General features: G+C 40.8%; 2 protein-coding genes across 2 annotated transcripts; one reads left to right on the top strand and one right to left on the bottom strand.

Annotated features, from left to right (window-relative positions):
• The first annotated feature begins 819 nt into the window (after positions 1 to 819).
• On the top strand, positions 820 to 38,407 carry copb2 (COPI coat complex subunit beta 2). Its single transcript, XM_059948003.1, has 22 exons — positions 820 to 978; positions 7,404 to 7,541; positions 10,365 to 10,451; positions 11,393 to 11,519; positions 11,648 to 11,796; positions 12,028 to 12,174; positions 12,606 to 12,705; positions 13,672 to 13,814; positions 14,621 to 14,820; positions 15,465 to 15,575; positions 15,659 to 15,747; positions 16,528 to 16,634; positions 18,620 to 18,763; positions 18,974 to 19,104; positions 20,354 to 20,561; positions 25,602 to 25,712; positions 28,069 to 28,283; positions 30,120 to 30,212; positions 30,320 to 30,503; positions 30,599 to 30,670; positions 31,072 to 31,200; positions 38,006 to 38,407. The coding sequence occupies exons 1-22, from the start codon at positions 976 to 978 to the stop codon at positions 38,099 to 38,101; spliced, it is 2,784 nt and encodes a 927-aa protein (XP_059803986.1). The 5' UTR covers positions 820 to 975; the 3' UTR covers positions 38,102 to 38,407.
• Positions 38,408 to 39,325: 918 nt separating this feature from the next.
• On the bottom strand, positions 39,326 to 85,508 carry mrps22 (mitochondrial ribosomal protein S22). Its single transcript, XM_059947993.1, has 8 exons — positions 85,362 to 85,508; positions 74,831 to 74,994; positions 73,678 to 73,842; positions 65,607 to 65,750; positions 52,253 to 52,336; positions 49,343 to 49,488; positions 42,596 to 42,704; positions 39,326 to 39,641 (listed from the first exon to the last, which is right to left on the bottom strand). The coding sequence occupies exons 1-8, from the start codon at positions 85,468 to 85,470 to the stop codon at positions 39,522 to 39,524; spliced, it is 1,041 nt and encodes a 346-aa protein (XP_059803976.1). The 5' UTR covers positions 85,471 to 85,508; the 3' UTR covers positions 39,326 to 39,521.
• Positions 85,509 to 121,896: the final 36,388 nt, after the last annotated feature.

Below are 121,896 nucleotides of genomic sequence, written 5' to 3'. Positions count from 1 at the left end.
CTATACTTTGGTACATGTGACAATAATAAACTTATTTACTAATTTAATTAACCTCTGTAATTTAATAACTCCAGAATACTTCCTAACATATTGACCAAAATACATTAAGAATGTAATATTTTGCGCTATGTTTATTTTTCATATTTTTATTTGAATCAAGTTTACAGTTTAAATATTAGAAAGATCTTTTTATATGGTCCTGTGTCTGCACTGTAGGGTTTTCGTCTGCAGGTGGCACTCTGGACGCAGTCTGGGGAAGACTATGGCGTAAGTAAGATAGTCAAAGGAGTACCTGGAGAGGCTGACCTTGAGCGCAGGGTTCAGAACCCTGCTGCCCCTTCACTGTGACACTTATGTCCGGAAACAGCGTTTGCCCATACTGTAGCGTACTTTGTCCCCTCAAAGCGTGAGTGCTTCTGGAGAGTGCGCTACTGCTGCATTGTCAGCACTGAGTCTGCAGAGGGGGCATTTTGCGGAGTGTGCCCTATTCCGCTGCACAGTGAGCGCCACGCCTACAGAGGGCGATGTCACTGGAGGGAGCGCTTCTTCTCCTCCGTGAGCTCCGCACCGGCGGAGGGGGTGTGTTTCTGGAGAGGGCTCTACTTCTGCACAGTGAGCGCCACGCCTGCAGATGGCGATGTAACTGGAGGGGGCGCTTCTTCGCCTCCGTGAGCTCCGCACCGGCAGAGGGGGGTATTTCTGGAGAGGGCTCTACTTCTGCACAGTGAGCGCCACGCCTGCAGAGGGCGATGTAGCTGGAGGGGGCGCTTCTTCGCCTCCGTGAGCTCCGCACCGGCAGAGGGGGGTGTTTGTGGAGAGGGCTCTGCGCCGGCAGGAGGGAGTATGTCTGGAGTTCCTGCCCAGGGCAACTCTCGCGAGTTTGCCGAAGTCTCGGTTTTCGTGGCAGAGGAGGAAGCTCCACGTCAGAGACCGAGCGAGTGAGCGGCCTGGCCCGGCCTCTGAGCAGCCGAGGACATGGTGAGTGCGGCGGTGTGCCACGGTGTTGCTGAGAGGATGAGCCGGGTGCTGGAGTGTCTGCAGCCCGAGCTGGCCCCTTGGCTCCCGGCTTGGCCACTGGGGCCTGTGCCTACAGAGGGTTAGGGTGGCATCTGAAGTCTAAATGCCGGATCAAAATATTGAGTCATTTCTTTTATTTTACATTAAACGGCCTTCAGCGGAGCAACAGGCTGTTAGAATCTTGATCTGTGTTGCCAAGAGGTCTGAAACGCAACGGAGTTCCCTTACGTGTCCTTTGTGAAGCTACTTTGTGTGAAATTTAAGTACTCATTTATGGCCTGTAAATGTTCAGGTTCGTGCTAAAAGTTGGTATTATGAAGTGATCTGTGTATTTAACCATGTTGCTTATTACTAAATGCTACGACTGATGTGGATGTGCAGTTACCTGATGCATGATATGCTACTTTGTGTCAGTACACTGCCCTTTGTTAAGTTTCTTGATAAAGGTGTGATACTTCTATGGAAAACAAGCAAGTATGTTTGCTGTTTGCCGTTGAGTTCTTCCAGTACTTTGCATTGGTTGTGTTTATACTTGATAGAGGTTGCCTGAGATGCTGCTGTTTATATTGACTAACCAGGGCTGTCAGTAGTTGTTCCAGGCAAGAACGTGTGAACCTTACAGCATTACTGTAACTGATACTCCTGATGTCGCCTCATTATATTGGTGAGGCCAGATACAAATTGGGTCTCCACTTCACTGACCATCTTGTGCCAAGTGTCTTCTAAGATCTTGCCGTGGCCAGTTTTTAAATTCTATATCCTATTCCCAAACCAACACATTTGTCCACAAATGCAAATTAATGAACCAGCACCTTGTATCCCATCTGGTGGCATGACATCGACTTCTCAAACTTTCAGTAACCATTGCTCCTCAACCCCCATTTTTTTTCCTGGTCCACCTCATCTTTTATCTCCTTTCCCTTTCCTTCCTGATCCATCTGGTCTCCTTTTACTTTCTGTCCATCAACAACACAATCCTTCAACTGGTTCCCCTCCCTATCACCCTCTCAATATTTCATGCTCCACCTCCCAGCTGCTGAGATTATTTTCAGTGTTACGGACTCAGCAACAATAAATATATGTGAGGCAGGGTTTTTTTATAACAAATAAAACATTTATTAAACACAGAAAAACAAACCCCAAAAAGTAAACAAACAACTAACGCAACCAGAAATCAGCTGCTGTGCGGCAGCTTAAACAGTTCTTAAAGGAATAAAGCAAAAACAGTTCTTAAAAGTGATGTTGCAAAAACAGTTCTTCAAAGTAGTACTGCAAAAGTTCAAAATGCTTACAGTCCATTAAAGGAGAGACTTTTTAGATGATTTAAATTCTCTTTCACATCATGTTGCTGCAGTTCCCAGTCGAACTATACTTTTCCCGGAGAATTTACGAAGATGGAACTGAAACGGCTTAAAGGCACTGACCTTTCCTTGACAAAACTGTACCCAACACTTTCTGCTATTATTTGCAGGGGATACCAAGGGCACAACCAACGAATTCCTTCCGATTGAGGATCAAACAAGGTCGAACCTGTTTCACCGTCGAAATCGGCTTTCCTCGATCTTTTAGCTCCCAAACTCCGATCTTCACTCTCCACTGATTTTTAACTGGCAGTGTTATAAAGAAGCTGCCGGCAATGACCTTTTAAACTTTAGGCAATAAATAAAACTCCACTTTTCAACCAAATTGCGTCATTGGATCACGCAGTGGCATGGAGTCAAAATGGTAAATCCAGCCACGAACTGCCCCTCACAGGGAAGGGTCCTCCTTTTATACCCTGTAAAAAAAACCTGTCACATGACCTCTACTGGCAAGGAAAATGCCGTCACTCCACCATCACAAGACCACTACCTTAAGTCCAGTATAGCTTCAACACCACTGTCACGTGACAAGTACAAGATACCCATGGGTACGTAACATCAGTCATTCCCCTCCCTTATCTACACCTGCCTATCATCCTCACCTCCCTGGGTCCACCTATCACCTGCCAACTCTTGCTTCACCTCTCCTCTTTCTTTCAATTCAAATGAAGGGTCCTGACCTGTAATGTTGACAGTCCTTTTCCCTCCATAGATGTTGCAGTACCCTGAGTCGTTGAATTCCTCCTGTACTTTGCATTGATTGTATTTATGCGTGACAGATGTTGCCTCAGCTGCTGGATGTTTTCACTATTCTCTGTTATTGCATTTATGTAGAATCTCTCTCAAACTTTGCTTGTTTCAAACAAATAGTCTTGCAAAATAACAACTGTTCTAACATTTTAAACTTTACCACTATGGGATATGTGCATAATTTTCTGCAAACAGCAGTGAAATAATCCTTTTGTAGTGATGTTGGTTGTGATGATGTATATTGCCAAAACACTGGGGAAACTTGATGTAAAATTAGTGCAATAAGACCAGATGTCATAAGTCACAAGAGTAGAATTAGGCCATTCAACCCATCAAGTCTGCTCTTCCATTCGATCATGGCTGGTTTATTGTCCCTCTCAACTCCATTCTCTTGTCTTTTCCCTGTTTGATGTCCTTTCTGATCAAGAATTTATCAACCTCCTCTTAACGATACCCAAAGAATTTGCCTCCACAACCTTCTGTACAATGAATTCCACAAATTTACCAGCCTCTAGCGGAAGAAAAATTCCTCCTCATCTATGTTCTATGGGGATATCTTTGTATTCTGAGGGGTGTGACCTCAGGTCGTTAACTCTCCTCTTCACCTCCACTCTTTAGCCCTTTCACTTTTCAGTTGTTCCAATGAGATCCCAGCAGGTACAGGCCCCAAGCTGAATATTTCATGAACAGGTAAGGGGAGTGAACGGGCTGCAGCTACACTGATGACTGGAAACCATGTTTATGCTGGCGATGCAGCAACTAAATGATCAAACTAGTAATCTGACAGACCCAGGCTCAAATCCCACCATTGCTGCTGTGGAACATATATTCAATTTTTGCTATAACCTACCCCAGTAGTTGATTCTTCAATACCCCCTGAAGTGATCTCCCAAGCATGCTCTGACTGCTGTGGTACAACAGAAAAAGAATAATGCTGCATGCAGCACTTGGCGTGGTTGTGGGGACTGAATTCAGTCATTGCAAAATCACTTGTAACCTCTAAGTTCTGGCAAAGATTTCCTCAAACATTTGTCTTAAGTTGGGATAACGGTCAGACAAGCTGCAGCCAAGTGCAGTCTAACTCACAGCATCACACTTTATAGTTAATGTGCCAAACTCCTGAGTCTGTCTCGTACTGGCAGGGCTAACATTCATGTGGTGACTACACTGCGGTAATACAGGCCGGGCAGAGTAGATAGACCCTTCAGTGTTGACTCCAGACCTCCCAACTCCCCCACTAATCTGTCAGTCCTCTCTCAGTGGAATACTATCTTGACATGGAAATAGATAATTATTTCTTTATCATTGCTGAATCTAAATCCCGGAACTCTCTGCACTAGAGTACTGTGGGAATACCCTCATCAGTAGGATGGAAGTGGATTAAGAAGTTACCTTACCATCACCAGCTCAAGGGCATTTAAGGCTACGCAATAAATGGTGGCTTTACCAGCAACAACATCACGAAAAATTAACAGATTTAAAAAATATTGGCTGACTGCAGCATACACATCCGAACTATGAGGCTCTGACTTTGTTTACTTAAGGAGACAAAGTTGACAATTGCAGCAGATAGTCGTAGAAAACTACAGTATAGAAACAGCCCTTTGGCCCATCTAATCTGTACCAAAACGTTTTTAACCTACCTACTCCCACCAACTGGCACCAGGACATAGCCCCCCATACCTCTACTATCCCTATACCTATCCAAGCTTAGCTTAAACATTGAAAACAAGCTCCTACGGATCACTTGAACCGGTAGCTCACGACCCTCTGAAATTTCCCCTCCCGTTCCCTTTTAAACTTTCACCCTTAACCCATGAGTTCTGGTTATAGTCCCATCCACCCAACCTCAGGTGGAAAAAGCTTGCTTGCATTTACTCGAATTATACCCTAGTAATTTTATATGCCTCTATCAAATCTCCTAACCTATTCACAATCTTTCCTTGTAACTCAGCTCCTCGAGATCCAGCAATATCTTTGTAAATTTTCTCTCTACTCTTTCACCCTTGTTTACATCTTTCCTGCAGGTAGTGACCAAAACTGCACGCAATACTCCAAATTAGGCCTCTAAATTCAAAGCATTTTATTATCAAAGAATGTATAAATTTTACAACCTTGAGATTTATCTGCTTGGAGACAGTCACAAAACAAGAAACCGAAAAGAACCCATTTAAAAATGTCCCAATAAACAGCCAATGTGCTGAGAGAAAAGAAATAAAACACACCACGGAAACAATAAAAGCAAGAAACAGCATTCAGAACGAAAGGCCCATGGCCTCAACCTTTGTCCAACACCCAGCGGAGCAAATCATCACGAGGCTCACAGACAAAATGCTCGGAGCAGGCTCACAGTGTCAGTATCAATGCCGCAAAGAGCGGAGTAAATGTCACAGCAGTAAGCAGAAACACTACGACCTTCACCCCCAGTACCGAGACATCCTGCTTTTTCAATCCATCTGGCCTGGTATTTAAATTGTCCAAAATTTCCATTCCAAATCTTCATCGGGTTGTTTCCAACACCGGGACTCAGGCCTTGCTACGTCAACATGCTCTGGGCCTGGACCATGCTGCCTGTTCCAGACCATACCCGATCTTTTCAAGTTGACCTAATGCTCAGACCTCACCTTTGATTTTGGTGGATGCACTCCGAATCTTCTCCGCTTCACAATTCAGTCTTGACCACGTCTCCCTCCCACTCTGACCACTTTTCCTTGAAAATGCCTGGACCACCAATGTTGTGTACAACTTCAACATAGCATAAACGTAAAGATCTTCTTTACTTTGATTCTCCGCTGCCTTTGTCTTCAAACTAGTTACATTACCTGCATGTTATGTAGGTGATTAAATGTCCTAATGGAGTAGAGTAGAATGCTTGTGTTTGTTTTAGTGGTGTCCAGGGAGGTGCAGCACCTCTGGTGAAGGGGGCTTGCCCAATCTGGGGCAGCTCCCTCACTTTTGCTCCCCACCAGACGCTAAGCCCTCACCTGTTCATTCAAGTAGCGGCTACACCCCGGTACACCATTTCAGCTGGTGAACTTAACCAAGTGAGGGTAGTCGGCACCGTCATACTCTGGTGAGATCGGAAAGTTCCTGAGCTAGCATGCAAAATCAGCTCCAGTGGACCTGCTGAGGGACACCTGCGGTGACATCCAACTGCTAGGAAGGTGAGACTGCAAGATTCCATGGAGTGAAGGGCATGAAGTCAATGTGGTCATCCACTGTAACCAAGGAAGATCCCAGTTTGTGATGCCGGAACTGTCCCAGTACAAAGCCCTTTTTCACTTTTAAAAACTGTCCTGCACAGGTTTCCTGTTATCGTTGGATGCGATGGATAACTACCGTATTAACTAAAGCCTGTTCCTGCACAGAGCTTTATTTTAGCTAATGGAAGCCCAAACAGCTATGGGGTTGAACGCCAAACAAGCAAAAATCTACAGATGCTGGAAATCCAAACAACACACAAAATGCTAGAGGAACTCAGCAGGCCAGGCAGCATCTATGGGAAAAAGTACAGTCGACATTTCCGGCTGAGACCATGCTAAAGGACCTCATAGAAAACTGGTTGCTGGAGCCCTGAGCGGCCAAGCTTGGCCTGCAGGAACGTGGAACATTTTTAAATTGCAATCTTTTATCACTTTCATTGCTTTTAAGGTGGAGGGAGTATTTTGGAAATCTCAAAGGTAGGGATGCAGGTTTGTTGATAAACCAACCAAAGCGGGCATGAATGAACATGGAGTTGTCTACAAGAAAAGGGTGACCTTGTGGCCAGTCCAAGATAGCAAAGTGGATGCAAGGGTAATTCCAATATAATGTGACAGTCAAGGCTCTAATTGGTAGTAGGATTGATTTGACCTAATGTTATTGTAACATTTTATTTTACACCTTATTTGCTTTTTGTGCAAGATTACTCATTCACCTATCTTCCACGTGAACTGTACTAATTAGGCTATTAAATCTTCCAGTGCCCATAGGTACTAATAAACTACTGAAAGACTGTGATACTGGACTTGTTTATCATTCAGAAGGTGCACATACCCAGGGTAAATGAGTCATAAGTACTATAAGACTAAAGACTGAATTAAATTTTGTAGGTGAGTTTAATATATAGTCGCATAAATTAAACAATTCTCATAAACTTCATTAATTGGAATTATTTTTATGAATTTCAGATGCTGGAGAGTAATTTGTCTCTTTACTTTTGCCTTGCGCGTTTTAAAAAAAAACTGCCTACAAACTCTGCTTTGGCATAATATTACTTTATCTTTGTTTTTGCAGCCTCTGAGACTGGACATCAAGCGAAAGCTGACCGCTCGGTCTGACCGAGTGAAAAGTGTGGATTTGCACCCAACTGAGCCATGGATGCTGGCCAGTCTCTACAATGGCAGTGTCTGCGTGTGGAACCATGAATCCCAGGTAGGGAGTTTTTATCCTCTTTCTGGTGAATGGTTTAATTGTTCCAGAGTGTTAAATACCGTATTTCTTTTATGTCTCATTAATTGGAAGTTCAAGATGTATTTATGATAAAAGTACATGTATGTCACTATATACAATCCTGAGATTCTTCCATAATTAAATAATAACCATCACAGAAAGACCGCACCAACTTGGGTGTTCAACCAGTGTGCAAAAGACAACAAACTGTACAAATATGAAGAACAAGTAATAATAATAGATAAGCAATAAATATCAAGAACCCCGAGATGAAGAGTCCTTTTAAGGTGAGTTATAAATGTAATAACAACATCTAGGTTTCTGTGTGTACAGTGCCTATTAAAAGTATTCATTCCCCTTTTTTCATGTTTTATTGTTTTACAACATGGAATGATAGTGGATTTTATTTGGCTTTTTTTGACTCTGATCACCAGAGAAAGATTTTTACGTCAAAGTGGAAACAGATCTCTACAAAGTGATCTAAATTAATTACAAATATAAAACAAAAAAATATTAGATATTTGATTGCACAAATATTCACCCCATTCAAGTCAGTATTTGGTTAATGTATCTTTGGCTACAATTACAGTCTTGACTGTGAGTGTATAGGTCTCCATCAGCTTTGCATTTCTGGACACTGCAATTTTTTCCCATTCTTCTTTAAGAAACTGCTCAATGTCTGTCAGATTGCACGGGGATCGTGAGTGAATAGCTCTTTTCAGGTCCTCCCACAGCTTCTCAATTGTGTTGAGGTCTGGATTCTGACTTGGCCACTCCAGAACATTAACTTTGTTGTTTTTAAGCCATTCCTGTGTAGCGTTGGAGATCATTGTCTTGCAGGAAAACAAATCTCCCAATTCACAGTTCTCTTGCAGACTACATCAGGTTTTCTTCCCTGTATTTTGCTGCATTCGTTTTATCCTCTGTCTTCCCAAGCCTTCCAAGGCCTGATGCAGTGAAGCATCCCCAGAACGTGATGCAGCCACCACCAAGCTTCACAGGAGGGATGGTGTGTTTTCTATGTTTGGCTTACCCCAAACATTGCATTTAGTGTGATGGCCAAAAAGGTCAAATTTGATTTAATCAGACCGTAGAATCTTCTTCCTGCTGATTTCACATGAGGCTGTCCCTTTACCACACTCCCATAGAGCTGTGATTGGTGAAGCACCCGGGCAACTGTTGTATGCGTGGTCTCTTTCCATCACAGCCACGCTCTTGTTGGTCTCCCTCAATAGTCCCCTTTTTGCATGCTCACTCAGTTTTTGAGGAGAGCCTGCTCTTTGCAGATTTACAGCTGTATCATGTTTTTTCCATTTCTTGACAATTGACTTAACTGTACTCCAAACGCTATTCAGTGACTTGGAAATTTTCTTCTATCCATCTCCTGACTTGTGCTTTTCAAATAAATGGAGTCGTTTTTGAATCACCAGCGGTTGGACCTTCCAGATGCAGGTGTATTTTTACTATAATCAATTGAAACACCTTGACTGCATGCAGGTGATCTCTATTTAACTAATTATGTGACTTTTAAACCCATTTTCTTTACCAGTGATGATTTGGTGTGTCATATTAAACAGAGTGAATACTTACGCAATCAATTATTTTGTGTTTTATATTTACAGTTTATTTAATCACTTTGTAGAGATCGGTTTTCACTTTGACGTAAGTCTTTTTCTGTTGATCAATGTCAAAAGAAGCCAAATGAAAATGCTAAGTTGCTTTCAATCATTCATTGTACCTCCATAAAATATATATATGTGTGTGTGTGTATAGATGCACACACACACTCTTTTATTATATGCTTCCAGTAGGTTTGGTTGCAGGATTTAAGAGAAGTTTGGATAAGTACATGAATGGGAGACGTATGAAGGGAGATGGTCCCGGTGTAGGTCCATGGGTCTTGGTAGAATAACAGTTCAGCATGGATTAGTTTGACCAAAGAGCTTATATCTGTGCCGTAATGCTCTATGACTCCATTGGGGTTATGCATTTTGAAAAATTACATGGTTTTAATTCCTTTTATTTCCTGATATTCCAACTCAATTTTATCTGTATGTTTGAATCTTTGTCACACCTTGTAAAGTGTTAAAAGTATTAGCAAATAAGTTATACTTTTTCTCTTGTTGTTCTGCCTATTGGAATTATTTAGTCAGATTGACAGTTCATCCATGGTGATAGCAGCATTGTTGGAATCAAGACAATTCTTCAAATAAAGTTCTCATGCTGGAATAAATGTAATGTTGTCACAGACTGAATCTCTTCTACATTTTTAGAATCTTTTTCCTTCATTTTACCTTCCTACTCCCCCAAAAAACTCTCCTTTTGTGAAAAAAGACTGAGCTTTATCCTTTTAAAGCTCTTATAGAGGTTTTATGTGCAACTTTTATATTGAAGTTTTAGAATTAACTTTAAGCTTTAATAATGAATCAACAAATTCTTAAATATTCTGGAAGTAACAAATACTTAGATGAATATGATACTTGTGAGACTTGTATCCCATCTCTGATGGAATCCGATGTTCTCATGGATGCAGAAGAATACTGCAAGGTGTTTTAATTCTCTAGAAATGTTAGTCAAATTAAATAAGCTTCACTTGAAAGTTCATGAATAAATAATTCCATCTCATGAATCTACAGAATTATCTTCTGATTTACTCTGATAGTGTGGTACAGAATTTTTATAATGCAATTGAACGTTATGCATACAGTCTTATTGAAGCGAATGGACAATTAACATTTATCAATGAAAGTAGGTTTTAGATAGTTCATCTTTACATTTTTGTACTACCTGTGTGTATTTTTCCAGACTCTGGTGAAGACATTTGAGGTGTGTGATCTGCCTGTAAGAGCTTCCAAATTTGTTGCCCGTAAGAACTGGGTCATCACTGGAGCTGTAAGTATCTGTAATTGTGACTGTCATAATCTGCTATATAATTATGGTTCTAACAAGGGTGTGAATGAATTCTAGTGCTTTGGAGCAATATGGATCTTTGTTGAGCTAATGAACATGTTTCCCTCTCAATGTCCAGAGAGAGGAAAATTAGAAATGATAATAGGTGTTGTTTAAACTTATGATCTGACCTGGCTTTGCTCAGACAGCATTTGGTTGCCTGCAGTTGCGAAGAAAACCCAGGAATGGTTGTCCCTGAAGAAAACAGTTGCTGAGGATTTTTTTTTTTGCATGTTAGTTTGGTAATATCTTTATTGCATTTTTTTTGCATTGCAACACCTCCTGCTGCAGGTGTGATTATTAGTGAATCAAAGATATGTCTAGAGTTGGTGAGAATATCAAATAGAGTATGGTAGGCTTACTGTGAAAGAGCAGGAACAAATAGAATTTCACTTGAGGTAATGAAGTGAATTGAGTTGTGATTTTATAGAGTTGGATGGATGTGCATACTTTGAGTTTAATTAGGAAATTGAAATGTATTATCTAGTTATTGTGGTTTGTAACTATTGTAAATATGGACTTTAGAATTATGAGCAAAAAAATAACATCTTGAAATTCTTGTAAGTCTTGAAATTCCTCCCAAAGACAGATTTATATAGTATTTAAAGATCAATGTGTAATCATTTTGTTGGAAAAGTTGATCTTCTGTTACACATTGTAATTTATGTGATCACTGGTCTGCCCCTCTGGGGTAGAGGAAAAAGATAAAAGTAATGCTTCTGGTCTATAGCATTTTTTGTTGGTTAAGCATCTTAATTTTATTCTGAGACCAGTGATCATAAGCCTGCAAATCTTAAAATTTCAGCAATTTTTAAAAACAAATAAAGCCCAACTTGGAAGAAGCAAATAATTTTTGTTTTGGAATTTGTTCTCTTATAATTTAGGATGACATGCAAATCCGAGTTTTCAACTACAACACACTGGAGCGGGTTCACATGTTCGAAGCTCATTCAGATTACATCCGTTGCATTGCTGTTCACCCAACTCAACCATATATTTTGACCAGCAGTGGTAAGTGTTCATTATTTAAATTTTACGCTAGAGAGTAAAATTTTTTTTTCTCTGAAGACTTATTTCAGTGGGAATGTAGCTAAATTTTTGAAATGGTTCCAAAGATTTACTGATGTATTCTTTCTTAGATGACATGCTGATCAAGTTGTGGGATTGGGAGAAGAAATGGTCCTGCAGCCAAGTATTTGAAGGACACACCCATTATGTTATGCAGATTGTTATCAATCCAAAGGATAACAACCAATTTGCAAGTGCATCTTTAGATAGGACAATTAAGGTATGTGAACACACTTTGGAAAGAAGAACTGGGAAACCTTTCATGCTGTAGTTAAAATTGTGGACGATAAAGGGGTATCCAACTAACACATTGAAAATAATAAATGTTGATCTTGTAGCCTAATATATGGAGGTAATCATATTACATTGGAGAAATGTCGCACAATTTGTTCTGAAATAATTGTAAAGAGTTTTTATTTTTATACAGTAAGTTGTGCTTATATCAATCTAGGTATGGCAGCTTGGTTCATCCTCACCTAATTTCACCTTGGAGGGCCATGAGAAAGGAGTAAACTGCATTGATTACTACAGTGGTGGTGATAAGCCATACTTGATTTCTGGAGCTGATGATCGCCTAGTAAAAATCTGGGATTACCAGGTAAATATAATCAGATTGATGAGCATTTGATCATGATTATGCATTTTATTTTATTGTAAAGCACTATTTTACATCTAATAACCAAAGTATGATTCTGCTGAATCATATATACATTTGGAAAGTAAATTGCTTTTGTGGTAACACCCAACTAATGTATTGTTAAGTTTTTCACTTGATCAGAAAGCAAAACCTCTACCCATTTGAATAAGTAACTGATAAAACCACTGAACATTCTACCAAAGCTAGGTAGAGCAAAAAAGCACTTTGACTAAAAAGTTCTCAGTGTTTTTCAGGGAAAACTGCATATTGTTCAGTTTGCATTGATCGATGGATGCAATGTTAAAATCAGAGTTAACATAAATAGTATTTTTAGCCCTGAAATAAACAATAACCATTATAAGTTTTAACTGATCTACGACTGTTGTTCATAGAATAAGACCTGTGTTCAGACACTGGAAGGTCATGCTCAGAATGTATCTTGTGTCAGCTTCCATCCTGAGCTTCCAATTATCATCACTGGATCTGAGGATGGTGAGTATAATGTTGGTAATTGTAATTAGTACTTACAATGCAACTTATCAATGCCTTGTATAGCTTAGTCTATAGACAGATATGTAAACGAGTAATGTTAGTAATGTTCTAATTTGTTCACTATTTCATTTAAATACATCATTTGTTACTCAGTTAAATAGTAGGTAGTCTTTTTTTATGCCTTTTACCTATATCCATGAAACCTCGGCTAACTGTGGCAGCTGCCTAATTGGGCCAAAATGAACTGTTCCCAATCTGCCAATTAACTAGAATCCACAATATTACTGTTTAACATATAAAGAGGAAGAATTAACTGTGATGGAGTATTAATAGGACCATTGTCTGATAGTCCAAAGTTCCACTACAATGCCATCCAGATAACAGATTATTGGAGATTTACTACATAAAATAGAATATTTAATTCTTATCCTTCCTTTAAGTGTGCAACCATTTTCAATGGCAAGGAAAGAGGCATGTTCTCTTTAGATTATAATAATAACCTAATGGGCACATGCATCAGATTTTTTTTATTGAGAATTTTGATGTTTGTTGTTTTTTTGGAAAAGCAAAACAATAAGTAATTTTTGAAAATACTTTCATTGTTTTTACCTGTTTTATATATTCCAGAAAGGGGAGAAGTTGTTGAAATAACCCTTTATTTGTAGTCATTCAGAAAAGAAATGTGTTGTAAAGCCAGAGAAATGCCTGAGGGAACGATAGTGTTTTCTTTAGCTTACTGAGGCAGCAAATTAGAGTAGCATAATTTTCTATTGCAGTAATCATTGATGGCATAGTGGAGAAGGCAAGTTTAAAAGAAAACTGAAGGACTGAATTAATTCCTAATAAAAAGATAAAGGGGCTGAATCATGTTTACTTTTTAAAATAGTCTTTTGAACGTATAGATTAAATGAACCAGAGGTCTTAAGCTTGAAATAATCATTGGACAATTGCATTTAATTTTTAAAGGTACTGTCCGTATCTGGCATTCAAGTACTTACAGATTAGAGAGTACACTGAATTATGGGATGGAACGAGTCTGGTGTGTGGCAAGTCTGAGGGGTTCCAATAATGTGGCTCTTGGCTATGATGAAGGCAGCATTATCATTAAGGTATGCAAGTTGCACATCTTTACAGCAATAATCTGCAAAGTAGAGTGCAGTTCTTTCACGTGCACCGGTGATTTAGTAGTAATCTGAATGAAGTGATGTTTTTGCAGGATAAAATACTAAACTGATAACAATGCCAAATTAATTAACCTTAAAAGGGCAGTATATATTTACTGTCCCCAGATATATACCAAAAATCATGTGCTTGGAATATCTGATGGATTCACAATGATGTTATCATAGATAGTAGGGTTGTGATTTTCCATTTATTTCTAAAGTTAACAATTAAAAATAGTTTTACATGTAACCACCTATTTCTTTATGCAGTCATTTCAGTTGTGTACAGTTTAATAATTATACACTTAGTGTGATATCTGTGCTCTTCAAAAGGAGAAATGTTGTGAATGTAGCATGTGTTTACTTCTGACTTAGCATATGTTTTAAGTATTTTCAATTTGTTAACAGTGCATAATTGAAATTTATAAATAAGTTACTTCAACAAAATGGAATAGCCAACTATGCTGGCCCATTATGAAATTTGTTGATGCAGTTGCCATGTTATTTTATGTTCTGGGTGATTAGCCAAGCAGTGTACTAAATGTGCAGAAGAAAACAAATTGTAAATTTTAAAAAGATCTCATTACTCCACAGATCTTCACTCTTAAGCCACAGACAAATTACAAGTGTTAGAGTATTTGTATTTTAATTAAAAGGATTTTTTTTTACCATTTACTGCATACTCTGCTCTCTCATTGCTTTCAAATACAAAGGAAAAGGCTGACACTTAATATAATTTGCACAATTTTTAGCTTGGTCGTGAAGAGCCAGCAATGTCCATGGATGCCAGTGGTAAAATTATTTGGGCTAAGCATTCTGAAGTTCAACAGGCTAACCTTAAAGCAATGGGTGATGCTGAGATAAAAGATGGTGAAAGGCTACCTTTGGCTGTGAAAGATATGGGAAGCTGTGAAATCTATCCACAATCAATTCAACACAACCCCAATGGAAGGTATCTTCAAAATGTTCCAGTTATATATAAAAAAAATTGACATTGTAGAATTAAGTTGATTAAAATTATAGAGTGTCTTGTGTACTGTACTTTTGTTAACTGGAACATATCGCAAGCATATGTTTAACTATTAGACGAATAAATAACTTCCATTTTAACTTGTAGTTATTTGTTGGTTATAATTTATGTTAGTTGGATCTTCTGCTCATTTAGAACACACTTTTCCTAGTACACCATTAGAAGTTATGTAAAATAATCATATTTATTGTAAAGATTTTCTTGTTATAGGAATAGGAAATAGGAAAAATTAATATTTGTTATAACATTTGCTACCTTCCCTCCCTTTTATCAACAAAGGCAATTAAAACTGTTTCTCTTTCTAATGAAAGGGAATAATAGACTCACTGGTCTTTAGAAAATTGAGGGGGTGATCTTGTTGAAAGCTATTGAATACTGAAAGGCTTAGATAGCGTGGATGTGGAGAAGATGTTTTTCTTATAGATTTTATAGATGAGGTTGAGAGTTGTACCCTACCATTCCAAATACTTCAACCTTTGCACTGATATTTAATCTGTTGAGTATCTAAACTAAGTTTCTTAATGTAATATTTATGTTCATAAAGTAATTTAAGTTTTGGTATTTAGATTTGTTGTAGTCTGTGGGGATGGTGAATACATTATCTACACTGCAATGGCTTTGCGAAACAAGAGCTTTGGATCTGCACAGGAGTTTGTATGGGCACACGATTCTTCTGAGTAAGTAATATTCAAGGCAGAGGATTACTTCAACCTTTGATCAAAAGTGAACAAAGAACTAATGGATTTGCTTCCCTTTTCAGATATGCAATCAGGGAAAGCAACAGTGCGGTCAAGATTTTCAAGAATTTCAAAGAAAAAAAGTCATTTAAGCCTGATTTTGGAGCAGAAGGTAATCAGTTGATATATATCACTTGAGTGTTTTTAAGAGGATTGATTGACAGAATTTCTTGCAGAATTTAGAGAATTTTCATTTAATTATGAGCATATCATGGAACTTTTCCGTTACCTCGAGAGCAAACAGTTTCTTTGTAAAGTACTTGATAACCTACTGTTGAGAGCAACCTCATAGCATGAGAATGAGTAAATTATGTCATCACTTTAATTCAGAATATAAACCAAAGGTTTAGCATTTTTCTCTGTGGAGTTTCAAATTGAAGATTTGGAAATTGGTATATGTTTTATAGTATATAGTCTGTAATGTGTTAGTGATTATAGTTGAATGTAAATAATTTTTCTTATGTACTTAAGGAAAAGTTGATCTCTGACCTGTATATAGGTTTTTAATGAGTAATGTGCTACTTGTTTATTATGTGACATCTTCAACTGAATTTACTCAAAACTGAAGTATATAACCCAATGATAGAAGACATTTGTTCTGTGGATGTGCTCTTGAGTTGTATGAAAGGGGAATGTGAATGCAGGTCATCTGATGAGGATTAAAAAGTAGATACAGTTGGGATGTATGTACAGTATGGGAGTTGTAAGGGAGTGCAAGAAGCAAGCTGTAAACAGAAACTACCCCCTGATTTCTCAGTGATTTAGCCTGATGGGCTAAACATTTTTCAAATATATTTGCAAGCTCTTTGTCTTTATTGATATCCCATACTTTTCTGAAATTAATTTCTAACTCTATAGAATATGGTAATTTCAAAGGTTCTCTTACTCATAGGTATCTATGGTGGTTTCCTCCTGGGAGTTCGGTCAATGAATGGCCTAGCATTTTATGACTGGGACAGCACTGAACTCGTACGTAGAATCGAAATACAGCCCAAATATGTAAGTGACCTATCTAAATAATTTGGAACCATGATTAGCATCCAGTAAGAGAGAATGATCCCAGTTAAGTGTGTTGTCTGGCTCCATGAACTTGTTGGGAATTTAAAAAGGGTATATTTCCTTTGGATTTGGAGCAACCTATTTAAAATGTGAATTTATTTTGAGGTAATGATAAAAGCTGGTTGAATTGATCAGTTAACATTTAGTTGCAGCATAAAAGCCTTTACCAAGCTGACTTTTTGCTGAAGGTTTCTTAAATTGTACAACTTTGTTCAAAGTTGGAGCTTGTTGGGTACAATTGCTTACATTTTTCAGTCGTGGTGCTGATGGAAGTTCAGGTGAAATGAATGGATTGGTCAGACACTTCTTACAAGAATATTTAAGTAATCTTCCATATATACTGTTGGTTTGAATATATATAATTTGTTGGTTAACTCTTCTTCAATCTGTGCCAGTCACTCTTTAATTCAATTTAAAATTGTAAATCGTTTCTATTTGACAAAGGAGAGACTGTCTAAAATGTTTGCTAATGTTGATAGTCAGTGTGACAGATGTAAAACCGAGACAGCCACATTGACACATATGTTTTGGTCTGTATATGTGGTGGTCTGTATTGAAACATTTTTGGAAGTCTATTTTCTCTATAATTTCTAAAGTTCTAAAAATTAATTTACAACCTAATAAATTGACAGTTTTTTATTTGGTATAATCCCTCAATATATTCATGGTATTTCTCCATCAGACCAACATGTAATTGCATTTGTTACATTATTGGCCAGAAGGGCTGTTTTGTTGAAATGGAAAGATGCTTCTGGTCCTCCTTTGATACAGTGGTTTTCTCAGGTGATGTTACATCTTAATTTGGAGAATATCAGAAGTCGAACTTTTGATCCTCAATTTGATTTTGTGAAAAGGTGGGGTTCATTTGCCCACTACTATCATCTGATTTGAGTTAATTAATATGGTTTCCTTCCGACTTTTCTTTAAGTGGATTTGAGTAGGCGGATTGATTTTTTTTAATGGAAGCTTGTATGATGTATAGCTCCGGGGTTGTACTCCCAATGGGGTTTTTTCCCCTCATTTTTTTCAGTTAGTAGGGGGTTTTTTTAGTTAGTAGGGGTTCTTTTTTTTTTCCTTTTTTCTTTCAAAAATAAAATTCTTAACACTTTATTTTTTCTTATTGATATATTGTTTAGCTTTGTTAATCAGTTATTTCCTAATTTAATTCTTTATTGTACATAATGACATACTGACTTAATGTGTCTTTGTTAATTTTCAATAATAATTAATGAAAAAGATTTTAAATAAATAGAAATGAATAGACTGTCTTTAGAGTCATGGCATAAATATCTGGAGTGACTTATGCATGTGTTGGAAATTGCAGTGCACGTGACAGGAATTGTGCTGCAGAAAGAAATTGAAATGAGATGAGAATTTTACTTGAGGGAAAGACTGGCTTTCAGCAGAGATGAATTTTTGTAAATTATCTGCATCTAACTGAAGTAGAGAAGTCGGATTTGTCCCAAGTCAAGTGGCAATGACCTACTTACTGCTGGATCTGTATCAATGCATTAAAAACATTCTGTAATTCCAGAGACTGAGTGGTAATCCAGTGACATTTGCTTTATGTTTCATTGCCTTATTGTTTGCTCTTATCTTCAATTTTTCGTTGTTTCTTGAAAGAACTGATTAAAGGACAAAGGGTGCATTCCCTTCAACTAGTCTTAACTGGCTTATTCAATCCAGACAAGTAAGTGTTGGTCTGCTCATCTGGGGAACATGGTCACTGCTAACCATGTTTTCATGTATCCATGCTCAGCTCTCAGAATCACGAGATAGTTAATAACAGGTAGAAATTCAAGACTGGTTTTCTCTTCCGTTGCAGAGGCATTAAGTATATTCAAAATAAAACTTCTGGTTATTATTTGTAGTAAGCTTGTAGTGATATTAATAATGTTGACATTGGTTAACAAAATATTTTTCAGATATTCTGGTCAGATTCTGGTGAACTGGTTTGCATTGCCACAGAAGATTCCTTCTTCATTTTGAAATATCTTGCTGAAAAGGTGGCTACAGCACAGGAAACACATGAAGGAGTTACAGAGGATGGTATAGAAGATGCCTTTGAGGCAAGTTTGGTAGCATTTCATAGACCAAGTAGGAACTTGGTAAAGTGAAATCTGTTTGAATAGACTCTGTTCTCAGTTACAGGAGTCTGTAATTATATTGGATAAGTCCTTGATGTTCTTGTTTATTTTTTAATTCTAGTATAACACTGAAGAAGATGTTCATAGTTAAGTTACTTGATTTGTATATATCTTTGGGCATTTCTTTTCTAGGTTCTTGGTGAAATTCAGGAAATCGTGAAGACAGGATTATGGGTTGGAGATTGTTTCATCTACACAAGCTCTGTGAATAGGCTTAATTACTATGTTGGTGGAGAGATTGTCACCATTGCCCATCTTGACAGGTGGGTTGCACAGTTTTAGGAAGATTGTATGGAATCAATATAAGAAGTCAAAATATTATATAGCAATTTTTGTAGAAAACTTCTACTAGTTTGGAAAATACTCTAGAGTACAGAGGTGTTGCATACAAGTCCAGTCCTATTTTCACTAACAATTACTACCACTCTGAAGGCAGAGCAAGTAACTAAGACAATTAACTGAATGTCAACTTTAATTACAGGGGTTAAAGAGAATAAAAGTAGGAAAGAATTATTTTAACCTTGCAAGATGCTGGTGAGACAGAACTTTGAGTAACATGCATAGATTTGATCTCCACACTTCAGGAAGGATACTTGTATTGGAGACAGTGAAGATTACAACATCCACCAATTTCAGTCCCCAACCCCAGGGATCAGTACTGGACATAGATCAAGCTCACCCTAAGTATATTGTTTCTTGGGCAGGGACATTAAAACTGCACTGCACACTACATAGTTGTTCTATTAAAGTCCTATGTGATTGCATTAGTTTTACTTTTTGATCTATATTCCTTTGTAACAAAAGTTAGTATATTGCTTATTTTCCTCTTTTGCTATACCAGTCTGTTATTTGTTAGGTTATCACTTTTCTAAATGACTCATCTCACCATGTGAAACTCCATGATTTCTTTAAAGGACATAATGAATTGATTTTTGAAGGTAATGGTTCTTGTGTGCATTGAATGGAAGTAGTCCCAATGAAATGGATGTCTCTTTCCTGAATACTGATGCCACTATCTCATGAATCAAATTTTCATTTTCCTTACCACTCAACATATTCAACATGCAAATTCTTATGCTAAAGCTAAGCTTCTCAAAGCAATCGGGATATCACCTTTAAAAGCTGCAGTTTATTTTGTCTTTGCTCTAAAAAGCTCTCATTCTTTCTGTGTCACTGATTTCCCTGTTTTGGTGCAAGCCCACTTTGATAAGGGCCTGTTCAGACTGTATAGTGACATTATCTTTGTACCTTCAGTTTAGCAATGCAGAGAACAATCTCTCTTTGACAGTGCCATCCCTTGTTATGTAGCTTTTTCATTTTCAATTTGAATGACCTCCAGTACTTCGGTATCATGCAGAATTCTCCCTAACCAATATGGGCATTAAGATCTTTGAATCAATTGGAAAATGCAAATAACTATAGAAAATTATTTACAAAATTCATAATGCCCATGTTTTTTTCATTAAGAACTTAACTGACGCTATGATCCTATTATCAATTTTATCTTTTCAGGACTATGTATCTTCTGGGTTATATCCCAAAGGACAATCGATTGTACTTGGGTGACAAAGAGTTAAATATCGTCAGCTATTCACTGCTGGTCTCTGTCCTTGAGTACCAGACAGCAGTCATGAGAAGGGATTTTTCCATGGCTGACAAAGTTCTTCCCACTATTCCAAAGGAGCAGAGGACAAGAGTAGCACACTTCCTAGAGAAACAGGTAAGTTAGTACTACAGAAGTTGACCATGAACTCTAGATGCATTTTGTTTAATGTCAGTTCTGAACAGAATGTTACACAGCTTTTTAGTATTGGAGTAGTTTATAACTGTTAGAATAAAGAAACTGAAATTAGCTTTTGCTGTGGCTGCTAATAATTCTTTATAAATCTTGTAGGATTTTTATTTGTAATGATGTTAGCTACTTTGTATTGAATGATTGGAGGCTTTGTGGCCTGAGTTTCCAAATAAAATCATTTCCAAATACTGTAGCAATGTGCTACACACAGCCCTGAAATAACGATACGCAGTTGGTAAGTCGTTTCGAGACTAGTTTATTCAAACTTCGCGGTGCTGGCATTTAAATCCCTAGCGCCCACCCTCTCCGGGTGGAAATGACATCGGAGGTACATTACCAAAGTCTCCCCCTGCGTACTGGCTAAATGTGAGCCGGTTTTGCCCGCGCAGAAAGTGGGTCGTCACATAACACCCCCCCCCCCCCCCCCCCCAGAACCGGCGATACACCCCCCAATGTCCACAGTCTGGATTAGCCTCTGTTTGGGAGGTCTGCCTCTGTGCCGCGGTGCCTGAACCTTGACCAGCTGCGCCAAGTCCACATGGGCTAGTTTGAGTCAGTCCACCGTGAAAACCTCCTCTTTCCCCCCAATGTCCAGAACGTATGTGGACCCGTTGTTGTTGATCACCTTGAGCGGCCCCTCGTACGGCCGCTGTAGCGACGCCCAGTGTCCGCTCTTTCGTACAAACACAAACTTACAGTTCTGCAGGTCTTTGGATACATGGGTCAAGGTCCGTTCGTGCTGTGAAGTTGGTACCGGGGGCCAGTTTGCCGAGCCTTTCGCGTAGCCTGTCCAGGACTGCTGCGGGTTCTTCCTCTTGCCCCCTTGGGACTGGTATGAACTCTCCCGGTACGGTCAGGGGCGCGCCGTACACCAACTCGGCTGACGAGGCTTGCAGATCCTCTTTGGGCGCTGTACGAATCCCAAGCAAGACCCAGGGAAGCTCGTCCACCCAGTTAGGTCCTCTCAGGTGGGCCATGAGAGCCGACTTAAAGTGACAGTGGAAGCGTTCCACCAGTCCGTTTGACTGTGGGTGGTAGGCAGTTGTGTGGTGCAGCTGCGTTCCCAACAGGCTGGCCACAGCCGACCACAGGCTAGAGGTGAACTGGGCGCCTCTGTCGGAGGTAATGTGGGCCGGTACCCCGAAGCGTGCTACCCAGCTTGTGATCAGTGCTCAGGCGCAGGAATCGGCAGATGTGTCGGTGAGCGGGACCGCCTCTGGCCACCTCATGAACCGGTCTACCATCGTTAGGAGGTACCGTGCTCCTCGGGACACTGGTAGGGGGCCCACGATATCCACATGAATGCGGTCGAACCTCCGGTGGGTGGGTTCGAACTGCTGCGGCGGGGCTTTAGTGTGCCGCTGCACCTTGGCTATTTGGCACTATGTGCACGTTCTGGCCCATTCACCGACCTGCTTGCGAAGTCCGTGCCATGCAAACTTGCTGGAGACCAGCTGGACGGTTGTCCTGATAGATGGGTGCGCCAAGCTGTGTATGGAGTCGAAAACTCGCCGCCTCCAGGCTGCCGGGACGATGGGGCGAGGTTGGCCGGTAGCCATGTCGCACAGGAGGGTCCTATCACCTAGGCCTATGAGAAAGTCCTGCAGCTGCAAACCCAAGATTGCGGTCCTGTAGCTGGGCATCACGTCGTCTGCCTGCTGCGCCTCCGCCAGTGCTGCATAGTCCACCCCCACGGACAGGGCCTGGACAGCTGGTCTGGAGAGTGCGTCCGCCACGACGTCGTCCTTCCCCGAGACATGCTGGATGTCCGTCGTGTACTCGGAGATGTAGGACAGATGTCGCTGCTGGCGAGCCGACCAGGGATCGGACACCTTCGTGAACGCGAAGGTCAACGGTTTGTGGTCCGTGAACACGGCGAACAGCCTGCCTTCTAAGAAGTACCTGAAATGCCGGATTGCCAGATACAGTGCCAACAGCTCCCGGTTGAAAGCACTATACTTAAGTTCGGGTGGTCATAGGTACTTGCTGAAGAACGCCAGGAGTTGCCAGCGCCCCTCGATGAGCTGCTGCAGCACCCCACTGACTGCTGTGTCAGATGCGTCCACCATGAGGGCGGTCGGAACATCCGTTCTGGGGAGCACCAGCATCGCGGCATCTGCCAAGGCTTCCTTGGCTTTAACGAAAGCAGCCACGGCCTCCTCGTCCCAAGTAATGTCCTTGCCTTTACCCGACATCAGGGTGTACAAAGGGCGCATGATATGGACTGCTGAGGGGAGGAAACGGTGGTAGAAGTTCACCACCGTTCTATGAACTCCTGCAAGCCTTTGACCGTGTTGGGCCGGGCAAAGTGGCAGATCGCATCTACCTTGGCGGGCAGAGGTGTTGCCCCGTCTTTGCCAATCCTGTGGCCCAGGAAGTCGATGGTATCAAGACCGAACTGGCACTTGGCTGGGTTGATCATGATCGTCAGGCTGAAATCACTCAGGCGGGAGTAGAGCTGGCGGAGGTGGGACAGATGCTCCTGACAACAACTGCTGGCTATAAGGATGTCGTCCAAATAGATGAACGCGAAGTCCAGGTCGCATCCCACAGTGTCCATTAGCCACTGGAACGTCTGTGTGGCATTCTTCAGGCTGAACGGCTTTCGGAGGAACTTGAACAGGCCGAACGGGGTGATGAGTGCTGTTTTGGGGATGTCTTCAGGGTGCACTGGGATTTGATGGTATCCCCGGATGAGGTCAGCTTTGGAAAAGTTTCTTGCCCTGTGTAGGTTTGCTGCAAAGTCTTGTATGTGTGGCACAGGGTAGCGGTCTGGAGTGGTAGCCTCGTTCAGTCTGTGGTAGTTGCCGCATGGTCTCTAACCCCCGGCTGCTTTGGGCACCATGTGCAGAGGGGAGGCCCATGGGCAGTCAGACCTCTGCACGATCCCCAATTCCTCCATCCTCTTGAACTCCTCCTTCGCCAGGCGGAGCTTCTCTGGGGGGAGCCTTCGTGAGCGGGTGTGGAGGGGTGGTCCCTGGGTCGGAATGTGGTGCTGTACCCCGTGTCTGGGCATGGCTGCTGTGAACTGCAGTGCCAGAATCGATGGGAGGTCCGCCAGGATTCTGGTGAATTCGTTGTCCGACAGCGTGATGGAGTCCAGGTGTGGGACCGGCAACTTGGCTTCACCCAGGGAAAATGTCTGGAAAGTCTCTGCATGTACCAGTCTTTTCCCTTGCAAGTCGACCAGCAGGCTGTGAGCTCGCAAGAAGTCCGCCCCCAGGAGTGGTTGGGCCACAGCGGCCAGTGTGAAGTCCCACGTGAACCAGCTGGCGCCGAACTGCAGCTGCACTGTGCGGGTGCCGTAGGTCTGTATCGTGCTGCTGTTTGCGGCCCTCAGGGTGGGTCCTGGCTTCCTGTTGCGGGTGTCATACCCCGTCGGGGGCAAGATGCTGATCCCCGCTCTGGTGTCGACCAAGAAGCGGCGTCCCGACTGTTTGTCCCAGACGTACAAGAGGCTGTCCTGGTGGCATGCCACCATAGTCATTAGCGGCAGCTGGCCCTTGCAAGGCGGGCAACAACGGCGGGCGTTTGTGCCCCGCTGCTGGTGGTAGAAACACCACTGTTCACTGGCCTCCTCACTCCTGCCTCTGGGTTGTGTGCGCCCCCATGCCGGGCCTGGTCTGGTCTGCTGTTGGGCGCGTGGCCTGGTAATCTAACCGACGGACGCCACGCTCTCCCTCTTGGCTTTCCACAGCACGTCTGCCCGGGCCGCCACCTTCCGAGGGTCGCTGAAATCTGCATCGGCCAGCAGCAGATGTATGTCCTTGGGCAGTTGCTCCAAGAATGCTTGCTCGAACATGAGGCATGGCTTGTGTCCGTCAGCCAGGGACAGCATCTCGTTCATCAATGCTGACGGCAGTCTGTCTCCCAAACCATCCGCTCACGCCGTGAGAGGCCAAAGGTCCCAATGAGCAGCGCTTTGAATACTTCATATTTGCCTTCTTCCGGGGGCGACTGTATGAAATCCGCAACCTGGTCAGCCGTCTGCTGGTCAAGGGCACTCATCGTGTTGTAGTAACGCGTGGAATCAGAGGATATCTGCCGAATCTGGAACTGGGCTTCTGCTTGGCTAAACCACACGCGTGGTCACAGCGTCCAGAAAGTTGGCAGTTTTAGCGAAACTGCGTGAACAGATGAAGGGTCGGTCATCTTTGGTCCAAATCCCGTTTGGACCATCGAGGTCACCAATGTAGCGATGTGCTACACACAGCGCTGAAATAACGACACGCAGTCGGTCAGTCGGTTCGAGACTAGTTTATTCAAACTTCGCGGCGCTGGCATTTAATCCCTAGCACCTGCCCTCTCCGGGCGGAAATGACGTCAGAGGTGCATTACCAAAGTCTCCCCCCCGCACGCTGGCTATTTGTGAGCCAGTTTGCCTGCGCAGAAAGTGGGTTGCCACAATACTATAAATTCAAGCTCATGTCACTGATTGTTCCAATCAATGGTTGATGGGTCCATTTGATACCCTAGCAAGAAATCAAACAGTCAAGAATGAATGGGAAAGCTGCTTTGTATTCATCCAGTTTGTGTGAAGTAGTTTGATTTGGAAATCTAGATATCCAAGATGGAGAATCACAAGGATTCATATTTTGATATTTGTGTATACATCACTGAATTCAGGCAATTTCATTTTCAAAGTAGTTAGCCTTGTGAATCAATTTGCAATATTTTCTTCTGCTGAAGGTGCATAAATACAAGTTTCTTTTGCCTTTTAGGTAATAATAACTATTTATTAATGCCCAGATAAATTGGTATTTAAGATCCAGAGAATATAAAATCATTTTTTGGTATATTCTACCATAGGAAGAATCAAACCTCCTCTGAACAGGAGTAAGACTGATAGAAAATACATCGCTACAATAACAATTCAAGCTGAATTTTTTTTATAGTGGACAGGTTTGAAAATGAGAGTGCATTTCTCACAATAATTTTCAACTTGCTGGCTTTCCTTATACACAGGGTTTCAAATCACAGGCTCTTGCTGTATCCACTGATCCAGAACACCGCTTTGAACTGGCACTGCAGCTGGGTGAACTGAAGATCGCCTATCAATTAGCTGTAGAAGCAGAGGTAATTAATGTCCTGTTGCTTCAATACCCATTGGCACTAGTGTTTGAAGCCATATTACATTATTGAATTCAGTTAGAATATATGCTTTTTATGTTTAATTACATCACACTGAGTTAAATTATAATACATTAATTATTAAAAGCTTTTGAAGTGGGTTAGTACAATATTTGATGATAGGTGGTTCTGGTTCCGAAAGGAGGATATCGGTGGACTTGGTCAAGACAGAAATGGAACTCAATTTGCAGAATTAAGCTGTTACATTTGGGGATGATAAATCATATGTACATTGGACTTCATTTTTATATATAGCAAAATCGTTGGTGACACAGTGGCTCAATGAGTAAATCACTCAGAGGAAACCCATGTATTCAGAGGGAGAAATTGCAAATTCCACATGGAGAACACCGAAGGTCAGGACTGAATTTAAGTTGCTTAAGAGGTATGTTTAGTGTTGTCTGTGTGGAATTTGCATTTTCTCCCTATGAATAATTGGGTTTCTTTTGGGTGCTCTGATTTCCATCCAAATTCATGGGTTGCTTGCTTAATTGGCCACGTAAATCACCCCTAATGTGTGGGCAAAGGTTGATGGCTATGTGGGCGAATAAAATAGGATTAGCGTAAATGAGCACTTGATAGTTGGTGTGAACTTAATGAGCTAAAAGCCATGTTTCAGTACTTTATAACCATGATTTTATTGCTCTAATCTCAAAGTAGACACATATTTTTAACCAATTATTTTCATGTTGTCGCTTCTTAAATTCTCTAATTCCTCTGTCACTTTTTATTTAAAGTGGAGATATTGTAAATCTATGTATGAGAACCTTGATGTAACATTCAGTGGTGTATTAAATCAATCTCATTAACCCTTACTTTGCGATGGGGAATATTTATCCAGTTATTCAGTCTCTGTGGAGAAGCCGGGCAATATTTCAGATGCAGGTCAAACTTTATCACAGAGTAATGGAATTTTAAAAGCAAATAGAATAAAGTAGTGGTTGCCAACCTTTTAAAGCCCAAGATCCCCTACCTCAGCCTTGAAAAGCAAGATCGACCTACTAAATCTTGTTTAGGCACATGCATGCACACCGGGCAGAAGGGACTGGAAGTGGAGCCCCGCAGCCCCAGAAGCAGTCTCTCTTTGCACGCAGCTTTCCATAGCGGGAAAGTTGCTATGTTACCATTATCTTAATTAGTATTACTTACTTTTATAATGCTCACATTACAACACTTTTAATCCTATGTTTCATTATTTAATTATTATTAAATCATTATTTAATTTTATTTCAACACAAAAAATAAATGAATAAAAATTGACAGTTGCACTCAGTGTGATGACTGGGGCTGAATACTTTCTGCTAGTTCCCTGAAATTTGGCTCATAACTACAGACAACCAGTCTGAGACCGTCTGTGAGTTGTCTATCAGTAAGACAGCTCCTGTACTTAGATTTAATAATTTTCATATGTTGCTGCACAACGCCCTCACAAACCTCCTGACAGACTGAGTATTTGCATGGACAGTTTCCTTTGTTAGACTGAATGTTGAATCTGCCTTGTTTTTCAGGTGTTTTGTATTGGTAAACTGTTACTGAGACACTAGTATAAGTTTCAGAGGTACACAAGCTAATGACACCACTGTTTTTGTTTCCCAGTTCTTTTACATTTGGGGAATGTTTGAATTTAAAGGGGGCAGAGTGTTGTAATGTGAGCATTATAAAGATAGGTTGATGCCGATTGGGATAATGGTGATGTAGCGGTGCTCCCGCTGTGGAGAGCTGTTTGTGGGGAGAGGTTGCTTCCGGGTTGTGGGGTTTTGCTTCCAGTCTTCTCTGCCCGGTGCGCAATTTTCTTTTTTCAGTATCTACTGAGAAAGTCTCAAAAATCGACTGGTCGATAACGATCGACTAGTTGGCAGCCACTAGAATAAAGGAAAGCAGCAGTCAGATAAGGAAAATTTGACAAGAAACATGGTGCTTAACCATAAATCAAAGAGATGGTAAAAAGACTTAATAGGTATTAACATGAGAAAGTTCAAAAAGAATCATAACCAGAATTAATTAAAAACAATGCACCAAAAATAGGTGAATGCTTATGACAGGGATTGTGATTAAGATTTAGAAATGGGAACATAAACGAAGTAACATGGCCTTAGAAACTGGGAATTACAAAAAAAAATCATTAACAAGTTGGCATTTCTGAAAGGGCAGTATTCCAGCTGTGAATACAGGTTTCAGATAGCAACCCCATGTAAAAATGTAAATTTCAGGTATGATTTCAAGCCTGACTTTGCATGTTTCTGAAACTGTAAAATTTCACCATTTTATCTTTCATGCAAAATGTCCCATTTTATCTCTACAGTCAGAACAGAAATGGAAGCAATTGGCCGAGCTTGCAATTAGCAAGTGTCAGTTTGCCCTTGCCCAGGAATGTCTGCATCATGCTCAGGATTATGGTGGATTGCTGCTGCTGGCCACTGCTTCTGGCAATGCTCCAATGGTTAACAAACTAGCAGAAGTGGTTGAAAAAGATGGCAAAAACAATGTGGCCTTTATGACCTACTTCATGCAAGGAAAGTAAGTACTCTGGTTATTGGCCTTAATTAACTTTTTATTTTATGTCAAGTGAAATGTTAAGCAGCAACTATTGATTTCCATGACTGTATGCAGTAATGTGCAAAGTCTTAGGCACATGTAAAAAAATTCTGTAAAGGGAAGATGCTTTCAAAAATAATGATTAAGTTTCTAACTATTGAAAAATTTACTATGAAGACCAGTAAACAGTTAAAAAAAAATCGCACCCTTTGCCTTTAAAACTGCATCAGTTCTCTTAGGTATACTGTCTTGCAGTTTATCTGATAGGTTGTTCCAAACATCTTGGAGAACTTGCCACATTTCTTCTGCCGACTTCAGCTATCTTCTGTCTCGCTGGAGAACCCCACACAGCCTGGATGATGTTGAGATCAGGACTTCATGGAGGCCATAACCAACTGAAACCATGTAAAAAATCTAGGGTGCCCAAGTCTTTTGCACAGTACTGTAGATCTAATGCTTCCTTTATCTGGATGCTCCTATCACAATTACTCCTTTATGTCCTCAATTACTCCTTTATGTCCTCATCACCATCTGAAATTCTGCCAACAGTGTCATCAGAAAATTTATAGATGATGTTTGAGCTGTGCCTAGCCACACAGTTGTGGGTGTAGAGACAGTAGAGGAGTGAGCTAAGCATACATCCTTGAGGTGTGCCAGTGTTAATTGTCAGCGAGGAGGAGCTGTTACTTGTAACCTGCGCTATCTGTAGTCTCCCAGTAAGTCAAGAATCCAGGTGCAAAAGGGAGGTACAAAGGTCCAGGTTTTGTTCTTAGTTTACTGAAAGGAAAATTTGCATAAAGGACCCAAGTACCTTAGAAGGGTCTCGGCCTGAAATGTCAATAATTTCCTCCTTTCCATTGACTCCACATGACCTGATTTCCTCCAGCATTCTGTGTGTATTTTGCACTGGATTTCCAGCATTTGCAGACTTTCTAGTATTTGTGATTTACTACCTAAGTTTGTTTATAATTTTAATGAACAATTTGGTGTTTTAGTTTTAATTAATTTTAACTGTTTTTAACTCTATGGCATATTAACAAATCAGTTACTTGGGCCTTCGACATATGAATTATCGAAAGCTCTCTGGGAGATGCTGGAGGCAGTGTCTCAGGATCATTACCAGAGGATTGATTGCTCATGCATCTCACTCCATGTGCGGGACACCTTCAAAACCAAAGCTTAGTTTGTTGGGGCTGTTGGGCTACAGAATTTTACTGCTGCTAATCTGGTCCAGTGTATCCAGTTTTTTGAACTGAAGAAATGGGAAATGATTAGTTTATAAAAGGACAACTATAATTTTAATAAGAACACTACCATTCTGTATTACTTTAGAATGGCTTGGATGAAATATATTTCTCATGAATGCCCTCAGAAATAGTTTAGATTTTAAATCTTGCCCTCTTGATATATTAAAAAAAGATTGTATTTTTGCTTTTGTGTAAATCCTTAACCAGGATGAGCTGCAATGCTCCTTCCCACCACTGTGCTCAATCACACATTTTCAGATCTCGTGCTTTAAGCTACTCTCATCCAGGCCCTTATCTGATGTCAATATATCGCAAATGAACAGTTCACTTGGTAACAAAAGTGTGAATGATTTTCCCCTCCTGTGTTGCCTTCTTCCAAACCCCTCCTCCTGTTTATAGTGTAGGCTATAAACTTATAGCTTCTCTCAAATGAACTAACTCTCTATAGCCTATAGGGAATTTATGCATTTAATTTTAAAAAATATATTTGATTTAAAGTTTAATTGATTAACATTTTAAAGTATATTTAGGTATTCTGTATAAACTCCTAACTATATCCTAATCCACTTAGGCTTGACAGTTGTTTGGAATTGCTGATAAAAACAGGACGCCTTCCAGAAGCTGCCTTTTTCTCTAGAACTTATTTGCCCAGTCAGGTTTCCAGGTATGGTATAACTCTTTTATATCATAGTGTAATACATGTTTATGCACAGAAGTACACAATAAATGCACATAGGTTCTATTCTGATGTTGATTTTCCCTTTTTTTAAGAGTTGTGAAACTGTGGAAGGAGAGTCTCTCTAAACTAAACCAAAAAGCTGCCGAATCGCTTGCTGACCCCACAGAGTATGAGAACTTATTCCCAGGCCTGAAGGAAGCATTTGTGGCTGAGCAGTATTTGAAAGAAACCAGCAACACTAAACACAGACCTGCTCGGGATTACCCCCTTATCACTGTAAATAAAAACAGTCTCTTACATTTTAGAAGTGCTGAGAATTTGAATTTGTAAACTGGCTAGTGTTAATCTTTTCAATTATTTTTGTTCATCAGCCAAATGAAGAAAGGAACGTTATGGAAGAATCAAAAGGCTTTGTGTCATCTCAGCATGGAGCATCAGCAGAGGTAGCTGGATCTTAAATACTTGGGATGGAAACTAATTTAAATTTAGTGTAAAATCAAAACTTCTAAAACCGGCCTGATTTTGAAAATGTATGAGGTTGGAAAGTAAAGTCTGTAATCCTGACCCTGCGGGTGTAAGTGGCTTAGTACATGCCTTCAACCACTAAAGGACTCTTCATAAGGCACATATAGCAAACTCAGTGAGGGTCTCTGGTGGCAGAAGCTGAGCCTTGCAAGATATGTCCAGAAAAATTAAATAAGATACATATTTGGAGCATTGTGTTCTAAAATAGTTTCCTGTTTTATGTTAAAATAGTTATCTAAGATAGTTTCATTTATACAAAATTACTTGCTAGTGATTTTATTACAGTATCTCCACTTGATATAAATCTGTGATGTTACAGAAATCATCTAGTGAAGATGAAGCAGTACCAGCAAAGTCCACAGTAATATCAGAAACAAAAGCAGTATTGGAATCTTCATCTGTTTCTGTACCAGTTTCAGCTGACTCAATGGACCTTCAAACTAAAAAGGTAATAAGCTGGAATATTCCATGTACACATCTCATTTCAACTATTCCTTGGATAAATAAATTAAAAATGACTAGATTAGCTAGTGCTTGATTTGGTGATCGCACTTGGTGAGAGTATTCCAAACATAAATGGCTAACAGTGGAGGTGGTGCAGTCAATATAGCTGTATTGATTTTTCAGGAAAGGATTTGATGTGCACTTTGATAAGTGGAATCAAAGGCAGATTATTAGCTACATGGATAGTGACCGCAAATGAGTGAAGCACAGAAGTGATTTGCATGTTTTTGTGCATAAATCACAAAAAGTTACTCAGCAAGTTCAGTAAGAAGTATGGCATGTTGATCTTTATTGTAAAGTTTAGAATTTAGAAATAGAAAAGTTTGTTACAATTGTATGGGATCTAAGTAAGGCCTCCCTGGATGACTGTTTCGGTCCTCTTACAGTGAAATGAATAAGATTAACATTACATCAGTCCAGAGTAGATTTACAGGGGTAAAGTCTGGGATGAGTGGATTGTGCTTTCAATGAACCTGATTGGATGAGCTAACTTAAAGTAAAGCAGCCCTTAGAAGGCTGTGATCATAATATAGAATTCACCCTGCAGTTTGAGAGGGAAAGCTAAATTCAGGTTATGAGTTGGAATAAAGGGAATTACACAGGCATCAGAGAGAAGCTGGGCAAAGCTGATTGGAAGGAGACTGTATTAGGGGTGACGGCAGAACAGCAATTCAGAAGGCGCAGGATAAATACATATCAGAGATGTAATATTCTAAAAGGAGGATTATGCAATCATGACTGACAAGAAGTCAAAGACAGCATAAAAGCAGAAGAGTGGGTATATAATATAGCAAAAATTGGGAAGTTAGAGGACTGGGAATTTTCTTAAAAAAAAATAGGGCATCTACAAAAAGTCATCAGTAGTAAGAAAATGTAATATGAAGGTGAAGTAGCCAATAATATAAAGGTATACTAAAAGTTTTTTCAAATGCTTAAAGAGTAAAAGTGAGGTGAGAGTAGATATTGGACCGCTGGAAAATGATGTTGCAGAGGGAGTAATGGGGAATAAAGCAATGGCGGACAAAGTGAAGAAGTATTTTGTGTCTTCACTGTGGAAGACACTAGCAATATGCGGAAATTTGAGAGTGTCAGGAAGCAGAAGTGAATGTAGTTGTTAATACTAAGGAAAAAGTGCTTGGGAAGCTGTAAGTTCTTGAGGTAGATAAGTTATCTGGACCAGGAGGACTATACCCCATGGTTCTGAAAGAGGAAGCTGAAGAGATTGTGGAGACATTAGTAATGATCTTATAAGAATCACTAGATTCTAGCATGGTTCTGGAGGAATGTAAAATTGCAAATGTCATTCCACTCCTTAAGAAGGGTAGGAACAGAATAAGAGGAAACTAGCAGGTATGGTAGTTGGAAAGATGAGATTTCGGGGTACGGCGATACATGATAAAATAGGCTAAAGTCAGCATGGTTTCTAAAGGAAAAAACTTGCAGAATACTTCTATTGGAATTCTTCAAGGAACTGACAGGCAGGATAGACAAAGGAGAGTTATTGGACATTGTTAACTTGGATTTTAAGAATGCCTGTGACAAGGTACCACATGAGGTTCCAAAAAAGAAACAAAGAGCGGGAATAAAGAGGGATATTTCTGGTTGGCTGCCAGTAACTAATGGTATTCCGTAGAATTCTGTTTTAGAACCACTTCTTTTCATGTTCTGTGTCAGTGATTTGGATGATGGAATTGCGGACTTTGTGCCCAAGTTTGCAAACAATATGAAGATAGTTGGAGTGGCAGGTAGTGTTGATGAAGCGGAGTACCTGCGGAAGGACTTGGATTAGGAGAGTGGGCAAAGAAGTGGCAGATGGAATATAGTTTAGTTAAGTGTATGATCATGCACTTTGGTAGATGGAATAAGGGTGTAGACTATTTTTTAAATGGGGAGAAAATTTAAAAATCAAAAGTGTGAAAGAATAATTTTCAGGTGAGTTGGTGGTGAGGAAGGCAGATGCAATGTTAGCATTCCTTTCGAGGACTGGAATATAAGCATGGATGCAATAATGTTTTTTTTAAGGCATTGGTCAGACCGTACTTGGAAATTGTAAGCAGCTTTAGGCCCCTTACCTAATAAAAGATGTGCTGGCATTGAGTGACGTCAGAGGAAGTTCACAAGAATGATCCCAGGAATGAAAGGGTTAACATCTGAGCATTTGATGGCTCTGGGCCTGTATTTGCTTGAGTTTAGAACAAGGGTGGGGGGGGCATATCTCATTGAAATGTACCAAATATTTAAAAAACCTAGATAGAGTGGATTTAGAAAGGGTGTTTCTGAAAGTGGGGTGTTCTAGGACCAGAGGACACAGCCTTCAAATAAAGGGACGTCTGTTTAGAAGAAAGGTGAAGAGGAATTTTTTTTTTTAGCCAGAGGGTGGTGAATCTCTGGAAATTGTTGCCATAAACGGCTGTGGAGAACAGGTCATCAGCTGTGTTTAAAGCAGAAGTTGATAGTTTATTCATTAGTCATGGTGTCAAAGGCTACAGGCATAAGTTGGGAGTATGAGGTTGAGAGGGGTAATAAACCAGCCATGACAGAGCAGGTTCAATAGGACGAATGGCCTAATTCTGCTCTTATGTATTGTAGGAAAGGCAGATAAGTTCAGGTAATGTATCAGCATGCAGTATTATGACATTGTAGCCATCAGTGAAACTTGGTTGCAGGAGGGACAGGACTGGCAGCTCAATATCCTAGGGTTCTGTTGTTTTAGACACGACAGGGAGGGCTGGCGATACTAGTCAGGGAAATGTCATGGCACTGTTCTGTCAGGACAGACTGGAAAACTCATCTAGGGAGGCTTTATGGGTGAAACTGAGGAATAAGAAAAGTATGGCCATGTTAACAGTACTATATTACAGACCATTCAACTGACCGCAGGACTTAGAGGAACAAATTTGTAGAGAGATTGCAGGCTGTTGCAAGAAACATAGTTGTTATAGTAGGTGATTTTAACTTTCCGTACTATAAAAGACCAGATGGGATAGTTTTTTAAATGTGCTCAGGAAAGTTTCCTTAATCAGCACGTCAGAGTTCCAGTGAGAGAACGTGCGATACTTGATCTCCTATTAGGGAATGAGACAGGGCAGGTGACAGAAATTTGTGTAGGGGTACACTTTGCATATAGTGATCATTATGCCATTAGTTTCAAAGTAAATATGGGAAAGGATAGATCTGGTCCTCTGGTAGAGATTCTAAATTGCAGAAAAGGCCAATTTTGATTGTATAAGTTAAGGATGTAGCAAGTGTGGATAGTGGGAGGCCTTCAAATGTGAAATTTTGGGAGTAGAAAACTTGTACTTGCCTGTCAGAATAAAAGGTAAAGAAAACAAGTTTGGGAAGCATTGGTTTTCAAGAGATATCAAGGGAAAAAAAGGTGTATAGCAGGTGTAGGCAGGTAGGCAGGTACTTATGGGGTTTAAGAAATGCAAGAACACAAAAAGAAACCAGGAGGGCTAAAAGAAGGCATAAGGTTGACCTAGCAGACAATGTGACAGAGAATCCTAAGAGATTCTACAGATATGAATTGCAAGGGACAAAATTGGTCCTCTGGAAGATCAGAATGCATGAAACCAGAAGAGATGGGAAGATCTTAAATGGATTGTTTGCATCTATGTTTACTCAGGAGACGGACACAAGAGTCTATAGAAATGAGGCAAAGTGGTATCAACTTTATGGACTTAGTACAGATTATAGACGAGGAGATATTTGTTCTTGAGGCAAAGTAGCATGGATAGATCTCCAGGGCCTGACAAGGTGATCGCTTGGACCCTGTGGGAGGCCAGCGCAGTAATTGTAGGGGCCTTAATGGAGATGTTTAAGTCATCCCTAGCAACAGGTGAGGTACCGGAGCATGAGAGGCCAGCTAATATTCCACTGTTTAAGAAGGTCTCTAAAAGTAAATCAGGATATTATAGGCTGGTGAGCCTGATATTAGTAGTGGGAAAGTTATTGGAAGCTATTCTAAAGGACCGGATATGAGTATTTGGATAGGTAGGAACTGATTAGGGATAGTCAGCACGGCTTTGTGCGTTGTAGGTCGTTTCTAACCAATCTTAAAGAGTTTTTCAGGAAGCTTCCAAGAATGTTGATTAAGACAAGGCAGTGGATATTGTCTACGTAGATTTGACGAGTGCAAGGTGTTGCACTTTAATAGGACCAACCAGGGTAGGCCTGACACAGTGAAAGGTAGGGCACTGAGGGGTGCAGTAGAACAAAAGGATCTGGGAAGACATTTGGAGTATTGTATACAGTTATGGTCACCTGGCAAAGATGTAAATAAGGTTCAAAGAGTTCTGAGAAAATTTACAAGGCTGTTGCTGGACTGGAGGACCCAAGTTAATAAGGAAAGATTGAATAGGTTAGGACTTTAATGCTAGGAAAGTAGAAGATTGAGGGGAGATTTGATAGAGGTATACAATATTATGAGGGTATAGCAGGGTAAATGCAAGCAGGTGTTTTTTTTTACTGCACTTGGGTGGGACTACAACTTGACGTGTTAACTCTGAAAGGTGAAAAATTGAAGGGAGAATGTGAGGGAAAACTTCAGTCAGAGATTTGTGAGTGTGGAACGAGCTGCCAGTGCAGGTCATGCATGTGAGCTTAATTTAAATATTTAAGAGAAGTTTGGATAAGTACATAGATGACAGGGGTGTGGAGGGCTGTAGTCCCAGTGCATGTTGATACGACTGGGCTGCTTAGGTGGTTCAGCATGACCGTATTGAATAGTGGAGCAAGCTTGAGGTGCATGATAGCCTATTCTTGTTCATGAGTATGCTATATACTATAGATCGAAGTTAAATTGTATGTGTAAAGACATTGGTAATTGTGTATGTTATGCCTAGTTATATGCTGACAGCCTGATGAATTGGGAAGATGCTTTTTAGCACATAGAAGTGAAGGTTCATAGCAGTGCAGAAAGGCTAATGATTACACCAAAAAAATTAACAAAGATTAATGAATCTGCTTTGTACAAAGACCTAGCTAGACCTTGTTTGGGATACCTATCCAGTTTCAGAGCATTTGTACGTTGGATAGAATGTAGATAAATGGCACTAAAGTATTTTTAAAGTCATTTAGATAGTATAAGGAATTGGGTCTTTATTTTTCTAGAGGTAATCTTCAGTGCATATTAATTTAAGTGTATAAATAATGAAAGAATTAAACTCACTCGGTTAAGAAGGGTACTTTAACTGGCATGTTACTTGAGCATAAACTAGATTAAATATTGACAAATTGAATAAATCCCTGGCACTTAGTATTGAGTGTAGATTTATTGCTGAATCCCAAAAGGAGCTTAATACAGTACAGAATGTGAGTAAAATAGCTACATCTGTTTATAAGTCTTTGGGAATGTGCCTCTCATTCTGCTTTCCTTTAAACTTGATTCCCTCAGTGTAAAATTCTGTTAAATCAACCTGTAAGAGATTGGACTAGTGAATCGGAAATATTAGATGTGATTGTGAGTTACGTCAGCCATCCTAAAATATGATTGAAAATTTGGAATAGATTTCAATTGATTATTGCCTTACTGAAATTTTATTGTCCATACAAAAGAAATAAAAAAGGAAAGTTAAGAACATTTGAGTGGTAAGTCATTGAAAAAGATACCAAGGAACAATATTAATCTGGACCTGTAAAGGCAGGGACTGATCAGTGTTTGCATGGCTTTAGAGTGACTTCTTGTATGACCAGTTTAGTTGATTATTTTGAAGCAGTAGCAAAATGCATTGAAGACAGCGTAGTTGACATACATAACATGCACAGTTAACAGCAATGTCTCTGTAAGGTGAAACTCATCTTAAAAAAAAATCTGTAGGTCTCGGCAAATTAGAAGCCAATTTGTCTTGGTAAGGGGCAGATGGATCTGAAGGGTTTGTTTTTAAGTGTAAAACCTATGAGTCATGGTGTATCACAGCAACTGGTGCTTGGATCCTTACTGTTGTATACGTTGTTTGTATTTGAACATAGGCATGGATAGTAAGTTGCAGATGACACAAAAATCGGGTATAATAGAGTAATCTTTGGCTGACAACATTGAGAAGGTGGGCAGAACAAAGATAAATCATAATTGAGGTGTTGTATTTTGTGAACACAAAGGCTAAGATATAAGTAAAAAATAAACCCTAGGGACTATTGAGGATAAGGTGATGAACAAAGCAAATGACATTTTTGTCTTCATTAGTTGACATGTAAAATTATAAACGTGGGTTTGGCCAAAATATTCTGGAGTACGAAAAGGAGATTTGCCAGGCCAAAGCCTGGTGTGGAGCATTTCAGTATTAAGATAAACTTAATCAGCTGCACTAGTCTTCCCTGCAACTGAGGCCAAAAAAGATACAAAATTAAGCATAGAGTAGATAGTAGGAAATGTTTCCCCGTAGCAGAGGTCTATAAAATCAGAGGTTTAATATCTGATTAAAGGGACATGTTTAAATTTAATAATGTTAGCAACTGCTAACCTCCATTGAAGTTAGTGATAGAGGTCATTGGCATTGATTTTTTTTTCGGTTGAATCAAAGTACTACAGCATTACCACAACTTAGTGTTCTGCCAATAGAATTCTTAAAAGTGTAATTGGCAAAAAGCCGTGCACACACTTGAGACCTCAATGCCTCTCACTGAAATACTTATACGAGTTTCTGCAGACCTGATTTATGCAAGCCATGTCTTTGCCTGTTGTCTATGATTCCTTATGTAAATGTGAGCACAAAATATTGTATTTGTTGATTATATTCTCTTATTTTCAGTCTCTTACTGAGCTAGAAGATGATTTGGATAACTTGGAGCTGGATGACATTGATACTTCTGATGTTAACTTGGATGAAGACTTCCTGGATGATTAAGATGAAAAGTAATTATTTAAACCTGACCAAATTTCTATTAATGAATGCCTATCATTGCTTATAAAGAATCTGCTAATTAACTTCGGACAGTTAAAATTATAAAAGCTAATTTGGCAGCAAGGTGACATTCCTAAATGCTTGTCCCACACAATAGGTGGTGCTGTTAGACCAGTTTAAAATCATTAAAAGTACCATGGTTGCTCATACCTTCCTTGTAAAGTAGTGGAGTTTCATAACTGAATAGAAATGTTCATACTGTTGTGTTGTATTAACTCCAAATAAAACATGTTTTTTATGACTCTTGCACATTTGTAATTGTTCTTTGCAGTGGAATATTTTTCTTCATTCCAACAAATTGAGATGGTTTTCAATATAGATTTAATAATTCTACTCTCATGAAAGGTGTTCAACTTAAAGGAGTCTTCAGAGAAAAAGCCTGTGGAAGCACTTTAATATCGATGATTTATTTTGTATTTCAGACAAGGCTAACCCAAATTTGATGAAAAAGTCTTTTGGTAAATTGTCCACCTTCACAGTTTATCAAAAGCTTCTGAAATGTCAGTTAAGGACTCTTCGTTCTTTTTCCAAGATAAGAAAAGCTGTTAAATTCAGATGGTGGTTGAGGCATTTGAAATTGTGGTGTTCGCCAAGCAGGGTAATTAGCTTGCATGCATTTCATCACCAGTCGAGGTGACATCCTTAGTGCGCAGTTTCTCTCTGGGAGAAACACCAACAAGCAGGCACAAGAACTTTTAGAAGTGTGGTTCTCTTCTGATAACTCCGTAAACAAACATTAAAATAGGCGTCATCTACGAATCCCTAAGAGCCAAAAGAATTCAAAGGTCAACTGGATGGGTAGCCTATATGGACACGAGCACTGCCAGTGAGAAGCACCAACAACTGTGCACTGAGGATGGCACCTCGACTGCTGATGAAGCATCTCCAAGCTAACTGCCAAGTTTATCAAGCTCCGTAACATCAAAAATTGTTGGGACTGTTTCACAGCCTTTATACATGCAATTTGTTCAACTCTACGTTCAAACATTTCATAGCAACTGCTGAAAGAATTTCAATAGCAAATTATAGAATAAGCAGTTTAACTGCAAAACCAACATTGAGCTTTAAAACAACAATGTTTTTATGACCTGGGTCAGTATACCCATTGACAGCATCAAAGCTTACCCAAACTCCAACTGCAATAAAGAGGGGACCGGAGGCAGCAAATAACAGTTAAATATTTAATAAATCACATCCCAAAATAGAAAACATTGAATTTTCTATGAAGATAACGTCTGTACAGATTAGCCACAATAATGCTGCAGTCAATGCATTTTCCAAAAGCAAGTGAATGGAAAGTAAATTTTTTTCATCAGTTGTTTTCACCAGGATCCAAACCAAGTAGTGTTGGATTGATTTAACATCAGTTTTGTTCTTCACTCCTATGGAGATCCTGATCACTAGAGCTGCTGAGCATTTCTTGATAAACTTGCAAAGCCAATTCAATATAGCCTCCCTTCTTAGAATCAGTATTGGAAAATACCTAGAAATAGAAATGTATTATGTTTTAATGTTCCAACTTTGTTTACATAATAACTAGCAAAAATCAGAGATCAGCTTTGAGATTTTGCATTAATAATTGTTTCAAAAGAACGAGACAAATCTCTAAGAAGACAATTATTTCAATTCAAACTACTGCATTGGAACCTCAAGTCTCTGCTACTGAATTTTGGAATTGAATGACTTTACAGTTTCAATTCCCTGGCCCTGACAGCCTTATGCTCCCAGCAAGAAAGCCTCAAAGCTTTCTGCTGCTTTCTTGACAAAAGAAACAGCCAGTGCCCTTCTACCACCACCACCTTCCATCTGGCAGAATGGTCCTCAGCTCCAACTTTTTCCAAACGCCAGGGGCAGCTGTCAGCACTTGCATAGGCCCAGCTATGCCTGCCTCTTTGCTGGCAACGTAGACCAGTCCAGGTTCAAAGCCCTCCTCAGTTCTACTCAACTCTTCCTCCGCTATATTCACAACTGCACTGGGGCTGCTTCATACAGCCATGACGAGCTTGCCAATTTTATCAACTTTGCCTCTAACTTCCCTGCTTTTAAATTTATTTGGTCCATCTCTGAACCCTGTCTCACTTTTCTCAATCTCTGGAGACAAACTGTCAACCAACATCCTTTATAAACCTACTGATTCCCATGGTTACCTTTTACCACCCTATCTCCTGCAAAAATGCTATAACCTTTTCTCAAAGTCATATAATGCCTGGACGTATGAAGCTGGAGAAAGGAGGGGCTCGCTGTGGAATCCAGTGGCTGTTAATGAGGGGCTAATGAGCTGCATTTCCAGAGATGCCCAGTAAAAGGGTGTTTCATCTGTTTCCAGGATGTGACTTTCCATTCGAGAACATCAGAGATGTCCCTTAAAGAACATTGTTTCTCTCCCTCCACTATTGATGCTGCTCTCCCCCGCATCTCCATTTCCCTTGCATCCGTGCTTGCCCCATCTTCCCACCACCTTAATAGTCTTGTCCTTATCTACCTCTGCCTCCAACACATCATCCTCCAACTTCTGCCATCTCCAAACGAATCCTACCACTAAACACAATTACCTGCTCCCCTCCCCCCGCCACTTTCTGCAGAGAACACTCCCTCTGCGATTACCTTGTTCATTCATCCCTCTCCATTGACCTCCCTCCAGGCACTTACCTCTGCAAGTGGCCTAAGTGCTATGCCTGCCCATTAGCCTTCTCCCTGACCTCTATTCAGGGCACCAGGTAGACCTTCCAGGTGCAGTTCGCCAATGAATTTGCTGGGTTGCCTAGTGTGTCCAGTGTTCTCAATACAGCCTCCTCTATACTGGTGAGACCTATCATAAATTGTGGGGCTGCTTTGGTGAGCACCTCAACTCCCATCTGCCACAAGCAGAATTTTGCTTGGGCCAAACATTTTAAATCCGATTCTAATTTCCATTCTGACATGTTGGTCCATGGTGTCCTCTTGTGCCAAGATGAAGCTACTCTCAGGGTTGAGGAGCAACACCTTGTATTCTGTTTGGGTTGCCTCCAACCTGCTGCCATGAATATTGATTTCTCCTTCCAGTAAACACATCACCCCCTCCCCCTTTTCTATTTCCAACTTTGACCTTTTACCTCTTCTCACCTGCCTATTACTTCCCCCTGGATCCCCTCCTCCCCTTTTTCCTATGGTCCACTCTCCTTTCCTATCAGATTACTTCTTCTCCAGCCATTGACCTTTCCCACTCACCTGGCTTCCAAATAGCCTTCTTTCCTTCCCTCCAACCATTTTATTCTGGCATCTTCCCTCTTCCTTCTCAATCCTGAAGAAGAGTCTCAGCCCAAAATATTGACTATTTATTCATTTCCATAGATGCTGCTTGACCTGCTGAGTTCTTCCAGCATTTTGCATGTGTTGCTTTGGAGTTCCAGCACCTGCAGACTTTACTATATCTTGCTTTTCAATAACTTTTTTCGTACCATCTTACAATACTGATTTTTAATCTGACTTTTAATTACACTTTTAATAGACCTGGACAAAGCAGTTGCAATTTTTTTGTTGTTTGCTTGGGCCATAGCTCCATAAATGTTTGTATAATGTGCAATTATTTGGGCATCTAAGAATTGCCCCAATCACGTTCTTCCAAACAGTCAAAAAACTTCAGCTGTCCAATGTAGATAAATTGAAATCAATGTTCCTTTCAAATTACCATGCTTTTGTTCAACACCTGTGCCCCGCTCTTACAATAGTATGATTGTGTATTTCCCAATTTGTACTCTTGTTGATAGAACCATAGAACATTACAGCACAGAAACAGGCATTTTGGCCCTTCTTGGCTGTGCCAAACCATTTTTCTGCTCAGTCCCACTGACCTGCACCTAGACCATATCCCTCCATACATCTCTCATCCATGTTTTAAAAAAAAACATTATTTTCTTCGTGAACACAAAAAAAATCTGCAGATGCTGAAAATCCAAAGCAACAGATACAAAATGCTGGAAGAACTCAGCAAGCTGGGCAGCATCTACAGAGAAGAGTAAAGAGTTGATGTTCTGGGCCAAGACCCTTCATCAGGACTAGAAAGAAAGAGAAGGTGGGGGAGGGGAGGAAGAAGTACAAGGTGGCAGGTGATAGGTGAAACCAGGAGAGGGGGTGGGGTGAAGTAAAGAGCTGGAAGTTGATTGGTAAGTGAGATAAAGGGCCAGAGAAGGGGGAATCTGATGATAAAGGGTAGAAGACCATGGAGAAAAGGGAGGAGGAGGAACACCAGAGGGAGGTGATGGGCGGGTAAGGATAGGGTGAGAGGGAGAAAACAGAAATGGGGAATGGCAAGTACCCAGGAAAGAAGACTTTAATCCCAGACAGACCTGCTTGTTTGAGTTTCCTAGAATGCTAATGCCATGCAGATTACCACTTAAAAACTGCAATTCTACAATCAAGATGAAGTAATAATAAAAACAGAGAAACTCAGAAAACTACCTTAATCAGTTCAATCCCCTTGGCTTGCTGTTTGTTTGCCTCCTTTGCTGACTGACACTCCGGATGTAACCTGTGATACAGTTGAACCACACTTACAGCATCATCCATTCTGTAAAAAACACATTCAATGATTTAATTACAATAAGGGAAACCAGTTTATTAAATTTAGCAGATATTTAACTATCTGTATAAAAGTTCAAAGTAAATTTGTTACCAACATATGTATATGCCATCATACACAAACTTAAGAATCATTTTCTTGCAGACATACTCAGAAAATCTAAGTAACAATAGAATCAATGAAAGACCACATGCAACAGGACAACCAATGTGCAAAAGACAACAAACTGCAAATACAAAAGAAAAAGAAAAATACTGTAATAATAAATATATAAGCAATAAATAAGAGATGAGGACTCCTTTGAAAGTGAGTCCATAAGTTGTGCGAACAGTTCAGTGATGTGGCGAGTGACGTTATCTCCAGTGTTTCAAGAGCCTGATAGTTGAGGGGTATTAACTGTTCCTGAACCTGGTGCTGTGAGTCCTGAAGCTCTTGTATCTTCTTCCTGATGGCAAGAGCAGGAAATGATCATGACCAGGGTGGTGGGGTCCTTGATGATGGATGCTGCTTTCCTGCAACAGTGCTCCTTGTTGATGTGCTCAGTGGTGGGGAGGGCTTTACCCGTGATATACTGGACTATATTCACCACTTTTTAGTAGGATTTCCCATTCAAGGGTAGTGGTGTTTCTATACAAGGCGCTGATGTAACCAGTCAATATACTCTTCAACAGACATCTATAGAAATTTGTCAAACTTTTAAGGAAGCAGAGGCACTGCCATGCTTTCTTCATAAATACACTTGCATGCTGGACCCAAGACAGATCCCCCTTTAATATGACTAACAACAATAGAGTGGTCAACAAACTTAAAAACGGCACTGGAAATGTCCTTAGCCACACAGTCATAAGTATAATGTGAGTAGAGCAGGGGGCTAGGCACCCTCGTAGTACATCTGTGCTGATGGAGATTGCGGAAAAGATGTTGTAACCAGTCCAAACTGACTGGCGCCTGCAAGTGAGGAATTGAGAATTCATACTTAAAATGGCTGTAGACCCATACTTAAAAATTCCAATTAATAATATTATTCCAAATCATTTGCTAATTTCCCACTCTACCCCTAATTATTAATGGACAGTATTAATTGTCCTACAACTCTGCAAACTCACTGAATTGATCCACCAGACAAGAGTTGGCATCAACTCCTCCAGTCTAAGATGGCACTACTGAAGGTGGGTGACAGCTTACTGGTGGTTTTTAAAGCCAGAAATATGACTCAATACTCCATTAATAACTATTTTCATGTATACAATTGCGGAAAATTATCAGCACAAACAATGAAGAGACGAACGAAGGGGAGGCCAATCTGAGGGTCAAAGCGTGTGGGTACGAGATGGAGTCGAAGCACGGTAAAGGAATGCTTGGGTGGCTGCAGCAAGGTTGGGTACATCTAAGTGCCAGGCCGACTTAGAAACTTTTGAGTACAGCTGGAACATGGGACGTTTGGCCTGGGGTGAGTGCAGGGGACAACCCAGTGCCTGGTCGATTTAAACGTGAGCCCAGGTGGACTGAAAAGACAGTGTGTCGGGACCAGTTCTGCTCTGCAATGTTTCACTCCACAATCCTCAGCTCTGAGGCTGAGGCTGTGTCATGCTCTGGGCTTAGTGTCTGCGAGCTTTGTGGTGATTTGCCCCGCTGTGTGATGAACTGAGACTGAGGCTCTGGGCCTGCTGCAGCTGCTCCCGGCTCTGGGTTTACAGACTCAATTTCATTCTGAATGCCGATGCTTGCTTTACTGTTTACATGATTTGTTTATCTTCCTCTCTTTGCAGATTGCATGTTAGTCATTTTTTTGTATAATTTATATATACTTTGATACTAACTGTGGTTTGAACTTTGAACTTAAAACATTAAGGTGTGAATCTGCACTGTGCACTGTAGAAGAAGTGATTTGCTCATACAAATACATTTTAATTTTAATAAGGTTAAGTCTCAATGACAAACTTCCCATCTCTGAAAATTTACAAAAATTGGATCACAATCCATCAGTTTTTTGTTTATTAAAAATGCTGGAAATTTAGTTTAGATGTACTTTCTGAAACTTGTTTTGTTTTTTTATTTCTTTTATAATTTTAAATTGAATATTCTAATGTCATTCCTGGATTTTACAGTCACTGGATTAAGAGGTACTGTTGCCTGTGGGGGTCACCATGTTATTGACATATTTAGCTGCATAAAAGCTCACGGAATCTCGGTTTGAGTAACTGTGAGCAAAGGGTGCAGTCAGCACAGTTAGTTTGCTGCTACTGAAAATTCCAGGACAATACATTTTGTCTTTCATATTTGCCCAAATAATTATACAAATTCCACTTGAAATGTTTCTCCCACCTGATGCTGGTGTCACTTTAAAGTAAATGTCTAAATTATTATAGCTCTTTGGAATGGATAAAAGGTGATAATTTTGCAGCTCAGAAGAAAACTACAAATTGTTCCATCAGTCAACAGCTCAAATCTATGGCTCATTTGCACACAGTTTGAACACTTCCGTTTATCACAGATGTTTGCAAAAATTAGCCTGCTCAATTTTATGCAAACATCTGTTTAACTGGCAGTCTATGACATTGATCAGTGTGTGGTATTGATCTGACACTAGCCAGTCCAAACAAGTCCACTATCACACATTTTGTCCAAAGCCTTAACAGCAGGAAGGGCCACATCTTCCATGTTCCCCCCATCTTCTGCATATTTAAATTGCTGTAATTATTTATAGGAATGTTGATGATCGATTTGCTGGTTGATTGATATAAAGTCCAATGTGCTTTGTGTAATCATTGCAAGAGGTCCTTAACAGGATGAAGAGTACTGATCAAGATGCACGGCAGAGGATAGAGTAGTGGTCACCAAACTTTTTAAGCCCAAGATCCCCTAACTTGGCCTTAGTGAAAGGCAAGATCGACCCCAGATCGATTAGTCACATGCATGCGCACCAGGGCAGAAAAGACTGGAAGAAAAACCCCACAACCTGTAAGTAGAAATAATGTATAAACGCCAGGGGTACCCACCCTTTTTTGCACCACAGACTGTTTTAATATTGACAATATTCTTACGGACCGGCCAGCGGTGGGGGGGGGGGTTCGTTTTTAAGTGCCGAGTTCTTGGACTCAGGATATCACTGTGTTTAGGCAACTGATGACTTTGCATAGGTTCAAGTTCAACAGTGGGCTGAAGGGAGTGAGGAAAGGAGCAGCTGACTCATATTGTTTCCTCGTGACCCAGTGGTTGGGGACCACTGAAGTACACTGTGTAGTGCGGGGGGCTACACACATGCACGTTGGACAGAAAGAACAGAACTGAAACCCCGCAACCCAGAAACAATCTCTCAACAGTATTTTTGTATTTATTTTTCATTTTTTTTCAGGATCTACTGGGAAAGTCTCAAAGATCGACAGGTTGGCGACCACTAGGATAGAGTATAGGATTTGAAGATGCACTGCCAGACAGTGAGCACATGCAACCTCACTGAACTTACGGGACAATGTATTCAAAAGGTTCAAAGGTTAATTTATTATCAAAGTATACAATCTGAAATTCTTCAATTCTCTGGAACCAGGAGCGCCCTTTCAGGCACACCAACCATGCAAACAGAATAAAACACTGCATAATAATCATACAGGCCGTTGAAGTTTGAAGTTACAACAGGGTTCCATTCCTGAGAACAGTTTGCAAATCAAACTGTCCATAAATTGGCAATGAAGAAAAAGTGTGCTGGAGCGATCACAGAAACAATAAGTGGCCATCAGCGGGCCTCTTACTCAGTGAGCAAGCGAGCCTACTTGGCGCTTCCCCCCTCTGCTTGGCTTTAATTATGGTGGCTCAGGGTGGGAGGAGAGAATGTAAGTGGAGGTGCCCTGTTTCCACATGGCATCCTCAAAGCAAATTCACCTCCATGCAGCTTGTCAGTCACCCAAACACTGGTTCAAACGTGAGTGTCCATCGGCTGGGCATTGGTATCCCAGAGAGGACCTGCAGGACAGAAAATGCCTTCTAGAGGAAGCTGCAAGCTTGACTTGCATAACTAGGTCCTGTGGTAGTACACATAGGAAACAGGGAAGCTACTGAAATCACAATAATGAGCAGACAGCAGAAAAGCTTGTGCACAACCTGTACTAGACAATTGGGCATGGGTTAATCAGACACAAGAACTACAAAACTGAAACACTACCCTCACAGATCATGGTTATTTTATCACCGGTTTTTACTGCACTTCTTTGCCATAACCCTGAAATCTTCTGTAGACTAAAAAGTGAACCGCAGCCTAAAATACACTTACTGATTCAATGACACTATGACACCACATGTCACTGAAGTTAGCTCCTCGTCGACTTATGAGAGGCCAGGGAAGAAATCGTGAAGGGCCTTCCAGAGACGTTTGCTTTGCCATTAGTCAGTGGCAAAGCTCCAGAAAGTTGGAGGGTAACAAGAAGGACGGCAAGGACATGCCAAGCAAGATGGATTCAGAATCAGCTGGATGATAAGAAGCAGAGTTTGATGGTTTAAAGTTGTTTCTCCAGCTAAAGCCCTGTGATTAGTGGGTGTCCCAGGCTACATCCACACTAAACCGGATAATTTTGAAAACGCCGGTTTTGTGTAAAAACAATAGGCATCCAAACTATGCATTTTTGAAAATATCTCTATCCACATTGAAACGGAGATTTCAGCGAATCTCCTCCTACCGCGCATGCGCAGGACACATCTACCGAAGACAAGTGACATGTTTAGCGTCGAATCTCGCTGTAAAAAGTGCGCGTTCATGTAGTTACAGACTAGAAAAACTTAAGACGACGGATAGCTGTTAGCTCTCGCGCAGGAGAACTTAAAACTAAAAATACTGGGAGCGTACAGAGGCAACCGACAGGGAGTTCACAGACAGACTGACCCAGTTGACAACGAACATTGAAAAGCTGACTAACTCTGTTGCATTAATGAAGTACCTTGTTAAATGTATAAAACATGTCTGCATCAGTGTTATCTTGTATTTCCATACAATATTACATTAGGCTGTTACACATCTATTGTCAGAGAAGTATTTGCATAAATAGGTAAACCACCTTCACACGAGCAAGGACAGAAAACGGCAAGGTGTGTACATTATACTTATTTATTCAGTAAGTTATGGGTCAAAGTATTTGGTGAGTACATTTCTAACTCTTCTGGCTTCAGTTTTGTTCCCGTCTGTTCTGAAATTGTTAGGTTGCGTTCAAGAAAACAATGAAATAGCGCGTTGCCGTCTGACAGCGTTCTCGAAAGTCTCCGGTTACCCCGTCCACACTGATCTGCCTGAACAGCGTTTTCAAAAATACCCACCCTGGAAAGCATTTCTGAAAAGCTCCAGTTTCGGGGGATGAAAACACCATTTTAGTGTGGACGGAGGGTAAAAACCAAGAGAAAAAGCTTTGGTTACAGATTTATCCGGTGTATTGTGGATGTAGCCCCAGGTATGAATGTTGGAACCACTGTTATTCATTATGTAAATTATTTGGATGTGAATGTACGAAGCACAATTCGCAAGTTTGTTGATTATACTAATTCGAGGGACCTTGTTGATAGAGAAGCAGGTTACAATGAATTGCAAAAAGAACTTGATTAATTAGGGAGAAAGGCTGAAGAAAGGCAAATGGATTTCAATGTGAGTTGATACTGTTATGAACCCCGTAACTGGGTCACTTACCAGCAAAGATAGAGAGATCCGTTGGAGTCTGATGATACTATTTTTAACAGTATTTATTAGTAAAAATACACAAAAATAATATCAATGCAAACATACAGATAATATACGTCGTCAATACTAAATCTAAAAGTGCGGGTATAATAATAATCAATAAGAAGTAGCTCTATCATTGTCTAGGGGATAATGTATTGTCCGATGGAAATATAAAAGTCACTCAGTTCATGCAGGCTGCAGCCTTTGGTTGGAGAGAGAGAGAGATTTTGAGAAACTTGCCGATTCCTTTTATGATTTCGATCCGTCGAGTCTCATTGGTGTGGCCATTCACTTGTGGCCTCTCCTTTAGCTAAAGCCGTTCTTCCATGGTAAGCCCGCCAATCCCAGGCAAGGGAAGGACGCGCACGAGCCCCCCACCGGCTGTCACTAATAACGCTGTCACGGGATTTCTAGCGTTTCTCCTGGTGCAACTGAAGGGGTTGTTCCCCAGACCCTCTTTTATCCTTACTCACGGGGTCTCAGATGTCAATCAGGTTGGGATGATGCAATCCCTCAACCAGCCCACTCTGGTCGTCCCCTGAGGGGCTTCAATGAATAGTACAGTACTCAATACACAATTCCGTCTCCAAGAGACAATGGCCATTATCAGTGGCTTTGTTTTGCTGGCCAGGACACATTCCAAACCTTTTGGATTCTCTCTTTCATTTCCTGGGTCCCAGACCCGAATTAATAGCGATTAATAGCGATTCTCAAAAAGGAGGGGGCGACTTTGTACCCTTCAGCCCCTCAGAGTTGTGGCACATTCGCAACAATACATTTTGGATAGTCGAGCCAGAGCAGGATTCATACAGTGAATGGCAAGACAAAGAGGAAACCAAAAGGAACCTTATGTAATAATTCTGTACAATGCAGCATGCTACAGAAAACTTTGTAATTCTGATGAACAAATAATTTAAATAGTACTTACAGATTTCTTTGAATCATGTCTATTATTAAACCATCAATTCTCATTCTGTTCACCAGGTACCACACCAATCCTCCAAAGTGCCTGGTTGACCGGAGAAGATCATACTTGCCATATTTATCAATATATTCATAAGTCTGGTGGTGAACCTGATAGAGATTTACAAACTCAATTAGTTTTCCAATGGGATCGTGTTCTTAACTTGCCACAATGACCACTGAAGTCAAGCATTTGAAAATGTTAGCATACTTCAGATGAAACATTGCTAGGGTAATACCTTGCAAATATATTGAATAAATTTCTTCCTGCTCCCTAGCTTACAGAGTAACTACATCAGGACAGGTGGTCCACCATGAATTGGCCAATAATGAGTTACTGTGTTGGTAGATGATAGCTGGCCTAAGGAGCTTCTTAACATTCATCTTCCTCATGGTAGGAAGGTGCATCTCCATTAGTCCCAGCTTAAACAATCCTTTAACTCCCCACACAACTTCTCTAAGATAGTCAAACAGCAACCTGGATATAGAATACAATACAAAGCAAAATTCTGATGTATCAGTATTTCACTGGAGTAAAGGAATTTACAGAGGCATGAGGGAGCAGTTGACCAGAATTGATTGGAAAAGAACACTGGCAGGGATGACAGCAGAGCAGCAATGGCTGGAATTTCTGTAAGCAATTCTGAAGGCACAGGACATATACATCCCAAAGAGGAAGACATATACTAAAGACAAGATGACACAACCATGGCTAACAAGAGAAGTCAAAACTAACATAAAAGCCAAAGAGAGGGCAAATAATAGAGCAAAAATTAGTGAGAACGTAGAGGATTGTGAAGCTTTTAAAAACCAACAGAAGGCAGCTAAAAGTCATTAAGAAGAAAAAAATGTAATACGAAAGTATCTAGCCAATATTACAGAATACCAAAAATCTCTTCAGATGCATGAAGTGTAAAAGTGCTGCTAGAATGGGTATCAGACTGCTGGAAAATGATGCTGTAGAGTGAGTAATAGTGGAGAAGGAAATGGCAGGTGAACTGAGTAAGTATTTTGCATCCATCTTCACTGAGGAAGACACAAGGAGTATGGTGAAAGTTCGAGAGTGTCAGAGGTCAGAAGTGTGTGAAGCTGCCACTACTCTGGAGAACTTTCTTGGGAAATTGAAAGGTCTGATGGTAGATAATCAACTGGACCAGATGGTGTACACCCCAAGCGTCTGAAAGAGGTGGCTGAAGTGATTGCGAAGGCATTAGTAATGATCTTTCAAGAACCGACAGCTTCTGGAATAGTTCTGGAAGACTGGAAAATTGTAAATATCACTCCACTCTTCAAGAAAGAACACAGAAGAAAGGAGACTCTAGGACAGTTAGTCTGACGTCTGTGGTTGGGAAAATATTGGAGTCAATCGTTAAGGATGTGGTTTTGGGGTACTTGGAGACACATGATAAAATAGACTGTAGTCAGTGTGGTGTCCGCAGGGAAAATTTTTCCTGACAAATCTGCTGGAATTATTTGACAAAATAACTAGCAGGATAGACAAAGGAGAATCAGTCGATGTTGTGTACTTCGGTTTTCAGGCCTTTGACAAGGTGCCACACACCAGACTGCTTAACAAGTTAAGAGCCAATGGTATTACACGAAAGATTCTAGCATGGATAAAGAGTAGCTAATTGGCAGGAGACACAGAGTGGGAATAAAGGGAGCCTTCTCTGACTGACTGCTGGTTACTAGTGATGTTCCACAGAGGTCTGAGTTCAGACCACTTCTTTTTACGTTATATAGTATGTCAAAGACTTGGATGACGGAATTGATAGATTTGTTGCAACGTTTGCAGACGATACGAAGTTAGGTGGAGGGGCAGATAGTTTTGAAGAAGTATAGAAGTTACAGAAGAACTTAAGACAGGTTAGGAGAGTGGGCAAAGAAATAGCAATTGGAATACAGTGCCGGGATGTGTATGGTCATGCAGTTTGGTAGAAGAAATAAAGGGTAGACTATTTTCTAAATGGAGAGAAAATTCAGAAATCTGAAGTGCAAAGGGACTTGGGAGACCTATGCAGGATTTCTGAAAGATTAATTTGCATGTTGAGTTGGTGATGAGGAAAGCAAATGCGATATGAGCATTCATTTCCAGAGGACTAAAATATAAAAGCAAGGATGTAATTTTGAGGCTTTATAAAGCTCTGGTGAGGCCTCATTTGGAGTATTGAGTAGTTTTGGGCCCTTATCTTGGAAAGGATATGCTGACACTGGAGAGGGTTAAAATGAGGTTCACGCAAATGATTCCAGGATTGAATGCCTTGTCACATGAAGAGACTTCATACTCACTGGAATTCAGAAAAATCAGGAGTGACATAATTGAAATTGATCAAATCTTGAAAGGCCTCAATAGGGTGGATGTAGAGAGGATGTTTCCTATGGTGGAAGAGCCTAGAACCAGAGGACACATCTCAGAGTGTTAGGATGTCCCTTTATAACAGAGATGAGAATATTTTTCTAGACAGAGGGTGGTGAACCTGTGGAATACATTGCCACAGAAAGCTGTGGAGACAAGTCATTTGGTATATTGGAGGCAGGAAGTTGAGATTCTTGACTGGTCAGGGTATGAAAGGATATGGGGAGAAGACAGGAGATTGGAACTGAGAGGGTAAATAGATCAGCCATGAAGAAACAGCAGAGAAGACTTGATGTGCCAAACGGCGTAACTGCTCCTATATCGTATGATCATATGGTCAAAGCTGGAACCTTCATGTCGAGATGAGTTAGTTTCTACATTTCAATGCTGTTCACTGCCTCTGATGAAACCATGGTGTATTTACCAATTTGAAATGATTTTGACTTGCATGGCTATTATACATTTTCCATAGCTATTTTACTGTCTGTTCACATTTAATCGCATTGAAGGTATACTCACTCTGATGTAATCAGCAGTATTTGGCTCAAATTGAACAAGACAGAAATCAAGAATGTCTTCAAAATGACCCTGAGCAAAAACGACCTGTAACAGCCAAAAGTACTACCATTAAAACTAATATTTTATCAAATATTGTCATTTTGTACACACAGAAAAATAACAGCTGGGAGTGCACATGGGGGAAATGCAGTTAATCAGAAAGATCACATTTTTTTCAGATGCTTTTGGACAAATGTATTTATGCTTTGGCAATGGTTATTTTTAGCTATCCATAAGAGATTCAGATGGATGTAAACCTTTAACAATATAGTCCCTTTCTCATTTAAAAAAACAGTGGGATTGATTTGAGTTTGGATCAAGTATAAGATAAGTACAGCATGTTTTGCATCTGCCCGTTCCAAATTTTCTAGTTCTGGCCTTATTTTAATGACTTAGGCAAGCTTCCAGTCAATATACATTATTTGGTCCTTTCCAGAGAGATGCTGGGCAAATCTAATAAGAAGATGTAGTTGGATAAATCAGTAAAAAAAAAGATACTCTTCAAAACTATAATTACTGCAGGTCATCACCAGATTATTTTTACATCAAAAATAGCCTTTATTCATAATAAAAAAAATACAAAGTAGTAACAGTATAATATTACATTCATAGTCATTACTTTCAGTAGTGTTAACCTATATTTTTTTTAATCAATATAGCCCACTGGGATGATACTCCCTTTTAGTGTACTCCCCAGCCAACTCAGTTCTTCCTGACCCAGTAGTGGAAGGAGCCTAGACTATAGTCCTTCCCCCCCCCCCCCCCCCAGAGTCCTCACGTCAGGTAACCAAGCTTCCGTGAATCCTTTAGCATGTACTCGTGCATCCTGGAATATGTTAGTCAGCAGCATTCTCCAGTAAACATCAAGTTGGATTGAAAGACCAACAAGTTTCAGGCAGACCAAAAGGGATCTTTTACCGAGTTGAGGACCTGCCAGCAGCATTTGATGTCTGCCCCCGGAATCAGAGACACCTCTGTTACGCAGCTGCTGGGGTGAACCAGGACAAGGACTCTTGTGTCTTCCTCCAGGAGCACTTCGCAAATTTGCAGTCTGCAAAGAGGTGGGCGACTGTCTCTCCCCCACAGCCATCCTGAGGTTACCGTGGATTGGAGGTGAATGCTGTCAGTACAAGGAGGATCTGACTGGAAGGGCCCCTCTCACCACCAGCCTAGCAAAATCTTGGTGCTTGTTGGTGAGATCCGGTGATGAGGCATTCTGTCAAAAGATTTAGACAGATGCTCAGGGAACCATTCCGCTGTATCCCTGTCCTGTAGAGTCTGCGGCACCATCCATATGGACCACAGTTTGAAAGACTTGTGGGAAAGGGTGTTTGTTTAGAATAACTTTTTCTTAAAGGACAGGTAGTAGTATGGCAACAACCAGCTGACTGGGACTTAGCACTGCAAAAGGGCCCGATCTACCTACTGCAACACTAGGCAGGTCAAACCTCAATATGTAGTGATACCTGGTGCTCACATGCTAGACCATCAGACATAGGAGCAGAATTAGGGCACTGGCCTATTGAGCCTGCTCCGCCTTCCATTATGGCTGACTTATTATCCTCTCAATCCCTGCCTTCTCCACACAACCTTTGATGCCTCGATTATTCAAGAACCCAACAACCTGTCTTAAAATATACCCAATGATTGCCTGCACAGCTGTCTGTGGCAATGAATTCCACAGACTCACCACCCTCTGGCTAAAGAAATTCTTCTTCATCTGTTCTAAATGTATATCTCTCTATTCTGAGGATGTGCCCTCTGGTGTAGACTCCCGCACTCCTGGAAACATCCTCCCCAAATCCACTCTATCTAGGTCATTCAATATTCAAAAGGTTTCAACGAGATTCCCCCCCCCCCCCACCATTCTTCTAAACTCAAGCGAGGACAGGCCCAGAGCCATCAAATGCTCCTCATATGTTAACCCTTTCATTCCTGGGGTCATTCTCGTGAACCTCCTCTGGACCCTCTCCAATACCAAGATAAGGGGCCAAGAAACTGCTTACAATATTTCAAGTGTGGTCTGACCAATTACTTGAAAAAAACCTCATCATTACTTCCAGGGCTTTATATTCTAATCCTCGAAATGAATGCTAACATTGCCTTTGACTTCCTTACCACTTACCCTTCAGGAAATCCTGCATAAGGACTTGTAAGTCCTTTAAGCCTCAGATTTTTGAATTTTCTCCCGATTTAGAAAATAGTCCACACCATCAGTCCTTCTACTAAAGTGCATGACCACATAATTGCCTACCACATATTACATCTGCTCTTTCTTTACCCACTCTCCCAATCTGCCCAAGTCCTTCTGCATACACCCCGCTTCCTCAACACTACCTGCCACTCCACCTATCTTCATATCGTCCAAAAAACTTGGCCACAAAGCCATCAATTCCTTCATCCAAATCATCGATGGATAGCATCCGAAGAAACAGTTCCAACACCAACCCCTGTGGCATCCACTAGTCACCGGCAGCCAAAATGGCCCCCTTTATTTTGGCTCTGCCCTGCTGGCAGTCAGCCAATCTTCTATCCATTTTCATAGCTTTCCTGTAATACTCTGAGCTCTTATCTTGTTAAGCAGCCTCATGTGCGGCACCTTGTCAAAGGCCTTGTGAAAATCCAAATAAACAACACCCACTGACTCTCCTTTGTCTATCCTGCCTGTTATTTCCTCAAAGAATTCCAACAGATTAGTCAGGCAAGAATTCCCCTCGAGAAACCATGCTGACTACAGCCTATTTTGTCATGTGCCTCCAGTACTCCAAAACCTCATCCTTAATGATAGAATCCAACATCTTCCAACCACTGAAGTCAGGTTAACTGGCCTATAACATTCTTCCTACTGATTCCCTCTCTTCTTAAAGAGTAGAGTGACATTTTCAATTTTCCATTCCTCTGGAACCACTCCAAAATCTAGTGATTCTTGAAAGACCATTCCCAATGCCTTGATAACCTCCTTTCAGAATCCTGGGGTGTAGTCCATCTTGCTATTGAGGGAGTGCAGAGTAGGTTCATGAGGTTAATTCCCGGGATGGCAGGACTGTCATATGTTGAAAGATTGGTGCGACTGGGCTTGTATACACTGGAATTTAGAAGGATGAGAGGGGATCTTTACTTTGTCACCAAGCAATTGTACAATCATCACAGCGATATTTGATTCTGCGCTTCGCGCTCCCTGAAGTACAAATCAAAGTAAATATAATAAAAATTTAAATTATAAATCATAATTAGAAAATAGAAAAGGGAAAGTACGGTAGTGCAAGTCAGGTCCGGATATTTGGAAGGTACGGCCCAGATCCAGGTCAGGATCTTATCACAATTGGAAAGAAGCTGGCCGTACGAATCTTCAAGCTCCTGAACCTCCTCCCGGAGGGAAGAGGGACAAAAATTGTGTTGGCTGGGTGGGTCGTGTCCTTGATTATCCTGGCAGCACTGCTCCGACAGCATGCAGTGTAAAGTGAGCCCAAGGATGGAAGATTGGTTTGTGTGATGTGCTGGGCTATGTTCACGAACTTCTGCAGCTTCTTCCAGTCTTGGACAGGACAACTTCCATACCAGGTTGTGATGCACCCTAGAAGAATGCTTTCTATGGTGCATCTATAAAAATTAGTGAGGGTTTTAGGGGACAGGCCAAATTTCTTCAGCTTTCTCAGGAAGTAAAGGTGCTGGTGGGCCTTCTTGGCACTGGACTGCTTGGTTAGACCAAGTCAGGTCATTTGTGATATTTACCCCGAGGAACTTAAAGGTTTTGACCTGTTCCACCTGCGCTTCACCGTTGTAGATGGGGTTGTGCGGTCTGCTACTCCTGAAGTCAACAATCAATTCCTTCATCTTGCTGACGTTGAGGGATAGATTATTGTCTTTGCACCATGCCACCAGGTTCTTAATTTCCTCTCTGTACTCAAACTCATCATTACCTGAGATACGGCCTACAATTGTAGTGTCATCAGCAAACTTATATATTGAGTTTGATGGAAACTTGGCTACACAATCACGGGTGTACAGTGAGTATAGCAGGGGACTGAGTACACATCCTTGTGGGGCACCGGTGCTCAGAGTGATTGTAGAGGAGAGCTTGTCCCCTATTTTTACAGCCTGGGTCCTGTCTGTGAGGAAGCTGAAGATCCAGCTGCAGATCTGAGTGCTAAGATCTAGGTTCCGGGGCTTAGGAATCAGTTTATTTGGAATGATGCTATTAAAGCCAGAGCTGTAGTTGATGAAAAGGAGCCTTACATATGCGCCTTTATTCTCTAGGTGTTCTAAGGAAGAATGTAGTGCCAGAGAGATGGCATCCGCCGTTGACCTGTTGCTCCTGTAGATGAATTGCAAAGCGTCAAAGTTGACTGATAGATTATGGTTGATGTGTGCCATAACCAATCGCTCGAAGCACTTCATAGCAATTGATGTTAGAGCCACAGGTTGGTAGTCATTCAAGCATGCCACCCTGCTTTTCTTCAGCACCGGGATTATCGTTGCCTCCTTAAAACACGAGGGGATCTTAGACTGAAGCAGGGAGCAGTTGAAGGTGTCAGCAAACACTCCAGCTAGCTCGTTTGCACAGGTCCAGAGAACCCGTCCCGAGATGCCATCTGGGCCCATCACCTTCCTTGGATTTATCTTCAGGAAGAGTCTGCTAATGTCTTCCTCGGTGATGATGAATCTCGATTCCACCAGGTCCGGTTCATCTTGCATAGAGTATGTTAAGGTCGTCAGGAAGAGAAGCGCTACAGTTATTGATATTCCCAAACTTTTCTTTGCACCCAGTGATCTCATTTAGACCCTGCCATAGTCTACTGGCATCCCTCTGGTTAGCCTGGGCTTCCAACTTGGCTCGATATTGCCTCTTGGCGCCCTTAATGGCTTTCCGGAGTTCACGCCTGGATTCCGTGTAGAGACTGGTATCCCCAGACCTAAAAGCCGCAGCTCTAGCCTTCAAAAGGGACTGGACCTCATAATTCATCCAAGGTTTCCGGTTAGGGAATACCCGGATCGTCTTGCGAGACACAGTCCTCTGTGCATTTCCAGATAAAGTCCGTGACAGCTGAGCAATACTCATTGAGGTTAGCTGCCAAATCCTTGAATACGAACCAGCCCACCGATTCAAAGCAGTCATGGAAGACCTCATTCGTTTCCTCTGTCCAGTGCGACACCACTTTTGACACTGTGATCTCCCGCTTCAGTTTCTGTTTGTAAGCCGGGAGGAGGAATACGGCCTGATGGTCCGATTTTCCGAAGTGAGGGCATGGGATGGAACGGTAGGTATTCTTGTGTAGCAGTGGTCAAGTATATTCAGGCCCCTAGTGGAGCAGGAGACACGTTGGTATAACTTTGGCAGCGCTTTTCTGATTGAAACATATAAGATTATTAAGGGATTGGACATGCTGGAGGCAAGAAACGTTCCCGATGTTGGGGGTGTCTAGAACCAGAGGCCACAGTTTAAGAATAAGGGGTAGACCATTTAGAACGAAAAACTTTTTCACCTTCAGAGTTACGGATCTGTGGAATGCACTGCCTCAGAAGGCAGTGGAGGCCAATTCTCTGGATGCTTTCAAGAAGGAGTTAGATAGAGCTCTTAAAGATAGCAGAGTCAAGGGATATGGGAAAAAGGCAGGAACGGGGTACTGATTGTGGATGATCAGACATTATCACAGTGAATGGAGATGCTGGCTAAGGGCAGAATGGCCTACTCCTGCAACTATTGGTCTAGCTAGGTGACCTATTTACCTTCAGACTTTTCAGTGTCCCAAGAACCTTCCTAGTAATAGCAAACAAGAGAAAATCTGCAGATACTGGAATTCCAAGCAACACACACAAAATGCTAGAGGAACTTAGCAGGCCAGGCAGCATCTATGGAAAAAGTACAGCCAACATTTCGGGCCAAAACCCTCTGGCAGTAATAGCAATGTGCTTTGGGTCTACACGTAGCATGATGCAACCACACACAAAGGAGGTCATCAGGATGAAGGCAACATTAAGTACACCTTTGCTGGTGACTGTGCATTGTGATCTGTCAGACGATCTGCATCTTGGACCCCTAGATCAAAAGGGAACCAAGGGAGCCAAGGGAATGAATGGAGCCAATCAGCAGCTTTGGGAAGAATGGCTGTTCCAGACTCTCCTGCTTGGTGTCATTTAACACCTCTGTGGTGGAGGACTGGAAATTCCAGGAGGCTGTCATACAGGCCAGTATAAAAGAATATGTAGGTCTTTAATATGTCTGTGAGTAATTTACTGAGTATCCTCTTCCTTAACACTGTGGACCACAGAGCACACCACTGTAATCTTTTTCAAAGGAGAGTGAGCATATCGCAACCTGTTCCACAAAGCACTCTCATGCTGAAGATGATCTGGAGGATTCATTACCAAAGACTCCAACTTCTCTCTTCACCTCTCGAAGTTCCTCACATCCAACTCCTCAGTGCAGCAAGTGGCACATCTTTAACCGGCTTCTCACTGGCTATTTCACAGCCAGCAAGGTTGTGTGCTATTATCAAACCCAATTCAGTTTTGATGACAGCTGATCTCCCAATTATACATGAACAAAGAAAAAGAAACTCCAATTTGCCAAAGGAAGTATATTGAACCTAGCTTCTAGTGCATGCTGGCTTGCTGTAAATATTGGTACGTGAGAGATGCCCACAGGTGTTTTGCTAAGGATCTTTTTATTTTGACATATTCTTGGAAAGTTTCCGTATTGTTTTTCAGTGATATTGAAAACAGCAAGTCAGCTGCTTTACATTACATTAATAATATTGGCACCATAGTCTTTCCCTGGAAAACTCAGGGAAATATAGAGAAAATCTGCTGGGAAAAAAAAAATCATACATCAAACAGCAAATTAATGTCTTTCTCCAAATATCATTTGCAACAAATGGCCCCCATCTTTTTTGAAATACAATTTGTCACAGCTCACTAAAAGCCTCTCGGATTTCCCCTCCCCCTCCTCCTACCTTTAAATCTGACTCCTCATTTCTTTTTCTCCTGTCCTGCTGAAGGGTCCAGGCCCGAAATGTTATCTGTACTCTTTTCTATAGATGCTGCCTGGCCTGTTGAGTTCCCCCAGCATTCTGTGTGTATTGCTCATAAACTTGCCAGATTGTCTTTTGGGATGGAGGGAAGGGGTGGGTTGTAGAGGGTGTTAAACAAGATTTATTTAAAAAGACTTCCAATTTGATTTCAGGTCTATATCTGCCTATCCAAGGAGCTGAACAAAGGACAAAGACTAGGTGATGAGTTCCAACAAAGACATGGGGAAAGCAAATTTAAAAAAACAACTTAAACAGCCAATGATTTGTTATAAAATTGCGCTGGGAGGAATTAGTCCAAATCCATCTTAAAAAGTCTGCATGAAATCTTAAAAAGTCTGCATGAAAGCTGAACTCAGTTTAACTGAGAAATATTTGTCATTCTTTTTAAATCAAATTATACTTGACTAGGGTGATTTGACAAGAGTCTATTATTATGTAAATATCAGTACGTTTCATTTTAATTTTAGGTAAACAAATGAAACAATGAAGTTATTGTCATACATTTCCTACTTCTATTTACAGCCGCAGATCTTGATCTTTCTGACACACTCAGAGAATCAGTATGTATAGCACATATGTATACACACCAAAAGATATATTTGAATGATTATATATTACTTATCTATACCAAAAATTGGAGTTAGAACCATACAACATTACAGCACAGGAACAGGCCTTTTGGCCCTTCTTGGCTGTCCCGAACCATTTTTCTGCCTATGTTTTACTCCCACTGACCTGCAACTGAACCATATCCCTCCATACACCTCTCATCCATATATCTGTCCAAGTTTTTCTTAAATGTTAAAAGTGAGCCTGCATTTACCACTTCATCTGGCAGCTCATTTCACACTCCCACTATTCTCTGTGTGAAGAAGCCCCCCTCCCCATGTTCCCTTTAAACTTTTCCCCCTTCACCCTTAACCCACGTCCTCTGGTTTATTTCTCCTCTAACCTAGGTGGAAAAGCCTGTTTGCATTCACTCTATCTATACCCATCATAATTTTATACACCTCTATCAAATCTCCCCTCATTCTTCTACGCTCCAGGGAGAAGAGTTCTTTCTCAAATGAGTTCAGCAGCTTGATGATATGACTGATACAGTGTTTAGGACAGATTCTATTCTACTGTATATTCAGATTTAGTACCTCAATATTTAATGATATAATCAGATATGGGAGTTTGCATGCAAATGCTGCATTGTGGTTCTATGTATCTCCAGATAATTTATAAGAACAAAGCGAGTCTTTCACATCAAGATAAACAACCTGTCAACTGAAGCACTTCCTTGGTTGGTGCATGACCAAACAGTAACAACATGTGGCACAGTGGCTGCCTGGAGTTCCAGTGACCCAGATTCAACCCTGACTGCCAGTGAAATCAGAGTGGAGTTTGCATATTCTCCCTGCAATTGGATGGGTTTCTCCCAGTGCTCCAGTTTTCTCCTATTGGTTGGTTAATTGACCACTATCAATTGCCCCCAGAATATAAGTGAGTGGTAATCCAGGAGAAACTGTTGGGAATGGGAGGACATTAAAATGATCTGGGAGGATTCAATACCAAAGACTTCAGCTTGCCTCTTCACCTCTTAGAGTTAGGGCAGGAATTATGCTTGACATCTAGCATAGATTAGGTGGGGTGACGGGTCTGTTCCTACACTATTTGCTATCATTCCACAACGTATCCAAAAAGTGTACCCCAGCTTTTTTTTAAAATCATGGACAGCATCTTCAAATGAGGAAGTTTTAAGACCTACTATAGAAATTCGTAATTTGCAAAACAAACATAACTTAATGTGAAAAATTAACAAACAACTTTTTTCCTGTAGTTACCCTTTGAGTTTATATTGTCTGAGCTAATGAGCTACCTATGTACATATAAAATATTTATTTATTTATTGGAATAGGCCCTTCCAGCCCCTCCTTTTACCTAGCAACAAGTAAAATCTGGATTATGTAATCAACTATTGAGGATTAAACATAAAAGGAGCACGGTCAGGTAACAGTCCCAAGATTATACAGCTCAGTAATACACCCTCTATAATGTAGTCAGGTCATTGACTACAGAGAAAAGTGAATAGTTTAAACTATTTATTCCAATTATTGAACAGTATTTAAGGTGTATAAGTTCTCCTTGGGCTTTCTGCCAGTGACAGGTATCGATTATAACCGATGTTTCAATGACAAATCTGCCATCTTCATCAGGGATGATTCCTGAGCACCTCCAGTCCGGTAGTATTTATACACCTGTGGTCCATCCTTCCTGATTGGTTAGCCCTTATCCAATCAGGTTCCTGCTCTCTGAACTTGCTTACAATTGAAGTCCAGTTCTTGGAAACTGAGCACAGGAGGTGTATCTGTTTGGGTTATCCAGAGAAATCAGTGGTAGCAGAACTTTACATTTGCAATGGCCATAGTATTGACTTCGATGGCACAAAACTACTGTGCCACACCTCTGCCTTTTGGGACTGCCGGGTAAAGGAAGCCATTAAAATAAAACTAGAGGAAAAGAACTTTAACAAAGACAAAAGTCTCATAAAAACATAAAAAATAGCAGGAGTAGGCTATCTGGCCCGTCAAGCCTGCTCCACCATTCACTAAGATCATGGCTGATCTGGCCATCGACTCATCTCCACCTACCTGGCTTTTCCCCCTAACATTAATTCCTGTACTATGCAAAAATTGATCCATCCTTGACTTAAATACATTTACTGAGGTAGCCTTCTCTGCTTCATTGGGCAGAGAATTCTACAGATTCACCACTCCTTGGGAAAAACAGTTCCTCCTCATCTCTGTTCTAAATTTACTCACACGAATCTTGAGGCTACGTCCCCTAGTTTAAGTCTCTCCTACCAGTGGAAAAAACTTTCCTGCCTCTATCTTATCTATCCCTTACATAATTTCATATGTTTCTATAAGATCCCCTCTCATTCTTCTGAATTACAGTGAGTACATTTCCAGGAGACTTAATCTCTCCTCATAGTCTAACCCCTTCATCTCTGGAATCAATCTAGTGAACCTCCTCTAACTAAACCTTTGCAATTCTTGCATAAGCACTCCCAAGTCCTTCTGCACAGCAGCAAGCTGCAATCTTTTACCATGTAAATAATAGTCTGATCTTCCATTTTTCCTTCCAAAGAAATAAAGGATGGGAATTTGATTGTAAACAAGGTGGAAGTGAGCTAACTTGATTGGATTAGGACTAACCAATCAGGAGGGACAGACGAAGGGGCTATAAATAGTACTGGACTAGACATCCCTGATGAAGGTGGCAGAGTTTGTCATCGAAACGTCGGTTATAATCAACACCTGTACCTGGCTGGAAGCCCAAGAAGAGTTTATTTGTCATATATGCCGGGAAAACACTAAATCAGTTTTCAGTATTTAAAGTAATATACTGTATGTAATTATTAAATGGGTAGGAGAAAGGAAAACCAAGATCCAGTTCCTAAGTTTATATGTAAATTCTCAGTTGACCCAAACACTTGGGAAAAATACAATTGAAGCAAGGGTGCTTTGTGACCGTGATCCAAACAAGCCTGGACAGAGACAATGGTTTGGATGACTGTTTTCACTCTGAGTCTGTCTGAGGCCTCCATCAGTCAGAGTTGACCACGGGGATTGCATCGTAGCTGTCTCAACACGCAATCCTGTGCAGTAAAACATGGAGAGCAAGCCCATGTTACAAGCTCCCCCTCTCCAGCTATCTGATGAACCCGGAGGAACAGCAGAGACCGATATAGTTTGGTACCAGGAGCATTGCAGGAATTGCCAGTCAGCATTGAACTCAATGTAGGGGACTCCAGCTCCTGATTTTTGCCCCTCGGGGTGTACTCCTGAAGTCTTCCATATGAGTGGGTTTAGCCACAAAGCAATGGAGGTTTGAGATCAGAGTTTTCCTTCTCCTAGATGAGCTGCCAACCACGGCTGATGAGCCCCATCTGCTGAAGTGACTGGTTTTACTGTGCCAGTAACCAGCCTCTGCCCCTTCTCCTGTCAGTAGAAACAATCCCGCCAGGCTTAGCAGCTAAGCCACAAGTGAAGGCCAGGAGCTGGGCATGGCTGTCTCAGACTATATGATGCACACGCCACTGATTCTATGTACTCAATAAATTGACGTTAAATTATGACTTATTTAAACAATATGTATACTTACTACTGTGATGCTAAGCACAGCTCTAAAGTCATATTTAAGTTTACTGATGACACCAATGTCATTGGCCAAATCAGAGATGACAATGAATCAGCTTTAGAAGGGAGACTGAAAATATGGCTGAGCGCTGCCACAACATCACACACTTTCAGCAAGACCAAGGAGCTGATTATTAACTTCAGGAGGAAAGCGGAGATCCAAAAGCCAGTCCTCATTGGAGGATCAGATGTGGAGAGAGTCAGCAACCTTAAATTCCTCAGTGTTATCATTCCGGAGGATGTGTCCTGGGTCTAGCACAGAAGTACAATTAGAAATAAAGCATGGCATCCAGTCTACTTCCTTAGAAGTATGCAAAGATTCAGCATGACATAAAACTTTGACCAATTTCTTAAATGTGTGGCAGAGAGTATATTGACTGGTTGCATCATGGCCTGGTTTGGAAACCTACAATAGACTATCCTACAAAAAGCAGTTGATATGGCACAGTCCATCACAAGTGAAGCCCAACCCACCACTGAGCACATCTACATAGAGTACTGTAGCAGAAAAGCAGCATCCATCAAGGATCGACACCATCCAAGCTATGGGTTGAACTCCATCTGCCACTTCTCAGCCCAGTTTTGCATCCTGTCAAAGTCCTGCTGTAATCTCTGACAGCCCTCAACACTATCCACAACACCCCCAACCTTTCTGTCATCAGGTTAGTAAATTTGCTGATGACACAAAGGTTAGGGGTGTTGTGGATAATGTGGACGGCTGTCAGAAGTTACAGTGGGACATTGATAGGATGCAAAACTGGGCTGAGAAGTGGCAGATGGATTCAACCCAGATAAGTGTGAGGAGCTTCATTTTCGTAGGTTACATATAATGGCAGAATACAGCATTAATGGCAAGACTCTTGGCAGTGTGGCAGATCAGAGGGATCTTGGGGTCCAAGTCCATAGCTCAAAGCTGCTGCGCAGGTTGACTCTGTGGTTAAGAAGGCATACGGTGCATTGGCCTTCATCAATTGTGGGATTGAGTTTAAGAGCCGAGAGGTAATTCTGCAGCTATACAGGACCCTGGTCAGACCCCACTTGGAGTACTGTGCTCAATTCTAGTCGCCTCACTACAGGAAGGACGTGGAAACCATAGAAATGGTGCAGGGGAGATTTACAAGGATGTTGCCTGGATTGGGGAGCATGCCCTATGAGAATAGGTTGAGTGAACTCGGTCTTTTCTCCTTGGAGCGATGGAGGATGACAGGTGACCTGACAGCAGTGTTCAAGCTAATGAGAGACATTGATCATGTGGATAGTCAGGGGCTTTTTCCCAGGGCTGAAATGGCTAGCACAAGAGGGCATCATTTTAAGGTGCTTGGACATAGGTACAGAGATGTCAGGGACTATCTATTTGTTCTTTTTTTTTAAAAAACGGAGAGAGTGGTGAGTGCATGGAATGGGCTGCCGCTGCCAGCAGTGGAGGCAGAAACGATAGGGTCTTTTAAGAGACTCCTGGATGGATACATAGAGCTTAGAAAAGTAGAGGACAATGGGTAAGCCTAGGTAGTTCTAAGGTAAGGTCATGTTCAGCACAGCTTGGTGGGCCGAAGGGCCTGTACTGTGCTGTAGGTTTTCTAAATTTCTATGTTCTCTTTTATTGCTGCTGCCATAAGGAAGATGGTAAAAGAACCTCAGGATTCATACCAAATATGGAACAGTTATAACCTCTCAACTATCAAGCTCTTGAACTAGAGGGGTTAACTTAACTTGCTTCATCGCTGAACTGTTTCCACAACTTATGAACGCACTTTTAAGAACTCTTCATTTCAGGTCTTGGTACTCATTCCTTATTTATTCATTATAATTCTTATTATTTCCCCTCTTTTGTATTTGCAGGTTGTTGCCCTTTGCTCATTGACTGTTTGTCCAACCTGATGTGTACGGACTTTCATTGCCTCTATTGTGCCTTTTGGATTTACTGGGTATGCCCGCAAAAAAACCAAATCTCCCAGCTGTTTTTATTAATGTACATATACGTTATCGTAAAGTTATTTTCCTAACATTACTTTATTAAAGGACAAAAATGTAGTTAGTTCCTATTTCTAAAGATATTGATCAAGTAGGGTTAGAATATAGAAGAAAAATGAACTTTACCAGAAGATTTTCATTCTTAAAAATTGCTGGTGGAATAATTCTGCGACCTTCACGAGGGAAGTAGACCTGTATCATCCTGTCCCGTTCTTCCCAGGTTGCTTTGCGCAGCACCCCACTAGGTTCCCTCACCACTATAAATCGCTCCTGAGAAAAAGAACAAGTGAACATATTAATTTATAACAATTAAAGAGATGAGTGGGGAAAGCACAGAATCAATAATGAATGATGCTTTTTCTCTCTCTCTACTTTTAATTTCTACTCATCAAGCCAGTTGTGATAGAGCATGGAAGACAAACAATTTCTACATTAGATATTGTCTGCACACCCCATCAAGAATAAAAAATTTTCGATATGTCATTTAATGTATCAAGGGTGAAGATCAAGTTTGACTGAGTAAATGCAATTTACCTACCTCTTTTGTTCGTATATTATATTCTGATAAAATTACTTATTTTGACAGTGAAGACTATGGAATATAAAAATGCCAGGAATACAAGGGGCAGGGATGAATTTGAGGAGGGCTTAATTGATATTTCATTATTGTGGCAAAAATATCAGAGACTCAGCAGATTCAAATAAGGAAGACAAAGACTGGGACAATGATGTAAAGGGACAATGATGTAAAGGGAAAGGTACTGTTACAGGATAGTGCTGAAGTGATTGAATGACAAATGTAATGATGGTTCAGTAACACTGGAGAACCGGAGAAGATGAAAATGGCAACAGCAGAATTATCACCCAATAGTGCCAAAATAATAAAAATGGAACAAAGTTTACAATTAGGGAATTTTGAACAAAAGACGTAAACGGCCTTTTGCTTGCAAAACTACATTGATTCTTTGCCCACATTATTATCCTGTCATGAAATCTCTTTGCAAGGACATGTTAGAATTAGATGGCACGACAAACACGTGCAACAGCTCACTGGTAGTTATAAAAACAAGAAATTTAACTAAAAACATATCCAAGAACACCTTTCCTGAGGTAAATTGTGTTAAATTATTGTCACGAACAGTGGCGAGTGTCGGCGGCGAGGTCAGGGATGAGCCGAGATGGTGTGTTGCAGAATTGATGCAGATGGAGTGAGCTATTCAGAAACAAGAGGTTGAAGCAGAGAAGTTCCGATGCCCGTACAACTGGCCCAGGTGCAATGTCGGATGGCTCTGAGTGCCAAGGGGTCTGGGCAGAGGAAATTCGATGCCCATACTGGCCCAGGTGTGAGGTTGGATTGCTCTGGGCACTAATTTGAAGGAGTAATGAGCTGGGAAGTTGATTGGTGAAAGAGACACGGGACTGGAAAAGGGAGAATCTAATAGGAGAAGACAGAAGGCTGCAGAATAAAGGGGGTGGAACACCAGAGGGAGGCAGTGGGCAGGTAAGGAGGTAAGATGAGAGAGGGAAAAGGGAATGTGGAATGACAAGGTGGGGGGTGGGGGGGCATTACTAGAAGTTCTAGAAATTGATGTTCATGTCATCAGTTTGGAGGCTACCAAGATGGAATATAAGGTGTTGTTCCTCCAACCTGAGTGTGGTCTCATCACGGTTGTAGAGCAGGCCATGGACTGACGTGTCAGAATGGGAATGGAAAGTGGAATTAAAATGGGTTGCCACTGGGAGATCCTGCTTTTCCTGGCGAATGGAGTGAAGGTGCTCGGTGAAGAGGTATCCCAATCTACCTCGGGTCTCACTAATATACAGGAGGTAATACCGGGAGCACCAGATACAGTAGATGACCCCAACAAACTCACAGGTGAAGTGTTGCCTCACCTAGAAGGACTGTTTAGGACCATGAATGGTAGTGAGGGAGGAGGTGTAGGGGCAGGTGTAGCACTTGTTCCGTTAACAAGGGTAAGTGCCAGGAGGGAGGGACAAATAGACAAGGGAGTCGTGTAGAGAGTGATCCCTACAGAAAGCAGAAATTTGGGGTGGGGGGCAAGATGTGCTCAGTGGTGGGATCCTGTTGGAGCTTGGGTGTGGCTTTGGGCTGGGTGGAGAAATCTGGACCAGGAACGAGGCACTAAGCGATATGGTCTAGGCCCTGACCCCTTCAATGTAGCCAGGTCCAAGTGTGAGATACAATCCGCTGTTGAGACAATTTAAACTCTGGCTCAGGTCGGAGAAGAAAGCTGATTTCGCACACTCTCCGTGATGTTCACACCTCTCTCCAGGGCGTCAGAGCCTTAAACTGTTCCATTGTTTGGTCAATTTAAAGATCAGCCCACTTAATCAGAGTGTCAGGATCTGATTTTGATCATTCACCACAATGGTCACTCCACTCTCCATAGCACTGAGACTATGAAGACTGCCCCAGCTGCTGTGCTCCGTGCACACTAATATGATGAACTGATCAGCAAGGCTTTGGGCCGATTCCAGGGTTTGGATCTGAGGACTCAGTTTGGTTAGGAATGTTGTTATCCAATTGTTTGAATGATCTGTGTTTTTTTTTCCTTCCTCTTGCACATCAAGTGTTGGTCTTTTATTTTTTTTCCTTAATTGCATTTTTTTGGGTTTCTTGCTTTGCGGCTATATGCAAGCAAGCAAATCTCAAGGTTGTATAATATATAAATTCTTTAATAATAAATATACTTAGAATTATTTAATTGCATGAAAGTTGTTTGCAAGCACGGTTAATGGCAAAAGCTATGTGACAGGGATATGTGACAAGACCACATCTGCAGTATTGGCAGTAGATTTCCATGACCTCAGAGAGAGTGCAGCCTAAATTTACCAGGATGATGTTTGGTCCTGAAGTGTTAAAACTTGAATAGAGATGACACAAATTTGGATTATTGATGAAACTTAGACGGGTATAGGGTGCTTCCTGGATATTATGGAAAATTGATAAATTGAAACTACAGTACTGTGCAAAAACCTTAGGCATCGTAGATTTTTCATATAAATTTTGCTTTAGACATTTTTTGTCTTCTGCATTGGTGTGTGTAAAAGAGAACAAATTTTGGATTTCCAAACATTCATTTTCTAAAAACTATGTTAGAGAATATTTGTATTTCATTAAAGCTAGTATCATATAAGTAGTAGACCACTTTTCAAATAAAAACGTGATTACTTTGTAATAGCCTAGCGCATGATTAAACAAAGGTAACAAACAGGTTGCTAATGATCAATCACATAATGAGTTGAATGAAATAAACAGATTAACTGAAATAGAAATGGGTGTAGAAGGAATCAAACCGGGCGAAGGACAACCAAACTAAAAGGCAAGAGTGGGGCAGATGTGACAGCTTAACCTTCAAATAATCAATTCTTATATCACTGCAAGAGTGAGCATAGCAGCAAGACACAAGGTGGTCATCCTGCATCAGCAAGGTGTCTCCCAAGCAGAGATTTCACGACAGACAAGAGTTTCAATATGTGCTGCTCAAGCTCTTCTGAAGCCCAAAAATCGGGTAAGGCTGAGGACCAGAAGCACAGAGGTCAGCCATGGAATCTCAGTGCAGCAGATGAAAGATACATCAAACTGACGTCCCTTCTAAATCAGGAAAAGTCCATCACTTCTATCCACTCTGAACTCACAAAAACCACTGGAACCCAGGTACGCCCCTCTCAAGTCAGGAGAAATCTTGTCAGAAGAGGTCTTCATAGAAAAGTTGCTGCGAAAAATCAATTCCTCCGAAGTGGAAACAGAGCCAAGAGATTCACCCTCACAAGAAAAACACCATGTCTGGGGGTGCTGAACAATGGCAGCAAGTGCTGTCTCAAACAGGAGACAGCTTCTCTGTAGAAGAGCTGGAGAGTGCTACATGGATGTGCTGTGGCCAGCAATGAAGTACGATGGAGGTTCCCAGTAGGTTTGGGGCTCATTTCTACAAATGAGTTGTTGATTTGGTCAGAAGTAATGGAATTCTCAATGCTGAGAAGTACAAGCAGATTCGGTTATTGATGAGGAACTGGGACACCCACTGGGCTGCTCCCTGAGGGTACACATCATCCAGGCCATTCCTGGAGATAGCCAGAGAGTGGTGTAGACAGTTGCCTCTCTGACTGGAGGTATGTGGCTGGTGAAGAGCTGTAGGGATCATTGTTGGGTCTGTTGTTGTTTGCCATCTATATCAACAATCTGGATGATAATGTGGTAAACGAGATCCACAAATTTGCAGATTACGTCAAGATTGTGGTTGGACAGCAAGGAAGACTATCAAAGTTGGTTCAGCTAGAAAAGTGGGTTGAAAAATGGCAGACGGAATTTAATGCAGACAAGTGTGAGGTGTTGCAGTTTAAGAGGACAAACCAGGGTAGGACGTACACAGTCAGCGGTAGGGAATTGAGGAGTGGGGTAGAACAGAGGGATCTAGGTATACAGATCCACAATTCCATGAAAGTGCTGTCACAGGTTGTTAGGGTCATAAAGAAACTTTTGGAACATTGGCCTTCTAGAACTACCGGACATTGCCTCAGGGGAGAAGATTTAGGATGAAGATGAGGAGAAACTGTTTTTCCCAGAGAGTGGTGAATCTGTGGAATTCTCTGCCCAGGGAAACAGTTGAGGCTTCCTCACTAAATATATTTAAGAAACAGTTAGGTAGATTTTTACATAGTAAGAGAATTAAGGGTTATGGGGAAAAGGCAGGTAGATGGAGCTGAGCTTACGGACAGATCAGCCATGATCTTATTGAACGGCAGGGCAGGCTCGATGGGCCAGATGACCTACTCCTGCTCCTATTTCTTAAGTTCTTCATAAATCAATGAATTGAATGCAGGAGATGGGATGTTAGGTGAAGCCTAATTTAAAGTATTGCGTACAGTTTTGGTCAGCTACCTAGAGGAAAGATATAAATAAGATTGACAGAGTGCAGAGAAAATTTACAAGGATGTTGCCAGGACTTGAGGACCTGGGTTATTGGAAAAGGTTAGGACTTTATTCCCTAGAACATGGTAGACTGAGGAGAGATTTGATAGAGGTGTACAAAATTATGAGGGGTATAGATAGGGTAAATACAAGCAGGCCTTTTCCACTGAAGTTGTGTGAGCTTACATCTAAAGTTCATAGGTTGTTAAGGATGAAAGTTGAAATGTTTAAGAGGAAGAGGAGGGTGAACTTCTTCACTCAGAGGGTGGTGAGAGTGGAACGAGATGCCAACACAAGTGGTGGATGAGGAGTTGATTTCAACATTTAAGAGAAGTTTGGATAGGTACATGGATTGGAGGGACAAGGTCCAGATGCATGTCAATGGGATTAGGCAGATTAATGATTTGGCATGGACTAGATGGGCTGAATGGCCTGTTTCAATGCTGCACTGTTCTATGATTCTCAATCATGCGATAGCATCATGGAGGAATCTGATTGGTCCCAAGTTCATTTAGCAGCAGGACAATGTTCCCAAATACAATCCAAGGTCATAAAGAAGAATTTTTAGTGAAAAGACGAAGAAGGGGTTCTGTAACGGAGGGAATAGCCTCCACATAACACTGATCTCAACATCATCAGGGCCGTTTGGGATAATCTGGAGAGACAGAAACAGCAAAACAGCCAAAGTCTGAAGAGGAACTGTGGCAAGTTCTCCAAGATGCTGACAGTGTATCTATGAGAATTGATGCAGTTTTAAAGGACAAGGGTGATCATAATAATTTAATGTCAGAGAAACCCCATTTCCAGAAAAGTTGGGATATTTTCCAAAATGCAATAAAAACAAAAAATCTGTGATATGTCAATTCACGTGAACCCTTATTTAACCAACAAAAGTACAAAGAAAAGATTTTCAATAGTTTACTGACCAACTTAATTGTACTTTGTAAATATACACTAACTTAGAATTTGATGGCTGCAACACACTCAACAAAAGTTCAGACAGAGTTAAAATCAGATTGAAAAGTGCACAGAATATTCAAGTAACACCGGTTTGGAAGACTCCACATTAAGCAGGCTAATTGGTAGCAGGTGAGGTATCATGACTGGGTAGAAAAGTAGTGTCCATCAAAGACTCAGTCTTTGCAAGCAAGGATGGGTCGTGGCTCACCCCTTTGTGCCAAAATTCATGACAGAATTGTTAGTCAGTTCAAAAGGAACATTTCCCAACACAAGATTGCAGAGAATTTAGGTCTTTCAACATCTACAGTACATAATATTGTGAAAAGATTCAGAAAATTCTGAGATATCTCAGTGTGTAAAGGGCAAGGTTGGAAACCACTGTTGAATGCGCGTGATCTTCGAGCCCTCAGGCGGCACTGCCTAAGAAACTGTCATGCTACTGTGACAATTATAGTCACCTGGGCTCGGGAGTACTTCGGAAAACCATTGTCACTTAACACAGTCTGTCGCTGCATCCAGAAATGCAATTTGAAACTGTATTACGCAAGGAGGAAGCCATACATCAATTCTATTCAGAAACACCGGCAAGTCCTCTGGGCCTGAGCTCATCTCAGATGGACCGAAAGACTGTGGAACCATGTGCGGTGGTCAAATGAGTCTACATTTCAGCTAGTTTTTGGAAAAAACAGGTGTCGAGTTCTCCGTGCCAAAGATGAAAATGACCATCCTGATTGTTATCAGCAAAAGGTGAAAAAGCCAGCATCTGTGATGGTATGGGGGCGCATCAGTGCCCACGGCATGGGTGAGTTGCATGTATGTGAAGGTACCATTGACTCTGAGGCGTATATTAGGATTTTAGAGAGACACATGTTGCCATCAAGGTGACGTCTCTTCCTGGGACATCCATGCTTATTTCAGCAGGACAATGCCAGACCACATTCTGCACAGGTTACAACAGCGTGGCTTAGTAGACACAGAGTGCGTGTGCTTGACTGGCCTGCTGCCAGTCCAGATCTATCTCCTATTGAAAATGTATGGCGCATCATGAACAGGAGAATCAGACAACAGATTGTTGAGCAGCTGAAGTCTTATATCAAGCAAGAATGGACAAAATTTCCAATTGCAAATCTACTATAATTAGTATCCTCAGTTCCAAAACGATTAAAAAGTGTTATTAAAAGGTGATGTAACACAATGGTAAACATGCCTCTGTCCCAACTTTTGTTGAGTGTGTTGCAGCCATCAAATTCTAAATTTGTGTATATTTACAACATACAATTAAGTTGGTCAGTAAAACTATTGAAAATCTTTTCTTTGTACTTTTGTCAGTTAAATAAAGGTTCACGTGAATTAACATATCACAGATTTGTTTTTATTACATTTTGAAAAATATCCCAACTTTTCTGGAAATGGGGTTTGTACATCCTGAAATTCTTTTTCTTCGCAAACATCCATGAAAACATAGGAGCACCCCAAAGAATGAATGAGTTAAATTTCAGAACCCCAAAGCCTCTACCCTATTGATTTCATCTAGTTTTTTTTTTAACTGCTTACTGTTCTTATAGCTTTTTTAATATTTAGAAGCATCATTCCATTATTTTTGAAAGCATCTTCGTTTTACAGAATTTTTTTATATATCTGCCTAAGATATTTGTACAGGATTGCATTTCAGTTGATTAGTCCAGTGTCAGAAAAATAAAGTCAAAAACTTGATGCCAACATTCTAGGCATGAAGCTAAAAACCAACTATGTGCAAGAACAGCTAGGAACTCACTGAACCAATCAGCAAATTATGCTGGATCAATTTACAGTTTGATCATTAACCAAAATTATTAAAGAATATGGTGCACAGCTATTAAGCTAACAACAACAACTGTGATCTCATTCCAAAGCTGAGCACTTGAGGGGTTAAATGGACCATTCCTGCTCAAATTCCCTGGAAAATGATTACCGATATTAAGGGTAACATCCTCATCCAACATAATCAATGAGTTGGTTCATTTGAACTATTGATTCTACAGATTTGTTTAATCATTAAACAAAACATGTTAGCCTACTTTAGCAAACCAATTCTCTCCTCTAGCATACGACAAGAAATACCAGTGTTTTAATGCATTCCTATAATAAGCAATATATTCTGTCCTTAAATGCTTATGAATTACTCTGATCACAATAAATGGTTATGTTTTCAAACTTGATTTCCATTTTGTAGCCCAAATAGATTAATAAAAATGCTGAAAAGTCAGTATAATTTGCAAGTTAAGAGTAGGAATGTTAGGCCTATTCAAACCCCAGAATACTTACTCTGTGTGGAATGTTATAGGTTATATCTGTGAAGACATATTTAGCTGTTTCCAAACCTTCAAGAATCTTATCTTCTGCAAGGACATCACAAATTGGTTCTCTTTCATTCAGGATTGGTGGCATGCGGAGATGATCTTTAGCTGCTTCTACAGCTTTAAGCCGAGTCTGGAGAAAATTCATTGTAATTATGTCAGTGGTTTTGCTCCATTATGAGTCATCTTACCAACTCTGTACCATTATGCACTATCATCGTAGGTGACTTACATGTCATTTTGTTACTCACTTGCCTTGCATTCACTGAAAATATGAACAAGACTTGTGTTTCTCCATGCCTGCAGACATGCTAGTAGCAAGTTCCATTCTGATGCTTGAGAAGGTATTGGATAAATATATGGCGGAGCAAAAATTTGCAGAACTACAGAGGAGTGGGGCAATGGGCAAAACTACATAAATGTGCCACATAGTCTCGTTCTATAGTGTAATAAATCTATACTGCTCTGAATTCAAGTCAGTGAGAAAACAAATCTACCCTTGCTGCCTGCCGGATGTGAGAAGTTCCCAGTCCTCTCGGATATATAGTCTATTGACTTAGTGAGATCTCAGAGTGAGGGCAGTCATGACTTGACAAACCCAAATAAATACAGAGGAACTGCAGGATTTTAATCAGAAAACACTATTTTCTTCTCCACGGATTGGCTAGGCCCTAATTTTCATCCAGTCAGATATACCACAGCTATTTGGATGCACCATCAGCCTGCAGAACGAGGGCAAAGAAACTCAGCTGTCAGTCACTTTCCAACTGCAGCTGGGTTCAAATCACATTTACTGTGCTGTTGTGCCACAGGATTCAAATATGGAATCGTTGTGCTTGTCAAATCTGACAGGTCATATTAAATACAAACATAAATTAATTTATTCCATGAGAATAAATTACACAATAGCTACTGTTAAAGAACTGCTTTCCCCAATAACTTAAGAGACTTTTACTGTTTACCTTGCATTATATTTCAAAACAACTGCTATCTAAACATGAAGATGGATTATCTCATCTTCTCACAAATATTTGAGTTGTTGGAACACTGTAGATATGCATTTGCTCATTTATTTAAATATAAATAAAAAATTCAGAACTGACAACCAATGGTAAATGTACCTCCTCAAGCTGCTCATCAGTCATTAGTTTGTATTGAGGTGGCTTCAAATGCTGCTTCACAGGCTTGAAGACCTTCTCCAGATTCAAGCCTGTTATTCTGGTAAGGATACCCTGGACATCTTTGTCCATGAATTGAGGTTTTCTGATACCCGTGGCTTTGACCTCTGTGAAACAAGGAGAGAGAAGAGTATGTAATTTTTTTTTAAATTTCTACATAATACTGTATCTGGATCAAGTGAAATGTTGCCAAAACATTTCCATAAATTTCTGAAGCAAATCATGACAGAGATGAATAATTCTCCCCCACACATTATTAATAGACAATAGACAATAGGTGCAGAAGTAGACCATTCGGCCCTTCGAGCCTGCACCGCCATTTTGAGATCATGGCTGATCAATTACTATCAATAGCCTGTTCCTGCCTTGTCCCCATATCCCTTGATTCCCCTATCCATAAGATATCTACCTAGCTCCTTCTTGAAAGCATCCAGAGAATTGGCCTCCACTACCTTCCGAGGCAGTGCATTCCAGACCCCCACAACTCTCTGGGAGAAGAAGTTTTTCCTTAACTCTGTCCTAAATGACCTACCCCTTATTCTCAAACCATGCCCTCTGGTACTGGACTCTCCCAGCACCTGGAACATATTTCCTGCCTCTATCTTGACCAATCTCTTAATAATCTTATATGTTTCAATCAGATCCCCTCTCAATCTCCTTAATTCCAGCGTGTACAAGCCCAGTCTCTCTAACCTCTCTGCGTAAGACAGTCCAGACATCCTAGGAATTAACCTCGTGAATCTACGCTGCACTTCCTCTACAGCCAGGATGTTCTTCCTTAACCCTGGAGACCAAAACAGGACACAATACTCCAGGTAATACTCCACGTACTCTCACCAGGGCTCTGTACAAATGCAAGAGGATTTCCTTGCTCTTGTACTCAATTCCCGTTGTAATAAAGGCCAACATTCCATTAGCCTTCTTCACTGCCTGCTGCACCTGCTCATTCACCTTCAGTGACTGATGAACAAGGACTCCGAGATCTCTTTGTATTTCTCCCTTACCCAACTCTACACAGTTCAGATAATAATTTGCCTTCCTGTTCTTACTCCCAAAGTGGATAACCTCACACTTATTCACATTAAACGCCATCTGCCAAGTATCTGCCCACTCACTCAGCCTATCCAAGTCACCCTGAATTCTCCTAACATCCTCATCACATGTCACACTGCCACCCAGCTTAGTATCATCAGCAAATTTGCTGATGTTATTTTTTATGCCTTCATCCAAATCGTTAATGTAAATGGTAAATAGCTGTGGTCCCAATACCGAGCCCTGTGGTACCTCACTAGTCACCACCTGCCATTCCGAGAAACACCCATTCACCGCTACCCTTGTATAGGGGGTTTCTTCTTTTTTCTTTGTTACTGTGTATGTAATCAAAAGGGCTTCTTTGTTTTGTTAACTAGCAGGAATGTTTTTTTTGTTGCGAGAGAGTGCTGGAAGCTTGTTTGGGTTAAAATTTACTGATAACGAGAATTGTATTCCTTTGTAAACCAAATGGGGATTAATGTTCTTTCTTCTGAGTCTGTAAGCTTTTGTTGATGGGCTTTTGGGGAGATCGGCGCGAGGGGGTTGTGAGAGAGGAGGCAATGCTGTAAGCTGGGCGAGGATCGGACCCCAAGCGGGGGTCCGAGGCCAGGAGGTACTCCGAGGAGAGGGGATGAAGCTAGATGTGCTTGGTTGACCACTCAGAGGGTCCTGAGCTGTGAGTCGAGGAGTTCGGAGGGAATCGAATGGTGGCCAGAAGACTTCAGTAATTGAGCTCCAGCGGTTGTGCACGAAGTGGTTTGGACTTTGATAAGTTTGGCGCCTTTTCTTTATTTTTTCTCTTCATATATACTGTATCGTTATTAATCTCTTAGTTATAGTAACCTTTATAAATTGTACTCATTTAATCGCTTAAGGTGTACTGTCTGTTTTTGGGTGAGGCGGGGACATCACACAGCATCCACACCAGCTGATTACCCAGTTTGGCGGGGCCGAAGGCTGCTCCCCCTAGACAAGAACGAGCTGAGCGAGCCTGAGGTGACTCAGGGGGTTACACTTTCTATCTGCCAACCAGTTTTCTATACATGTCAATGTCTTCCCCCCGATGCCCTGAGCTTTGATTTTACCCACCAATCTTCTACGTGGGGCCTTATCAAATGCCTTCTGAAAATCAAGGTACACTACATCCACTGGATCTCCCCCGTCTAACTTACTGGTTACATCCTCGAAAAGCTCCAACAGATTAGTCAAGCATGATTTACCCAATCCTATCACTGCTATCTAGAAATGCCACTATTTCATCCTTAATTATGGACTCCAGCATCTTTCCCACCACCGATGTCAGGCTGACAGGTCGATAGTTCTGTTTTCTCCCTCCCTCCTTTTTTAAAAAGTGGGATAACATTAGCCATTCTCCAATCCTCAGGAACTGATCCTGAATCTAAGGAACATTGGAAAATGATTACCAATGCATCTGCAATTTCCAGGGCCACCTCCTTTAGTACCCTAGGGTGCAGACCATCTGGACCTGGGGATTTGTCAGCCTTCAGTCCTATCAGTCTTCTCATCACCATTTCCTTCCGAATGTCAAACTGTTTCATTTCCTCTGTTACCCTATGTCCTTGGCCCATCCATACATCTGGGATATTGCTTGTGTCTTCCTTAGTGAAAACAGATCTAAAGTACTCATTAAATTCTTCTGCCATTTCTCTGTTTCCCATAATAATTGCACCCAATTCATTCTTCAAGGGCCCAACATTGTTCTTAATTATCTTCCTTCTCTTCACATACCTAAAAAAGCTTTTGCTATCTTCCTTTATATTTCTGGCTAGATTGCGTTCGTACCTCATTTTTTCTCCCCGTATTGTCTTTTTAGTTAAGTTCTGTTGTTCCTTGAAAACTTCTGTCCTCCCACTCACCTTAGCTCTATCGTATTTCCTTTTTTTTAAACGCTATGCAATTTCTGACCTCCTTTGTCAACCACTGTGGCCCCTTTTCCCCCTTTGAATCCTTCCTTCTCTGGGGGATGAACTGATTTTGCACCTTGTGCATTATTCCCAAAAATACCTGCCATTGCTGTTCCACTGACTTTTCTGCTAGGCTACCCGTCCAGTCAACTTTGGCCAGCTCCTCCCTCATGGCTCCATAGTTTTCCCTGTTCAACTGCAACACTGACACCTCCGAGCTGCCCTTATCCTTCTCAAATTGCAGATAAAAGCTTATCATATTGTGATCACTACCTCCTAATGGTAATCTGTGATCACCAACATTAATGACTAAATTTGCATTGCCAAATCAACACATAAATCAGAAATCAGCTTCTGCATAGAAACTTATCAGATGCTGAATAAAAATACAACATCTGGTCCACAAAGGACACAACATTTTGTCCTTAAAAACAAAATTGAGAGCATACTGTACTTAAAGCACAACACACTGAAAAATGATGTGTGCTTTTAGAACTTTAACCGAACAAATGGCAAACTCAAAGTGGGGTGATCCAATCACAAACAAGAGAGAATCTGCCGATGCTGGAAATCCAAACATTATCATCAATATGCTGGAGGAACTCAGCAGGCCGGGCAACATCTATGGAAAAGAGTAAACAGTCGATGTTTCGGGCCGAGACCCTTCATCGGCTCCTCTCATTTCCATAGATGCTGCCTACCCCGAATTCCTGCAGCATTTTGTGTGTGTTGCTCAAAGTGGGGTAGACTCTTTTGGCCAGTCCACTCTACATCTTTGGAGTGCTCAAGTGTTAGATTAAAACAATTTATTCCTTTCAGATATCGAGTTCATATCTCAATATGTTGTCAGTCAGTATTCGAAAGGCACCGGAAGCGTAGCTTAAATCACTGCAAGTTTTTGGCATTTCCCCACATCTACAGTGCATATATAAAAAACCCTCATCACTCAAAAGCAAGATATATGAAAAAAGGCTTTCAATTATGCAAATACAATTGCTTCTGAAGACAAAAGAGACTGCAGATGCTGGAAGCCAACAGACTCTCTATTGCCTATAACTGAGGAATATGTCATCAGCAGGGCTGCCAACTCAGGATTCCTGGATGTAGCCTCACACAAATCTCTGTACCCATCCAACCCCATTATACAACTTCCCTTCCGGATTTATTTTTTTTTTACAAAATGCAAAACCTACAAAAAATGAAAAAAAAAACACAGAATTTGTTTTCATTCATTCCTTCCTGGGTTTCTATCAACTTTTTTGGGATCATTGTAACAACAAATTGAACATATGAATGGAAAGATTGGGATATTTAAGGATTACTTTAGCATAGGGGGAAAGGATACACGGTTCTAATTTCATCAGGACAACCTTGCTCTATACATTGCTACAGCCGAGCCAAAGCAGCATTTGACCCATTACAGCACTACGGAACTTTAACAAAGCTAGTATCAGTAGGAGACAAAGAAGTGAAGGTTCATTGACAGACAACGACATTTACATCCTTTACATTCTCAAAGAACAAAATGACGGACAATTGCCAATCAACTGCCACTTCGTTGAAGACGGTGCAACATTTGAAAACCATTTAGATAAGTATGTGGACAGGAGAGGTTAAGAAGGCCATGAGCCAAACACAGGCAGGTGGGAAAATCTCTCTGTGCAACGCAGCAAGCAAAAAGGATATGGACCGAATGGTATGCTTCCATACTGTAGGACCCTATGACTTGTCTGAACACCTTCTCACCTGTCACTGTCACCGTAACCATATAAGAATTACAGCACGGAAACCGACCATCTCGGCCCTTCTAGTCCGTGCCGAACACTTACTCTCACCTAATCCCACTGACCCGCATTCAGCCCATAACCCTCCATTCCTTCCCTGTCCATATACCTATCCAATTTTGCTTTAAATGACAATACCGAACCTGCCTCTACCACTTCTACTGGAAGCTCATTCCACACAGCTACCACTCTCTGAGTAAAGAAATTCCCCCTCATGTTACCCTTAAACTTTTGCCCCCCAAGTCTCAACTCATGTCCTTTTGTTTGAATCTCCCCTACTCTCAATGGAAAAAGCCTATCCACGTCAACTCTATCTATCCCCCTCATAATTTTAAACACCTCTATCAAGTCCCCCCTCAACCTTCTATGCTCCAAAGAATAAAGATCTAACTTGTTCAATCTTTCCCTGCAACTTGGGTGCTGAAACCCAGGTAACATTCTAGTAAATCTTCTCTGTACTCTCTATTTTGTTGACATCTTTCCTATAATTCGGTGACCAGAACTGTACACAATACTCCAAATTCAGCCTTACCAATACCTTGTACAATTTTAACATTACATCCCAAGTCCTATACTCAATGCTCTGATTTACATAGGTCAACATACCAAAAGCTTTCTTCACCACCCTATCCACATGAGATTCCACCTTCAGGGAACTATGCACCATTATTCCTAGATCACTCTGTTCTACTGCATTCTTCAATGCCCTACCATTTACCATGCATGTCCTATTTGGATTATTCCTACCAAAATGTAGCACCTCACACTTAAACATTAAACTCCATCTGCCATCGCTCAGTCCACTCTTCTAACTGGCCTAAATCTCTCTGCAAGCTTTGAAAACCTACTTCATTATCCACAACACCACCTACCTTAGTATCATCTGCATGCTTACTAATCCAATTTACCACCCCATCATCCAGATCATTAATGTATATGACAAACAACATTGGACCCAGTACAGATCCCTGAGTCACACCACTAGTCACCAGCCTCCAACCTGACAAACAGTTATCCACCACTACTCTCTGGCATCTCCCATCCAGCCACTGTTGAATCCATTTTATTACTTCAATACTAATACCTAACGATTGAACCTTCCTAACTAACCTTCCGTGTGGAACGTTGTCAAAGGCCTTACTGAAGTCCATATAGACAACATCCACTGCTTTATCCTTGTCAACTTTCCTCGAAACCTCTTGAAAAAATTCAATAAGATTTGTCAAACATGACTTTCCACACACAAATCCATGCTGACTGTTCCTAATCAGATTGACCACAATTTTAAAAGCAGAAGGGGAGTTGGGAATCAGTATACAACTAAAACAAACTGTTTCAGCAGAGGGTAAAAAAACCCACCAAATTTATTTCTCACGTGCCCAACTTCACTCAAATATTTAAGTTTATTTTGAAAAGATTGAATACCTTGTGCATGCTGATAGCACAGTGAATATAACTGAGTGCATTGTATGAAAAGTTTTATTTTGATATGTCTAAATATGAACTAGGAACAGGTTATGTTTGAGTGGAATCAGTTTACCTGTCTATTGTCTAACTTCACAATATGCAACCCCTGCACTTGCTCCTAATTTCAACCCATCATCTGGCTTAGCTCCTTCTTCACTGATCAGATGCCATTTGTGTCTCAGGTGGCATTAGCAGCTGGAACAATAGAGCTTTATCAAGCATGGCTAACTACACACTCCACTTTTACATTGTTTTTTTTTAAATTCTGGCAAAAGTCCGTATGTAAAATTAAGTAATTTCTAAACTGCTCATTCAATATTGCAACTGTTATGCCACACATATATTGTGTTAAGATAAATATATGTATAAAGATGAAGCAGTGCCCTGCTAAAAATGCATTTACATTTCAACAGTTTGTTCAAGTTTAGAACTTGGAAAAAGCCAACAGGGATTCTTCCCATTTACCTGCATGCCCCATTCATTTATTAACCTCTGGGAATTAGTGTGAGGACAACTATTGCCTGTTGATGCAGGAAAACACAGCTCCTTGTTGAAAAGTCTACAAAACAGGCTTGTTTGCCTGAGCAGCACACACGCATAATGCTGGAGGAACTCTGCAAGTCAAGCTGGTTCCATGGAAGGGAATAACGAGTTGTCGTCTCAGGCCAAGACCGTTCATCAGCATTCGAATGGAAGCAGGCAGAAACCAGAATATGAAGGTTGGGGGAAGAAAAAGAGTACAAGTTAGCAGGTGATAGGTGAGACCACGTGAGGGGAAAGGTGGGTTGGTTTGGATGAAGTAAGAGGCTGGGAGTTGACTGGTGGAAGAGGTAAAATAGAGGTCAGAGGACCACGGAAGAAAGGGAAGGAGGAGGGAAGCCAGAGAGAGGTGAAAGACAGGTGAGTAGATGGGGTGAGAAGGCAATCAGAAGGAGGAATGGGAAGAGCTACCCTCACTAGATGCTGCCCGACTTTCTGAGGCCCTCCAGTGTTTTGCATGTGTTGCCCAAGATTTTCAGCATCGGCAGAATCTCGTGTTTAGACTCGCTCGCCGGATGCAGAAATTTCTTCTCCATTAGGAGGCATCTGATTTAGTTAAGTACAATGACACTTAGCAGAATCAGGGGTAATCTGCATTTGAATACATCTGGAGTTTATCACAAAACTCTTCCAGCACAAAGCACCTGCAGGATTCACTCTGCTCGACCTACAGGTGCACCTTACCTGTCAGTGCATTAGATTGTATTAAGTGAAGAACAAAAACCTTCCAGTCCCCACCGACTTCTCTGTCTCTGCTAGAGAGGTGACTGGCTAATTAAGCAATAAACTATCAAAAAATTGAACCAATCTACATTAGGTACAGTGCTATCAGATGTAAATAAAAAAAATAGTTGCCCATTTACACATATTAACTTAATTTTGTTTTCAAAGACTATTAACTCAAGATGGACAAATATAATTTTGAGTGGCTGTTAGGAACACAGATTTCCTGGCCCCCTCTTCTTCCCCACAAATTGTTAGCAATCTTATAGCTTTCCTTTGCAATATAGGAGATACAAAACCTGCCCTTCTTCTTCACTTCCCACCATACAGAGACCCAGGCTATCTCTCCAGAAGCACTCCTTCACTTGTGCTTCTTCCAATCCAGTGTACGGCAGTGTTCATTATGTGTTGGTATCTACGCTGCAGTGATGACAGGTTGACACATTGCAGATCAGCCCCATTCTGTTCACTGAAGTCACCCCAAATGTCTGAGTGATAACTACTTTTATCCTTCATCCAGTCTCAGTTTCAATGACCAATCTGTTCATCTTCCCGCACTTTCACAACGAGGCTCAACAAAAACTCATCTGCCTGAGCACATTTCAACTTTCCAGACTCAATGCCTAATTCTTCAATTTCAGGTACCTTACTATTTCTGTCTTAGGACTGAAGGAGTCATCCATATGTGATTTTGGTTCATAGATTTCTCTCACTTGTACCTATCGGGCACCTCCCACAGCAAAACAAATGCTCCTAGTACCTATTTGAACAAATTTCACCATATCGTAGATACTTCCTTTACCTACCAACCACCTACTCCACAAATCAACATCAACATTTATTTACAAACTCCTTCCCAATTCTGAAAATGGGTCTCTGATCTGAAATACTACCTGTTTTTCCTTTTACAGATGTTGCCAGTTTCCATCATTTGCTATTTTAATACAAATATCCTTGTATATGGAATTGGGTGCAACACTATTTATGTGAGTTATGCTCATTATTCATTTGATTATTGTACAGTATCACCTAATACCCCAAAGAACTGGGATAAAATCCTTTGAAGCTATTCATCTCCTTCCAGCTAAATAATACCATTCAGTCAATGATGTGAGCAATAGTCACTTGATTAGGTCAGAAGTGAGGATGGTTGTTGATATCCAACTGCTACTCTTCAAAAAAAAGAAACAATTCTTGCACGCATGAAGCAAGACTCAAAACAACACTCAGTCAGCAGTGATTCTGCAGCAATTCAATCTTTTCAAAGGCAATAGAGTGAGTAATATAAATAAGATTTAAAAATACTGATTTTGCAGCAACATCACTTTCTGTGGGTGATGGACAGAATCCACTCAACCGGTGCAAGGTGCTCTTGTTACTTCATCTAAGAGCAGCAAGACTTATATGTCACAACTGCACTGCAACAGCCACCCAAGACATTTTCCAGTTAATCTGGGGTTCAGAAATGGATCACATGAGGATCAACAAATGAAAATAAACCTACTACTATGAAGGATGGTTGGCTTTGTGTGTGATCCGGTACGTAAGCAAGTGTCATGACACTTTGAGATTCCACTTGCCCCTAGTGTTGAGCAGAACAAGTCCAGTCACATTGCCTTGGAGTCCAGCTTTCAGATGGATTATTCTACGGCCACCTGCCCTTTGTATATCTTATCCCAAGTACACTTTTGAAAACAAATCAGTTAAGCAGTAGTCTGCACAAAATTAATACAACGGATGTTGCTGAGTGTTCCTCTGACACTTATCAGTCATTTGATAGAATGCCTCATCACCAGTACTTGCAAAAGCACCAAGACCTTTTTGGGCTGGCTGTGAGGAAGGCTCTCTGTTAAACCTTCCATGCTTGGATGAACACTGGCCACGACAATGATGGTTCCACTGGAAATGAAACTACTATACCTCTCCTTCAACAATGCTCTTGTTTGGAAAGTCTGGGAAGAGATAGTCAAAGTTAAAACCAAAAATAGGATTGTGTGCTACATAGTCTGTTCCCAGGAACGCAGGACAGATATTGATTGCTACTGGAAAGAATCCAGTCAACAGAAGCAAAGTAAAACACCAATACAGCATAAAATGTTTTCTGAGATAAACTGATCCACATTGGACTTCCACAGAAGAATGCTGTCCGTGGCTATATGGTGCAAACTAGCAGACTTGGGTTGAGGTCTACCTGCTGAGAGATATGCTGAGAGCTGGCTGCTGTCACTGCAAAGATTACTTAGGAGATGAAGCCCACAGTTTAAAGACTTCTGTCACTACTCACTGATTGATTCAAATCTGTTCACCCCTTGACTATTTGCTCTAGGATTGTATAGGAATGATTATTCATATGATAACATTAAGTAATTGCAATAGCATAAATTGTGAAGAAAATGTTGACTTGAACATTCTTTTTATGTACACTTATTTTATGAATAAAGTATTTTCTGAAATAAAGAACTGATGGACTTAATAGCAACTAATTTTGTAAGATATTTCCCATCCTCAGCACCGTTATTTCAATTTAAACCAGCTCCGATTTGATGAGCATTTTTACTGAACAGAACCCTCCAAGACCTGGATCAACAGGTTAATGTCGTGTGGAGGCTTGCGTGCTGCAAGAACCCCATCAGGGGATGCCAACACAGGGCCACCCATGTTGGAACGGCTCAGGACGAGATGCCAGACGAAGATTGTTCCAAACCCGGCTCCCGAACGGTCAGACTCGCGTCTGCCCTTCTGGGCTATGCCATACGAAACAACAATCAACAGAACAGGCTTTGGCCAGATACCGGTCAGATAAAGGCCACAGTTTAAGGACTACACAAGTTTTGATTCAAATCAGATCACCATGCGAGCAGGTGATCTTACCAACATTTATTTTATGTTGACAGCTTTGCAATTAACAAAACTATAAATGTCACTCCAATCCAAAATCCTGTGGGACTGGAGAGCTGCTGCGTTAAGGGTAGGCGCACAATGCAATAGGCATTGCCAGCTTACCGGATTCTCCGGGGGTCTGCGTGCAAAGACCTCGAACACACGGCTGTTCCGCACTTGCAAAAAGCCGGGAGCTTTGACGGATACACCGCGTTGTCCTGAGCGCAGCCATGTTCGCCTTCACCTCTGAGACAAGGCGGAGGGAGGGAGGTGAACTTCCTCTTTGAGGAACGTGGCAATGCTGCATTCTGGGAGATGGAGTTCTGGAGGGAGTTTTTGGAGTTGCGTTTCTAGTGTCGCTGGAATCGTTGTAGTGCGATCACTCGAGTCGAGTAAGATGTTATCCTAAAGTGTTGTCTATTGGTGGGTCCTCAGCTAGCTGTAGAGACCGATCCGGGATTCGCATATTCTGCTGCAGTATGAACATGAGAAAGTGGTGTCTGTGATTTGGGTGTTCAGCCAGCGCACAGAAGACAACACACCATGCAAATACAAATAATAGTAAATAGGCAATAAATATCGAGAACCTGAGATGAAGAGTCCTTGAAAGTGAGTCCAGAGATTGTAGGAACATTTTAATTGTGAAGTTAAGTGAAATGATCCCCTTTGGTTCAAGACCCTGATGGTTGAGGGGTAATAACTATTCCTGAACCTGGTGGTGAGGTTCCTGTACCTTCTTCCTGATGACAGCAATGAGAAGAGAGCATGTCCTGGCTGGTGAAGGTCCCTGATGATGGATGCTGCAAAGTTTCATATAGAACATAGAACAGTACAATACAGTACAGGACCTTCGGCCCACAATGTTGTGCCGACCCTTAAACCCTGTCTCCCATATAACCCCCCAACTTAAATTCCTCCATATACCTGTCTAGTAATCTCTTAAATTTCACGAGTGTATCTGCCTCCACCACTGACTCAGGCAATGCATTCCACGCACCAACCACTCTCTGAGTAAAAAACCTTCCTCTAATATCCCCCTTGAACTTCCCACCCCTTACTTTAAAGCCATGTCTTCTTGTATTGGTGCCCTGGGGAAGAGATGCTGGCTGTCCACTCTATCTATTCCTTTTAATATCTTGTATACCTCTATCATGTCTCCTCTCATCCTCCTTCTCTCCAAAGAGTAAAGCCCTAGCTCGCTTAATCTCTGATCATAATGCATACTCTCTAAACTAGGCAGCATCCTGGTAAATCTCCTCTGTACCCTTTCCAATGCTTCCACATCCTTCCTATAGTGAGGCGACCTGAACTGGATACAGTAAAAAAAAACTTCTACTTCTAAGGAAGTAGAGGTGCTGCTGTGTTTTCATTGTAAATGCTTAACCCAGGACAATTCCTCAGAAATAATAACACTGAGAAACACTGGTTAGTGTGGCCTAACCAGTGTTTTATAGAGCTGCATCATTACCTTGCGACTCTTAAACTCTGTCCCTCGACTTATGAAAGCTAACACTCCATATACTTTCTTAACTACCCTATCTACCTGTAAGGCAACTTTCAGGGATCAGTGGACATGTACCCCCAGATCCCTCTGCTCCTCCACACTACCAAGTATCCTGCCATTTACTTTGTACTCTGCCTTGGAGTTTGTCCTTCCAAAGTGTACCACCTCACACTTCTCTGGGTTGAATTCCATCTGCCACTTCTCAGCCCACTTCTGCAACCTATCAATGTCTCTCTGCAATCTCCGACAATCCTCTATACTATCCACAACACCACCAGCCTTTCTGTTGTCTGCAAACTTGCCAACCTACCTTTCTACCCCCACATCGAGGTCGTTAATAAAAATCACAAAAAGTAGAGGTCCCAGAACCTATCCTTGTGGGACGCCACTAGTCACAACCCTCCAATCCCAATGTACTTCCTCCACCATGACCCTCTGCCTTCTGCAGGCAAGCTAATTCTGAATCCACCTGGCCAAACTTTGCTGGATCCCGTGCCTTTCTGAATAAGCCTACCATGTGTAGATGTGCTTGCTAGTGGGATGGGCTTCACCCCTGGTGGACTGGGCCATATCCACTACTTTTTGTAAGATCCTCCATCCAAGGACATTGGTGTTTCCATACCAGGATGTAATGCAGCCAGTCAATATATTCTCCACTACACATCTATAGAATCTTCGTAAGCTTCTAAGGAAGTAGAGGTGCTGCTGTGCTTTCATTGTAAATGCTTGACCCAGGACAATTCCTCAGAAATAATAACACTGAGAAATTTAAAGTTGCTGTCCCTCTCCACCTCCAATTCTCCAATGAGCACTGGCTCATGAACCTCTTGTTTTACTCCTCCTAATAATCAGCTCCATTGTCCTGCTAACGTTGAGTAAGAGGTTGGTGTTGAGGCACCACTCAGCCAGAATTTCAGTCTCTCTTCTATATGCTAATTCATCACCACCTTTGATTCAGCCTATGACAGCAAACTTGAATATGGCATTGGAGCTGTGCTCAGCCATTCATTCATAAGTGTAAAGTAAGTAGAGCAGGGGGCTAAGCGCACAACCTTGCAGTGCACCAGTGCTGAAAGAGATTGAGGAGAAGATGCTTTTGCCAGTTGGAACTGACTGAGGTATGCAAGTGAGGAAATCGAGGATCCAATTGCACAAGGAGATATTGAGACCAAGTGTTGGAGCTTATTGATTAGTTTTGAGGAGAAGTTGGTATTGAATGCCAAGTTGTAGTCGATGTATGCATCTTTGCTATTCAGATGTTCCAGGGTTGAGTGAAAAGCTAATGAGATGGCATTGGCTGTGGACCTGTTGCTCCAGTAAGCAAATTGGAGTGGATCCAAGTCACTTCTCAGGCAGGGTATGTTTCATCTCCAACCTTTCAAACACTTCATCACTGTGGATGAATCATTGAGGCAGGTTATCACATTCATTTTTGGCATCAGTATAATTGAAGCTTGCTTGAATCAGGTGAGTTCCTTAGACTGCCAAAGTGAGAGGTTAAAAATCTCAATGAACATTCCAGTCAGTTGATCAGCACAGGTCTTTAGTACTTGGCCAGGTACCCCATCGAAGCTGGATACTTTTTGTAGAATATCCCTACTGAAGGCTACTCACACATTGGCCTCCGAGTCTGAAATCACAGGATCATCGAGGGCTGTAGGAGTTCATGATGGCTCCTCCATGTTTTGATGGAAGAAGGCATTGAGCTCATCTGGAAGCGAAGCCCTATTGTCACTTATGTTGCTTGATTGAACTTTATATGAAGTGATAGTGTTCAAGCCCAGCCACGCCTGTCAATCATCCTGCATTGCTCCAAGTTTAGTTCCGATTTGCAACTTTGCCCATGAGATGGCTTTCCAGAGATCCTACCTGGACCTCTTGTAACTTCCTTGGTCATTAAACTTGGATGCCTCTAGTATGGGCCTCAGCAGATGGTTCATCCAGAGCTTCTGGTTGGGGATACTCTGAATGATTAAGTGGGGACACACACATCTACAGCTGTTTTTATAAGGTCCATGACAACCGTGCTGTATTCATTTAGAACAAGGACATATGTGCAGAAAAGACCTGGAAAAAAAAGCCAGCAATATCATGAAGGATCCCACCCACCCTGCTCATGGAGTGATTGTCCCGTTCCCATCAGAGAGGAGGTTATGTAGTATCCACATCAGGACCACCAGACCAGACTCAGTTACTTTCCTGAAGCAGTAAGGCTGATCAACCCTTCCATCCACTAACCAACATTTACTGTCAAAGTTGCCTAATGTACTGATGTGTTGTGCCAAGTGGACATTCAATCAGTCTACGTATATAGCTATCCCATGTATTGATATTCATTGTATTTTTTTTTATTTTGTGTTTTTTTTTGTGCTGCATTGGGTCCAGAGAAACAATTACTATCTTTTCCTTGACATTAAACATTAAATAACATTAAACAATCTTGAATCTTGAACTGATGCTACATACTGAATACCTGTATTCTTTTTTTTGTTAACTAGTTTAGATTTGTCACGTACCCCGTGATCGGGTTACTGAACCAGCAGAAATGGATTAATATGATGGAGTCTGGTATTACTGATGGTGACCCTGGGTGGGCTCGAACCACCAACCTTTCGGTTAACAGCCGACATTCTCCCGACATTTTAAAGTGGTTGTCCACAGAAAATATGAACCCTAGGGGTACATAACAGGGTGAAATACCTTGGTGGGGTTGATGTGGTCTGATCTGTATTCCACTTGTCAAAGCAATGTTGCTAGTTGATTATTTTCATAATATTTAACTAGATCACTCTTTAATCAATACTATTTATTTTTGTTTACTATTACTGCCATTATTTTGACTTGGGTACTGTAAGGATCAGACTTGGTAATCCCCTGAAGCAGATTATTTACCTGAGGACGCAATCAGGTCAAGAGATGAAGGTTGTCATAAACTGTAAAATCTGTGAGTTGCAGAGTTTTTGGGATTGGCACACTATCTTCCCAAGAAAACATAGTAATTGAATTTGTGGGACATGAGATGCATAAAGAGAGACTGAGTAATATCAGCAGTTCTTGTTCTTCATATGAAGGTGGGGAGGCTGATAAAAGTACATAAAAAAAAACATTTTTAAGTGACATATAAGAGGCATTGGCGGCAGCAGAAGGCAGGCAGAGCACCACCAAACACGAAGAGTTCTTTCTTCTTGCGTGGCGTATCATCTTATTTTTTAAACCATAAAAGAGAAATAGGGTCTAGCGGAGCGGCCATCGTCAGAGTGGGGGCTAGTCTCAGAGCGGAGACATGGAGGCTTTGATGAAAAGAGTAAGGGTAAGAAGGGTAGGTTTTTCCTTTCATTATTGCTGATTTGGTCTTGGTTGCTCATAGTGCAGAGCAGGCAGGATGGCAGATATGGCAGTGGAATGTCCTTCCTGTAGGATGTGCGAATTCATGGAACCTGATGGTCTCCCTGATGACTACACTTGCGTGAGGTGCAGCCAACTTCATCTCCTGAAAAACCCGCATTAAGGAGCTGGAGCTGGAGAAGGATGGACTAATGATCATCCGGAAGGCAGAGCAATTGATAGTTAAGTCTTTTGTGGTTACAACCAGCGTGCAAAAGTTAGGGAGTAGATGGTTGAACACCGAGAGTGGTAAAGGGAGAAAGAAGTCAGTGCAAGGTTCTCCTGTGGCAACAGGTACACCCCTTTGGATACTGCAGAAGGGCTGATTGATCTGGGCAAGACAGCAGCAGCCAGACTAATAGCCTCAGAAAGGTAAGGTGAAGTCAAGCAGAGCAATAGTCACAGGGGACTCGATAGTCAGGGGGACAGATAGGAGATTCTACATCAGCAAAAGTGATGCCAGGATGGTGAATTCCCTCCCAGGTGCAGGGTCCAGGATGCCTTTGAGCAGTTGCAGAATATTCTTGAAGGGGAGGATGAGCAGCCAGAGGTCATGGTACATATTGGTACCAATGACATAGGCAGAAAAAGGGTAGAGGTCCTGAGCAATAAGTTTAGGGAGCTGGGAAGGTGGTTGAAGAGCAGGACCTTCAAAGTAGTAATCACTGGATTACTCCCAATGCCACGAGCTAGGGAAGATGGGAACAGGAAGATAGTGCAAATGAAAGGAGATGGTATACGGGACAGGGCTTCAAGTTCTTGGATTATTGGAACCTTTTCTGGGGAAAGGGTGACCTGTACAAGTGGGACGGGTTGCATCTGAACTGGAGGGGAACCAGTATCCTGGGAGTGAGGTTTGCTAATGTTGTTGGGGAGGGTTTAAACTAGATTTGCAGGGGGTGGGAACCAAAGTGAAGAGGCAGGGGATGGGGAGTTTGGAGTACAAGTAGTGACAGCTTGTAGGGAGTTTGTGAGAAAGGATAAGCAGATGTTAGAGCAAAGATGCACTCAGCCGGATGGTTTGAGATGTGTCTATTTTAATGCAAGGAGTATCATAAACAAGGTGGATGAATTTAGAGTGTGGATCAATATGTGGAACTATGTCATTGTGACCATTACAGAGACTTCAATGTCTCAGGGGAAAGAATGGCTGCTGACTGTGCTGGGCTTTAAATGCTTCAAAAAGGACAGGGAGGGAGGTAAAGAGGTGGCAGTGCGGCATTGCTAATCAGGGCTCGCATCATGGCTGCTGAAAAGGAGAAAGTCACAGAGGGATTGTCTACTGAGTCATTGAATGTGGAAGTCAGAAACAGGAAGGACACAATAATTCTACTGGGTGTTTTTTATAGACCCCCAATAGTAACAGAGACATCAAGGAGCAGATAGGGAGGCAGATTCTGGGCCGGTGCAACAATAATAGTTGTTGTGAAGGGTGATTTTAACCTTTCTCCTGTCATCTTCTACAGCAAAGGGTTTGGATGGGGTGGAGTTTGTTAGGTGTGTTCAGGAAGGTCTCCTGATGCAATATGTAGGTAAGCCAACTAGAGGAGAGGCTGTACTTAATCTGATATTGGGAAATGAACCTGGTCAGGTGTCAGATCTCTCGGTGGGAGATCATTTTGGAGGTAATGACCACAACTCTATCTCCTTCACCATAGAGCTGGAGAGGGATAGGAGCAGAGAATTTGCGAAAATATTTAATTGAAGTAGGGGAAAACATGACAATATTAGGCAGAAACTAGGGAGCATAAATTGGGAGCAGATGTTCTCAGGAAAATGCATGGCAGAAATGTCGTAAATTTTCAGGACACATTTTCCTTGCATTCTGCATAGGTATTTTCCATTGAGGCAGGGAACAGATGGTAGGGTAATAGAACCATGGTGTACAAAGTATGTAGAAAATCTAGTTAAGAAGGAAAGAGAAGCTTATGAAAGGTTCAAGAAACTGGGTACTACTAGAGCTCTAGAAAATTACACGGTTGCTAGGAATGAGCTTAAGAATGAAATTAGGAGAGTGAGAAAGGGCCATGAGAAGGTTTTGCTGAGCAGGATAAAGGAAAACCCCAAGGCATTCTACAAGTATGTGAAGAGCAAGAACATGAGCAATGTGAAAATAAGACCAATTAGGTGTCATAGTGGAAAAGTGTGCATGGAGTTGGAGGAGGTAGTGGAGGTACTTAATGAATACTTTGTTTCAGTATTCACCGGAAAAAGGACCTTGGTATTTGTGGGGATGACTTACAGCGGACTGAAATGCTTGAGCATATAGGCATTAGGAAAGACAGTTTTTGAAAAGCATTTAGTTAGATAAGTCACCGGGAGGTCTGTATGAGATATACTCCAGGCTACTGTGGGAAGGGAGGGAGGAGATTGCTGAGCCTCTGGCGATGATCTTTGCATCATCAATGGGGATGGGAGGGGTTCCAGAGGATTGGAGGGTTGTAGATGTTGTTCTCTTGTTCGGGAAGGGCAGTAGAGATAACCCAGGAAATGAGAGACCAGAGAATCTCATTTCAAAGGTGGGCATGATGTTGGAGAAGATCCTGAGAGGCAGGGTTTATGAGCATTTGAAGAGACATAACCTGATTAGGGATAGTCAGCATGGCTTTATCAAGAGCAGGTCATGCCTGGCAAGCCTGACTGAATTCTTTGAGGATGTAACAAAACACATTAATGAAGGTAGAGCAGTGGATAGTGTATATGGATTTCAGCAAGGCATTTGATAAAGTTCCCCATGCAAGGCTCATTCAGAAAATAAGGAGGCATAGGATCCCAGGTGACTTTGCTTTGTGGATCCAGAACTGGCTTGCCCACAAAAGGCAAAGAGTGGTTGTAGATGGGTCATATTCTGCATAGAATTCAGTGACAGTGTTGTGCCTCTGGGAGCAGTTCTGGGACACCCTTCTTTGTGATCTTTATAAATGACCTGGATGAGAAAGTAGAAAGGCAGGTTCATAAATTTGCTGATGACACAAAAATTGGAAGTGCTGTGGGTAGACTGGAAGGTTGTCAGAGTTTACAGCAGGGTATCAATAGCATGCAGAACTGGGTTGAGAAGTTTCAGATGAAGTTCAACCCAGATAAGTGGGTCAAATTGGTAGGTCAAATTTGAAGACAGAATGTAATATTAATTGTAAAACTTTTGATAGTGTGAAGGATCAGAGAGATCTTGGGGTCCATGTCCATAGGACACTCAAAGCTGCTGCGCAGGTTGACAGTGTTGTTAAGAAGGCATATTGGCACTCATCATCCATGAGATTGAGTTCAAGAGCTGTAAGGTAATGTTAAAGCTATATGTGACATTAGTTCAATGCCACGAGGTTTGTGTTCAGTTCTGGTCACCTCACTACAGGAAGGAAATGAATACTATAGAGGGAGTGCAAAGGAGGTTTACAAGGATGTTGCCTGGATTGGAGAGCATGTCTTATGAGAATAGGTTGAGTGAACTTGGCCTTTTCTCCTTGGAGTGACAGAGGATGAGAGGTGACCTGATAGAAATGTATAAGATAATGAGAGTCATTAATTGTGTCGATAGCCAAAGGCTTTTTCCCAGGGCTGAAATGGCCAACACGAAGGAGCATAGTTTTAAGGTACTTGGAAGTAGGTACAAGGGGGATGTAAGAGGTAAGTTTTTCACACAGAGTGTTTCACACAGTGCATAGAATGCACTGCCAATGACGGTGGTGAGGCAGATACAATAGGGTATTTTAAGAGACCCTTACATAGGTACATGAAGCTTAGAAAATTAGATGGCTATGCAGTAGGCAAATTCAAGGCAGTTTCTAGAGTAGGTTACATGGTCTGCACAACATTGTGGGCCAAAGGGTCTGTAATTTCTACATTCTATGTTCTGTAAAAGAATGCTATCAATAGTTTCTGCTTTCCAGGGAGCTATTTCTTAATGTATTTTCAAATAAGGCAATTCATAAATTTCAAGCTCTAGTTATGTATACATAGTTCTAACAGAGCCATTTGTGTGTTGTTCTCACAATTCTAATTTGTTACTAATTTTCAAAACACATACATTCACCCTGGTTGTTAAAATAAAGTGTTTATTCTGAGACTTCTGCTTGCCCCAAGACACATAGGCTAAAAGTTCCCTTATTTTCTTTGCAAATTTTCCCTTTTCCCCTTTGAGCATTTGTCAACGCGGTTGAGTTTGGGGATTCTGCTGCGAGAACACAGGCTGTGCATATTCATTGAAATGCTGTGAAAAATTGGGGGAAATGTGGAAAAGTGAATCATGTACCCATGCTTCACAACACTTCAAATGCCTCCGAATGTTCAATGCCAGCAAGATGGCGGCCCAACTGGTCACAGCAGTTTCTATGGGGTGAACAGAAGTTGCTCCTGTTCTGCTTAAAATAACTACTAATGATTGATGGATCCTGCTGTATATTAAGAACTTAAAGTACTGCATGTCTACACCATCAGTGAGTTGCTCACTGGCAGAGATAATGAAGGACCTATGCAATGTATTGATGTCTGAGTCAATGAAGGTGCACAGTCAAGTAGCGAGTGGCCATCTCGATCGCTTGTGCTCACAAGACCACTTTGGACGTTGTTAATCTGGTACACTGTGAGTTTGATTTGCTGATATATTGGATGAGAACAAGGGCGGATGGAGGGGTCGTAGACCTGGACCATAGCAAGGACTGGACCCGATGCCGTGGTGCCACCTGTTTGCAGCCGCACGGAGTGAAGGGACGAAGCTGTTGTGCTTCACCAGGGATGCGCAATGTCCAGAACGTAGTCGGAGCTGCCCTACCAGGGCTTCACTCGGCAGAAGACAAGTGAATTTGTGGCCAACGGCAGGTGTTTTTTTTGTCTGCACTCAACGGACTCAAGGCCTCTAGCTGTGGGGACACTTGTTTTTCAGCCCCTGGAGAAAGAGCTGTCCAAGCCATCATGCTGTATCAGGGTTGCGTAGAGCATTTGTGGCAGCTGAAGATTTCAAATGGACTATATGCATATATATCCGTTTGGTTAGGTTTTTACTAATATTCTATATGTGCTTGTATATTGGAGGACTGGGCCTCAAAGCCAAAGATTTGCCAAGTGGGAGTCACACTTCAGGGCAAGGACTGGGCCTTAAAGCCCTCGTGTCACCTAGCAGGTGTTGGGGCTGGTTGACAGATGATGGGCTGGGAGGGCATCTGGACTAATATGTGCACATTCTGTGTCTTCGTATTTTTACTAAGTTTCTATATGTGTTTATTAACTTGTAAGTGCAAGGAATGGATATCAACCCACAGTGTCATGGGGGTTGGTTGTCGGGGCTCTTATTACAAGATTGTAATCCTCTGTGTGCGTCCTGTGTGTGACCGTTGATAATGTGTCTTTGCACCTCGACCCAAAGAAACACTGTCTTATCTGGCTGTATTCATGAGTATTTCTGTATGGTTAAATGACAATTAAACTCAAGTTCAATTTTGCAGTTTCATGAAGAAAGTCATTCTAGTTCCAAACATTTAAATATTATCTAGATGTGAAAGGGATTTGTTTTTCAGCCTGTAACAGTTTGTTCACAACTTCATGTCCTCTCTTGACATAACATACTTGCTATCTGCTTTGCAATTAAAAAATTAGGATCAAATGAAGCAACTGCATCTCATAGCTTTGTTGATGTCCATCTCAATGACGTAAAATACTAAATGAGTCTGGGTTTTATTCAAAGTCTCTGGCAAGAAACAGATGACCTTGGTTGAGGTACTGTTAAAGTGCGTAAGCACAAACATGTACAGAGAGGAACAGCTAGAACTATATGTGAAGAAGTTCACTTCTCAACTCAGCCTAAAAATATCAAATTTTGTTTGTTGAATATGTTCTTCACTGATTTCAATAGGAAAGTAAATATAAATAAAGCTACTTAAGGAATTAATTTCCATTAGTTTTCTAATATTTTATTAAGGATCAGATCTTCACCATTTTTCTGTTTTGGATCCTTATATTCGCATAATAATCACAAACTTTATAATCTATTTGTAAGTTACAATGTAGAGTAATAAATTTCCTACTATGCTGTAAAATTCTGTCCTCTTATAATGATGCTACTTTAGAATATTTTAATTTATATCTCAAGCTATTTCTTTTAAAAGTTCATCTAATTGGTTTAATTTTTAACATTTTTCTTATCATACAGTATTTATGTGCAATGTCTTTTAGAAACCCAAAGTTTAATTAACTTCTCAAATAATGATTCTTTTCAGCATATTTTACATATTACATGAGCAGGTATTATATTGAAAATTTAAATATGGAGCCAATATAAATTTAAACTCAAACAAGGCAGTTGCCAGAAATCTGAAACAACAGAAGATGCTTGAACCACAAACGTCAGGGGGAATGTACATAACATTTTAAGTCCAAAGAATCTTTGCCAGAGTAGGAAGCTAAGGCAGATGAAGAACATTAATAAAGGGGTAGGGCTGGAGAAGGGGAACAGGAAAAAAATTGCACATGTTCAGGAAGAGAAACAGCATGACCTTGTTTGTAAGGAAAGAAAGCAATGATTAACCAGCAGGAGTGGTGGAAATGCAAAATAGCAGGAGGCATTCTGAGAAAAAGCAAAAACAAAAATAATGATCTGTATGAGACATAGGGAATGAATAAATACCTAAAAAGAGAGGTGGATAAAAGAGAATGGTGAAAAACTAGGTGGAACATATTCAAGTTGCTTTATAGTCATGAACAAAAAATATTGCACGTTCAGAGAACATACGTGCAGTGATTCTGCAACTGCTGCAGACGAGGGTCTACAAAGTCAAAAAGTTCTGATGTGCCAATTCTTCAAAAAGCAATTTTTTTTTTGGTCTAGGCTTTTCATTTCTGAGAATTGTTTGATTACAGTAGGTTAGGTGTGGGCTAAATCAATAAGAAGAAGTGAGTGTGTTCTTGTCATATATCATGGACAGAGTTTATTTCACAGCAAAGCAACAGGCATAGCCAGTTGCAGATGGGCATATCTGGCCAATATAGAAACAAAAGTAGTTTCCACAAATGTTTTATTTAAACAAGCATTCAGCTAACAGTGCATTGGGACATCAGAAACACTTTGAGGAGACCCATATTTCAAATGAACTTGTGAGCTGTTGCCCTAAACAGGGTATCTGCTGCCTGAAATATTTCCATGGTTGCTGGATGAACATTCCATTTTGTCCTTTTCCCAGCAAAAAAAAAAAATTTTTACCTACATTTGAGAACCGTAAATCACATTGAATTGAGTGCTAGTGATGGACTCCTTGCCTATTCAGTTAATTAAATTTATTTATAGTCCTATTAATGATATAGGGTGCAAATCTGAACATAGTAATGTGGGGCCTTTCACAACCTAATATATCAGCCACTGGAAGGTGAAGGTGGGATGAAAACCATTTTTGATTAGAGTTTAACTCTGATGGTGAAGAAAGTTAAAATGTGTAAAATAATTTTAGTTGTTTTGCCTGTTAAAAGTATTTACCCAGTTCAATAATAACCATTCAAAATTCATGTTATTAAAAATTTCCACTTAGTCTAATTCTGTGCATAGTTTACATCGAATATGTTCAATTTGATTGTATTGTTTCCCGAAAAAGACTAGGTTTACTTTCAGATCTTAGCACCAAGGTTTGTTGCGTTTGCAGGCTGAGCTGTAACAAAATGGAAATTAATCTACAGAGTAAAAATTCAAACTGCATCGTAAAGACAATTTGGTATCTCTGGATATATTTGTAAATAACATGGAATAATGTGTCATCCCCGACACAATGGTGCCAAGAAAACAACCTTTCCCTCAATGTTGCTAAAACAAAGGAGTTGGTTGTGGACTTCAGGAGAAATGGAGACAGGCTAATTGTATCAATGGATCTGGGGTTGAGAGGGTGAGCAGCTTTAAGTTCGTCAGCATACACATTACTGAGGACCTCACTTGGTCTGTACACACCTGCTGTGTGGTGAGAAAAGCACAACAGTGCCTCTTCCACCTCAGTTGGTTGAAAAAGTTTGGAAAGAGTCCCCAAATCCTAAGGACTTTCTACAGGAACACAATTGAGAGTATCCTGACTGGCTGCGACACTTCTTGTTGTGGGAACTGTACTTCCTTCAATCACAGGATTCTGCAGAGAGTGGTGCGGATAGCCCAGTGCATCTGTAAATGTGAATTTCCCACTTTTCAGAAAGTTTACAGAGACAGGTGCGTAAAAAGGGCTGGAAGGATCATTGAGGACCCGAGTCACCCCAAACACAAACTGTTCCAGCTGCTACCATCCAAGGAAAGGTACCTCAGCATAAAAGACAGGATCAACAGGCTCCAGGACAGCTTCTTCCACCAGGCCATCAGACTGATTAATTCACGCTGATACAATTGTATTTCTATATTGACTGTCCTACTGTACATACTATTTTAAACAAATTACTATAAATTGCATATCGCACATTTAGACAGAAATGTATCGTAAAGATTTTTACTGCTCATGTATGTGAAGGATGTAAGAAATAAAGTCAATTCAACTCAAGAACAGGGCTTAATAAAAAACTAAATTTCAAATTTATATTCTTGTGATTTGAATATATATTCCTTAAAATATGTAACAAACATTATGCCACTCCAATAATGCCAATAATTATTAGTCAATAAAGATTTCATCCTCTCATTTGTTCCTTTATCATTATCTTTGGGACCTTCCTTGAACCCAAGAGATTCTATAAAATAAATAGGGTTGTCAATTCAGTTACATATGGACTGCTCTGAAGCTGTTTGACAGAGGTAATATGCTATATAATCTCACCAATTTCAGTAGAGCAAATCCAACACCAATCCAGTAACTGATGCAAAGGAGTCGCTAAATTAACATGGTCCTCCTGATGTTTATTTTTTTGTATTCATATTCCAGAAAATAAATAAATAAAATTTGTTATTTTCAGAAACATAGAGAAAGTTCTTTGAAGAACGATAGACCAGTGAGTTTCACGTCAGCCATAAGGAAATTGCTGGAGAAAATTCTTAGGGATAGGATAAACAGTCATTTGGAAGCCCAGAGCCTAATGAGAGAGAGCCAGCATGCCTTTGTATGTGGCAGGTTGTGTCTTACAAACTTGATTGAGTTTTTTGCACGGTGATGAGAGAGATTGATGAGGGTAGGTCAGTGGATGTTACCTGCATGGATTTTAGTAAGGTGTTTGACAAGGTTTCTTATGGGAGGCCAATACAGAAGATTAAGATGTATGGGGTTTTGTGGCGAGTTGGCTGTTTGGATTCAGAGCAAGCTTGTGCATTGAAGACAGAAGGTAGTGGATGAAGGGACTTATTCAGACTGAAGGTCTGTAGTTGGTGGAGTTCCACGGGAATGTGTGCTGGGACCTATGCTGTTTGTGATACATGTAAATAAACTGAATGAAAATGCAGATGGGTGGGTTAGTAAGGTTGGAGATTATACCAAGACTGGTGCAATTGTGGAGAGCGTTGAAGACTGGCAAAGATTACAGCATAATATAGACCAGTTATAGATATGGGGAGATGAATGGCAGATGGAGATTAACCCAGATAAATGTGAGGTGCTGCACCTTGGTAGGGCAAATGCAAGGAGACAGGACACTGTTGGGGTAAGATCCTTAATGGTGTTGCTGAGCAGAGGGATCTTGGGATCCAAGATCAAAGCTCATCGAAAGTGGCTGCATAGGTCAATAAAGTGGTTAAGAAGGCTTGGAGAATGATTGTTTTTATTAGTCAAGGCACTGAATTCAAAAGTCAGGAAGCTATGTTGCATTTTTATAAAACTCTGGTGAGACCACATCTGGAGTATTGCATACAGTTCTGGTTGCCCCACTATAGGGAGGATGTTGAGGCTTTGGAGAGGGTGCAGAAGAGGTTTACTAGGATGCTGCCTGGTTTAGAGGGCAAGTGCTATCACAAGAGGTTGGATAAACTTTGTTTGTTTTCTCTGGAGCACTGGAGGCTACACGATTTTGAGAGGTGTAGATAGAGTGGACAGAAAGTATCTGTTTCCCAGGATTGAAGTGTCTATATTAGAGGGCATGCATTGAAGGTGAGAGGGAGCAGGTTTAAGGGGGATTGTGGGGTAAGGTTTTTACTCATAGAATCGCGATGCCTGGAATGCATTGAAAGGGAGAACACAACTACAGCTGTGAAGATCCCTGCTGCACCTAATGACTCTGAGATCTCTGTCTCAGAGGCCAACATTAGGCTGTCTTTAATTAGAGTGAACCCTTGCAAGGTGGAAGGTTCCAATGGAGTACCTGGCAAGGCTCTGAAAACCTGTGCCAACCAACTGGCAGCAATATTCAAGGACATTTTTAACATCTCACTGCTACGGGCTGAAGTTCCCACTTGCTTCAAAAAGACAACAATTATACCAGTGCCTTAGAAGAATAATGTAAGCTGCCTTAACGATTATCACTCGATAGCACTCACATCTATAGTGATTAAATACTTTGAGAGATTGGTCATGACTAGACTGAACTCCTGCCTCAGCAAGGTCCTGGACCCATTGCAATTTGCCTATTGCCACAGTAGGTCAACGGCAGACGCAATCTCAATGGCTCTCTGTGCGGCTTTAGACCACCTGGACAACACAAACAGCTACGTCAGGATGCTGTTCATTGACTATAGCTCAGCATTTAATAACTTCATTCCCACAATCCTGATTGGGAAGCTGCAGAACCTGGGCCTCTGTACCTCCCTCTGCAATTGGATCCTTGACTTCCTAACTGGAAGACCACAATCTGTATGGATTGGTGATAACATATCCTCCTCTCTGACGATCAACACTGGTACACCTCAAAGGTGCATGCTTAGCCCATTGCTGTACTCTCTCTATACCCATGACTGTGTGGCTAGGCATAGGTCAAATACCCTCTATAAATTTGCTGGTGATACAATCATTGTTGGTAGAATCTCAGGTGGTGACGAGAGGGTGTACAGAAGTGAGATATACCAACTAGAGGAATGGTGCCGCAGCAACAACCTGGTAGTCAATGTCAGTAAGATGAAAGAACTGATAGTGGACTTACAGAAGGGTAAGCCGAAGGAACACATACCAATCCTAATAGAGGGATCAGAAGTGGAGAGAGTGAGCAATTTCAAGTTCCTGGGATTCAAGATCTCTGAGGATCTAACCTGGTCCCAACATATCGATGTAGTTATAAAGAAGACAAGACAGCGGCTATACTTTATTAGGGGTTTGAAGAGATTTAGTATGTCAACAAATACACTCAAAAATTTCTATAAATGTACCATGGAGAGCATTCTGCTCGGCTGCATCACTGTCTGGTATGGGAGGGCTACTGCACAGGACTAAAAGAAGCTGCAGAGGGTTGTAAAATTAGTCAGCTCCATCTTGGGTACAAGGCTACAAAGTACCTAGGACATCTTCAAAGAGCAGTGTCTCAGAAAGGCATTTCCATTATTAAAGACCTCCAGCACCCAGGGCACACCCTTTTTTTACTGTTACCATCAGATAGGAGGTACAGAAGCCTTAGGGCACACACTCAGCGATTAAGGAACAACTTCATCCTCTATGCCATCTGATTCCTAAATGGACGTTGGACTCTTGGACACTACCTCACTTTTTTATTATATAGTATTTCTGGTTTTTTTGCATGATTTTAATCTATTCAATATATGTATACTGTATAAGGTATACCAAAGAAGATTTATTATTATTATTATTATTATTTTCTTCCATATTATGTATTGCATTGAACTGCTGCTACGAAGTTAATAAATTTCACGTCAGAAGTCAGTGGTAATAAAACCAATTTGATTCTGATTCTGAGTATGTTGGTAGAGGCAAATACTTTAGAGGCTTTAAAAAAAAGCATTTGGATAGGCACATGAATGTAAAAAAGATGGAAGGATTAGTGTTTGGCTGTTTTTGATTTGTTCTTTAGCTTGTTCAGGACAACATTGTGGACTGAAAGGCCTGTTCTTGTGCTGTATTCTTCCAAATGAAAACATTTGGGAAAAGTAGAATATGTTCATTTTAAAAGATACATTCTAAGTATGTTAGATGCATTCTTGCATCCTATTCTAGAATAAAGCTTTTCCAGAAAAAATATTCAAGAAACATTACTGATTGAGAACCATATTTTGAAGCATATTCTTATATTGAACCATTATTTTGAAGTATGTTTTTGAAGCATATGATGTTCTTTGCTTGTGGTACCTCAGATGAACATTTGGTGGTGCTGTTGTGTTACAATGACTGTCATGCAAGCCGTCGTTGTTTTCCTACTGATACCAAAAGCTTTTGGTCATTAAGAACAACTTGCAGTTATTATGTATCTTTACTGAAGGAAAGCTTCTCAAAATACTTCACCGGAATATAATCAAACAAAAACTGATAACCTGCTGAAGTGGGTATTTTCATTTTAAAATAGGTTATTGATGATAACTTAGTGATGCTACAAAAGGGGAATGGAATGGCAGAAAGTCTAAGAAGAGAATGTTAGAGGGAATGGAGACATGCCTGAGGTCAGAGTTGGAGGAATACAGTGTTCGTGGAAGTTTACGTGAGGTGAGGTGGCCATGAAAGTATGGGGTTAGCAATAGATGAGCCTGCGTTACCAACTTTCAAAACAGCCACAATAGGCAGGTGCATTTCTTGACTTATATCTTAAAATTGGTTGTAACAATGTTATTGGTGAAGCGCCAGACTTTTATATTATGAATGTGGAAACCTGCAGAAAATAACTTCGATTTCTCACCATGTGGTTCAGTTCCACAGGATAAAGAGAACAAAGCAAGTTAAGAAATTGTTTCTGTTATTGAATCCTTGTAGTCTATTATGTGCAATGACCCATCCTGCAAAAATACTGTATCTCTCCTGCCAGTAGTTTTTATACTTCGCTTCCCCTTCAACCATAATTGTTCCCAATTCCCCACCTTCCTCACATATTACATTGTCAGGTATAGTTTCAGTGGGCCTCCAATGGTTGCCAGTTCTCCACTTCTTTCAACTCTTGCTTGCTGAGTTGTCACTTGCAATGACTTTGCCCAGATGTCAGTTTTGGGTTGCTGGAATAAAGCCAAAAAAAAATCTTCCAGGCCTCACACTTTGGGTTTCCAGACATTTTGCCTTTGGCTATGTAGCTGCACCCACAATTCCTAGCTTCATTAAAAAGCCATCCAATTCTGAAATATTAAAATGAACCATTAGATGCCAGAGTGCTGAAAATGAAAACCTCCCTAAGTCTGAAAATTGGTATTAACTTTAGCAGGGAGTGTTTGATTCCTAAATTAAAATCTGAGAGACAGAGATAGATCATCTTTGCCAAAACTCATAATACAAAGGTTACCCCGACTCAAAGAATCACTAGCAGTTAAAAGTCTTTTTACTTCCAATTCAAGAATTCAGTTCCAGCAGTAACTAAAATGGTGGACATATTTAAGCAAGATACCCAGAAATATTAAAAAATTCAAAATTGCTTCAGTAAATCCAAACCAAATATTTTCAAGTAATTTAAGTTATGCAACTGACCTTCATCCTATTGAGTCTGCTGAGAAACCCCTCCAGTACCATTGCCTATTCTTTCCTCAGTGATACAAAACATTCCTTCTCAAGCCTGTAAAATTCCTTGTTGCAAGCACTGATTAATTCTAAACCCACCATCTTCCCAACCAGTACATTCCAGGCCCAAACTATTATCTGAGTAAAGAGTTTGCCCTCCACATCCCCCCTGCAGCTTTTAGACAAAGTTTTAAATTTGTGTCCCCTGGTCCTTGAACTATTAATGAATCAAGCTAATGGAAACAACTTCCATCTATTTCCCTTATCCAAACCAGTTATGGTTATGTACACCTTTCAGATCTCCTCTCAACCTCTTAACTGCTTTAAGTGCCATTTTCCATGAGTGAAGAGAATTACAACTGACACTTGGTGGATGATTTGATTCCTTAGTCATACATGAAATTTGCTTTGATTTACTGCTGATACTACTTCATACTGACATTAAAAGGGAAGTATATCTGCAGTCTTGGACATTGAAGTTCAGAATGTCAAAGGCATTTCTTTGTATGTGTATTTCTTAAAATGAACCAGGGCTAATGAAATATTCAGTGTGCTCTTATCGTGCTAAGTTTAATTTGTTGCTTTCGGTGTGTAGAAGTCCAAATAACAAATATAGTTAATATTTGATGGTGAAGTAAATTACTGAGTACCAGCAGTCTCCTTTCTCATTCATTCACCAACACTCTGAAGGAAAGTCAATAATTTTAATGAATTATGTATTTATTAAAGGAAAGAAGTTACAAAAAGACAAGCAGCAAGTGCAGGCGAGCTAGCTGGAGTGTTTGCTGACATCTTCAACTGCTCCCTGCTTCAGTCTAAGATCCGCTCGTGTTTTAAGAAGGCAATGATAATCCCAGTGTTGAAGAAAAGCAAGGTGGCATGCCTGAATGACTACCGACCTGTGGCTCTGACATCAATTGCTATGAAGTGCTTCGAGCGGTTGGTTATGGCACACATCAACCATAGCCTACCGGTCAACCTCGACGCTTTGCAATTAGCCTATCGGAGCAACAGGTCAATGGCAGATGCCATCTCTCTGGCACTACATTCCTCCTTGGAACACCTGGAGAATAAAGTTGCATATGTAACTTTTCATTGACTACAGCTCTGCCTTTAATACCATCATTCCAAATAAACTGATTCCTAAGATCCGGAACCTGGGTCCTAGCACTTAGATCTGCAGCTGGATCTTCAACTTCCTCACAGACAGGACCCAGGCTGTAAAAATAGGGGACAAGCTCTCCTCTACAATCACTCTGAGCCCCACAAGGGTGTGTACTCAGTCCCCTGCTATACTCACTGTACACCCGTGATTGTGTAGCCAAGTTTCCATCGAACTCAATATATAAGTTTGCTGATGACACCACAATTGTAGGCCGTATCTTGGGTAATGATGAGTCTGAGTACAGAGGGGAAATTTAGAACCTAGTGGCATGGTGCAAAGACAATAATCTATCCCTCAACGTCAGCAAAGCAAAGGAATTGTTTGTTGACTTCAGAAGGAGTAGCGGACCGCACAACCCCATCTACATCGGTGGTGCGCAGGTGGAACAGGTCAAAAGCTTTAAGTTCCTCAGAGTGAATATCACAAATGACCTGACTTGGTCTAACTAAGCTGAGTCCACTGCCAAAAAGGCCCACCAGTGCCTTTACTTCCTGAGAAAGCTGAAGAAATTTGGCCTGTTCCCTAATACCCTCACTAATTTTTATAGATGCACCGTAGAAAGCATTTTTCTAGGATGCATCACAACCTGGTATGGAAGTTGTCCTGTCCAAGACCGGGAGAAGCTGCAGAAGATCGTGAACATAGTTCAGCACATCACACAAACCAATCTTCCATCCTTGGACTCACTTTACACTGCACGCTGTCGGAGCAGTGCTGCCAGGGTAATCAAAGACACAGCCCACCCAGCCAACACACTTTTTGTCCCTCTTCCCTCTGGGAGAAAGTTCAGGAGCTTGAAGATTCGTACAGCAAGATTTGGGAACAGCTTCTTTCCAATTGTGATAAGACTGCTGAACTGATCCTGACCCGGATCTGGGCCATACCTTCCAAATATCCGGACCTGACTTGCACTACCTTACTTTCCCTTTTCTATTTTCTAATTATGATTTATAATTTAAATTTTTATTATATTTACTTTGATTTGTACTTCAGGGAGCGCGAAGCGCAGAATCAAATATCGCTGTGATGATGGTACGCTCTAGTATTAATTGTTTGGCGACAATAAAGTAAAGTAATGCCAAACTGGGAATTAACAAGTTTAATATTGAAGAAAAATGCTGCTAAGTAACACACTTTTAAGTCACCTCTTCAATAATTTTATATGATGATTGAGGAAATATTAATATAATGGTTATTCATTGAATTGGATTTACCTTGGGTAACACATAGACCTCTATTTTACTAAGCTTTATATACTCATCCAGGAAACTCTGAAAAGACCTTACTGCAGCTGCCTCCACCCCCATTGCTGGCAGCCCATTCCGCGCACTCACCGCTCTGTGTGTAAATATCTTACCCTGACATCTCCTCTGTACCTACTCCAAGCACCTTAAAACTGTGCCCTCTCGTGTTAGCCATTTCAGCCCTGGGAAAAAGCCTCTGACTATCCACGTGGTCAATACATCTCATCATCTCATACACCTCTATCAGGTCACGTCTCATCCTCTGCCGCTCCAAGGAGAAAAGGCCAAGTTCACTCAACCTATTCTCATAAGGCATGTTCCCCAGTCCAGGCAACATCCTTGTAAATCTCCGCTGCACCCTTTTTCTGGTTTACACTTCCTTCCTGTAGTGAGGTGACCAGAATTGAGCACAGTACTCCAGTCTGACCAGGGTCCTATATAGCTGTAACATTACCTCTCGGCTTTTGAAGTCCACCCCACGGTTGAGGAAGGCCAATGCACAGTGTGCCTTCTTAACCACAGAGTCAACCTGCACAGAATCTTTGAATATCCTATGGACATTCACCCCAAGATCTCTCTGATCCTCCACACTGCCAAGAGTCTTACCATTAATACTATATTCTGCCTTCATATTTGACCTACCAAAATGAATCACCTCCCACTTATCTAGGTTGAACTCCATCTGCCACTTCTCAGCCCAGTTTTGCATCCTATTGATCTCCTGCTGTATCCTCTGACAGCCCTGCACACTATCCACAACACACCCAACCTTTGTGTCATCATCAAATTTACTAACCCATCTCTCCACTCCCTGATCTGGGTCATTTGTAAAAATCACAAAGAAAAGGGGTCCCAGAACAGATCCCTGAGGCACACCACTGGTCACCAATCTCCATGCAGAATATGACCGAATACAACCACTCTTTGCCTTCTGTGGGCAAGCCAATTCGGGATCCACAAAGCAATGTCCCCCTGGATCCCATGCCTCCTTACTTGCTCATTAAGCCTTGCATGGGGTACCTTATCAAATGCCTTGCTGAAATCCATATACACTACATCTATTGCTCTACCTTCATCAATGTGCTCACATCCTCAAAAATTACAATTAGGCTCATAAGGCATGATCTGGCTTTAACAAAGCCATCTGACTATTCCAAACTTATTTTGCCTCTCCAAGTGTTCATAAATCCTGCCTCTCAGGATCTTCTCCATCAACTGACCAACCACTGAAGTAAGGCTCGCTGGTCTATAATTTCCTGAGCTTTCTCTACTCCCTTTCTTGAATAAGGGAACAGCATCCACAAATCTCCAATCCTCTGGAACCTCTCCCGTCCCCACTGATGTTGCAAAGATCATTGCCAGAGTCTCCTCCCTCACCTCCCACAGTAGCATGGAGTATATCTTGTCCAGTCCCAGTGACTTATCCAACTTGCTGCTTTCTAAAAGCTCCAGCATATTCTCTTTCATAATGTCTGTATGCTCAAGCTTTTCAGTCTGCTGTAAGTCATACCTACAATTGGCAAGGTCCTTTTCCATAGTGAATACTGAAGCAAATGTTTAAAAGGATAGATATCTGATGTTGCAGTACATGCAGTGTACATTACATCCCTATTTCTAACTACAAGAAACAGAAAGATAAATGAGCCCTCAGAATCAGCAACCATAATGGTTTAATCTCTTTGATATATCTGCAGAGTGCCTATTATCTTTTAGGTGCCTCCATTTACCTTCCTCTACAATTCAGACTGTTTGTTTCTCAGTTCTGGGAAAACACAAGTTGCATGTTCATCAATGAATTGTGACTGAAGTAATTGCTTCAATGCATGCAGTCTCCTTTATCCTGTGTCTTTGTCCAATCCTATCTGCAGAATTATATTATCTCTGCGTATATTTTTGACATTCTTCTGGTCTATGAATCTTTGGATTTAGCATCTTCGGGGAGCATTTTTCAAAACAGTGGTGCTAGAATGTTTGTGAACCCTGCAGAATTTTCTCTATTTCTGCATAAATAAAACCAAAAATGTGATTAGATCCTCACGTAAGTCCTAAAACTAGATAAACAGAACCCAATTAAAGAAATACCACAGAAAGCATTCTACTTGCTCATTTACTTATGGAGAAAAATGATCCAATATTACATGCATATGTTGAAAAAAGTATGTGAGCCTTTGCTTTCAGTAACTGGTGTGAGCCCCTTGTAAAGCAATAACTTAAACCAAATGTTCTGGTGACTGTTGATCAGTCCTGCACATTGGCTTGGAGGAATTTTAGGCGATTCTTCCTTACAAACCTGCTTCAGCTCTGGGATGTTGGTGGGCTTCCTTGCACTAATTGCTTGCCTCAGGTCCTTTCACAACATTTCAATAAGATCAATGTCAGGACTTTGACTTGGCCATTCCAAAACACGAATTTTCTTCTTTTTAAACCATTCTGTCCTTGATTTACTCCTGTCTTTCAGATCATTGTCTTGTTGCATTATCCAACTTCTATTAAGCTTTAGGTGATGGACCGCTACTCTGACATTCCCCTGTAAAATGTCTTGATACAGTTTTGAATTCATTGTTCCTCAACAATCACAAGCAGTCCAGACCCTGAGCAAAGCAGCTGCAAACCATGATGCTCTTTCCACCATGCTTCACAGTTGGGATGAAGGTATGGTGTTGTTGTGCAGTGTTCTTTTTTCTCCAAACATTTCTGTCAAAAAGATCAACTTTTGTCTCATCTGTTTATAGAACATTGAATGAGAAGCATTGTAGAACATCCAGGTGGACTTTGCAAACTTGAGATGTGCAGTAATGTTTTTGTTAGAAAGCAGTTGTTTCCTCCATGGTGTCCTTCCACGAACAGCATTCTTGTTCAGTGTTTTCCTTATAGTGGACACATGAACAGAGATGTTAGCAAATTCTAGAGATTGTTGCGGGTCTTTAGCTGTTACCTTTGGGTTCTTTTTCACCTCCTTCAGCATTGCTTGGTGTGCTGTTGGTATGATCTTTGCAAGATGCCCACTCCTAGAGAGAGTAGCAACAGTACTGAGTCTCCTCAGTTTGTGGACAATTTCTCTTTCTATGGACTGATGAGCACTCAGGTCCTTAGAAAAGCTATTGCAGCCTTTTCCAACTGCATGTATCTCTACAATTCTTCCTCTAAGGCCCTCTGAAAGTTGTTTTGATCGAGGCATGGTGCACATATACAGATCTTTCTTGAGAAGAGTAAACTTGGTCAATAACCAGACTTTGTGTGTCTTTTTTATAGGGCAGAGCTCCTATACAACCAACAACAACAATCTCATCTCATTGGTTTGAACGCCTGTCTCCAAATAGCTTTTGTAGAAAGCATTACCCCAGGGGTTTCCATACTTTTTCCAACAAATACATATAATATTGGATTTTTTTTCAATAAATAAATGAACAAGTATAATGTTTTATGTGTTATTTATTTAATTGTGTTCTCTTTATCTAGTTTTAGGACTTGCATGAAGATCTGATCACATTTTAGGTCATATTTATGCAGAAGTAGAGAAAATTCTTCAGGGTTCACAAACTTTTTAGTACCACTATAGTTTAAATGTACTTCTATACATCAATGGCTTATGACTTACTGGTTTTAAATTGTCCAGCTAGATACCAATGGTTTGCCTTGAGCGGATAACAGACAAATTTTCTGTGTTAAGTTTGGCTGTCTCTGCACAAATATCACGCCTTAGATTTATTCACTAACTCCTCCTTACACAGAATTAACCTTATTTGATACTAGATACCTTGTATGCAATTGGTGTGTAGATCCGGACCTTGTGTCTGTCCCTCCACAACTCATATTTTCTACTCTGTGGACTTCTGGTGTCCTTGTCTTTGGTGCATTGTCTGTAGAAGTGAATTTCTAAGACTCAGTTTGCACAACCTATGCAGGCCATTTCATTTCCAACTATTCACATTGCTGTCTTCAATACTTCACAGTTTCATTAACTTTACTTTCCTTTTTATGCTTTTGCATTTTGCTTTGCCTCATGTAACTTTGTCCATTCACTGCCCAATATTTATAGCCTGATTTAAGACAATTTTGCAGTGTTGCTTGTCCATATGCACTTTTCTTTAGGTCTATCTCATACAGCACTGTTTCTTCAGGCTGATGTCCTAGTTTGGTTCCTTAAGGATGTTGTAGCTAGATGTGGTACTTGGAATAAGCTCCCACTACCTATTAAATGCTTGCAATGGCGTGCGCCTCAAATGGCCTCTGGCAACGAAGTCCAGCTCCTCGCCTTCATGTGTGGCTGAACTACTCAGCCTAGTGGAACCATTGCTACTGACAGGAGAAGGGACAAAGGCAGGTTACTGAACCCTTCAAAGCAGTAAGGCACACAGATGGGCCTCATCAGCTATGGTTGGCTATCTCATGAGCAAAGTGCCAATTCCAGACTATACTTGAATCAATGACGGATGCTTAACGGTTGTGGCAGGGCTTGAAAAATATCACGTTTTGTAAAGTTAAATCAAGCGACATACAGTAGGTGATAACTGGGCTTCACTTCCACATGACCTCAGTGCATTCTGTGTTCTGCTCACTTTGGCTCTCAAAGCATGAAGGAGCCATCACAAACTCCCACAACCACAGATGATCCTGTGACTTCAGTCGCTAAGGCTGATGTGTGAGCATCATACAGGATGGTGAACCTGTGAAAAGCATTCAGCCCATATGGGATACCTGGCCAAGCATTAAAAATCTGAGCTGATAAACTGCGATGTTCACCAATATCTTTAACCTCTCACTTTGGCAGTCTGAGGTACCCAACTGCTTCAAGCAGGCTTCAATTATATCAGTGCATAGGTGGTCTGCCTCCATGACTGTCGTCCAGTAGCACCTACAACAACAGTGATGAAGTGTATTGAGAGGTTGGTGATGAAGCAGATCAACTCCTGTCAGAGAAGCGACTAGTTAGTGCATTGTTCATTGATTCTATTGTGGATATTATTCTACTATGGACTTACTGTGTATGCAGCAAAAAAATGAATCCTAAGATTGCCCAAGGTGACATCTATGTACATTGATAATAAATTTACTTTCAACTTTGAAAAATTAATACCTAAAAGAAGGCCTTTTCATGCTATTTGGATTTAACATAGGGTTGGTGCTTATTTAAAAAGTGAACAGATGGCTACATTATTTCTTTAAATTTTTTATTCAGTCTTCATAATATTTTTAGAAAGTGGACAATGCTGCTTGCAGTCTTCTAACTTGATTGCAGAACAGAGCAATGCACACAAGAGAAAGCAGGTATAGAGCGCTCATCTGGGTTTTACATTCTATAGCTACATTCCATCAGGTACTATAATAAAATTGTAGCCTAGCAAAATCAATTTTGCTCATGCTAGTGCCCATTACCGTGGCAACTCACTATTCCACTAGGGGTCTTATACGGCTTGACCCTACTTAATTAGGATGTTACATCAGGACTGGACTTTGACGTTGTCTTTGCATATTACCATTTTAATGCCCAGGAATAAAATTTCCACATTACAAAAGCTATCAACTTCAGTCCTAAAGTTAATATCAATGTGATGTCTACCAGTTGTAGACACTATTTCAATACTACTGTATCTGGAGTTCTGAAGTATATACAATGCAAAAGTATACTCCAAGATAATATGTTCACCAAGCTAATCTGAAGCTCTAACCATGACTCTGATTTAAGGTATCTAAAAAAAATCACACCATGAAAAATGCCTATATTAATAGATGGTGCATAAAAGGAGTGTGGTATTAGACCAGTTTACTCAAAATTCCCTGTTTGCTATTTTTAATCAATATCCCTTAAAATATATGAGTTTTTACATGTTTGTATTAAAACAGCTAGGTATCGTTTTAAACTTCAGAGTGAGTTAGCTTCTAGGTATTATAAACAATATGATTCAAAGTATTCAATGGTTCATTTATTATCAAAGTATACAACTCTGAAATTATTCTTCTCTAGATAGCCACAAATCCAAGAAAAAAAAGAATGGCAACACTATCATCAACCCAAAATCCCCCCTCTCCACTTACAAAAACGAACAACAGAACAGGAACATCTACTCCCAAATCCCCCTCTCCCACACAAAAAAAATGAGAAAGGTCATGCGAGAAACATAGACTATAGAAAACTATAAGACTGGAAAAAAGTCCATAGTTCCTGGGCCAAATCCATTTCCATAGCCATATTCAAATTGCAGAAAATGTCGATCACATTCCCTGGGCAAGCGGCACGCCACACAGTCTCATCTGGCAGTAGAGCGATCCCCACCAGTGATCAAAAGGCAAGCAGCCACTGTTCACCTTCCACATTCGCCTCATTGCTTCAATCTCCTTTGTCACTGTAATCGGCAAAATGGAATTGATTTTGTCATTGAAATATGCTGAGATCTGTAAATCATAATAAAGCTGGACAATTTGTTCCACTTACCATTTGCCTTATTGAATATCATTCTCTTCATGAAGAAATTGCTGGATTTGTATTATGAATGAAAATTAACACACGTTGAGGGTTCAGCTTGATACATGCTGACAGTAAGCTATTTTCTACAATAACAGCCTACCCGTCCAGTCCAGAAGTACTACTTTGAGTCTAATTCACTGTCCTTCAATCTCTAATATTTCTGTTTCTTTCTCTGCCTTTAAGTATGGAAGAGAAGCAAGATCAGGCTGTATGACTTAGAGATCATGTTCCTTCGATCAATAAGGTCATAGTAACACATCGTCAGAGCCTTTTCACTCTGCCCAGTGTTCTTTGATTTTTTTAAGCCCAAATTTCTGATCATGGTAATTTACATTTGACAATTACAAAAGTTAATGAACTACTAAAAGAGCATGTTTCTAAATAATGTTGGATCCTGATGTTTTGCAATCCAAGAAGTCAAGAATGAGGCATAAAATTTGTTGGTTATGATAGTTTGATTAAGTGTTACAGGAGCAAAGAATACCAGTGAGGAAGCATGCTGAGAGACAGGAGAGAACAAAAAACAAGCAGCAATGTGCACAAAATGCCGGAGAAACTCAGCAGGCTGGGCAGCATCAATGGAAGAGAGAAAACTATCGAGGTTTGGGGACGAGACCCTTCATCGGGACTCACCAATCCACTATGAGTCAAAGGTCTTCAAGCTGCAGCTCCAGTTCCTTAATACATTCTCTCAGGAGCAGCAGTTCAGGTCACCTGGTGCAGATGTGTTTATCTAGGAGACTGGAGGTCTCCCAGACTTCTCACATCCCGCACACAGTACAAATCACTGCCCCGGAGCCATTCTCACTACACTACTATGCCCAGCATCATCATATCTAATATAACTGGATTTAAATTCTATATTGAATTCATTGAGTTCATTCTTAATTTAATACTTAATGTCATGATTAAAATTCAGCCACATAGCAAGCACAGTTAAGGTAAATTGTTTTGTCTGTCCAATTAAGTTGTTCTCCAACACCTAATTTTCTACAATAATTTATCTTTGCACATATGGAATGAATGTGTATGCATTATTGAAAGAATACTATACCAACCCGCTACATCAATTCCACTGCTGTTTGTTAAATGTTCAAAAACATTTTCTTTTACAAAAAAATGAATTAAGGCCAATCTCAGATTTGGATCTTCAATATTAAAACAAATATTGAATCCATTTGATTAACAGAAAACAATTCCTTAATTAGTATTGAAATCTTGGATTACAATGTTCCTTGATATTTCAATAGTATTCAAATTTTCAAACTAGAGTTTCTGCCAGTTACTGAATTTCAAATACCAAGGAAACATTAACGTCCAGAATGAACAGAAATCAAAATATATGACTGAAATTCCAACATAAGCATAAAAGTAACAGTAAACAAAAAATCAGCAACCTGATCACACTTGCTGCTGCTGTAGCGCTACAAGAAATTTATTTGTTGATCCTGATTCAACTTACAGAAGATGGAATAAAAGCAGGTGAATAAACTATCACCGATGATAAATTCATACATATCTCATACTTATTCAGTACAGGCTGGACAATTATCTTGCTTGGTATTTTTGTTGGTTACTGGAATTAACTTTATTGAAAATATGAACCTTGAGTCATGTAGTGCATTTATACAAATGCTATCCGAGCCATTCTTGCAACTATGCAGAATACACACGAAGGCTGACAGACATGCTCAGAGATCGAATTGCACACTAAGTTGGAATCATTGTTTACAATCAGTTACACAAAAGTTTAATCTGTGAAATCGCCATTGTGCATCCAAGATTCATACATAATGCATTGAAGCAGGCCATAACTGTAGACTTGAGGTCCACTTTAATGTTCATTGAAGGGAGCCAAATGTTACTTTATCCACCTCTGTAAGTGTGAAGCCTCCATTAATGTAAACATTGATTCTTCACTATCCCATCTTTACAGATGGATGACCAGATCTTCCCTGGCACAAAATCAAGACTTAACCATCTTGCTCCCATCACCCCAATCCCCAGCAGTTCTGCCCCATTTTCCTTCCCCCACCACAAATGATACCAGATATTATCTACCTCATCAGCCACAGACCACAACACTCCCCAACCCATTTGCTCCTGCCTGACTCTGTCCACTATCCCCCAAGCTTAGGGTTAATGAGCATTCTACTTGAACAAAATGACCATGCACAAGACCACTTTAAACCTCTGTAGAGTTCCCACTCCTACAGAATGAATTAGGAATAGAATTTGGAATTTCAGTCTTAATAAGCATTGGATTTTGTCAAAGAGGGAATTCAGCTGTGGATTATTAAGTAAAATCATAATACTCACATGCAAATTGGTTAACCTTTTAAAGTGACTTCACAGCTCTCTGAGGTCTTTGCAATTCTCCATTTCTAAAGATTCTGGGGTTCTTGGGAAGTATATTTGCTGGCCAGTGTCACATAATTCTTGATCTTCTTAAGCAATGAAGCAAGTTCAAGAGGCCATATGCCCTGCTCCTCCTCCTACTTGTTGTATTCTCATTTAATAATGATATTCATTTCCCTGCCACAAGTGGCTTTACCTTCAAATGCTCCAGGTGCAACTCTGAATTTTCTTTCCTTGTTTCTCTCTCTCTCTCTCTCTCTCTCTCCCCCTCCTTTGCAAAACTCTATTTTCATGCTGAATTCCAAGAATTCACTTCAGCCTGGAATGTATTTAATGTTGCTGTTGTTGTATGGAAGTATATACCAACACTCACTATTGGATGTATTCATTTATTGGCAGCTATTCGGTCTCCTTGTAATATTGTTAACCTCCTTAGGCTATTATACAGCAGAAAAAATATTTGCCTTTGTGTGTCCTTTGATGCAAATTTAGGAAAACTATGTTACATAAATTGTCAACTAGCACCTGACCAATTTAAAAAATATATCAAAATATTTATTTTTCATCTGATCTTGAGGTAAACCAACACAGAGAGGCTGTTGATAAGAAGTAGTGAGGAATTAAGAGTTACGGTTTTGTTGATATTTCTCATAAGAATAACTGGCACTCATGGTATCTTCATGATCCATTAAGGCCACTTGTTCACAGATGTTCCTGAGAAATAATTGCAAAGGAACGCATCATGTTAACATCCAAACATTAATACTGAACTTTTCTACTTGCATGCTCACAGACAGTGTTTTGACACCATCCCCTCCGTATTACTCCATAAAAACATTATAGCTGGCAAGCAGAGAATTAGAAAACCCCAGTCTACAACATTGCGCCAAACCTCAGACTCCCACAAGCGTAGAATATATAAATTTTGAAATTGGGCCTAGAATGTAAAATTACTCCTGGTGAACACCAATTGCTCAAATTGATGCCACATGTTAAAAACTCATTTACACTGCTAAAGGTGTAATGCTATTGTTGGTGCTGACATTATACTGTTCGCTTTTTGAGCAAAATAGAGCTCTGCATACTTTATATATTTAAAATAACTCCATTTACTATCTTTCAACTTCCATAAAGATCATTTAAAATTATCAAAGCACTGACCATTCCATGAGATTGCTCTAAGATATGTTCATGTTAAAATGCAGGCCAGCTAACTACCAGAAAATTTCACAATACCGTTTTCTTTACAGTCTTGTGAAGCAAAGTAGTGCAGCAATGAATACTGAATATTTTTAATTTGCATGTATAATAACAGTGATAAAAGATTGTATTCATTCTTGGTGGATGAAGGCTTGACTACTATAGCTGAGTAGTTCATCTTGCATCAAGACAAGATGCAAATTATTTTGCAATGAAGACATCTCAACAGAGCAAACTCCCACTCATAACAAGGTGATAAGACCATAAGACAATAAGATAAAGAGGTAGAATAGGCCATTTGGTCTATTCAGTCTGCTCTTCCATTCCATAATGGCTGATTTATTATCCCACTCAACCCCATTCAACTGACTTCTCCCTGTAACATTTGTTGCCATTATTAATCAAGAAATTATCAACCTCCACTTTAATTATATCCAATAGCTGGGCCTCAGTGTGGCTATGAGTTCCAAACATTCACAACTCTCTAGCTAAGGAAGTTCCTCCTCATCTACTTTCTAAAGGGACATCCTTCTGTTCTGAGGTTGTTCCCTCTGGATCGAGAACCTCCACTACAGGGAACATCTTCTCCGTGTACACTCTATTTAAAGCTTTCAATATTCAATAGGTTTCAATGAGGTAACCCACCCACCTACTTCTAAACTCCAGTGAGTACAGACCCAGAGCTATCAAACGTTTCTCACACGCTAACTGTTTCAATCCCAGGATCATTCTTACGAAACTGCTCTGCAGCCTCTCCGATGCCAGCACATCCTTTCTTAGATTAGGGGCCCAAAACTGCTCACAATGCTGTAATTGCAGACTTACCAATGCCTTATAAAGCTCCTGCATTACACCCTTGCTTATATATACTAGTCCTCTCAAAATGAATGCTAACATTGTATTTTCCTTTCTTACCAGTGACTCAACCTGCAAGTGAACCTTCAGGGAATCTTGCATTAGGACTCCAAAGTCCTTTTGCTCCCAGTTTAGAAAATAGTTCATGCCTTTATTCCTTCTACTAAAGTGCATGACCATAAACTTCCCTATATTACATTCCATCTGCCGCTTTGCTCAATAAAAGGTGTTATATGTTAAAGTACTTGATAGGACTCTGGGCAAAATTCTGCTCTTCATTATATACCATAGACATTTTCTATCCACTTGAATGAGCAAACTACTCCTTATTTTAACATTTCATCTAAAAATGGCCAAATCTGGCTGCGCAGGTGTCATTACAGTGTCAGTGTCATCTGAGGAGTTAATGCTCAGGACTTTAGAATCCGATTTATATTGACTCAGATGTGAGGGTACTTACTGTATTAAATCCTGTCAAAGTTTTTTGCCTTTTGCTATTACTTCAAAAAGCACACCAAAATGAAACAGATTTATCTTCTGCCAAAAATGTAATTGGTATGTCAGCAGTGAAGCAGCAGTAGCTCTCTTAGCTCAACCAGTTCACCCCATTGCAGTGACTCAAGCACAAAGGGTTGATACTCAAGGTGCAGTGTTGAGGGACTGTTGCATTACTGGAGGTACTAATTTTCAGAAGACGAATTAAAACATTGGCCCATCTATTCCATCAGGTAGTCACAAAAGATTTTGTTAAACTATTGGAAGAAGGAAAACTATTCCCAAGGGAAATTGCCATCTCTTTTGATTGGTTAGTATAAACTCCAAAAGGGAAAAATACCCAGGGCTATTAGAAAGAACATGAGAGGATTCCATTAATTTGATGATTCTCTTAAAAACTGGCTCAGATGCAGTGCTATGAATCACTGCTGTGATGTGTTGCATTATAAATCTTAGACCTATTTCACTTCTGTGTGTAGACTGAAATGAATGTTCAAATTGATTGCAATAATATATGAAGGTATGTTGTATATGGTATTTTGATCATTGTTAGAAGCTTTAAATAAAATGCTGCATTGTCCATTTGACAATCTAACATACATCAACAAAAGTGGCTGGGAAAATACTGTGTGAAAAATAATATCTATTTCTATAAAGAAAAGATATTTAGTCAGGCAAACTAACAAGATTCTGCACAAGGAAGGAGCCAAAGTAAGCTAAAGGATAAGGAAGTTCCAAAATAAAACCAGGAAATGGATTAAAAAAAATAAAGTTGGCTAAAGTAACGGAAGCACTGCATATTTGTTAGGAAAATGAGGTCCAGGCATTGTTTGGGGGAATACCAACTGGAGTTCCCTGAGACTCAGAGAACTGAGTACTGGCCACATACAGTATTGTTTCTAATTTATATCAACCAGTGCAAAGTTGAATAAAAATAAAATGGTTGACGGCAAAACAAAATGATGCAAATAAGTGAAAGATGACTTTAAGGCAGAATTTTCCACCAATTTTCTGTACTGCAAAATGCAAGTACAGTCTTATAACAGTGCATTGGGGTCAAAGTGAGATCTGCAGAATTCAGAAAACCAAGTGTCCATCTCTTTAATCGATTAGAAGAAGGATTAAATGTCTTGCCTTCACTGCTGATACAAAACTAGGTAAGCTCTGAGGATTTCACAGAGGCATTGAAGGGATGGAGACTGGATCAGCTATTGGGCAAAAAGTTCAGAGATTAAGTGTGGAACTTATTCTCTTAGAGATAAAAGAGAATGTGAAAATGTGTAAATATAGGAATTCAGGATAACTTTGGGGCTTTATGAGTAAATCAGAAAATATTAAACAAGCAACTAAGGAAGCAAAGTGGGACTCAAACACTATGCTAGCATGTACTGCAGAGATGAAATGCAAGGTTTGTTGGATTGATTCCTTGGATAAAAGGGTTATTCTGTAAAAAAGGGCTGAGCAGGAAATGTCCACTTTCTTTTGGAATTCAAATGTAATTTCATACAAACATGCCAAAAACTTACAAGAGTTTGATAAAACTAATATGTGTAAACATATACCATGTGTGACCTCAAGCCTCTCTTGCCATCAAATAAGATCACAGCTGATCTGATCCTGGCCCCAGATCTGACTTAGAATCAGAATCAAAATCATATTTAATATCTACGGCCTATGTCATGAAATTTGTTAATTTGCAGCAACAGTACAATGAAGTACTGTACATGATAAATAAATATAGAGGAAAAAACTGAGTTACAAGAAGTATTAAATAGTTAAGTTGAAATAAGTAGTGCAAAATACCAGAAATAATAAAATAGTGAGGTAGTGTTCAGTGGTTCAATGTCCATTTAGAAATCGGATTGCAGAGAGGATGTGGCTGTTCCTGAATCACTGAGCGTGTGCCTTCAGGCTTCTGTACTTCCTTCCCAATGGTTACAGTGTGAAGGGGGCATGTTTTAGGTGGTGGGAATCCTTAACGATGGACACAACCTTCCTAAGACACTGCTGCTTGAAAATGTCTAGGATACTATGGAGGATGGTACACATAGATAGATAGATAGATAGATAGATAGATAGATAGATAGATAGATAGATAGATGGATAGATACTTTATTCATCCCCAAGGGGAAATTCAACATTTTTCCAGTGTCCCATACACTTATTGTAGCAAAACTAATTACATACAGTATTTAACAGTATAAATATGATATGCATCTAAAATCACCCTCCTAAAAAGCATTAATAAATAGCTTTTAAAAAGTTCTTAAATAGTTTACTAAAGTGCATTGAGTGGTAACTTAAGCTCAGTCCTAACCCTGGCACTTTAACATGTCTTGCCCCTGGTGATTGAATTGTAGAGCATGTTAGAGCTGACTAATTTTTCAAGTTTCTCTGACTTAGACAGACAGATTGGGAGAATGGGCAAAGAAGTGGCAGATGAAATATAGTGTTCGGAAGTGTATGGTCATGCACGTTGGTTAAAGAAATAAAAGGGTATTTTTCTAAATTGAGAGAAAATTCAAAAAATCTGAGGCACCAAGGGACTTGGGAGTTTTTGTGCAGGATTCCCTAAAGGTTAATTTGCAGGTTGAGTCTGGGCGATGTTAGCATTCATTTCACAAGTACTAAAATATAAAAACAAGGATGTAATGTTGAAGCTTGATAAAGCACTGGTGAGGCCTGACTTGGACGATTGTGCACAATTTTTGGTCCATTATCTTAGAAAGGATGTGCTGACACTGGAGAGGGTTCAAAGGAGGTTCATGAGAATGATTCCAAGATTGAACAGCTTGTCATATGAATAGTGTTGTTTGATGGTTCTGGGCCTGTATTCACTTGAATTCAGAAGAATGAGGGGTGACCTAATTGAAACTTATCGAATCATGAAAGGTCTTGATAGAGCGGATGCAGAGAGGATGTTTCCTATGGTGGGAGAGACCAGAGGACACTGTCTCAGAATAGAAGGGCATCTTTTTAGAATGGAAATAAGGAGGAATTTCTTTAACCAGAGAGTGGTGTATCTGTGAAATTTGTTGCCACAGGTGGCTATGGAGGCCAAGACTATACATATACTTAAGGCAGAGGTTGATAGATTCTTGATTAGTCATGGAATGAAGAGTTACAGGGAGAAGGCAGGAGATTGGGGCTGAGAGGAAAAATTGATTAGCCATGATGAAATGGGGGAACAGACTCAATGGGCCAAATGGCCTCATTCTATTCTTATATCTTATGGCCTTGGACAAAATAAAATACAAAACTAACTGATTTAAAAATGAGGCATTGTTGCAGTCATGTAGCCAAGTCACTTAGAAAGACATGAAGCTGAGGAGGTGAAGAAGGTTCAGAAGGAAACTAAAATCAGCAAATTTGTAGGCATTTGAGCTGTACCTAGCCACAATGTCACGGGTGTAGAGAGAGTAGAGCACAATTCCTTGAGATGTTGATTATCAGCGAGATGAAGATGTTATTTTTGATCTGCACAGACTATGGTCTTCCGGTGAGGAAGTCAAGGATCCAGTTGCACAGGGAGGTACAGAGGCCCAGGTTTTGGAGTTTTTTTACCAGACCTGTTGGAACAAATGTATTAAATGCTGATCTGTAGTCAATAAACTGCAGCCTGACATAAGTATTAGTATTGTCCATGTGAACCAAGACCGCGTGAAGAGATTGCATCCGCTGTCGGCCTATTGTGGCGATAGGCAAATTTCAGTGGAACCAAGTCCTTGCTGAGACAGCAGTTGATTCCACCCATAACTAACCTCTCAAAACACTTCATCACTGTAGATGTGAGTGCTACTGGATGATAGTCGTTACGGCAGCTCACCCTGTTCTTCTTGGGCACAAGTATAATTGTTGCCCTTTTAAAGCAGGTGGGAACTCCAGACGGTAACAATGACAGATTGAAAATGTCTTTGAAGGCACACACCAGTTGGTTGACACAACTATTGTTGCCAGAATTTCAGATGGTGATGGGAGGGCATACAGGATTGAGATAGATCAAATGGTTGAGTGATGTCACAGGAACAACCTTGCACTCAGTGTCAGTAAGACCAAAGAATTGATTGTGTGTCCTCAGAAAGGATAAGATGAGTGAATACACACTTCTGATCGAGGGATCAGAAGTGGAAAGAGTGAGCAATTTCAAGTTCCTGATGTCAACATATCTGAGGTTGTATCCTGAGCTCACCATATTGATGCAACTACAAAGTAGCTATATCTCATTAGGAGTTTGAGGAGATTTGTATGTCACCAAAGACAGTCACAAATTTCTACAGATGTACCACGGAAAGCATTCTAACAGGCTGCATCATCGTCTGGTGGGGGTGGGGGTGCTGCACAGGATTATAATAATTGGCAGAAAGTCAACTCCATCATGGGCACTAGCCTTCCCAGCATCCAGGACATCTTCAAGGATCAATAACTCAAAAAGGCAGCATCCATCATTAATGACCCTCATCACCCAGGACATGTCCTCTTCTC

This window comes from Hypanus sabinus, chromosome 2 (genome assembly GCF_030144855.1).
Source record: "Hypanus sabinus isolate sHypSab1 chromosome 2, sHypSab1.hap1, whole genome shotgun sequence".
NCBI lineage: Eukaryota > Metazoa > Chordata > Chondrichthyes > Myliobatiformes > Dasyatidae > Hypanus > Hypanus sabinus.
The sequence above is the reverse complement of the archived record's forward strand: the minus strand, read 5'-3'. Positions and strand labels throughout refer to the sequence as shown.

What these genes read in the sequence shown, in the direction of transcription:
- copb2 (XM_059948003.1), top strand. An exon ending in ACCTACTTCATGCAAGGAAA is followed by an intron (nt 28,284 to 30,119) that starts GTAAGTACTCTG and finishes TAATCCACTTAG; the next exon opens with GCTTGACAGTTGTTTGGAAT. An exon ending in TTGCCCAGTCAGGTTTCCAG is followed by an intron (nt 30,213 to 30,319) that starts GTATGGTATAAC and finishes CCTTTTTTTAAG; the next exon opens with AGTTGTGAAACTGTGGAAGG.
- mrps22 (XM_059947993.1), bottom strand. Translation starts at nt 85,470, where the DNA reads ATGGCTGCGCTCAGGACAACGCGGTGTATCCGTCAAAGCTCCCGGCTT. An exon ending in CTGATGAGCAGCTTGAGGAG is followed by an intron (nt 73,843 to 74,830) that starts GTACATTTACCA and finishes AATTTTCTCCAG; the next exon opens with ACTCGGCTTAAAGCTGTAGA. An exon ending in GACATGATTCAAAGAAATCT is followed by an intron (nt 42,705 to 49,342) that starts GTAAGTACTATT and finishes TGTTTTTTACAG; the next exon opens with AATGGATGATGCTGTAAGTG.